Below are 144,179 nucleotides of genomic sequence, written 5' to 3'. Positions count from 1 at the left end.
GAAACATCAAATACTTCGGCTGCCTTGGGTAAAGAAGCATCCGCTACATAAGCAGCTACAATTTATGCACGTTCTAATTCACTTGTTTATGACATAACGCACTCACAGCTACACAGAACACTGTTCTGATCATGACTGGCACTAGACATACTGAGGACACTGTACAGGCACCGTCCTTGGTCAAATACAGCAGCGCAACCTGCAGGCTTGGCTACCACCTGCGTTTTGTTTTTGAGCAAGAATTTCTCGCTATGTTTCCATATTTGTGTCCAACCCCTGTATCTTCAACCCGTATTTCATGTGAACTTCCGCAAAATGTTGTTATCATCTTCACTTATCATATTGTCGCGTAAGAAGCTGGTAGCTCAGTCACCGTGGTGTGGTGGTTACGATGCTAGACTGTTGCATGGAGGGTCGTGAGTTCGAAACTCACCAGACCCGTGGAATTTTAATTTCCATATGCGGTTCGAGCACACGCCAGAAGTATCCACAAATGTGAAGAACCATTGTACGGGAATGTTCTGTAAATGCATATACATCGGATGTGTTCTGGCCGGAGGCAGTTCGCTCCGCGCTGATGTATGTTCAAGTGCTGAATAAACCTTCGTTAAGTGAAGTTAGTGTTCGCCATTCATCTAATTACTCCTTCTTCTATATGACATTATTTTGGTGGAGGCGCTGGGTATTGGGACTGATTTATCATTAATCATTTACCTCCTATGGTTATTTTCCTGTTACTGACATATTCAGAGATTTTTTTTTCATACCAGATGTACTACATAATCAATATGGTTGACAGTGTTAAGCTAAATATCGAAGAGTATCAATATTCGTAATTGGTTAGGTGGCTTCTCTGTGGAGGATTTCGCGTGATCATCAAGGTGCTTGCATTAAAATACAGCAAAAGGATAAATATTTAAAATCATTCATTGGCGTGATAAATTTTAGTATTATTAAAAATCTTTGCACAGTAATAAAGTTTTGCATAGTAAAATAGTGGTTCCTAATATCAAGTACAGGTGATGACAGTTCAACGGACTGCACCTGCCTTATTTAAATTACAAGTATTTGTCTATTTGTGTTTATTGTTACTATGTCATGGTAGAAGTGTTAGTCCAGAACCCCGTCGTTAGACTGAATAGTTTAAGTCGCCACTAAGTTCAGTCAGCGATTTAACAATTTTAAAGTGAAAGTTCGTGAAAGGCTCATTAATTATTCTACAAACAATTGTAGCCTTCAAAATATAACTAGAAATTACAGAGGAGAACTATAAAAGATTCAGGGTCCCCTACCTCACTCTTGTCCTGTATAATATGAAAGTTCATACGCATCCCAAGAAAACGATTAATACCCTTGTTAGTTAGAATGATAGCCTGTTAACTATTTCAAAATCACTGCTATCCCAATAGTGAAGTTTTAGGACCACATCATATCCAACCTGCCTGTACTTTTCTCCTATTACGTAGTGCGTTGTGATTAGCTTTATCCCTCCATACTACTGCAGGCATGAAAGTGAAGTTTTTTATTGCCAGTACATCTGATCACTTATCTGGCTTTCTCCTGGCTAGTTGCTTTGCTAATACAAGCAAGGGAGAGCTGTTGTTTTCGTATTACATTTACTAAACAGATTTCTAATTCAAGAAAAGTTCCGTTTAACAGTTGGCTTACTTTGTTTGTAGCACATTTACTTGGAATTACTTTTGCCTAATTAGAGTGGCGGCTGTATTCATTTACAAGACCATAGCTTCACTTTCCAACAATAATACCGCTGGTTCGATTTCCGCTAGAATAACTGTTGCATCCTTTCAATACGTGACCTTACAGGCAACTAATTACAGACTCATTACTTTCAATTAACAACCTATCACGGCCATAATTTAAATCCATTTTGGCGTGGAATTGCTTTTATAAGGCCCGGTAGTTTTATAACGTTTTCAGTACAAAATTTCTTGCTTCATAGAAAATAACTGGGAGATTCGGAAACGTACTATATGGCGGCGAGTTTGTTCATACTCAAATGTAATGGAAGACAGAGGTATCCACTATGACACGGTCCAGTAGGTAGGTGTCTCTCTGTAAGCTGAAGAATTTTTTACGATGGTTCTATCTCTTTTGGCAGTTCTTTTTAGCTGAACTGGTTGCTACTACCGTCGTTTCTAAGTGAATATAAATGATCGCATTTTACTGAACCACTCTGCAGCGTACAGATGCGTGGCAGATCATGGGTGGTGAACAAAATGGTGTGGATGGGGGGGGGGGGGGGGGGGGGAGGGGAGAACCTGCTAAAATATTGAATTCCAGTGTGACACCAAGAACTTTGACGACGTACTCACAGGGCTCAATTAGCTTCGGCTTACCCCACTCAGCGGAAGAAGAATTAAGCAGCGCGCCGTAATTGCAAGCAGTGTGGCAGCTCAGCCGCTGAAGGACATACATCTTAGACGCCCTCCACTGAAAACATCGAGCTTTCATAGTTTTAAAAAATATTCTAATTTAGTTATTAATTTTACGCAGATGACTCCTCTCTGAGTATTAGATTCATTGATCCAAATAGTTTATCAGAACTTAATTCATTTTATTAAAGGACATGTCTGATAATGCCATAAGCTGGACTAGAAATGTTTATTTGCCAAAACCAGTTTTCCGGTTTCCAACCCATCAACATAACCCGCTATGGGTGGCGCCTGACACGGAGGAACAAACAGCTATATGTACATAGATGACTACAAAACGACCTTCAAAACAAGGAAACAAAGATATCCCATTATAAGAACATTATCATCTACAGCGAAAAAAACATCGAATGAAAGAAAGTCACGTACAAGAACCGAACACGGGTCAGCAGTTTGGTGTGGTAGAGAAATGCGTGGACCTTTGATTATTATTTCTTTATTTATTAAGGAAACTTCCTGTGGCCCAAAGGGAGGGGTAGGGGCAAGTGGGCAGGGATCGCAACCAGAGGCCTTGCTACCATGTCTCGTTACCTCCCCCAGGAACCAAGGAAAACGTAGGGGTTGTGAATCAGAGAAGCCAAGAAAATCAATGATTAAGTTATTTGTGTATTCTTCCTTTTTGTAGCGTTAATTATTTATAATACCACCGATAATAACAATAGACCGACGTCGTGAGGAGCAGGAATTGGCAAGTCACCACACTCGCTGAAACTATCGACGCATAGAGAACATTCGAATGATCAACGAATAACCGGTTCTAAGAGTGTATAAAGCGTAGATCAGCTTCTCACTGCAGCAACACCCCAATTCTGGTGTGGGTTAAGAAAGACACTTCTGTTTTGTCATCAGTCTTCTGAATAGTTTGATGTGGCCTGCCACGAATTTCTGTCCTGTGCTAACCTCTTCATCTCAGAGTAGCACTTGCAAACTACGTCCTCAGTTATTTGCTGAATGTATTCCAATCTCTGTCTTCCTCTACAGTTTTTGCCCTCTACAGCTCCCTCCAGTACCATGGCAGTCATTCCCTCATGTCTTAAAAGATGTCCTATTATCCTGTCCCTTCTACTTATGAATGTTCCCCACATATTCCTTACCTCTCCGAGTCTGCGTAGAACCTCCTCATCCCTTGTCTTATCAGTCCACCAAATTCTCCAGATTTGTTTGTAGCACCACGTCTCAAAAGATTTTCTTGGCCAGGAATGCCTTTTCTGCCATAGCTGCTCTGCTTTTGATGTCCTCCTTGCTCCGTTCGTCATTGGCTATTTTACTGCCTAGGTAGCAGAGTTCCTTCACTTTGTCTACTTAGTGACCATCAATCCTGATGTAAAGTTTCTCGCTGATCTCATTTCTACTACGTCTCATTACCTTCGTCTTTCTTCGATTTACTCTCAGTCCATACTGTGTACTCATTAGATTGTTCATTCCGATCAGCAGATCATGTAATTCGTCTTTTCTTTCACTCAATATAGTAATGTCATCAACGAATCGTATCAATGATATCCTTTCACCTTGAATTTAATTCCACTCCTGAACCTTCCTTTTATTTCCATCATTGCTTCCTCGATGTACAGATTGAACAGCAGGAGCGAAAGGATACATTCTTGCCTTACACCCTTTTTAATACGAGCGCTTCGTTCTTGGTCGCCCACTCTTGTAATTCCCTCTTGGTTGTTGTACATATTGTATATGACCCGTCTCTCTCTAGAGCTTACCTCTACTTTTCTCAGAAATTGGAACATCTTGTACCATTTTATATTGTTGAACACATTTTACAAGTCGATAAATCCAATGAACGTGTCTTGATTTTTCTAGTCTTGCTTCTATTATTAACCGCAAGGCCAGAATTGCCTCTCTCGTGCCTTTACCTTTCCTAAAGCCAAACTGATCTTCACCTAGCGCATCCTCGATTTTCTTTTCCATTCTTCTGTATATTATTCTTGTAAGCAACTTGGATGCATGAGCTGTTAAGCTGATTGTGCGATAATTCTCGCACTTGTCAGCTCTTGCCGTCTTCGGAATTGTATGGCTGATGCTTTTCCGAAAGTCAGATGGTATGTCGCCAGACTCATGTATTCTACACACACACACACACACACACACACACATGTGAATAGTCATTTCGTTGCCACTTCCCCCAATGATTTCAGAAATTCTGGTGGAATGTTATCTATCCCTTCTGCCTTATTTGACCTTAAATCGTCCAAAGCTCTTTTAAATTCTGATTCTAATACTGGATCCCCTATCTCTTCTACATGGATTCCTGTTTCCTCTTCTATCACATCAGACAAATCTTCCCCTTCGTAGAGGTTTTCAACGTATTCTTTCCACCTATCCACTGCCTCCTCTACATTTAACAGTGAAATTCCCGTTGCACTGATTTTCCTGTGTGCTGTGACTGTCCTCCTGAAAAACATTTCTTTCTCGATGTCTTCACATTTTTCCTGCAGCCATTTCGTCTTAGCATCCCTGCACTTCCTATTTACTTCATTCGTCAGCGACTTGTATTTCTGTATTCCTGATTTTCCCAGAACATGTTTCTACTTCCTCCTTTCATCAATCAACTGAAGTAATTCTTCTGTTACCCATGGTTTCTTCGCAGCTACCTTCTTTGTACCTATGTTTCCCTTCCCAACTTCTGTGATGGCCCTTTTTAGAGATGTCCATTCCTCTTCACCTGAACTGCCTACTGAGCTATTCCTTATTGCTGTATCTATAGCCTTAGAGAATTTCAAGCATACCTCGTCATTCCTTAGTACTTCCGTATCCCACTTCTTTCCGTATTGATTCTTCCTGACTAATGTCTTGAACTTCAGCCTACTCTTCATCACTACTATATTGTGATCTGAGACTGTATCTGCTCCTGGGCACTTCTTACAATCGAGTAACTGAATTCGGAATCTCTGTCTGACCATGATGTAATCCAACTGAAATCTTCCGTTATCTCCTGGCCTTTTCCAAGTATACGTCCTCCTCTTGTGATTCTTGAACAGAGTATTCGTCATTACTAGCTGAAACTTGTTAAAGAACTCAGTTAGTCCCTCTCCTCTCTCATTTCTTGTCCCAAGCCCATAATCTCCTGTAATCTTTTTGTCCACTCTTTCCCCTACAACTGCATTCCAGTCCCCCACGATTGTTTGATTCTGATCAACCTTTACATACTGTACTACTCTTTCAATATCCTCAGACACTTTCTCTATCTCTTCATATCTTGCGATGTCGTCATTTATACTTGAACTATCGTTGTCGGCGTTGGTTTGTTGTCGATTTTAATAAGAACAACCCTGTCACTGAAATGTTCACAGTAACACACACTCTGCCCTACCTTCCTATTCATAATGAATCCTACTCCTGTTATACCATTTTCTGCTGCTGTTGGTGTTAACCGATACTCATTTAAGCAGAAATCCTTGCCTCCTTTCCACTTCACTTCACTGACCACTACTGTATCTAGATTGAGCCTTTGCATTTCCCTTTTGGTTCAAATGGCTCTGAGCACTATGGGACTCAACTGCTGAGGTTATTAGTCCCCTAGAACTTCGAACTAGTTAAACCTAACTAACCTAAGGACATCACAAACATCCATGCCCGAGGCAGGATTCGAACCTGCGACCGTAGCGGTCTTGCGGTTCCGGACTGCACCGCCTTTAACCGCACGGCCACTTCGGCCGGCCCATTTCCCTTTTCAGATTTTCTAGTTTCCCTACCACGTCCAAGCTTCTGACATTCCACGCCCCGACTCATAGAACGTTATCCTTTCGTAGATTATTCAATCTTTTCCTCATAGTAACCCCCCCCCCCCCTTGGCAGTCCCCTCCCGGAGATCCGAATGGGGGACTTTTCCGGAATCTTTTGCCAATGGAGAGATCATCATGACACTTCTTCAATTGCAGGCCACATGTCCTGTGGATACACGTTACGTATCTTTAATGCAGTGGTTTCCATTGCCTTCTGCATCCTCATGTCGTTGATCATTGCTGATTCTTCCGCCTTTATGGGCAATTTCCCACCCCTAGGACAAGAGAGTGTCCTGAACCTCTATCCGCTCCCCCGCCCTCTTTGACAAGGCCGTTGGCAGAATGAGGCTGACTTCTTATTCCGCCAATGCTGATTATTTATCAAAATTTAGGCAGTGGCGGTGGTCGAACCCGGGACCGAAGACGTTTTGATCATGAATCAAAGACGCAACCCCCTAGACGTTACGTGACTTTAATTCAGTTGTTTCCATTGCCTTCTGCACCCTCATGCCGTTGATAATTGGTAATTCTTCCGCCTTTAGGGGTACTTCCCACCCCTAGGACGAGAGAGTGCCCTGAATCTCTATCCGCACCTCAGTTCTCTTTGACAAGGACGTCGGCAGATTGACGGTGACTTCTTATGGCGGTAGTCTTCGGCCGCCAATGCTGATTACTTATCAAAATTTAAGCAGCGGCGGGACTCGAACCCGGGACCGAAGACGTATTGATGACGCATTTGGGATTGTAGATAACTGCAAAGTGTTGCTCATTAAGAAAGTGACAAACATCAAGTACATTTTTTCATCATGAGCAAATAAATAGTGAACTGCGTGTTCAGAAATCCACTTCCCGAGTTTTTCTACATCTGTGGGAAGTATTCCGATTCCGGAGACAGGAGCAGGTGAGAAGATATCTGGTGAGGAGTCGTAAGGGTAATTAAGGCCAGCATCTGTCGAAACAAGAACCAGTCACCTTTCGCTGATCCGAACACCAGGCGATGCTCATCTGTGTCCAGAACATCAGTGGCGACACACAACGGGTGTCTACTAGGTGAATCCGATGAAGGTTTGATCAGCATACTTGCTTCTCATTGAACGTGAGGTACCACGCAAACTGTATGTCAGTGGTATGATAAGAAGCACACATTGATCGCCAGACGTCACCCTAGTAGACGTGAAGATCCTTCCCCTTAACCACATTCGGCGATCTGTGTTGCTGAAGGATGTCGTAGATCGCCTTCGTAGATGTCAAGAGAGTTGCCAAAAGACAGTACGGAAATAGCTCAGTTCGAGGAAAAAGGCGGCGGAAGTAAAACAAAGGCGGCGGGGCGTCCGAAAGCTGGATAAACGCTTTACTGCCGAGCTCGCTCTGCAATGCACATAGAATGACAGGTATCCAAGCTACATCATCAAGACACAAAAACATTAATAACTCCAACATTATTAACTTCGGTGACCATATTATATTATTTAAAAAGGGTTCGTTTTTAGACGCTTTTTCCATGTATAGCATTGAAAATATGATTTTCCGTCATCAATTTTGACCTCCATTGCTTTAAAAACTATGAAATGTCTAGCAAAATGCCGAAACACGTGTCTTTAGTTTATGTACAGAACACCTTGGAAAGCTTCATCAAATCAGGGACCTGCATGTCTGACGCTCCACTCGTCAATATGATCTGTAGTCATATAATTTCAATTATTACTTTGATAAAGTAAAGTAACGTAATTTTTTGTTTGTTTTTGGATAGATACTTTTGTGCAGTCCTAGTAGAGAATGACATATCTGCACCACAGTACCAAAATATGGCGCTTTTTCGAGCCAAAAGAAAATGGTGCGGCCCATTTGATATGGCGCGCGCCGCTATCCTGTGATCTTGTTTAGAGAGCGCGCGCTATAATCGATTATAGTTCGCTGTTCTGGTGCGGGTGGCGCTCCGGTGGTGATTTGCTATTAGCTCGCTGTCGTGTGTTTGCGGTGGCCGGCGGAAAGCGAGAGGGTGGTCGGTTTCCGGGTATTGCACGGAACATGAAGTTCGCTCTGCCTGACCTGCTGGTGACTAGCACTAAAGTTGTTGTGCCTCGCAATATGAGCAGAGTGGTCTGGGGCGGAGGCGACTCGCCGCTGTGCTGGCCATGCGGTGGTGATTAATTGGAGTCGGTGTACTTGTTCTGCCTGCCTGTCTGATGTGGAGGTCCGGTGGGGTCCTATGATACTCTGGCCCGGAGACAACTAGCTGCTGAATTTTGGCGTCGTGTAACAGGTTAGGGTGTGGGCTCGGTTGGCTCATCATATTGAAAGGTGGCTACACTGTGCCACTGCGCCAGAGAGTGCGCCAAAGAGTACTATTAAGCCGCCTCCACAGTGCGTGTTAAGAGCTCATGGCAGTCAGTGCTTGTTAAGAGATCGGAGAAGTCAGTGCCTGTTTAGAGTTCGTAGCAGTCAGTGCTTGTTATGAGATTGTAGAAGTCAGTGGTTGTTGAGAGTTCATAGCGGTCAGTGCTAGCAGAGAGCTCGTAGAGGACAGTGTGTGTTAAGAGCTCGTGGTTGTCGTGAAGTTGGAGTAAGATGTTGTAGTAAAGAGTGTTCCATGTTTTATGCAGTTATTTGATGGGAGAGATAGCAGATGTTATTGTAATGAGTGCATTTCGTCAATATATATGAAGGTAAAATTTATAATGTTCCTTTATTAGTTGTGTATCTGAAATAATGTGTCACTACAGGTTCAGTCAACAAAGCATCTGGCTCGTGTTCTTGTATTAGAGTGAATTTTGGTTTTCTTGCGTAATTATAGTTTTTCTAAATTTCTTTTGTCACGTCAGTATAATTGGTATCAAAATTCTTGTCTTGTTAGAAAAGAACCGTGCCAGATGTGGGCGTTGAGTCACACTCCCACATACAGAACAGTTACTCTTGTGCTCATTGGTTTCGTAGATTTTTATAGTTGCTGGGGTCTTAATTAATTAACTGTGTTTACGGAAATTTTCTTACATTGTTCTTTGCAGTCAGATAGCGTAAATATACTAGTCAGGGCCAACCGATTACGAGACTTACGTAATCGGACATACAGTTACTAAAACAAAACAAAACTAAAAATATTTTCAATTATTTATTTAATTAAGCCCCCATGCACGTGGCGACCGCTGCTTCGGATCGTCCCTTGGATTCTTCTGATTGTGAAAATTGTAGACTGTAGTATTGTTGTAGTAATTTGTAGTTCAGTAATTGTAGTCTGTATTGAATGTGTAGATTTGGTAATTGGCATTCTTCTAATGGTATTTTTCAAAATTTAATTTTTATTGCCTTGTATACGCGTTTGACAATCTTGTGCAATTATTTCAATTGTTCGATTGATCGTGTTTGAGGGAGACATTGCGTGTGAATAGTATTGTTGGAGATAAGGGGTCATTGTGTGTGATTTTCGTACAGTGACGAATCTTTCGTATATTTTGTAAATGATTACGCGATCAATGAAAAAGGCAAAAATGATGAATAGTGAGAATAACGAAATTGTTAACATGGCGAACTCGCCAACAGAGGAAAACAGTATGATGGATAATGAAGTGGAAAACAATGTAATAAGTCGGGAAGACAGTCCGGAACCATTTCAAAATTTTTCTCAATCGGAAAATTCACAGAATCGGAGATTAACGACAGAAGATTCTGAAATAGTATCGAACACAGATAGCCTTACAGCTGTGACGAAGGAAGTTAGTTTTGCGGGAGATGTTAGGGGCGAAAAGAATTCTGAACAATTTAATATGGACCAGTTGATGAGTGTAATATTAAATTTTCAATCTGAATTAAAAACACAAATGGGGCAATGGTAACACGAATGGAAACAATGGAAACACGGATGGGAACAATGGAAACTCGGTTAGGATCTGAATTTAAAACAGAGATGGGAACTTTGGAAACACGGATAGATTCACGAATAGGGACATGTTTCAAAAGTATGAAAGATGAATTAAAGAAAGAAATCAGGGAAGAAGTACAACCGATTCTGAATTCTCACAATAATAGATTAATTGCAGTAGAAATCAGACAAAGGGAACAGGATAGAGAACAGGAAGAAAGAGATCGCGTGATAGTACAAAAATTTTCAGAGTTAAATTTACAACGTGCAAACGATAAGAAAGAAATATTTGAAAGAATCGAGGAATCCGTACCAAATGACAGATTAAATAACCTAACACAACAATATGAACAGCTAGCTACCAAATGTGACAATACTGAAACCCGAGTCGCGACACTTACGGAAGACGTAAATAAACAGAAAGAACAATTAGGTGACTTATCGGAAAGAGTTGAGGAAATTTCAGATAAACTGACAAATCTTAGTTTACATGGGGACAGAGATTCGGATGATACAGCCCCATTACCATTTGCAGAAACCGAAGAGTATCAGAACAAAAATAAGCATGTTGAGAATCAGGGAAAATTTAATGAACGCGTGAAAAGGGAATTTGAGGCATTACGAAAGCAAGTCAAGCAGATCGAAGGGGAAATTGTAGGAAAAGATAGCAGAAGAAATTTGGAATCACAGGTAGCAGAGGGGTTTGAAGAAAATAATTTGTTTCATTTACGGGATGCAACAAGAGAGCGCCAGGCGCGCGAACTTTACAATAATCGACATTCGGACCGGGACAGACGCGGTAGGTCTTTGTCGCCACGAGGCGAAAACTTTGATTATAAACACTTTTTGACTGTCCGGAAATTTAAGATCTTCCGCAATTCTAAGAATGACATACATCCATGTGCATGGTTAGATCAATTTATGTACGCACTTCCACCAAATTGGCCACTAAGTCACAAACTGGAATTTATGTGTGGATATTTAGAAAACGAACCAGCGACGCGGATGCGCGCACTCATTAGAGATTGTAATAATCTAAATGATTTTTATCATGCATTTCTATCGGCATATTGGTCCGAAAACACGCAAGACAGAGTCAAACACAGTCTTATTATGCTCGTAATTTCAAACAGTCTGAGTTCCGCACGCCGGCAGAGTACTTTGAAGACATGATTCGAAAGAATCAGTTCCTGTCCAACCCTTATAGCCCGACTGAATTAATTCGCATTTGTTTAACTAAGTTGCCACAATCCATAAGACAAATTGCTTTGGCCGGAAGATGTAAAGATGACATTGAGACTTTTAAGACTTTGTTGCAAGAACTGGAGTATGACAACGACGACGGGACCTCTTGTAACTTTTTCAGTAACAGTAATTACAATAGACTTTCAGAGAAAAGTGATAGTGGTCGGAACGGGCGTTATATGGGTAATTTTGAGAATGACAGACGTAACAGACACGACAATAGATACCAGCCCTATGACAATAACAGACGTTCTAACAGAAATTACACAGACAACTATAACAACGGTAATTCGTATCGGAATGATCAATCATACGGAAACAGTAATCGGTATCATCAGGACAGAAATCATTCATACAGTAATAGAAATTCTTACTACAGAAATAACCAGGGTAGTAGGTACAATAATAATTTCAGAAGTGACAGTCGAAATTATACAAGAAGTAGTTATGCAGACAGACAGGAAAATAGAAATTTTAATAACAGACACAACCCAGAATTTGCATCTAGCAGACAGGAGGGACCTAATTGGCATCCTCCACGTGACAGAACGTCTGAGAGACAAGTACAAATCGTTGAAATTGATCCGCGAAATGACGCAAATAATCAAAGACGTGACGCAAACAATCGACAATGACTTGTAGCTTCGGCTTCTGGCAGCAATATAGACGGCTCAGAAAGTAATGACACTACGACTTTACACTACGTACGCCTGGAAGACATGAGAGACATTTTATTAGACGAAAAGGAAAATAATGTAGACGCATTTTTACACCCTGTTATTGAAGTATGTGTGGGTAAGAATAAGTTCACTGCAGTATTAGATTCTGGGAGCCCATTGAATGTCATTAGTGAATCAGTTTTTCGTATATGTGTAAGAACTATCGCTTGTCCTGTGTTACCTATTTCTAAAACTACAATTCGAGGTGCGATTTCTGGAAAAAGTGTGGAGGTCAAACAACAGACCAATTTAAATTTCATTTGTCAAGGATACGAATTTTCTGCTAATTTTATCATTGTTCCATTACTCAGTACACAAATTATATTAGGTATGGAGTTTCTTAACGCACATAAGGCAATTTTGAACTTTAAAGAAGGAAGTGTAAATTTGACTGTTGCTGGAATGCCGAAATGTCTAAAATTCTTCGAGTGTTTAACAAGATCTGAGTCAGATACAAAATGTTTAAGGTTTCTTACTTCTGATGTTTTCGTTGAGCATTATGACGACAGTGTGTTTATTCATGATAATGACAATAGATACAGAGACGTGATGGATGATATAATTAATAGCGAAGAATTAATTAATGAAAAGGTTAAGAAAGCTGAAGTGCCAGATGACGTTGCAAGAGAAGAGCTGCACCACATTATGACTTCACATGCTACAGTGTTTAGTCATCACACAGGAACTATACAAGGCGTACAATATTTATTTAAAGTAAAAGAACACACACCATTTCGCGGAAAAACGTACGCTATTCCTTTGGCTTACAGAGACAAGGTTAAGAATGAACTTCAGTACATGTTAGATCAGGGCATTATTGAGCCTGCAGTCAGTCCTTATACTAGCCCATTACACGTTGTTCTTAAAAAGGATGGGTCAATTCGTTTGGTTCTGGATTCCAGACAGATAAATAATATCATCATTCCTGAAACTGACCGCCCACAAAATTTAGATGAACTTCTTCAACATTTCCATGGAATTAAAGTCTTATCCACAATTGATATGCGCGCAAGTTTTTGGCAAATAGAACTCCACCCTGATTGTAGAAAATATACTGCCTTTTTAGCCTTTGGTAACTGTTACCAATTTCGGAAATTACCGTTTGGACTTACAGTATCTTCAGCAGCATTCATTCGTAGCTTAAATGAAATTTTACCTGTTTGTCTTCGTGACAATATTACTTCTTATGTTGACGACATTCTTATCGCTAAACGTTCTTGGAGTGAACACAACAAAATTTTGGACTCATTATTACGTATCTTTGCACGAGTTGGCATGACAGCGAATTTGGAAAAATCTGAATTTGGTCGTTCTCAGGTGAAATTTCTCGGTCACATTATTTCTACAGAAGGTATTCTTCCTGATCCAGAAAAATTAGACGCTATTCGTAATTATGCTGTTCCTACCACAAAACGTGATGTTCGTAGTTTCCTTGGTGTCTGTAATTTTCTTAGACGCTTTGTTAAATTGGACGATTTGGCCACACCTCGTTTATGTGAACTATCTGGAAAGAAATCTAATTGGTGTTGGGATGAGGAAGCTCAGTCAGAATTTGAACAGCTTCATGATGCTTTAGTTGCTGCTCCACTTCTTTCACATCCGGATTTATCTAAAGAATTTTGTTTGGCAACGGACTCATCATACAAAGGACTAGGTGCACATTTATTTCAAGAGATAGAAGAAAACGGCGTTGTAGTACAGAAGACTATTGCATTTGGAAGTCGCGTTCTCTCTAAATCCGAAAAGAATTATTCGATTACGGAACTTGAAGCTTTGGCTGTTGTATGGGCTTTCACAAAATTTCGCACATTTTTGTTTGGCAGACATACTAAGGTTTACACCGATCATCGAGCTCTGGAATTTCTTATGTCAACGAAATTAACTCATGGCAGATTGTCACGATGGGCGTTGTACCTACAGGAATTTGACTTTAGTATTGTTTACATACAGGGTTCTTCTAATATTGTTGCCGATGCTTTATCACGTGCACCTATGGGTTTGAAACAAAGTGCTGAAGAGGACTGCAAGGAAAACAATTATTGTTTGATGTATATTCAAGGTGTTGCGTTTGAGAACTTTATTTCGTCTTCGCTCCAGGACATCGCTAAGGAGCAAAATAAGGATCCAATCTGGAAGGACATTAAGGAGAAGTGGAGGAGAAAGGAAAGCGTAGCGATTAGACAGCATTATCTAGTTCGCAATGACATTCTTTTTAAACGAAAATCGGTCGACAACTCCGTTTGGTTAGTTTGTATTCCTGATGAGTGGGTCAATAAATTGATTTGGTATACGCATTTCAGTTATGCACACTTTGGTCCCCGAAAATGCTTTCATAAATTACGAGAAAATTGCTACTTCAGTAATATGGAAAAACGTATTCGATCTGTTCTTGCCAAATGCAAATTATGTCAAAAGGCTAAGCCTCCAACGATTTCTCACAGAGCACCGTTGTTTCCCATCATTCCAGCGAAATTAAAGGAGATGGCTGCAGTCGATTTGTTTGGTCCAGTGGTTCGTTCTACTAATGGTTTTGCGTACATTTTCGTAGCAGTGGAGTTGACGTCAAAATATGTGTGTTTTACACCTTTACGCAAAGCAACAGCTCGTTCAGTATCTAACGCTTTCATCAAACATTTTCTTAAAGAAGTTGGTCATGTTGATAAGGTTATATCAGATAATGGATCACAGTTTCGTTCTAAAATTTGGCTTCGTACTCTACGGCGTCGTAAAATTAAACCAATTTTCATTTCACTTTTTCACCCTCAGTCTAACGCTTCAGAGAGATGGATGAAGGAAATCAATAAATTGTGTCGACTTTATTGTCATCAGAATCACAGAACTTGGGATCAGTATCTTCATATTTTTCAAAACATTCTGAATGAACTTCCTAATGACTCAACTTCTTTACCGCCTATACTGACATTAAAAAATAAAGTACCAACAAATCGCATTTCTGAAACAGTTCCTTTTCCGCCTTCACGGAAACTGCGGCATTCTGAAGTTGTCAACCTGGCTCTACGAAATATTGCATCTGCGGCTGCTAGAAGAGAGAGATCAGCTAAACGTCCTGGTCGTTTAAAAATCTTGTCAGTTGGTCAGAAGGTATTAATTAAGTCCCACCGTTTGTCTCACAAAGGAAAAGGCTTATGTCGCAAATTTTTTCTGCTTTATAACGGTCCATATAGAATTCGTAAAATTATTCATGATAACACTGTCGAAGTAGAAACTCTTAAATCACGACGCTCTAAAGGAATACATCATATATCAAACGTAAAGATTTTTGTGGAATGACATACTTGTGAGAAACTAACAGCTAGATGTAAACATGCGGAGAGTACAAGGATACCGCGCTGTGTTTTGGCGGCGGCACATACTCAAAGCAACAGTGAAGTCTGCGCGCCGCACAAGGCAGTCGTTGACCGCGAACAATAGCTTCCTACGTCACGCGCCCACAGCTGATCGAGCGCTCAGTGCGAATGCACTGACAGACATAAACAAATACACAGTTTAATTTCTCCGACTAAATTCAGTATAAAGCTATAGTGACTTGATGAATTCTGTTATTAACATTCAGTATTTTCCAGGATACGGTTGTGTAAAATATTTAAGAACTTCAGGTAAATTCTGTGTGTCTCCGACGTTAAGACGACCTGCTATCGAGAAATTTTCAGGAAGAATGTAATTTCGAAGAAGAAAGTAATAAACTAAAAAAGGGTAACTATTAATTGAGTTTATTTTACAGGTAACCTATTTCCACTTAGGTACGTACTTTAGACGTAATTTGCTGCTCGCGATTACGTGATTCATACTTTGTGCTAATTTCATGTTCTATGAATTTACGTGTGAAGCGACGCGCTTGCGTACGTTAACTGAATTTGACAATGATTATTAATGAACTGGGTTGTAACTTGTGTATATTATGCATCGCTTGGCTGCACTGCTATTTCACTAATGTCATATTTTTAATTATGTGCCTGCTGTGCTTATTTATTTAAATTATAATTGTCACCTGATTAGTTGTGCTGATATGTATGTAAGTTATACCTTGTGATTTATCTGCTTGCGCCTCCATGTTTACTTATTAAGATGACATATGAACATTTATTTGCTTATGCTGATATGATGCTAATGACTTGTTTATTACGTAAGATATATGTTTGTTGCTTTTTGTATGGATTACATATTTACACATTTCTGTTTTGTTGCCATAACTGCTCTTTATTTTGGTATATAGAAATGCTGATATAAGGTGTACAAACATAGAGTTTAGGTCACACTATGGTATTAATTATAGATTGTTCGCTTGGCAGAGCCTCGTTGTAAGAATTGTGCTGCAGCCACTGGTTGACATTCTGTTCTCTACTGGTATATTTACTCGCTATTGCAAGTTTTGCTTACGCTCAGTGCCTTATATTTTAAGATAAGAAAATGAACTGCTATAATACGACGAACGACATTAGTACAAGAAAGTCATTGAAGTCACATGAGCTGAGGTTTTATGGAAGCTGTATAAATTTATGCTAATAGGAAGGAAGCTAACGACATGACAGACCAAAACTAGGTTTAGACCATTGACAGTTATTACACTGCATTTTTCGTGAGCAATTGAAATAGGAAGTGACACTTGACACAAAAAATACTCCACATGTTTGCTTCTGCTATGATTCTTGAAGTGGTGTATACACTGTGAAATATTATGATCATTCACACTCCGTAATCGTACTTAATTACTGAGAGTTATTCGAACTAAGTCTGTTAGAGGTCAGGTATGCATTTCTTTTATTTAATGATGGACAAGGAACCAAAATGTATCTTATAATTTATAATGAGTAGAAAATTTGGGTCAGATGGATTACACAGAGGTTGTATGTGGACACTGTGTCTTCGGATTGTATGGGATGCTGAATTGAAGTTGCATTAGGATTTTATCTGTACTTGTTCAAGGAGACTGACTAGAGGAAAGAGTTGTTATGGAAGTGAAATGATATTGGTGCTGAGGTTTATATGTAGCGACGTATTATTGAGGTATTGAGAGTATATTAAGTTGTTGATTATTGGAGTTTTTGTGGACAAGAGGTAAGGTATATGATATTGATGATAAGACGTATTGAAGAGGTATTATTGAGGTATTATTGAGATTGTGTGAAGCTGATGATCATTGGAGTTTTGGTGGATAAGAGGTAAAGTAAGTGAGATGCATATTTTTTTTTTTGTTGGTCTTATGGAACAAGGAGGATGAAGATAGCGGACTAGAACACTAAAATAGAAGGAAGATAGTCTATACACACACTTTGTTAAATCACTAAGCAGTATATACTTTTTTTTGGAGAGAGGAAGTAATTGCATATCTTGGCTCACTGACAGTTGTTCAGCAACAGTACATTTTGATCTGGCTTGGCAAACATTGGTCTTGACATGATGACTATGACGTTGACTAACTATTATTGACTGTTATACATTGCTGCCAGTACTACTTGATACACATGATGAACATCAGATTTTAACAGAATTACATTTACACAGTTAACACTATTCAATTACACAGTAGTATTTAATGTGAATGAAAGATGAGTGAGTGTGTTCTGTGTGTTTTCCTTTCCTAATCCTAACCACCTATCTCCTAAATATTATTTTATTTGTTGGTAGTGGCTTGCACTGACACCCATGAATATTATAGGTTTACTGGTATTTGTGTATTGTAATAGTTAATAGGATAATTATCTGATATCATTTGTGTGTTTGTTATGATTTGTATGTTACTGTAAAAGCATTTGTATGTGCATTCAAACTATTGTTCATGCCTGAACTGTCTGATTAGTGAAGATAAATATTCTGAACTGTTACCGGCACTTTTCAACATGATGTGTGACATTTGGTCGTGTTTAATTTCTGCTGATGAACTGTGTGATCAGTGATTGTAAAAAAAAAATTATGGACTGTTACTTGTACCCTTTCTTCATGATTGGTGTCACTAGGACATGTTTAAATTCTGCTCATAAACTCTGATGAACAGTGTGATCAGTGCTAGTGAATTTGATGGAACTGCCTCTGCTGAGAGATGTGACTTGTTGCTGTCTGCACCTGCTCAATATTGCTGGGTGCCACTGATGGACTGCTTCTACTGAAAAAATGTCCCCTGTTGCTGTGTGCACCTGATCAACATTGCTGATGCCACTAATGGACTGCTTCTACTGAAATGGTGTCACTTGTTGGTGTCTGCACCTGCTCAACTTTGCTGGGTGCAACTGATGGACTGCTTCTACTGAAATGATGTCACTTGTTGGTGTTTGCACCTGCTCAACATTCCTGGGTGCAACTGATGGACTGTTTCTACTGAAATGAAGTCACTTGTTGCTGTTTGCACCTGCTCAACATTGCTGGGTGCAACTGATGAACTGTTTTTACTGAAATGATGTCACTTGTTGGTGTCTGCACCTACTCAACATTGCTGGGTGCAACTGATGGACTGCTTCTACTGAAATGAAGTCACTTGTTGGTGTCTGCACCTGCTCTCAACATTGCTGGGTGCAACTGATGAACTGTTTTTACTGAAATGAAGTCACTTGTTGCTGTCTGCACCTACTCAACATTGCTGGGTGCCTCTGATGGACTGCTTCTACTGAAATGAAGTCACTTGTTGGTGTCTGCACCTGCTCTCAATATTACTGGGTGCCACAGATGGAACTGCTTCTACTGAAATAATGTCACTTGTTGCTGGGTGTACCTGCTCAACTTTGCTGGGTGCAGCTGATGAACTGCTTCTACTGAAAAGATGTCCCCTGTTGCTGTGTGCACCTGATCAACATTGCTGATACCACTAATGGACTGTTTCTACTGAAATGGTGTCACTTGTTGGTGTTTGCACCTACTCAACATTGCTGGGTGCAACTGATGAACTGTTTTTACTGAAATGAAGTCACTGGTTGCTGTCTGCACCAACTCAACATTGCTGGGTGCCACTGATGAACTGCTTCTACTGAACTAATGTGACTTGTTGCTGTGTGTACCTCTGCAAATTTACTGGGTGCCACAGATGGAACTGCTTCTGCTGAAATGATGGTCACTTGTTGGTGTCTGCACCTGCTCTCAACATTGCTGGGTGCAACTGATGAACTGTTTCTACTGAAATGAAGTCACGTATTGCTGTCTGCACCTACTCAACATTGCTGGGTGCCTCTGATGGACTGCTTCTACTGAACTAATGTGACTTGTTGCTGTGTGTACCTCTTGAACTTTACTGGGTGCCACAGATGGAACTGCTTCTACTGAAATGGTGTCACTTGTTGGTGTCTGCACCTGCTCTCAACATTGCTGGGTGCCTCTGATGGACTGCATCTACTGAAATGAAGTCACTTGTTGGTGTCTGCACCTGCTCAACATTGCTGGGTGCAACTGATGGACTGCTTCTACTGAAAAGATGTCACCTGTTGGTATCTCTTTTTTGTATAAACTAATCATTGAAAGCATTTTATGTGAACATTTGTATAAACTGATTTTTTGTATATTGTGTAAACTATTATGTAAAGCCACATGTATGAAAAGAATTTGTATTGCCTACTATATTTTATGTATTAGGTTAGTGAAAGGGCAGTGCAAAGCCAAAATTTTAACTAATTATGTGATATTTAGGTATTAATATTATCTTTTATTTTTGTCTGTATTTTTCTGGACGAATTTGGTGGTATTTTCACCACCAATGCTGGCAAAAATACCATCAAATTCTGGCCTGTGGAGGAGGGGCATATGAAAGGTGGCTACACTGTGCCACTGCGCCAGAGAGTGCGCCAAAGAGTACTATTAAGCCGCCTCCACAGTGCGTGTTAAGAGCTCATGGCAGTCAGTGCTTGTTAAGAGATCGGAGAAGTCAGTGCCTGTTTAGAGTTCGTAGCAGTCAGTGCTTGTTATGAGATTGTAGAAGTCAGTGGTTGTTGAGAGTTCATAGCGGTCAGTGCTAGCAGAGAGCTCGTAGAGGACAGTGTGTGTTAAGAGCTCGTGGTTGTCGTGAAGTTGGAGTAAGATGTTGTAGTAAAGAGTGTTCCATGTTTTATGCAGTTATTTGATGGGAGAGATAGCAGATGTTATTGTAATGAGTGCATTTCGTCAATATATATGAAGGTAAAATTTATAATGTTCCTTTATTAGTTGTGTATCTGAAATAATGTGTCACTACAGGTTCAGTCAACAAAGCATCTGGCTCGTGTTCTTGTATTAGAGTGAATTTTGGTTTTCTTGCGTAATTATAGTTTTTCTAAATTTCTTTTGTCACGTCAGTATAATTGGTATCAAAATTCTTGTCTTGTTAGAAAAGAACCGTGCCAGATGTGGGCGTTGAGTCACACTCCCACATACAGAACAGTTACTCTTGTGCTCATTGGTTTCGTAGATTTTTATAGTTGCTGGGGTCTTAATTAATTAATTGTGTTTACGGAAATTTTCTTACATTGTTCTTTGCAGTCAGATAGCGTAAATATACTAGTCAGGGCCAACCGATTACGAGACTTACGTAATCGGACATACAGTTACTAAAACAAAACAAAACTAAAAATATTTTCAATTATTTATTTAATTAAGCCCCCATGCAATATTTTCCACTGGAAGCTCCAGCAGCGGTTTCTAAACTTCATTCTGATGTGAGACGGCGTTGTTGGAAGTTTTTGCTGTGAATGTGTGGCACGTTACGATATTTGTTGGTACTAATTTATTTGGTCGACTGGAGTGTCTTTTTGTTATCCCTCTGAGTGGGTCGTTGCCCACCCGGTCTGCTCAGCGTTACCTTAGGTGGCGCCTGTTTGTTCCTTTTTGAAGGAATTCGCGTAGGTGGTTCCTGTTTACTGCCCGGAGATGCGTTTATGTATGGTATATTTGGCATTTGATGTGTTGGGTAAAGTCTGCCTAAGAAACGCGGTTTTGGACCGTATATGCATAGTGAAGTACTGCTGCTTGGTATATGTGGTCTTCCGGGACCTGAACAACACGATCTTGTCAATTTGGTTTGTGTAACAGGATTTAGTGGTGTATTCTGTGTTTTTATTTCACAGTGTTATTATTAACTTGGTGGAATAATCGCGTTTGGTGTCGTTAAGGCACTTCTAAGACTGTGGTTTAACTGTTCATGTGCGCTTGGCTTTTATTGTTTTGTTTTGAGAAGCGAGAATTGTTTATTAAGATGTGTGTGTGTTGGCTTCCGGCACTTGTTAAGAGCGCCCGAGTTACCGGCGCCGTGGTTACCATGTGCTGTCGGTATGTTATATTGTTATTTGATTTTTGAATTTTGTCTTGTGTTGATATTATCTGTCGTGTGTTACAGAACATAACCAAGGTGAGTAAGTGATGGGCAGTTGTGGAAGGCATGTCGGGGAGCTCTCAGCGGTTTATTTCGGGGACCCTTTCTAGTGGGAAGGCTCGGAAGTATTGAGAGCTCGCTCGTCTGTGATTGCGTGTGGAGTTGCCCTTGCCCTTTGGTTGCATCAAATAATTATTTTGTTTTTATATTTATTGGTTGTGTGTTGCGCTTCTTTGATTTTATGGTGCCAAATTGCCATTATTATTAATTTTTAGTTTATTACTGCTCTTAATGTTTTCCGATTTTATGGTGCCAAGTGTCATTATCATTCTTAAAGGTTTTTGTAAATGATCTTAAGTTGTATTGCCAAGTTAACTTATTATTGGATTTTGTCTCTTGGGTAAACTCTAAAAGCACTATTGTAAAAGGTTTTTTGATTTTATGGTGGCAAGCCGGTGTTAATGTTTTTTAAAGCTCATTCTTTTAACCATTTGTTAAGTTCTGTAAGTTACATGAATTTGTTGTTATTTAACAGTTTCGTATTGGTAATTTAATAAATTGTGTACAGATATTATTGGCCGGAAAGCCTTGAATAGTTGTCCTATAAGAACACATATTCCACCATTAATAAGATGGAAACAGTTAGAAACATTATGACTGACTATCCATCGCAATTCACTGTAAGAGGTTACCCATTCATATTGTGTTCGTTGGAAACATCCCACAGAAGGACATCACTCAGTGACATATTTTCCGACTACGTCCTGTAAGCACCGAAGAGTTCAGACCTCTAGCGTCAGCGGAACGGAGGGTCACGGGCAGGTGTTTTTGTTCGCCGACCACAGCAACAGACGTTCCGGGCACGGAGTAGCGCCTTCCGTTCCACGCCAGTGGGCGGTAAGCCGGATCCCTCACGGAGAGCGGAAAGAGGCGAGAAATAAAAGAGGCGAGCGACGCGGCGCGAATAGAGGCGCCGGTCAGCAGAGTAAACAGCCAGCAGGTGGCGCCGCGCCGGCAATGCGATGACGCGGCTGGGCGCGCCCGCGCGCGTGACGCGACTGCCTGCAGCACCCACCCCCGCACACCGCGGCCACGGGGCCACCCACACCCTCACCCACACCCACACCCACACATCGCGGCCAGGTGACCCGGAGCACGTAGCGGCGCTAGTGGGTGCCGTCTGCACTCGTGCGGCGACCAACACCTTACGACCGGAGGGACACGTACCTATCTCCACCGGCTGTAAAAGGGGCTTTAAACCTAATGGATACGTGATTCGACAGTCATCTGGCATTCTGTGTCTCTAAATTCCATCAACAGTGTGTAATGGTCGTAACAAAAAGAGCACGATGAGGGAGTGTTGCACCAGGAATCCCACAAGGATCAGTACTACGCCCATTGCAATTTTAGTTAAACAGCTTGTTCGGATACTCCCGATACAAACTTATAGGACTACAGGGGAGTGACAAGACACACTACTGGCCATTAAAATTGCTACACCAAGAAGAATTGCAGATGATAAACGGGTATTCATTGGACAAATATATTATACTGGAGCTGAGATGTGATTACATTTTCACGCAATTTGGGTGCATACATCCTGAGAAATCAGTACCTAGAACAACCACTTCCAGTCGTAATAACGGCCTTGATACGCCTAGGCATGGGCATTGAGTCGAACAGAGCTTGGATGGCGTGGACAGGTACAGCTGCCCATGCAGCTTCAACACGATATCACAGTTCATCAAGAGCAGTGACGGGCGTATTGTGACGAGCCAGTTGCTGGTCCACCATTGACCAGACGTTTTCAATTGGTGAGAGATCTCGAGAATGTGTCGGCCAAGACAGCAGTCGAACATTCTCTGCATCCAGAGAGGCCCAAACAGGACCTGCAACATGCGGTCGTGCATTATCCTACTGAAAGGTGGGGTTTCGCAGTGATCGAATGAAGGGTAGAGCCACGGGTAGCAACACATCTGAAATGTATCGTCCACTGCTCAAAGTGCCGTCAATGCGGACAAGAGGTGACCGAGACGTGTATCATCACGGAGGGTGATACGCCAGTATGGCGATGACGAATACACGCTTCCAATGTGCGTTCACCGCGATGTCGCCAAACACGGATGCGGCCATCATGATACTGTAAACAGAACCTCGAGTCATCCGAAAAATGACATTTTGCCATTCGTGTACTCAGGTTCGTCATTGAGTACACCATCGCAGGCACTCCCGTCTGTGATGCAGCGTTAAGGGTAACCGCAGTCATGGTCTCCGAGCTGATAGTCCGTGCTGCTGCAAACGTCGTCGAACTGTTCGTGCTGATGTTTGTTGTCTTCCAAACGTCCGCGTCTGTTGACTCAGATATCGAGACGTGGCTGCACGATCCGTTACAGCCATGCGGATAAGATGCCTGTCATCTCGACTGCTAGTGATACGAGGCCGTTGGGATCCAGCACGGCGTTCCGTATTACCCTCCTGAAACCACCGATTCCATATTCTGCTAACAGTCATTGGATCTCGACCAACGCGAGCAGCAATGTCACGATACGATAAACTGCAAACGCGATAGGCTACAATCCGACCTTTATCAAAGTCGGAAACGTGATGGTACGCATTTCTCCTCCTTACATGAGTTAACACAACAACGTTTCTCCAGGCAACGCCGGTCAACTGCTGTTTGTGTATGAGAAAGCGGTTGGAAACTTTCCTCATGTACGCACGTTGTAGGTGTCGCCACCGGCGGCAACCTTGTGTGAATGCTGTGAAAAGCTAATCATCTGCATATCACAGCATCTTCTTCCTGTCGGTTAAATTTCGCGTCTGTAGCACGTCATCTTCATGGTGTAGCAGTTTTAATGGCCACTAGTGTAATATTTCCAACGGGAACCCATATCGGGAAACGTACTGCTTTCGTTGTACGTCGGTTTCAATTCAGACGTCTAATTCATCCACTTCTGCTTGAGGAATTGAATTAGGCGTGACACAATACAATTATTAGGTAACAGTTCGAAAGGAAATTTAACGAAACATCCATTTACCACTTAAGCACATTTATTTGTATTAACACTTCACAGACGTTGTATCGATCCAGCATTTTTGGTACACACTCATCGTCACAGCTGGTGCCTATTAAATTTCAAATGCAGCGGCCTGAAATCACGTCAGCACATCTTCCTCTGACTCTACAGCATCCTCGTAAATTAAATTTTGCATGATACCCCACAAGAAGTATTCCATAGGAGTTAAATCCGGTGGTCGAATCGGTTACGTTGTTGGATCATCTCATCCAATCCATCTTTCACTATATCGTCTGTTGCAATGTCTCCGAAACGCACGTGACAAGTGAGGTAGTCCACCATCATGCCGAAACCACATATCCTGATGGGCATTCAGTGGCACAGCTTCCACGAACGGATCCAGTACGTTTTGTAGGAAGATCAAGTATGTAGAATCAGTTACCCTCCAGCATGACGCAAGAGTTCGCCGACCTGTCCACAACAATGGCCAGCCCAGTCCGTGCTCGCTTTGATGTTGACCCACCATCCCTTATCTATTGTTGGAGCTTGACCGTAAGGAGGTATGGCCCAGTCACATGAACGTCCAGAATACCTGCGCACCCTTTAATATCAAAACGGTGCTAAAGTTCTTGAACGTGCGTCGCACGAGGGTTTTCGTCTGCCCAGACATGGATATTTCGCGGTTTCAGAAAATAGTGCCTAGTGGACTTACATTCATCTGCGAACAGAACTCGACTTGGGAACAGAGGTGTGTCAATACAGCGGTGCAAGTACCACACGCAGTAGGCAATGCATTGTTGAAAATCGACTGCACCCATATCGTGTACCCTTTGTAAGTGGTACGGATGCAATTGCTGCTAACACAGAACGTCCCAGACGATACAGTATTTAACACAAATTGCACGTGCAGCTGTTCGAGTACTCATTTACAGTTTTCTTCAAAGCTAAGCAGCACAATTTCTTCAACTTTGGGTATGCGACGTTGCCGTAGAATACCAAATTCCTTCCTCTTCACGGTAAAGGCACCTGTTTATAGGAGCCCCTGCGTAACTTGGGCAAAAAGTTTGTGGGATGGCATGCTTTGTTGCGGAAGCCGTCCGTGGTACAGCCGACAACCAGCTCTTCCGCTACCTCGAGGTTCGCTATACAGAAGTATTCAGAAAATGTGTACCGAACCATGTTTACTGTATCGGAGACGCAAGAACATTGAGTACGTTTCGCAGCAAGGGAGTCGTTAAGCGACATCAGGTGACCGTCTGACGCAGTACACGTCATCCTCCCTATCGTACTGCATACCGGAACAAGCAACTCTGAGGCTTTTCTTTTTCTCTCGACAGACGTGGAGGCGTCATACATCTGGAATTATTTCTTTGTAGATCTCAAACTATACGTTTCCGGACATGGGTTCCTATTCAAGATATTATGTGCTCACTCCCCGCTGTAAGTACTAGAAATCTGTAACGGGAATTTCCGAGCACCCTGTAAGATAATGATGCGTCGACTGTTCTCTCAAACTGCAAATATTATTTACACATTGGCGACTTTAGTTATAACTAAGTGCAAGTGCAACAAATCTGCACACAGCCTTCCAGCACGTAAATGTTGGCTTTCATGCCTTATCAGAATGGGTGCGTAACACAGGTTTGAAACTTAACCCACGTAAGACGCAAGCAGTCTTAGTTGCTCACGAAAGACTTATCACCTCTCAGTTCAGAGAATCTCTTCAAAGAACCTGGGAACAGTTCTGCACTGTCAAGTAGACTGGACAGAGTACATAATTGAAATATACAAGTTAGTGTCAGCGACAATTCATTCACTTCAGAAATATGAAAAAAATGTTTTTTTAGGTTAAAAGGAACTCTTAGTCACTGGCACTCCCATTTTTTTATTATGGTGATCCTGCTATCCAAGGACATTTGTATGAGAACGCAGGCCGGCTGGCACTGGCGATGAAGATTTGCATTCGATATATTTGTGAAGTACACTGTTTACACCACATCACATCTATCTACGAACACTTATCGTGGCTAATTAGCGATAATTGTATTGATTATCATAGCCTGTGTTCGCCGTATCGTCTTCTTAATCATAGCACTCCGTCTAATTTATCTTCAAATCTTACGTTAGTATGTGAACCACACAGCAGACACACTCAGTTCCACAAGGTAAAATCGTCTCTGCCCACTCCTTAACACTCTAAATTGCCTAATATATCTGGACCCCGACTTTGGAAAAGTCTTCCTCAAAACATTCGAGAAATTAAAATCTTTTGAAACATCAAAAGTCGACTAATGGCCCACCATTAAAATAGCTGTCTCTTCCTTATACTGCCTGCAGCTTACTCCTGTAACCCCCCACCCCCCTGGTTCCTCTTTCCCTACCACCCTCCCCTCTCCCTTGTCTACCATGTTATCTGTTGTTATTCTGTATTTTCTTAATAGTCACTGTCATTTTCGTTTCAGTCCTCTCCTTCCTCTTACATTACCACTTCCACTTCTGATGATGCAAAATACGACTTTCAAAGTAGTAAACAAATGCCCACTATTATTACTGTTATTATTATGCGGGAGCACTAGGCAAACATCAGAACATTTAAAGCAAGACAGTTGAAATAACGCCCTCGAAAGATGGCCCATACGAAATGAATGAATGAATGAATTATTATTTATTATTGTCAGTATTAATTATTGTTATTACTTTCATTAATGCAAAGTACTATTTTTGTGATCGTTATGTAATATTTTTTGGGGTAGGGTGTTGTGGCCAGATGTAAGAGAGGGTCTTGAGGCGTAAATCTGTAAGGCTAAGAAATCAAGAGATAAATAAATCATCAATGGAAGTAAGCCCACCGCATAAAAAATTTGGCAGTCCCACGAGACATCACTCTTAGAGTCTTGGTAATGGTCTCATTTCGACGACGAAGAGTGTACACATTATTTCTTCAGGTACACCTTAACAAGCAACGGCCTTGCCGCAGTGGATACACCTGTTCCCGTGAGATCACCGAAGTTAAGCGCTGTCGGGCGTGGTCGGCACTTGGATGGGTGACCATCCAGGCGGCATGTGCTGTTTCCATTTTTCGGGGTGCACTCAGCCTCGTGACGCAAATTGAGGACCTACTCGACCGAATAGTAGCGGCTCTAGTCAAAGAAAACCATCATAACGACCGGGAGAGCGGTGTGCTGACCACACGCCCCTCCTATCTGCATTCTCATCTGAGGATGACACAGCGGTCGGACGGTCCCAATGGGCCACTTGTGGCCTGAAGAAGGCGTGCTATTTTATGCCTTATGAAGCTGAAGCGAGCAGCTGAAGAGTCGTAGTGTCAAACTTTCGTAGTGTAATCATTTTTTTCTCACAAAACGCGTTTTCAGTGCTGTTGTGTTCCCGGCACTCTCCTGCGCGTTCCTAGCTTTGTTTCAGGTACCAAATCACGAAGAAAAGGTTTCAAGCAGTAATTACGAGTTGGCGAATGGTCTTCGTGCCAAACAGTGTTTTCCTTTGGAGTTCCAAGTTCCATGCGTCAGTCTTCGTTCCGCAATATTTACGCAAGATAATTAACGCCATTATGTGTAATTCCAATACATACAAGAGGCTTTGTTTTAATTTTAAAGATGCTGTTGGAACGCTGTTGTCATGTAAACTTCAAAATGCTGTGTGATCAAAGTGTCTCACACTTATCCATCTCAAATACCTGTTGAAAATTGATGTACTACGGCAGAAAAATGGTAAAATGGCAATTTATTCAAAAGAGGAAAGATCACGGCTGGCGTAAGCCAAGTCGTAGTTCATCTACAAGACCTGCCGCATATATCAGTAGCAAAACAGAAGACCCGTTGACGATGTTGCCATTTCTTCCTCAACGGCACTGAGACCTCTGAAGTAAACGTTGCAACATGAGGTCCAAGGGTTGGAGTTGTGTAAGAAACAGAAGTCAACACTGAGAGAATTTTTTGTTAAATTTAATATTATTGCCCCGCCAAAAAATTAACGATATAAGAATTGTTTTGGATGCTTGCAGCTCTGCTACTTAAAGCATCACTGTTTCATTTCTATAATTGGACTGGCAGAAATAAAACGTAATGCCTCAGTATTAAAGTCATCTGAAAAATTTTTTTGTAGTGGCATGCAGAACCAGTCACTTCCTTCGTACGGCACCTAGAACGTCATAACAGGTTATTTATTTTCTAATTTCTCATTATTTTTTGCAATGGTGAGGTGAGTAGTATAATTCTATGCTATCATAATACGTTCACGACCTTTTTGGATACAAATAAATTACGTACAGTAGGCGATACACTGTTTTTTGATTCTCCGACGATTAGGTCCCGTTCTGTGGGACTAAGGTCTGGTGATTTAGCACGTCAATCGAGGTGAAATGGGGTGCTTGAGGCTACGTCAAGCAAGAAAAGTTTTTATGCTGCCCTGTGAACACGGCTGTTGACACCTTGTAAGACAGGAGTGTAAACGGCGTACTTTTCATGAATATCGAGGACAAGGAGTAACAATTGCCCACCGAGAATGTTGAAGTAGACATTCAGCTTCATTTGGAAGACTTCATTTGAGCCATTGACTCTAATTACGACCTTTTGGTCATGTTCAAATGGGTAACAGGTGCTAACTAACACCGAGAGCGTAAGCTTTCCTTATGATCTTCTGTACGGTACGGCTCTTCTCAGAGAAACCTTGTGCCACTCACACAACGTACTCCTGCCTGTAGAACATGTCCATCAAAAGCGGTATGAAAAGCATTCGGCTTAGCTACATATGCTTAGGTTCTTCTAACCAAAATCCACCGTGATCGCATTCTAAGCCAGTGAAAACAGCCAGATTAAATCAAGCGACGATAAAACATACGATGGGGTGAATGCTGTCTCAATCTGTTTACCGAAACCCACATTATGCTGTGTGGTGGAGGATATTGCATCTATTGGATTCACTTCTCACAAATATCACAACGTTAGTGTATCCTGAGAATGTCTGTTTATCTCTTAGTTGCTACTGCAACCTCCATTTTACCTGCTTACCTTAAGTAAACTTTGGCCTCTCTGTACTATTTGTATCCCCCTTTATACTTCCCTCCGTTGCCAAACTGTTACTTGATGCCTCAGGATGTGTCCTATAAATCTCTCAATTTAGTGGCATCGTGGCATAAAGCTAATTTCTACACGATTCTACTTAGAGTAGCAAAATTCGTATACTGTTTTCAGCGACTCATCTGCAAAAGCTATTTTCTCAGAGCCAACTGAATTAACTCAAATATACAGCAATACACCTGTTCCCATTGATTGATGCTCTTATTATAACCTGTTGAAGATACATTCATACTCATGAACTGGTCTCCATTGACCTCTGTCGTCTTTCATAGAATTAAAGTTAGTATTTGTTGCCTTGGATTTAAATTTCAATTTTCTCATTAAAGACTGCAATAAGTGATTAAAATTTTATGGCTTACTTGATCTCTACGTATCTGGTCTGGTGGGACCGCATGCGTTTTGCAATAAAAACCTCTAAATAGAATCGGATGGGGTACGGATATGTTATTGCGGGAGCTCCTTCCACGTACTCTATATTCTTACCGAGTTCCTTAATCCTCAATACAGGCTGCTCGGCGGTTGTGGCGACAAACAAACCAACGAACTGCGTACCAGACACATTCGAAGAGCGGCCGTGCAGGCCTTCGGAAACGTCTTGCGAAATCCTCACCAATAGACGTGACAATGCTTAAAGGTGACACATGGCGTTTCCCGACAAAAGAGCAGTACCTCGGGCTCCCAAACGTTCCTGTTGTAGCTACTGTATGTTCAGAATGACGTCCAAATCTAGGGCTTAGATTGCATGTTGTGGTCGTAATCCAGAAATTAACGATTTGCTACGAATTCCGGTTGCGTAGCTATCAGGCTCCTATCCAAGGTTGAATGGTTCCCTCGAAATCCTGTCTCCTTGTGTGAATCCCAGTCGAATCATGCTGTCATTGTACAATTTGTGATTGTTTAAAATGAGCTGTGTGATAAGAAGTCACGACGACACATAGGTCACACTCTGTTATCCGACTATCAAATAATCTGAAGTTGAAACCTGCAGAAGTGTACAGTGAACTGACGGACTTGTAGGGCGTTACAGTAATACACGATGGAAATGTGAGAAAGGTTCGTGCAATGTTCGGCAGTGGATGAACAGATGTAAAAGTCGACAATCGACGAGGGTCACTAATTCGTGGAAGACACGAAGCCCAAAGAGGTTTTGAAAGTGACACGTTCTGGAAGTGACGCCTCGATGAGCAACTGGTTTAGTGTGCTGCTGCTAGCTAGAATGCTAGTGCAGGATGTCACAAATGCCTAGATATAGTAGGTTATAATATTACGTTTTAGTTTAGTGTTTTTTTCGTCAATAAAATACCACTTCCAACGTTTTAAAGGAAAATAATCTTGCCTACGATGATTACTCTAACACAAAAGGTACGCCAAGCTACTAGACGTCGAAAATTTTTACCAAGGCCGGGAATCAAACCAAGGTCTCCTGCTTACGAAGCAGGTATGCTAGTCACTAAGTCACCTAAGCACATCCGCTCACATAACTGCACGGATTTCCGTAGCACGCCTCCTTTCTTGATCCAAATTCTCACAGCCGCACAAGTCCACTACAAATTCCTTCTTACACAGGAAAAGAATTGCCGAGGCTCCACATGTTCAATAGTACCTCAGCGTCTGAAGTAAATGGCGCATCCAGCCTGAAACGCAGTTGCAGGTGCTTATACAGATGATATGACACAATTTCAGACATATGATTTTATGTACAGCAGTTCACACAGCTGCACGGATTGCGCTGGCAGCCTCCCTCCTCGATCCAGATTCTCATCACCGCCCCAGTCAACTTTTAATTCTCCCTTACACACGAAAAGAATTACTGAGACTGTGCCAATGTGGCTTAGTGGCTAGCGCACCTGCCTAGTAAGTAAGAGATCTGAGTTCGATTCCTGGCCTTGTTATGAATTTTCACTCTCCGCTTCAGTTCAAATGGCTCTGAGCACTATGAGACTTAACATCCGAGGTTATCAGTCCCCTAGAACTTAGAACTACTTAAACCTAACTAACCTAAGGGCATCACTCACATCCATGCCCGAGGCAGGATTCGAACCTGCGACCGTAGCGGTCGCGTGGTTCCAGACTGAAGCGCCTACAACCGCTCGGCCACAACGGCCGGGTCTCCGCTTCAGTGTATACGAGTAAAATCATATGTGCATCAGACCAGCAAAGTTTCTTAAATTTTGTTATTTCATTTGTACGGCATGTAGAGTTCGCCCGCTAGGCCACTCGACATTTCAGATTGCTATAGTATAGTTGTCACGGTCATATCTTCCTACCAAGCAGCAGAGAAAAAGGCCTAAAATACTACGTTTTGCAGCTTCGTGTACCGACTGGAGTTTGAAGTATTTAATAACAGTGTCACCATGAAGAGCACTATGCACGTATCATAGTCACACAACACGCAATGCTGCACTGACGCAATTGACGAGCTCAGACAAGGACGAGACATGGAACAAGCCCTGTTAGACTGCTCGAAAGCGCTGTTACGTTACTCGAAGACACAGTTTTGTTCACTAAAACTTTGTGGAAGGAGTAAAGTTGCAAACAACACCTCCGCCCCCCCCCCCAACACACACACACACACACACACACACACACACACACACACACACACACACACTCCTCACCACCGCCACCACCTAGAAGCAACGGGTATAGACTTCATATGTATTACAGAATTCACCCACAAGTTTAGTAACTACGGTGTATGATGGTACTTAATAGCACATTTATCACTGCCACAATAGGAAATACAGTGTTCTTTAAAGTTTATTAGGTACCGTTTCTCCATTTCGTGCCGGCCGCGGTGGTCTCGCGGTTCTCGGCGCGCAGTCCGGAACCGTACGACTGCTACGGTCGCAGGTTCGAATCCTGCCTCGGGCATGGATGTGTGTGATGTCCTTAGGTTAGTTAGGTTTAAGTAGTTCTAAGTTCTAGGGGACTGATGACCACAGCTGTTAAGTCCCATAGTGCTCAGAGCCATTTGAACCATTTTTTTTTTTCTCCATTTCGTGCAGTATGAACTTCAAATTTTTCTGTTTGGTTTTGCTGTATTCCGATAAGATTTTCTCCAGAGTTCAGATTCCTTTTTCTGTTTCAGATTAATAATCTTGAGCGACAACCTAAAATATTAGTATCATAATAGTAGAATTACTTGTGAAGGACTCGTCGAATACACTGGAGTTAATCATGAAACGACGTAGTTTCAAATCATTAAATCAAAATAATCGCTTTCATGTTCATGTTAATAATACAGAGCTATGAACTTATCTTATACCAATGAAATATGCTTGCCACTTTCCGTCAAAGTATTCAGCCACAAACATTGAACAGATACCTATTAAGCCTTTAAGTTACAATACGTTTTTTTTTTTATATTGCCTGTCAAATTTAGTTCTTGCGGCAGTTTCGCGTTCTGGAGATAACTGTCTCAGTTTTAGAAAAATTAGCAACGTTAGCACATTGCCTTCTCCCGAAAAATATACTGCAGGGTCCTACGCTCGTCTGAATATGGGAGTTGCATGTATCGGTGAAACCAAGCGCAACTTGCGATAAAGCTTTATGTAGACGCACTAGTAGACTACTAACTCTCTACGCACTTTTACAGAACACACAAAAAGCAAGTTCCAATTTGTTGATGTTATCAAACAGAATACATTATTTTAAAGACAAATAATTCCAAAATGTTAGAAGCGCCTGACACAAATAATGAGCAGTGGGAGATGTATTTAGCAGAAACATGTATACGGATGGCAGGGGACGTACCAACGGGAAGCTCTACACACTGCTGTCACACACTAATCGAAATAGCCGAGATGGGTGTTCCGACACGATAATGTATAGCTCTCTGGTAGTGAGCTCCGAGCGCCAACCATGTAAGGAATCGCCAGCACTTCAACCAATATTAAATCCGTAGTTTGGCTGTCGACCCAGATCAGGAGGTATTTGAGGGTACTACTAAGGACAGTGTGACACAATCGCTACAAATGTTCATTACGTCAGGTTAAGGATGATTAGAACGTCTACCAGTACGCAACAAGTATAAAATACTTTCATCAGCATTGCGATTCCTGTGAATATTACTTCACTACCTACCGTCTCAGGGTAGAATGTTTCTCCGACCTTGTGGTTAAGTCTTCTCAGTATGTTATCTTTTCGGTGAACCTGATCAACTCCTGGTCGTGGGCTGTGCTATGGTAAGGGTGTTTTTTAAGTAACCTACCTGAAAACCATGTAGATTTCTTCAAAAGTTTGCAAGACAAAGGAATGCGGAACAGAAGACAGTCTGGTGTTCTAGGAAGCAAAAAAGGCTACAGTACTGTGTGAATAATACACAATAGCAGCTTAACGTTGTTTCTAGTTTCCCACAACAGGTAATTAAAAACTAACCTCCGGGAGAAATATTTCCTGAAAATGGTCTATTAAGACTATTCTGTAGTTCTGTCGGTGAATTAGAACTTCCTGTTTCCACACCCCTGCCGACACAGACTAGGAACAACGGAACAATAATAACGTATAATGAAATATTTTTCTACATCATACGCTAGGCTCATATATAGTGGTTCAAGGACCGTATTGTCAGTAAAGGAGGTGACTGTTGGGTGGGGTACGAACATTGCAAGACGTTATCGAGTACGTTACAGGGGAAACAATTGTCGAAGATTGCACATCCACAAACTATATCCTTTCTGTATGCAGTTACATTCAAACGGGAGTATTCCACGCTTACGCAGCATCAACTTACTTGATGCCGGCGCATTTTAATCAGGTTTAAAATAAACATCAGTTTACACTGAGCCGAAAATATGGGTTGAATCTATACGTAGCGGTACTCATAACTGGCTGCCGAAGCGTTGCAAACAACATTCTAACGTGAACAGCACTCCACATTGCCAAACCATATCTCATCGTCGGCGAGCAAAAAAATTTTGATTGCAGTGGGACAGATTTGGTTTGACTCTTGAAGATTCAGGAACTGATGGCTAGAGAACCAATTGGGAAGCGAGCTTAACCTGTACTGAGCATGGTGTGTGTGTGTGTGTGTGTGTGTGTGTGTGTGTGTGTGTGTGTGTGTGTGTGCGTGTGTGTGTGTGTGTATGCTGACGCTCAAAACGGATAATTTGTGTTCAGTTTAATGTGAAAATTTTCTGTGCGCCTTGTAGCAATATCGATTCGGTTGCAGGGGAAGTTTAGCGTAGAGATAACAGTTGGTCTTTTCTGCTCTGGAATATGCTTTACGGAAGAAGAGGCAGATGTAAGAGCAAATGTCTGCTTAACAAAAAATTCCAGCTAACTGTCTCTGCTCAAAATTGACATCATTGTAATAACTAGCGTGTAATAAATAACAGGTGGTAGCATTTCAGTCCCTCTTCCATAATGTCATCGAAGAGAGGGGAAGAAATAACTTGTTTAGCTACTTCTCACCGAATCGGTCGATCGATATCTGGCAGTTGGCCAACTGAAAACATCTCGCGAACTGTCCGCTCGTTGTGATGCACGATATCGCTCTCATCGCCACTTTACCCTCTTTGTTTTTGTCACTTCTCATTAGCGCAGTACATCACTGCACATAACTTCATCGTATGAGCGAATGAAACTCCAGGGTATTAGGTTTGTAAGAGTACTCATACAGTAAAGTAAATGGACGGACGTGTCGGAACAACGAAAACTGTCACATTAAAATCAATGTACTGAAACGGAGTTCTTCGGAAAGAGCGACATTTTAGTTGAGAGAGGACGAAGTGATTGGTTTCGACGGGCATTGGCCATTCTCAGACAATAAAAGACATGCCTTTTTTGGTTTGCTGGCAGCGCGATGGGCGAGAAACGCAAAAGGATGCAGTAAAATACGTTCAGAATTAATTATCGGTTTGGAATGAATGTGGTGCAGAGACAATTAAAAGACAGAGTTGCACGAGAGAAAAATAACTGCGTTTGTGAGACTCACACACATGGCTCTGAGCACTATGGGACTTAACATCTATGGTCATCAGTCCCCTAGAACTTAGAACTACTTAAACCTTACTAACCTAAGGACAGCACACAACACCCAGCCATCACGAGGCAGAGAAAATCCCTGACCCCGCCGGGAATCGAACCCGGGAACCCGGGCGTGGGAAGCGAGAACGCTACCGCACGACCACGAGATGTTTTTTTTTTTTTTTTTTTTAATAAAACCTTTATTAAAAAAACAATGTTACACATTGCAAATACATACTAAGTTATACATACATGAAGTTATTTAATCAAAGCGGTTTGATCATTTCAATTGCGCTGACATTAAGGAAAGACAACAGAAGATTGTGTTACTGACTAAATCACCAGAAAGAATTAAATTAAACATAAATACTTGAGAATGGCGGAAAGGAGATATATAATAAAGTTGACTAGCCTTCCAACTACACTTTCTGGACATTAATTGAATCTAAGTATTTGAAGTGATCAGATCTATATAATCAGTCTTTCACTGCAAAAATGAACAGGGCAATGTGCCAGCCATTGAATATTACATTTATCGGATAGTATCTTATGGTTTTAACCAATCGATAAGGAGATTTCTATAAAAACTGTCTATTTCCAAATTTCTAGTATAAGCCAATAATGCACCTTTCATGATTTGTGTTTGGCACTATTAGACACACAATCTCAATGTCACATAAGTTCTGTACATTAGATTATAAATTTCAAAAAACTACTCTCTGAAGTAGAGAAAGCACACATCATAAATATACTGTAAAATCTTAAATAGTATCCTTAAGGTAACTACAATACATCACTGTCAACACAGTCTTCTTTTTTATATTAACCAATGCCCATTCTTTCAAATACAATTTTTAGCATATTACCGAACTTTTTCTTGTGATTCGAATAGCTTCTAATTTTGTGGAACTCACACAGCATGTGTACCTTGAACTCTATGATGCTATCGGATCCTAATTTGTTAAGGACGTAGTTAACAAAATTTCCCAGCAACCAGTACACAGCGTTATTTTTTGCTTCTGGGAAACAGCGTTCTTCAGGCCTGTGTATCAATGACAGCGATATATACTCAGGGGATGTTCTTGTAATCAGAGCTATTTGCTCCCGGATCCACTTCCAACTATTCATGTGACCACTGCAAGTATATCGATGAATTACTGTGTCAACTAGATGACATTGTTGACATAAATTTGTTTCACAGAGTCCGATTGCGTGCAGTCTTTCATTGGTGCTAACTATGTTGTTAACTGTCTTGTACCATGACGTTTTTATATTAGACGTGAGCACATTAGAACTAATGTTTTTCCAAATCTCAGTCCACTCAATGTTTGGAAACTGTCGTTCTATTTTGTTTCTTCCTTCGCTTTTCTTTCGTTCCCGCATTATGGCTCTCGATGTTAAGTGTCGGGACTGCCTGAGTTCGACACTGACATAACTAAACTCAACATAGAAAATCCTCACGTGCTGTAAGCGACTGTTGATATTCTGCACGTCAATCGGGGGAAGCAGGCTTGGAGGTTTAATGATGTCGAAAAGTTGGCTGGTTATGCTTTCTCGCGAGTCTCTTATTAAATTAACTTGCCTTTTGATAAAAAGAGCAGAGGCTTTATCCGTTATATCAGTTAATCCTAGTCCACCATTTTTAGGATCTAAAGTGGCTACTTTAGCAGGTACTCTGAACACTTCACCTCTCCACAAAAATTTTGTGATTTTGGACATTATTCTCCTCGCTATCATTCTCGGTATTGGAAACAGCTGGGCAGTATAATAAGCCTTAGCAAGGATGCATGAGTTGATATACTGTGTTCTTTGAACTTGGTTCATATATCGAGTTAAATTCTCTACAATGGCTCCTTGCACTTTATCTGCTGCAACTTTCCAATTTAAAGCCGTCATTTTCATAGGGCATGCTGTCAGGGTGATCCCAAGTGTTTTATGTTGTCGGACTAAGTTTGCCCACTCGACGTTGATATTATCAAAACCTCTGAGATTTAACATCTTACTTTTTTTTCCGTTTGCATTGGCTCCAGATGCTCTACAGTACGAATCAATCACTGTTGCTAGCGTGGTTACCTCGTCATTATTCCTTATAATGACCCCTATATCGTCAGCATAGGCTCTTATAACTGTTTTGTTTCCTGATAATGTTAAGCCTTTTAATGTAGCATGGACATGTCGGAGGAAAGGTTCCAGCGAAATTGCGAAGAGCGACATGGACAGAGGACTTCCTTGAGGAACACCTCGTTGTATTTGCATCGGCCTGGATTGTTGACAATTCACCGCTATTTTAGCATTTATTCCAGTTGCTATGTTCTTAATCAACTGTATAACCCTATCGTTGAAACCTATTTTCTTCAATGTCTGCAGAAGATATTCATGGTTTACTACATCGAACGCCTTATAAAAATCTAAAAACAATAAAGCACACTTTATGTTTGTTACAGAAGTTATTGCAATGATATCCCTGAATTCCGCTAGATTTTGAAAAATGGTTCTGCCTTGCGCACAGTTCTGATGTTGACTAATAATTTTATCTGTAAGGCATGAAATTCTCTTGTTTATTATTCTAGCTATTAATTTATAATCAGAATTCAGCAGTGAAATTGGACGAAAATTATTTAAATCTTTGTTTCCATTATTTTTTGGCACCAGAACAATTTTACTCTCCTTAAACTCAGCCGGAATTATTTTACCCTGAATAACCTCATTTACAATGTCCGTGATTTTCGCACCCACTATTGGCCAGTAACGGATGTAAAATTCTGCTGGCAGACCATCCGGTCCTGGGGATTTTTTTGGTGGCGAGGCGCACAGAGTCTCATACACGTCTTCTTCACTGACAACCTCGAGAAAATTTTCGTTGTCATCTTCTGTCAGCTGTGGGGCTAGGATGTCAAGGAATTCTTCCAAGGAAGCATCACTACTTTGATGTACAGAATATAGCTCGCAATAATAGCGATAAATCTCGTCCATGATATCCTGCTGGGTTCTGAGAATCGTGCCGTGTTTTGTTCGAATTTCTTCAATAAAAGTCCTTCTCCCGTTTTTCGTATGCTTCACTAAATGATGTAGGGAAGTAGTTTCATCTGCTGACACCGAATTTGCCTTCGATTTTATTTTCAACCCTTCCATTTGACTTCTCTTGATATTAAGTAACTTGGCTTTGACTTTTTTGATGTCTGCTATCCGAAGTAAGGAACCTGCCGAGACTTGATCATATAGATCTCTCAAAACGGAATAGTAATACTCTATAGTGCATTTCATTTCCCTTGCGCTCTGGGCACTGTATTGAATAAGAACTTTCCTCAACTTTGGCTTTGCCATTTTAACCCACCAGTCAATAGCAGTGGCATATCTACTACGGGCTCGCAGGCATATTGCCCATGTTTCTTTAATCAGATCTTCTAAATCATGATTAACTAACAAGGAAGTGTTCAAATTCCACTGATTCTTGAATCGGCGAACCGGCTGTCTTGTTAGATTTATGCAAGCTAAGACACTTGAATGGTCTGAAAAGTACGTAGGAATGGTTTCTACTTTTGTCACGGAAGTTACAAGATTTTTAGAAATATATAGTCTATCAATCCTGCTACGTGATGTTGCCGTGACATAAGTGAACTCAACAATGGAGGGGTATTTGATTTCCCATATATCCTTTAATTCTAAACCAGTAACTAATTGTTTTAGTTCACTTGAGAAATTAAAATTAGGTAACTGATCTTTTCGATTTAAAACACAATTAAAATCACCTCCAAGTAATAACTGTCTTGGTGATTTCCTTAACAAGTATATCAAGTCGTCTTTGAAGAAACGTGCCCTGTCAGCTCGATGAGAACTTCCTGAAGGGGCGTACAAGTTGATGATAGTCACATCATAGATATTTAGTCCTATTCCCCTTCCGGATTCCAGTCGTTCCACCTCGCTTACTGTAATCCCTTCCCTTACCAAAATAGCTGTTCCAACACTTGTTTCGGGAGACACATTTATGTAACTGACAAAACCGGGAATTACCAAATCCGAAATTAGAACTTCTTGTAACAGGGCAATATCAGTCGCGGATTCGTACAAAAATTCCTTAAGGGCCGATAATTTCAAACCGGTCGTGATTTTATTTATGTTTATAGTGGTGACAGAATAAGATTGCGTCATTGTGCTGTCACTATGTAGTTGTTTTGTTGAACTAATTTAGTTTACTGTGGTTCAGGGTTCAGTTAAGCTGTAACAGTTTTCTCGGAAGGCTGAACATGGAATAACACTTCAATCAGTTTATTAGTTACTGTCCCGTTTTTTTTCTACTTCTGATGTTTTCTCTTGTACCGCAAGCAGACTGATTTCCTGGTAAACTTTCTGATTTTTCCTCCAGTGATTCGTGTACGACCGTTTCGGACTGAACATTCTTCGGGCTTGGGTCGCCCCTACTGGATTTTCCCTTCCCTTGGTTACGAGCTACATTCTCATTTGGTTGCGTCGGTATTTTACTTCGCGGCTTATCTGGAGCAGCAGCAGACGCTTTAGCAATTTCGGTTGCCGGCGCCTGCCCTGAGGTGTTGACCGTGAGGCCACCACTTCCTCGGTCTTTATTAATTTCACTCACTTTCTGATCGAGGGAAACAAATGGAGACTGCAGTTTTGCATCCTCTCCCTGAATTTGTTTATTAACAGATAGATTCTGATCTTTGCTATCGGCTACTGCACCTGTTGTTTCTTGCAAATTAATGCTGCTTACACCCCTTTCATTTTCTGGTACCGTATGTGTATTATCTTTCTGTTCATTAGTTTCCATTCGCATTTTGCCTTCAGGTTCCTCTGCCTTCTCATCGCACTGTTTTTGCTTGCGAAGTGAGGGAGTGGGACAAGACAGCTCGTCCTCTGAACAACTATCAGTTATCTCCAGAGGTCGTTTTTTCGGTTGCATTTCAGTTTCACGAGTAGTGGCAACGGGGTTTCCTTTTGTTGTTAACGGGGGAAATTGACTGTTATCGTGAAGGGAGACATCAGCTTGTCCCGCTGCGTTAACATCCTCAACCAGTTGTTCCGGGCTATTCTTTGGTAACAGATCATTTAAGGTAAGCTTCTGACGCTGAATCAAATTACTTTTAAGCACAACAGTTCGCCGCGGACATTCCTGTCTGAAGTGGCCGGTTTCGTTACATATATGACATGTAGCTTCCTGACCTGTATAAACAATTTGTGCCTTATACCCACAAACAGTTATGTGAGACGGAATATTCGTCTTAACGTCCATCTCTACACAGCGGACCCCGTTAAAACACTGCAGTTTAAAGCGAGGCGACCATCTTTCATTTGCAATTGATTTAACGTCTCCGTAGTTTAAAAGAGCTTCCTTAATCTTATCATTTTCAATTTCAATGGGGAGATTCAAGACACGAACGGTTTTGTAATGAATGTCCGCTCTATAGATGGAAACCTTACTTTTATAACCATTTCTATGCACAAAATCTACTTCATAGCCCCACTTTCGTAGCACTTTATCAACAGTCGAAGCACTGATTAACTTGACAAAAACACAGTATTTTTCCTGATCCAGTTGCCAGGTATGAACGGTTTCAGAATTTAGACCAATTACCTGTGTAATCCAGTCATCTATTTCCAGGGATGTCGGCTGAACAGGACGGGATTCTTTGTCAAAAGCAAATACCAGAGTATTCTTCCTGAGGTTTGTAGCCATGGTTAATCCAGCGAAGCAATTTCGGTTAAACAACCGAAATTCCAATTAGCAGCAGCAAGACCAGAAAGAGCGATCAGATCACAAGGAACAGGAACGAACTCGGAGATTAACGGACGGACGGCACTCGGCGAAGCACAAGTACAGCGATGTAAACACTGAAGTGCAGCGCAACAGTTAACAGCGGCCACTCGCGAGCGCGGCTGAAACGGAACTACATGTGGGCGCGTTTGTGAGACTGGTTGGTGAAATGGTAAGTGAGCGTTACTTAATGTTGCAGTAGATGACGTTAAAAATAAACCACCTGTGTGGAATATTGTATTAGAGACTACTGCTAATGAGGGTGAGTATCCTGTGTGCCACTGTTACACACGAACGAACATTATTTAAAATGTCATTTACACTAAGAGGGTTACGGAAGTAAGAAAATGTGGCAGAGATTAAACTGTGATAGCGTAGTACGTAAAATTCAGCGTGATTAATAATCAATAAACGAACGCCCAATTCTTGAAATATGAGTGATTTAGACAAACGAAACCGATATACACCATAGAGTTTTCAGGAACTGTGAAAATATAGCGATAATCTCTCATTTACTAGCGACCTATAATTCTGATGGCGAATTTCTTAATACCGTTTACGGAGTTGTCACATTGGATACAACATACGCAGCGGAGACTAAAGTCTCACTCGGCATCCTCCTACGCTACGCCACGAGATAAGTACCACTTAGTTGTATGCATCAGTGATCACTGATAACAGAAGCTAGCCAAAATTAAACCGAGCAGCCTATGCCTTCGTAATAGATGTAGCAAACATTAACATTTTGAAACAATATACAGATTACAGGCTTCCTCGCTTCTTATTTAATGAAACAAAATTTTTTTCTATCTTTCTCGCAGGTGAACTTACTTAACCGATTTTTATATTGATTTATGTGAATATAAGAAATGTTTACTCCACGAGAATGCCGGTTTCGTCTCCAACAACGCGCGGGGGCTTTATGAGAAAGTGGATGCCTTGCGGGACACTGCCCATGGGTTACGCCACGTCGGGACCACATCCCCACACCGCCGGCATCGTCATCCGGCTCCCCCAACCATCCTAGAGGAATCGGATTCCAACCATGGCTAACGATAGGTCTGGCACGCCCACCACGGACGCATCCCTTGGCGGGACTAGTCTCCATTCTACGTACAATACTCTCCTATCATACCTGCCCATGTTAGGCTAAATTTTTCTGCCCGACTCACGTAGTACTGTCACCGTCAGAGGGTGGTACGGGACCGTAAGTCCCACCGCCACACCTCCAAAGTGAATTGCAGTGACGCAGTCACTGCCCTGTGGATAAATTTACTGCCTCACCAACACAGTTAGACCGCAATAGACCGGTGATGCTGTATTGTAATATATCACAAAAAAAGAAGGTCGTAATTCTACACATGCACCTGCGCGCCGTTGGGGCAAGCAGACCACCCGCGACCCTCCTCCAGTGGTGGAGACTGATGCATCCTTTCGGGCGGACATGCGTGAAATCCTCCATGTCATCTCCTTTTTCACGAAACCCCACATCCGGGCTGTTATTCGTGACACTGCACAAAAAATCCGTCGGTCGGAGGACGGGCTCTCCAAGGTCATCGCCCTAGTGGAAAGGCTTAGTCAAATATTGTTGCAATGGCGAATGGACCTCCACACCACCACCAGTCCCTTCAGGATCTTGTCACCTGCATTTTTAATGCCAATGGCATAAAACGGATGAAGACGGAATTGAACACCTTCCTCCATGACCATCGTGTGGATGTTTTACTGGTCACAGAAACACACCTCAAACCGGCAGACGATTTCCGCCTTCGCAACATGGTGTGTTACCGCTCTGACCGCCTGGACCACCGTGGTGGAGGCCCAGCTGTATTACTCAACAAAGCTCATGCCCATACCCAAGAGACTCTCCAGCCAATGGAACACATACGAGGCCACAGCGGTTACCATCTCCACACACCTTGGTGCCATTACCTTTGCAGCAGCGTATTTGGGCCGAAACAAGCCACTGCTGGAAGCAGACCTCTGCATATTGTCATCCTTCAACAGGCTCATCATTGGGGCAGATCTCAATGCTAAGCACCCAGCTTGGCATTCTCGCATCTCTAACCCCAAAGGCCAGCTCCTCCTTGACCTGGAGTATAATTTAGCACTATCAGTCTATGGCCCCCACGAACCTACCCATATCCCAGTCCGTACTAACTGCCAGCCAGACGTTCTGGATGTGGCCATCTTCAAAAACATCACCGCTCAGTTTTCACTGGAAGTTCTCCACGAACTGGCCTCTGACCATGAGCCAGAACTCTTGCACCTCACCAATGCTGCCCTTTCATTTGATGTTCGTTCCACTGCGACCCTCAACAATTGGGACAAGTTTGCCAGGGTACTTAATAACACCACTCGACACGACCTCGATTTGACAACACCGGCCAATATAGTCCGTGCTGTGGATTACCTTACCGCCAAAATGCAGAAAGCAGTGAAACTCTCCACCTCCACTGCACCTAGAAATTTAACACCCCTGGACGACTTGCCCCCTCTGTTACGAGAGCTGAAGGGGCAAAGGAACCGCTACCGCCGGAGGTGGAAGCAGTTTCGTGACCCCCAGGACAAACGCCAAATGAGACGCCTCCAACGCGAATTCAGCCACCGGCTCGCCGAATGGAGGTCTGAACAGTGGGAGGACAGGATGTCCACTTTCCTACTCCACCAAAAATCTGACTGGGCTGTCATTCGCACCCTGCAGTGTTCTATGCCAGCGACTGCCTATCCTATTCGCACAGCAGCGGGCTTGCCGTATGATACCCTCCAAATTGTGGAAACGCTGGCAGATGCGTTCGAGGCCCAAAGCCGCCCTCTGGTCCAGGACATTTCTCCGAACGAATTACAGGAAGAACATGAAGTCCTGACAGCTGTTGTTGCTTTCCGCAACCGCCCAGCCCAGTCTGCTCCCCTTCTTACGTCCATGGCAGAAATTCAGCGCATCCTTCGACGGAAACGTGGCCGGTAGGCCCGTGGATTGGACGGAATTTTAAATGAACATCTCTGCCACCTTCCCCGCACACCACTCATCTTGTTCACCAAGATTTTAAACTGCTGTCTCACGTCTGGCCTTCCCCCCCCCCTCCCCCTCAGTGGAAACAAGCCAAGCTGATTGCGATCCCCAAGGGGTTCAAGGACACTACAGTCCCCACCAACAACATGCCCATCAGCCTCCTAAATACTATGGTGAAGGTCCCTGAATCAGTGGTCCTTCACCAACTTCCCCCATCTTTTGCGGCAGCTGGAACGATCCGTCCTGAACAGTTTGGTTTCACTTCGCACCTCTCTGCTGAACTTCAGGTCCTACGGATCACTGAACACATCAGCAAAGGCTTCAACACTGCCAAGTCGACAGCTGCCGTTTTTCTGGACTTGCAAAACGCCTACGACAAGATCTGGCAAGACAACCTCGTACACAAGATGCTGACACAGACCCCTATACCGGATATTTATGTCAAGATCGTGGATGACTTCCTCCGTGGTAGGACATTCCTAGTGGCTCAACGGGGAATGCGTTCTGGCATTCGCCAATTGTCGGCAGGCACTTTGCAAGGTTCGGTGCTACCTCCCATCCTTTTTAATATCTATGTCAATGATATGCCGGTCATCCCCGAGTGCCACCTTGCACAATATGCTGACGACACAGCACTATACACCACTGGCCGCATTACTGACGCCGTCGTCGCACGCCTCCAGCGACAGGTGGACGTCACCATCACCTTGTGCCGGACAAACAAAATAGCACTCAATGCCGCCAAAACTACGGCAGTTTACTTCACGAAACGGCGCCCAGTCCTCCGCCGCAATATCTCGATTGCAGGTGTGCAGGTGCCCTGGTCCCCGATAACCACCTATCTCGGGGTCCAGATGGACCACAAGTTGCTCTTCCACTGTCATGCAGAGTATGTCACCAACAAGGGGCAAAACCTAACCAGGGCTTTGTACCCGCTCTTTCGCAGTAGGGAACTTAACCTGCATACCAAGCTCCACATTTACCGAACAGTTATCCTGCATGCCCTCACGTATGAATCTGCTGCATGGGCCACGATAAGTGTCACCAGGATGCGGACACTGCAGCGCCTGCAGAACAAGGTGCTCAGGTGGAGCTTGCACGTCCCGCCACTCACGAGAATTGTCACTCTCCACGAGGAAGCGGATATCGTCCCCCTAAGGACGACCATACGCAACAACGCGCGGCGGCTCTATGAGAAAGTGGATGCCTCGAGGGACACTGTCCATGGGTTACGCCACGTTGGGACCACACTTCCACACCGCTGGCATCGACATCCGGTTCCCCTAACCATCCTAGAGGAATCGGATTCCGACCATGGCTAACGATAGGCCTTCCACGCCCACCACGGACGCATCCTTTGGCGGGACTAGCCCCCATTCTACGTCCAATACTTTCCAATCATACCTGCCCACGTTAGGCTAAATTTTTCTGCCTGACTCATGTAGTACTGTCACCGTCAGAGGGTGGTACGGGACTACAAGTCCCACCGCCACACCTCCAAAGTGAATTGCAGTGACGCAGTCACTGCCCTCTGGATAAATTTACTGCCTCACTAACACAGTTAGACCGCAATAGACCGGTGATGCTGTATTGTAACATATCACAAAAAAAGGCCGTAATTCAAAAGTGTTAAATTTTAGCGGTGAGTGTGAACGGATAAGAAATACGTCGGTGAAAGGTCGATTATTACATTGTTATACATTCGAACACTCCTCGGTGTGTGTCGACAATCACAGGTATGCTCTGGTGGAGGCTCAAAGCAGAAGAGTCAAAAAACAAGCGACTGTCTCTCTCCCGCCAAATCCCTTGTGCTCGGAGCCAATCAGCTTTGTCAATCTTATGCAAGCTTTGATAACGCGAGCAACGTTTTCTTAATTTTGTTTCCGGTACCATAATTTATACTAAATGGATACTGTAGTAAATCGTGATCTTTTTCATGAAAAGTTAAAAACATTAATCGCGGGTAAACGAGAAGGCAATTGTTTTTATTTTTCTCAAGAAAAGTATTCCAAAATACTTACTGGACTGGTTTCTGCTAAAATTAAATGCAAGACACCTTTGGCTTACAGACGATTAAAATGTTTTGATGTTTTAGAAATTAATGATGAAGAGAAGTTAATTGTACCATTAAAACCAGGGAAAACGAACATACAGTATTGTGTTACCAATGAAGAATTGTACAGTATACTATACGAAACTCACATTAGAATAGGCCACGGAGGATGAACACGCATGCTTAAAGAGTTGCAAGTTAAATACAAAAATATTACATATGAAATTGTAATGTTGTATTTAAAGGTATGCAAACAGTGTCAAATGAAACACAGTGCATCGAAGGAAGGCATTGTTGTGAAGCGAGTGGTTAGTTCTGAATTAAACTCAAGATGTCAAGTTGATCTGATAGACCTTCAGTCAAACAGAGATGGCGAATATAAGTTTATAATGGTGTACCAAAATTATTTAACTAAGTATGTCCAGCTACGACCTTTGAAAACTAAAAGAGACGAAGAAGTAACGCATCACGTTCTTTCAACATTTTTAACATTTGGTGCACGAGCAATATTGCAATCAGATAATGGTAGAGAATTTTGTAATCAAGTCATATCCGAAATATGCTCTATGTGGAAAGATGTTAAAATAGTTCATGGGGCCGGCTGCGGTGGTCTCGCGGTTCTAGGCGCGCAGTCCGGAACCGCGCGACTGCTACGGTCGCAGGTTCGAATCCTGCCTCGGGCATGGATGTGTGTGATATCCTTAGGTTAGTTAGGTTTAAGTAGTTCTAAGTTCTAGGGGACTGATGACCACAGCTGTTAAGTCCCATAGTGCTCAGAGCCATTTGAAGCTATAGTTCATGGAAAGCCTCAGTCAAACACAAGGCTCAGTTGCAAGGGCCAATCAGGATATACAGAATATGCTAACTGCATGGATGAACGACAACGATACAAATAAATGGTCCGATGGTTTATCCTTTATTCAATTTTCCAAGAACGCTACATACAACGAAGGAATACGCCGAAGTCCTTATGAAGTCATGTTTGGCGTTAAAGCAACAAGAGGCATAGCATCGTCTTTTTTGCGTGGCGAATAAATCGCAAATACTGAAACTGAAGAACAACTCGAAGAAATTGCCAATACTTCTGAAGCCGAAGAACAGCTTGAAGAAACTGTTAATGCTTATAAAAAAATTTGAGCGGTATTGCAAAGAAAAATATTGAAGAGGACCTACAACCTACAACGTCTTCACATCAAATTCTGTCAGAAAAACACGAGTTGACTTCTACAAAAAGAGTGACCGCGAAAGAAAATCTCCTACTGCAAGCAACAAAGATGTTACGAACCTCACAAAAACAATTTCCTCCTGCTCAAATTGGTGATGTCGACCGTGGTCGTACAGATACCCGAAATGTGTTAGCGGTTGTTGTTGGACTAGAAGACTCCGACTTATATAAACTGGCAAATAAAAATGGAACACTCAAGCAGCATTACACACGTAATCAGTTCGTAATTTGTAAAGAAAAGTTAGTTTCCATAGATGAGATTTCTTTTCAAGAAATGTCGCTGAGAGAAGCAGCTGCAGTTAATTCGAGAAGCGGGAGACAAGGCTATACACGCTGTCATTGCAAAAGGAAGTGTTTCACAAATAAATGCTGTTGTAAAAGCAAGGGACTCTTGCGTAATTCGAAGGGTCATAATAGTTTAAAATGTTGCAATAAATAATATTTGAATCACATAAGTAAGTAATTTTTTATAACTATTATTTTCTTTTCTCCTGTAGAATGTACTGTGTATTTTCAATTCTTGGTCATTCCTTTTAGAAAGAGAAGCAAAAAAGTTACGTTACCCTTGTGACGCTTTATAGCGACTGAATTACGTCGAAGAAAATATGAGTCTCCAACATGTTCAACATTGAATGTTGGCATTCACCGGTGTAAGTCAGAAATAATGATATTTAGCAAATATTTCGGACATACACTAAGCGACTATGTGAATGTTGACATTCACCGGTGAAAGTCGACATTCTCCAGATTTCGGTGTTTCACTGTAACATATACACCGTTCCACGAAATCTAGCTTATGATTTTCAAGTCGGTGTTGTAGCTAGTATAACGCTGCAACGGCAGTTATAATGTTTCGCGGGTAGTATATACATCGTATCGCTTACAAAACGGGGAAGTGCATCACATCCGTAAAAATGAGAGCGGTGGATGGTCGACCCTGAGCTGTACACTTGTCATTTACTAATACAAAAAAGTATCGTATTATGTAAACTTTATGTGTACAAGGGGAGGATCGAATAGTTTATATCCTTACAAATAAAAAATGAAACAAACTTCATAAAGAAAATTTATTTTTCAATATAATACCCGTGTACGCTAATACACTTGCGGGCACGCCCAGACAACTTCTGCAAACCAGTCACATAAAAGGTTTTTCGAATCCAACCAAGCGTTCACAGCATCCATCACTGCATCATCATTGCCAAATCGCCGTCCTTTGAGGTCCTTTTCTTAGGTTTGGAAAAAGAAAAATGTTTGATGGAGCCAAATATGGCACATGACGGGACAATTCGAGCCCGCAGTCGCGCGAAGCTTCCAGGGTTGCGAGGGCTTTGCGCGCCGGTGCGTTGTCCTGTTGCCAAATAACTCCCCGCGCCAATTTTCCGTGTCTTTTTTTCTTTATCTTTTCTCTCAAACGGGCCAAGAGGGTGCAATAATATGATGCATTGGTAGTTACGTCCTTTTGCAAGTAATCCACCATAATTACTTCTTCTGCATCCCAGAAGACCGATGCCACACCTTACCGACTGATGCATTTATTGCATTAATGTGGTATCGACAGGTAATCACGTTGTAACAGCGTGCGTTCTCAGAAATTATGAGTTCACAAAGGTACATGTATCACATTGGAACAAAATAAAAGTTGAAACGTACCTACGTTCGGTAATTTAATTTAAAAAACCTACCTGTTAGCAACTGTTCGTCTAAAATTGTGAGCCATGTGTTTGTGACTATTGCAGAGCCATCTATCACAAAACGAAAAAAGTGGCCCAAATAAAACATTCATATTTCTTTACGTACTACACAAATATGTAGTTAAAAAAAGGCAGTTGATATCCGTTTGACATATGGCAGCACCATCTAGTGGGCCAACCATAGCGCCATCTGGTTTCCCCCTTCATGCTAGACGAGTTTCGTTCTTCGTAGTTTTTTCGTTTGATGCTTATTTCGTGAGATATTTGTCCCGGTCACTATCAATGGACCACCCTGTATATTCATAAACATCTGAAGGCGTAACATATATTGCCAGAGGAAACCCTGAGAGAAAGAATATCACATAATTTCTAAAAACATACCTGTTTTGTTTAACACTGTTCCTCAAATCAGCTTTACTGAGATTCCTTACGTGTGTTTTTCTGATTAAGCTGGGCAGTTAATACGTCGTTTTGAGTATCACTTACGAGAGCACTGAGCTATAGCTTTCCATCTGTTGCATTTAATCCCAGTGCAAATGCAATTATTTTTGTTGTCATTTCTAAGAGTTGGCTGTTCGCCATGCGGAGTGTACTTTATCCACTTCGCCGCTCACAGGAAGGGAAGGAGCTGGCCTGCTGCCCAGATGATACCAATTTCTTACTTAAGTGACGCTGACCAGAGATGCTGCCACATAAACTCGACGAGTCGGCGCCCTGGCCGCCGTGTGCTGGAAGAGGGATTTCTCTAAGCATTCTCTTAGCTAGATACACTACTGTGGAAGAAAACGTTGCTTGTGACCAGTCACAAAACTAGGTACATGAAATTTTTTTTATCCAGACACACAAAGTTAATTAAGGGACCAAGTGTAATTATTGTGCACAGTGGAGTGGATAATGTGAATAACTTATGGACCTAACTGTGGATGCTAAAGTGGAGAATTACAAAGAAATAAATTTGATATGAATAGAAGGTGTTAACAGAAACAAGCTTTCTGTATGTCTATCTCTTTACAGACGGTTTCAGGACCTCGGCTGTTCAGTACAGAAAGTCAAATCAAGCACCTTTCAGGCGTCTAAAGTGTTGTTTTATTGGGCTGCCATTTTCGGCAATATATTACGCCATCTTCAGTCCCGCTGACAGGCGTGCAGGAGGATATCCATCTTTGGCCCAGACTCAAAAATCTACGGATGCCAGGTATTGAATGTGGTTCCTATTTTAAATGGACCAAAAACCTTTGAAGGGATCACGGTCTCAAAAATCTACGGATACCAAGATTGAATGTTATCTCCTGTTTTGTATGACTGGACCGAAGATGGGAATCCTCCTACACGTTGGTCAGAGGACCTGAAGATGGCGTGATATATCGCAGAGACTGGCAGCCCAATAAAATATCCGGCCAGTATGGCCGAGCTGTTCTAGGCGCTTCAGTCTGGAATCGCGCGTCCGCTACGGTCGAAGGTTCCAGTCCTGCCTCGGGCATGGATGTGTGTGATGTCCTTAGGTTATTTAGGTTTAATTAGTTCTAAGTTCTAGGGGACTGATGACCACAGATGTTAAATCCCATAGTGCTCAGAGCCATTTGAACCATTTTTGAACCCAATAAAATAGCAATTTAGTCGACTAAAGGTGTCTGATTTGACATTAATTTAATCAATTAAACACACACAAAACTGATCTGTCTATAAAAGAATGTCAATTGGCTTTACAAGTGTACCCCACGTGAATTCCACCAAGAAAAGATTGATTTAAGCCTCACTTGAACGAACGAGATAATATGCCCCGTAAATTCAACTGATATTCTGAAAATTATTCACAACTTTAAACTAATGCAGTGACTGTTCACCAGACAGTTACTGATAAACTCATGCATCTACTAAAGAAGTGATGGACTTAAAACTAATGCCTGCAGTGACCTGAGCAAATTAAGTCCAAGACTTGTCCTATGATGCTGATGCTGCTAATTATGGTCACTATAATTTATCAGCACGAGATTACAGAAAGCCGCTGTTATGTCTGCGGTTGTACTTTACAGGACGAGGCTGAGCTTCCATAGACACAAATTCTGGATTCCACGCATTTGCTAAGATGCGTGCCAAACGTGGGCTCCCCCCCCCCCCTCCCCCCTCGGGGTTTCGAGTACTCCATTGGGCATGGGTGTGCGTGTGTGTTGTACTTAGTGTAAGTTAGTTTAAGTTAGATTAAGTAATGCGTAACCCTAGGGACCGATGACCTGAGCAGTTTGGTACCATAGAACTTACCACAAATTTCCAAATTACGGCACCAAACGTGCACCTCAGAACGAACGCTACTGATGTGCTCAAGATGTGCACTCGTCCATATCTCTCAGCGAACCCGCCTGATGAGCACGAGATGTGTACTCCTACCTGTCTGTCAGCGAACTCACAGAGTCTTAGCTGAACCGTACAGCCTGCTATTCGCGCCTACTGAACAGGACACGCCCACCATTCGCAGAATATGGACACTCACCCTGCCATTGTTGAGTTTGCTTCATGCAAAAAAATCTCGCCAAGAAAACGAGCTGTGATAAAACGCCAATGAATCTTCGACTCGCCCTTCTTGTTCTTCTTCTTCGAAAAAGCTGTTGCTTCTGCTCCATCCCCATGACGTCACAAATATTTTTACCAATCGCGCATATTAGCACCCATCAACTAGCCTGATATCAGAGGTCGCCTGAAAGTGAAACACTGCACCCGAGGCTCGGCTCATATTTTTCTGCAAGGGGTGTTTCTTCAGGAAAGCGTAAGATCGTTATCATCTGAAGGTACACTTCAGAAACGTGAGAAACTGCCAGGCTCTCACTGACAGAGCCCTCCCTGGCTTTAGCTGGGCGGAGCTAAGTCGTAAAAAGACAATAGCTCACACCTCCCTTAGCTGGCCAGGAGTGGCGACTTTCAGGGGATCAACATCACAAGCTGCCCATCTATGTCGATGCCAGAGGGCCCTGCCTGTCCCAAATCCAGCGTGCTTCCCCTTCTCACGCACTCACAGAAAGCATAGACAAAAACAAGGAAGTCGTGCACCACATAAAATGCATTTGATATGAATTTACTTAGAAGTCAGGACATACACTTTAATAAGACGTTATTATAATAAACTACGACATCACTATCGTCTAATTAGTGTGTTATTCTCATACTAAATGAAGAAGGGCATCCAAAAGGTCTCACTGCTTTTCACAATACTTAAAACGTTTGACGATCTCGTTTTGTAAATGGTGTAACCTACAGTACAAGTAGTGGCTATAATCTCTGTGTTTACTTTGTTTAGATTCAGAAACAAGATACCAGCGAAGTGGAAATACACCATTACTTAGTTTCAACAGATTCAGCGGTCTATGAATAAGTTAATTCACATTGTGACGCTAGGTATTATACAATAATACACTACTGACCATTAAAATTGCTACACCAAGAAGAAATGCAGATGATAAACGGGTATTCGTTGGACAAATATATTATACTAGAACTGACATATGATTACGTTTTCACGCAATTTGGGTGCATAGATCCCAAGAAGTCAGTACCCAGAACAACCACCTCGGGGCGTAATAACGGCCTTGATACACCTGGGCATTGAGTCAATCAGAGCTTGGATGGCGTGTACAGGTACAGCTGCCCATGCAGCTTCAACACTATACCACAGTTCATCAAGAGTAGTGACTGGCGTTTTGTGACAAGGCAGTTGCTCGGCCACGATTGACCAGATGTTTTCAATTGGTGAGAGATCTCGAGAATGTGCTGGCCAGCGCAGCAGTTGAAGATTTTCTGTATCCAGAAAGGCCCGTACAGGACTTGCAACATGCGGTCGTGTATTTCCTGCTAAAATGTAGGGTTTCGCAGGGATCGAATGAAGGGTAGAGCGCCGGCCGAAGTGGCCGTGCGGTTAAAGGCGCTGCAGTCTGGAACCGCGAGACCGCTACGGTCACAGGTTCGAATCCTGCCTCGGGCATGGATGTTTGTGATGTCCTTAGGTTAGTTAGGTTTAACTAGTTCTAAGTTCTAGGGGACTAATGACCTCAGCAGTTGAGTCCCATAGTGCTCAGAGCCATTTGAACCATTTGAAGGGTAGGGCCACGGGTCATAATACATCTGAAATGTAATGTCCACTGTTCAAGTGCCGTCACTGCGAACAAGAGGTGACCGAGAAGTGTAACCAGTGGTACCCCATACCATCACGCTGGGTGATACGCCGATATGGCGATGACGAATACACGCTTCCCATGTGCGTTCACCGCGATATCCCCAAACACGGATGCGACCATCATGATGCTGTAAACAGAACCTGGATTCATCCGAAAAAATGACGTTTTGCCATTCGTGCACAAAGGTTCGTCGTTGAGTACACCATCGCAGGCGCTGCTGCCTGTGATGCAGCGCCAAGGGTAACCGCAGCTATGGTCCCCGAGCTGATAGTCCATGCTGTTGCAAACGTCGTCGAACTGTTCGTGCAGATGGTTGTTGTCTTGCAAACGTCCCCATTTGTTGACTCAGGGATCGAGACGTGGCTGCACGATCCGTTACGGCCATGCGGATAAGATGCCTGTCATCTCGACTGCTAGTGATACGAGGCCGTTGTGATCCAGCACGGCGTTCCGCATTACTGCTAACAGTCATTGGATCTCGAACAACGCGAGCAGCATTGTCGCGATACGATAAACCGCAATCGCGATAGGCTACAATCCGACCTTTATCAAAGTTAGAAACGTGATGGTACGCATTTCTCCTCCTTACAAGAGGCATCACAACAACGTTTCACCAGGCAAGACGGTTGGAAACTTTCCTCATGTCAGCATGTTGTATTTGTCGCCACCGGCGCCAACCGTGTGTGAATTCTCTGTAAAGCTAATCATTTGCATATCACAGCATCTTCTTCCTGTCGGTTAAATTTCGCGTCTGTAACAAGTCATATTCGTGGTGTAGCAATTTGAATGGTCAGCAGTGTACTATAGCGCTAACGTTCCTGTAAGCTGAATACTGGTCTGAGAAAGCTAAAAACAACCTAAGGTAGTGTAGGTCGTGACGAAGGCAGGGTAATTTCTTAACATTTCCACTGGCAGAGCAGTGGGTATCACGCACACTGAATGGGCTGTCGAAGGAGTATTCTTACTTGGTACTGCGAGAAATCTCAGACGAGAAAGAAGCCAAGTGACGGAGTTATGCCATCACGGTATCATACGCATAATGTTCTATTCCTGCCCCACATTGCGACAAGGGACGAAACGTGAGTGCACCTTATAACACCTGAGACACAGAAACCATTAATATCATGCGGATACCATGCACCTCCTCCGACCCCCACCCCTGCCCCCCAGAATCATTTGAGAACAATGGTATCTGCGAGGAACGTTAAGGAAATAGTTCTTTGTGGTAGATAGGACATGCTATTGGTTAGTTTTCTCACTCATGGAGAGACTGAATGATACCAGTTGTTCTGCCAACTGGAACGACCACTGAAGATTTTTCCAATATACGGCCTAACTGCTTTCGAAATGTGTTGCGATTCTAAAAGACAGCGTCTATCACGAATAGTCCTAGTTCGACATTCAGGAAGATATTGTTATTTATATTTACACACTGCCTGAAAAAAATTGTGAAGGAATCTCACGGGCAAGAGGACACGAAATGATACTTCACGGGTTGAGAGGGTATTTGATTTTATTTCAGTAATTAAAAAATCTAATCATATTGACAACGGACTTCGCAGTATGAGAGAACTTATCAGTACGACGTTGTACCCCATTTGGCCTGCGCGCATGCTCCGATTTGGTTGGGAAGAATGCCATTAAAACGTTGTATTATTTCCTGAGAAAAGGTGGTTCACTGCGGTTTTAATTATCTCTCGACATCTTGTTTAGTGCCGCTAGGACGAAGTTGACTGACGTCTGTGCTGTTCACACAAATGTTCTTTCGGGAAAAAATACGAGGATCTTGCTAGTCACAGGAGTATCTGAGTATCATGGAGACAGGTTTTAGAGACATGTGTCATATGTTGACGAGTATTGACTTGTTGAAACATGGCACCACATTACTGTCGCTCTAGAGGCAGCTCATGAAGACCTAGGGTGTCCGTGATATACCATCGTGCCGTCAGTTGAGCTGAATCTCTATCAGTACTGACCAGAAGCCATACCCATAGTTCTCCGCAAAATGACGCAACAGTAGGGCCTTAGTCTCTCAAAAACTTTGGAACAACAGTACCTCTCACAGTGTTGCTCCAGTACTCTCCAACGATGGTCATCCAAGGTCGTGCATAACTGCTTTCATCACTGAACACAATAGGACATCATTCATCAGCAGTTCATGCTTGCCAGTCACAGCACCATTACAAATGCAGCCATTTGTGTTACAGTGTTAATGGCGGTCTAAGCATCGGACAGTTAACTCCCCAAGTGGAGCTTCTGCTTTTCACCGAAAAATGGTGCAGCATGACATCACATGAAAGGCAGTCCATGTAGTCAGGCGGCAGCCACAGTTATCAAGGAATCACGATGTGTTTATTGCACGTACGATGATCATCCCCAGTGATGGCCAGAGACTTGAAGAGGAATACGGTGATTACCACGTTCCAATGGAGTCCAACAGTAACAAATATTCACATCAGAATGTCCTAAAAACCTGTATAGTGCTCGATTCAACCAGCTGGCGAAGTGGAGATCCACAATAAAACCTCTTTCAAACGTTGTCAGTTGCTGATAACTCTGTCTCACCCCAATAAGCCTCCTCCATATCCTTCACAGTGACCACTCAGCATCTGATGCTGTTCACGTCCAGTCTATAACGTACCAAACACGATAACAACATCAAGCAGGAACAGTATGGAAGTACTCTGCTGGCTGTTCTGCCTGTACAAAGTATTTCAACTCGAATCGTTTACACACCGCCGAAAGTTTGTACATGTACGAAGTACCATTAACATCCAACCAGGAAAGCGAGGTTGGACCCATTCGACCTTCCCAGTGTCCAGATAGAACGTCATCCAGGTACAACCTGACATCTCAGTGATAGTGAGAGGAGCAAGCTCCATCTCAAAAATTTCATCTCAGTACAGAGTTTGGCAGGCAGGCAAAATTTTTGTCTGAGCACATCGAGAGACGCCTGACCAGTTATGACACCTTTGAGAAAGAGGGCCCAATAGAACCACAGCATAACAGATAACACCATACATTAAACCCCTGTAAGTTAGTGTCCAAATGAAAGTGGCGGATCACTGTACCGTTAAGTTTGAATTGCACCTCTTCAAGCCATACTAAATTCTGTGCAACTTCTTCATTCTCGCAGGTGACGTTTTCAAACAACTCGCAATACTCAAGCCTTCCACATCGTCCTCGTTCATCGCATGTAGCAGTCTCGGAACGTTCCACTTTGTAGCTAAAAAGATGCCTCTTACACTTGACTGGCTCACCCCATATTCATACTTTCCCAGGATCGGGTGAAACAGCACTGGACGCTGGTTTTTTACCTGTCCGGGTTTGTCCGAATAAAAGCTTCTGCACTTGATTAACAGTTCCGTTGACTTTCAGCTTCATCGTAGAGACTTGTACGACATGTTTGTCTCCGTGTTCCAATCTCTTTCTGCCACTGCCTTTGTACCTCGTACTTCCAGGACCGCTTCAGTACAGCCTTGCGTCCCACAAGCGCTAACCTTACCTCTGTCATTTGAACTATTTAACTGTCTACTGACGAACTGGCTTGCCGCACTAACAACACCACTCTAGTATGCGCGATGCCAATTGCCAGTGTCACCTACCCAAGGTTCATTTAATACCGTAGCGTTTTGGTTTAAGAGTATTCAGTTACAAACAGCGAGTACAACTCTTTGTCCTCCCCTACATATCACGTGATTGTATCCAGATGAACAACCAATTTAATCATTTGATACCAATCAAAAAGTTGGGCAGGTTGATTGTATGCGTACCTGAATTTTATCTTTTAAATACCAGATTGCATATCAGTCATGTCTATAGCGGAAAATCTCGGCTATCGAAGTCACCTGAAGCCAAACTGCTTCCAGACGAAACGAAGTTTTCCATATTTCCGTGTGGTCAGTGGAACATGGATACACTAGAACGAGAGGAATATTAAGGGATATTGCTCAGTTCGGAGGATAATTGTAAAAGTAATTGCGGAAGTTCCCATATACGCAGCCACTCTGATAAATCCATGGCGCGACTGCTACGGTCGCAGGTTCGAATCCTGCCCCGGGCATGGATGTGTGTGATGTCCTTAGGTTAGTTAGGTTTAAGTAGTTCTAACTTCTAGGGGACTGATGACCACAGATGTTAAGTCCCATAGTTCTCAGAGCCATTTGAACCAAGCCATAAATCCATGTCTGCGCACTGGAACGTCCTTCGACAAACAGATTCCTGAGATTTGCCTTACGTAGAGCTAAGAATTCAGTAGTTGAATCATTGTACAGATGGGACTGCTGTTACATTTCCCTTAAGAAATAGAAAGCGTTCTCTCGCTAGAATTTCCTGTGCTGCCACATCATTCTAAAATCTTACAAAACTTACACAGAAATTGGTGGTTAGTATGTGTAGCAGTTACCATGTCAAATCGGATTCTTGTTTTGCTGGCCGGCGTGACTTAGAAACACAGCACCCGGGTAGCGAAGATCGCTGTCCGGATCGTTACTGAAAGCATCACATTTTTCCTACTGCAGGCTTCAACCACCTTGGCATCATGCTTGAGCTGAGTGATAGTGGACAAACGTGATTAAAATTAGTTACAGGGAATCATGTTAAATTACAGTTAAACAGGAGCTGACAACAGAGAATTCATCGATATGGTCACCTGATTAACAGCGTCAAGGATCCACAATACGATAGCGATTGAGCGTGGCACAGAAGTGCTTGGGAGATTTAAGGATGTCCATGGCACCAGACGTGTACCAACATTTTGCCAATAGCCGGGTGCGCTGTGAACACGATATTTTGCTTATAAGGTGGTCCGTGGTTATGCAGTTTACATTGACACTGAATCTCTGACCACAGATTCATATAAAATGGTAGATTACCCACCATGAAGCTAACGGGCTACTATAAAAATCAACTTCCGTGCATATCCGAAAACGTTATTGGAAAAGTTACCGGACACGTCCGGGTCCTTGCCTACTGCTTACTATAGGATGACCTGGGCGTTTTAGTTCAATAATTTACTCTGACGGCTCTTGAATGATAGAGTTTGATCTGGTTAAATAATATTTATTCAAACGGTGTGTAAAAATTACTCATGCCACATAAACGTCTAGGTTATTAAACAATATGACAATGGATTTTTATAATTAAAACAGAACAACAATAAGAAAATTAATGGTTGTTAGTGTCCCCACCAGCTTGACGCTGGACAGTTACGACTGAGACGGTGCCCAGACAAAAAAAGGACGCGAATTATGTTTTCAGCCGTGATTGAAAAATTCTTTAGTTTCACAAGGAAGGCGTGAATTTGGATTGAAGATGTATAAGAGATGCGTGAGTAGAAGAAGAATCAGAAACAAACATAACTAGAAGGGTGATCTCCAATGAGTCAACTCGATAGCGAAATAAACATGAGTGGTCCCGAGAAAAATCCCCTTTGAAGGAAGAATTAGACTGCAGAAGAACTTTCGTACCAGTACGTGAAGGGCGTAGATCAAACCCAGGAAGACTAAAAAATAGAAAACAGGAACTAACTCTTCTTGCCTCAATGTATCGCGATTCCCGAAGTCTGTAGTGTACACTGTAAAGGTGATCTTACCGTGAGTGACATTGAGGTCGTTGCCGACAAGCCGAGTTGCGCCGAACTACGGCCGCTGTTGACTGTTACTGGGCTGAGCCGATGACACGAGATTGCGAATAGCCGATCTGATAATCCCATGATTCCACACCGTGGATAAGCGTATGTTTAAAGTGAAACATAGAAGACTCGAAGACTTGTCAGAGGGCCAAAGTCAAGAAAAATGCATACTAGCGCAAAGTCCAGAGTAGCGTCACTATGCAGAAGTTCGAATCAGAATACCCATATGAATTCGAACACGAATACTGCCTTTCTCAATTTTTGGCAGCCTTCGTTCAGACATCCGAAAGGCAACCCGCACAATCTTTTCTAGCCAATCGCAGGAAGGGCCTAAGTGTTCTTACAATTGGTGATCTGGGAGTCCGTTTCCTAGCTCCCACCATAAATTTAAAATGCTTCTGCCAATCAGGTAAGTATACATGGAAACGTGAGACGAGTTTCATCCCTCTTGCCGCTTTGTTTGTCTTAAATCCCGGAAATTTTGTTGGGCTTCGCACGCCGTTCCCACGGGAAAGGCAAAATTTGGAAATTTTGCACACGCACTAGTGGCTGTGTATTTTGCTTGAGGAAACGTGTCTGGAGACTACACACAGCAGCATAACGGCAAATAGACAGCTGAGGACTCCACACGAAGTTAACTAACAAGGCAGAGTTCTCACCCCTCCTAGCAGCGGTTCCCGGTTCTGTCACTAAGGACGCCGTCCTTTCGTTCCTCTGCTTATTGTTCGTGGAAGTTTAGCCAGGAGGATAATCCCTGCAAAGTCTCGTCCGATCGCCTATGATACCTACTACCGTGAGACCCTGCGCTCTAAATGTCTGGCAGCTCTTCAAGAATTTGAGAAAGTCCCTTCTGTTTTCACCCAGCAAAAATGATTTCCCCTGTTCAAGCCCAGATGCATTTAATGGAACGAACTATTACAAGACTGTAGTTACAAGTTTGTTAGCTACACTGCTACACGCTACCTCGTTGCCACTCACGTAAGCAACACGCAATACAGGTGGAATGTCGGTAACTAAAGCAGAATCGGAAAATACACGAACGAAGAGAGTCTGTTACACAAATTCAGTATGCAAATACAATAAAATGTGAGGAGAAAGGCCTGACATAGACCCCCCACCTCAAACGGTTACACAACTCTCGTGGGTGCAGAGCTGAACATATTCAGTATGCTACAGTATGGTTTATGTGCAGAGAAATGTTTAAATGTGACATATCAGTTGGATGAAACCACTGCTAAATGAATCTAGTACATAGAGAAAAACAACATGAATATAAGAAATGAAGATAAAATGAACTTCAGTGTAAAGAAGTATAACCGCATAGCTGTAAATAGAATAGATTTAAATCACGTGCCAAGAAATGACACAATTCCTTTGAAAATATTTATAATAAATTTTTTTAATGTTATACGACTGAAGGTTACTAACATGAATATGTGGAACGTGTGTGCTACTTGAACATAAACATTTACAGGCAAAACATGGAACTGTATTCGCGAATATGTTAAAGTATAATTGAAGTACCACCTAAGGAAAAAATGGATGCAAGTACAAACAGTAAGACTAGGAAACGGCAGGTTACAATTAGCACAAAAGTTATGCTATTTGGGCAGCAACTGACGAAGTCCGTGGTGGAGACGATACAAAATATAGATTGGCAATAACAAAAAACACAATTAGCACAAGAGTTTTGCTATTTGGGCAGCAACTGACGAAGTGCATGGTGGAGACGATACAAAAAATTGATTGGCAATAACAAAAAACACAATTAGCACAAGAGTTTTGCTATTTGGGCAACAACTGACGAAGTTCACAGAGAATATAAATGTGTTACTATTTGTTTTGTGATAGTATTTGTTTCGAGTGTAGCCTTAGAGGGACTGAAATTTGAACAATAACAGTGTGGATGATAGTTTTGAGAAAGTTAGACAGTGTATCTCCAGAGTCATATATCCTATGTACCAACGTGAATAGTTGTTTTGTTGTCACTTCCTTCAATTAAGTCTTCAAGAGCACATTTAAATTTTAATTCTAATACTGGTTCCTCTATCTCTTCTGTTTCGACTCCTGTTTCTGTTGCTATCACATAGAGGCTTTAGTGTATTCTTTCCACCTACTCGCTCTCTCTTCTGCATTTCACAATGGAATTCCGATTACACTCTTGCTTTCAGTTTCACCGAAGGTTTTATTGACGTTTTTATATGCTGAGTCAGTCCTTCCATCAATCATACTTTTTTCGATTTGTTGGCATTTTACATGCAACCATTTCGCCTTAGCTTCAGTGTTCTTCCTGTTTATTTTATTCCTAAGTGCCTTTTATTTCTGTATTCCTCAGTTGCTCTGAACACTTTTGTGTATGTTTTTCATCGATCAACTCAACTGTTACCCATTGTTTCTTCGCAGTTACGTTGCTTGTACGTATGTTTTTCTTTCCAAGTATTGTGGCTGCTGTCTTTAGATATGTCGATTCCCCTTCAATCAAACTGCTTACTCAGCTATTCCTTATCGCAGTATCTACAGTCTTAGAGAACTTTCAGCGATTCTCTTCATTCCTTAGTACTTCTGTATCCCACTTCTTTGCGGATTGATTCTCCCTGACTAGTCTTTTAAGCTTTAGCTTACTCTTCATCATTACCAAACTGTGATCTGAGTCTGTTACTGCTTTTGGTACGCCTTGCAATTCAGTATCTGATTTCGGAATCTCTACATGACCATGATGTAATCTAACTGAAATCTTCCCATATCTACCAGCTTTTTCCGAGTATTCCTCCTGCTCTTGTGATTCTTCAAGAGATTACTCGCTATACTAGCTGAAATTTATTGCAAAACTTAGTTAGTCTTTCTCCTCTCTCATTCATAATCCAAAGCCCATATTCTCCTGTACCCCTTTCTTTTACTCCTTCTCCTACAACCGCACTCCAATCGTCCATGACAACTACACTTTCATCTCCCTTTACGTTAGCCACATCCTCATATACTTTCTCTATCTCTTCGTCTTCTGCTTGCGACGTCGGCATTACACTACTGGCCATTAAAATTGCTGCACCAAGAAGAAATGCAGATGATAAACGGGTGTACATTGGACAAATATATTATAATATAACTGACATGTGATTACATTTTCACGCAATTTGGGTGTATAGATCCTGAGAAATCAGTACCCAGAACAACCACTTCTGGCCGTAATAACGGATTTGATACGCCTGGCCATCGAATCAAACAGTACTTGGATGGCGTGTACAGGTACAGCTGCTCATGCAGCTTCAACGCGATACCACAGTTCATCAACAGTAGTGACTGACATATTGTGACGAGCCAGTTGCTCGGCCACCATTGACCAGGCGTATTCAATTGGTGAGATTTCTGGAGAATCTGCTGGCCGGGGCAGCAGTCGAACATTTTCTGTATCCCGAAAGGCCCGTACAAGACCTGCAACATGCGGTCATGCATTATCCTGCTGAAATGTAGGGTTTCGCAGGGATCGAATGACGAGTGGAGCCGCTGGTCGTATCACATCTGAAATGGGACATCCACTGTTCAAAGTAGCGTCAGTACGAACAAGAGCTGACAGAGACGTGTAACCAATGACACCCCATACCATCACGCCGGGTGATACGCCAGTATGACGATAACGAATATACGCTTCCAATGTGCGCTCACCACGATGTCCCCAAAAACGGATGCGACCATCATAATGCTGTAAACAGAACCTAGATTCATCCGAAAAAACGACGTTTTGCCATTCGTGCACCCAGGTTCGTCGTTGAGCACACCATCTCAGGCGCTCCTATCTGTGATGCTGCATCAAGGGTAACCCGCAGCCATGGTCTCCGAGCTGATAGTCGATGCTGCTACAACCCTCGTCGAACAGTTGGTGCAGATGGTTGTCCTGCAAACGTCCCCATCTGTTGACTCAGGGATCGAGATGTGGCTGCACAATCCCTTATAGCCATGTGGATAAGATGCCTGTCATCTCAACTGGTAGTGATACGAGACCGTTGGGATCCAGCACGGCGTTCCGTATTACCCTCCTGAACCCTCCGATTCCATATTCTGCTAACAGTCATTGGATCTCGACCAACACGAGTAGCAGTGTCGCGATACGATAAACCGCAACCGCGATAGGCTACAATTCGGCCTTTATCAAAGTCGGAAACATGATGGTAGACATTTCTCCTCCTTACAGGAGGCATTACAACAACGTTTCACCAGGCAACGCCGGTCAACTGATGTTTGTGTATGAGAAATCGGTTGGAAAGTTTCCTCATGTCAGCACGTTGTAGGTGTCGCCACCGTCGCCAACCTTGCGTATCACACCATCTTCTTTCTGTCCGTTAAATTTCGCGCCTGTAGCAAATCATCTTCGTGGTGTAGCAATTTTAATGGCCAGTAGTGTAGAATGGACCAGCAACTGGCAAGGCTGGGCGACAGGTGGCAGATCATCCTGGTAACCCGAGACTGAAATACTGGCATCGGCTTTAACTGGTCGGTTTTCCCCACCCCTGGCAGCGGTGGGGCCGAAAGGTTGGGGGGGGGGGGGGGGAAGAATCTTTCACTTCTCTCACCGCCCTGCCGTAGTAGCCCCCTGGTCTCCCACGTCGAATACAGGCAACTGCGCAGCTAGCTGTGAAAGCTCTTCTGCCGCCGTATGGAGTATAGGATGTAAGCAAGAAGTACTTAATTCTGTGACACTACACAAAGAGGCACTTCCATGGAGGATGAGCGTTTAATGGACATGAGATACTAGCGGGCTGACCCTACCACACTGGAGGCAGCGTTTGGCTGCTCTAGCGGCCGCTGCAGAAAGCGGCGCCAGCAACACGTGGCCGGCAGAGGAGCGGCCAGCCAGCCACTGCGCAGCGTCGGATCGATGCGGCGCCGGCCGTCGCGTCACCCTGTGTGTGCGTGTGCGTGTGTGTGTGTGTGCGTGCGGCCTTGGCGGCAGCGGCCGCTGCTCCCCTGCGTGCCTCGCCTGGGCTGCCGACGCGCCGGTATGCGACGGCGCTTCCGCGCTACGCTGCGGATGCACTTCAGAAAGCCATTACCACTGCTGAGGGGTCCGACGCACTCGATATCAGGAACGTGTCACCGCACGACATAGCTCTTACAACGAAACTGCTTCTTTTTTAGAGTGAAACCATTTACCGAGAGTATTATGCTCCAGTCCTCAAGTATACATCAGATAGGTGGGTAATAAAGATAAGTTGGGTGAGTACGATACAGGTTTGCGAGATGAAATTTTGAAGAAGCACAATACGGCCTGTTGGAATGCATAGAGTAAAGAATGTGATGGATAGAGAAATGGTGAGAGAGAAGCCCCTACGAGAGGCAATACAAATGACAAGATTAAGATGACATGGGCATGTTTAAAGAATGGAAGCTGGACAGGCCTATGAAATGAGAATCTGAGGTAAGTAACAGATGGATCGGTGGAATGAAAGAACGTGCAATGAGTAGAAAACTGCGCCAGAGTTGTGAGAGAAACGACATTTGAGGAAAGAAAAGATGGAGAAGCTTATGTTGTATATCAAGGGTAGTCAACCTTTAATTTCTATCTACATCTACATTTATACTCCGAAAGCCGCCCAACGGTGTGTGGCGGAGGGCACTTTACGTGCCACTGTCATTACCTCCCTTTCCTGTTCCAGTCGCGTATGGTTCGCGGGAAGAACGACTGCCGGAAAGCCTCCGTGCGCGCTCGAATCTCTCTAATTTTAATTTCGACATATCCTCGGGAGGTATAAGTAGGGGGAAGCAATATATTCGATACCTCATCCAGAAGCCGGCCGGAGTGGCCGTGCGGTTCTAGGCGCTACAGTCTGGAGCCGAGCGACCGCTCGGTCGCAGGTTCGAATCCTGCCTCGGGCATGGATGTGTGTGATGTCCTTTGGTTAGTTTGGTTCAATTAGTTCTAAGTTCTACGCAGCTGATGACCTCAGAATTTAAGTCGCATAGTGCTCAGAACCATTTTGAACCTCATCCAGAAACGCACCCTCTCGATCCCTGGACAGCAAGCTACACCGCGATGCAGAGCGCCTCTCTTGCAGAGTCTTCCACTTGAGTTTGCTAAACATCTCCGTAACGCTATCACGCTTACCAAATAACCCTGTGACGAAACGCGCCGCTCTTCTTTGGATCTTCTCTATCTCCTCTGTCAACCCGACCTGGTACGGATCCCACACTGGTGAGCAATACTCAAGTACAGATCGAATGAGCGTTTTGTAAGCCACCACCTTTGTTGATGGACTACATTTTCTAAGGACTCTCCCAATGAATCTCAACCTGGCACCGGCCTTACCAATAATTTTATATGATTATTCCACTTCAAATCGTTCGGCTTGCATACTCCCAGATATTTTACAGGAGTAACTGCTACCAGTGTTTGTTCCACTATCATATAATCATACAATAAAGGATCCTTCTTTCTATGCAGTCGAAAAATTTTCTAATGACTCACTGGGCCCACAATACAGGTTATTTGTAAAGCAGAGAAGTAACTTTACTTTATAAAATTAATCAAGCTCACCTACAGCACGTTAAATCGTGTAATAATAGCTACTTACCAAATACCTTATGTCGCAATTTTATGAAGACCTAAAAAAAATATTTTTGAAACCCCCACACCTACCGCCCACCATGAAAGCTGTAACGTCCTCGAGTTGACAGTGGGGACCAGCTTGACTACCACTGTTCTAAACAGACCCAGTCAGGAGCTGGAAACTACAGAGGATGATGATGATGACAGTCAAACCATTTACAGCGGACCCTCTATGCTCTTCCGCGGGAGACCTTGAAACATCCCCTCAGAAAAATTAATGAATTACTGTGCTGATAAACCTCTTACATTATTCGATTTTCAAACAGCTGAGCAGAACTGAACGTACTCAGACATTTCGCTCTTTACCTATTCTGATCAAAACTAAACTGGCACACAATATTTTTAGCGCAACGCAATCTGACTTTCAATAATCCTAAAAAAGAATGGCCCTGACTAACATTAACCTGTACCTTTCACAAATCACTTACCTCACAAAAATCTTCGTTATTCGAACTACTGCAATACAGCGAGCGCCACTACTGCCAGCTAAATTAAAGATTTAAACTACTGAAGGCACTACCTACTGATAGGCATAGTTAGCAAATGAAAGATTTTGATAGAGAACAAACAATGTATTTACCTTAATAGTGTTCAAAAGTCATAATATATATAGCAGTTCACGACATCCAGTCTTACAAATTTACTGTCTCTGATGGACACACGTCCAGATCATCCGCTCTCAAAACTCCGTCATCTCTCTCCCCACATCCACCACTGCTGGCGGCTCACCTCCAACTGCGCAACGCTACGCGCTGTTAACAACCAACTGCCCAACACTATAATAGCAAATTCCAACAATGCAAACCAGCCACAGACTGCACACAGCACAGTCAGTGATTTTCATATACAGCGCTACGTGGCGTTACCAACATAAAAACCTAAACAGCCTACTTACAACCTGCAGCAAAATGACAAACAGTGCCTGTCTCTCGTTACAGTTCATCCCATCGTCAACGTACGGGAACACTAGTTATAGTAGGTGTCCTATAAAGGTGCAACGGCCTACAAACAAAAAACAGCCTACAGACTAAAGGACCAACAGTGCGGTTAACATTTGTTGTCAACTTCCGATCATCGACCTGACAGGTTATGACGTCCTGGCTTGCTGATCACACAATTTCGTACTGTTTCGTGGCAGGCCGTATTAGGGACGCAACAAGGATGGTATCCATCATTTAAACTGATCAACAACAGGCTTGCTCCGCGACATATGGCAGTTTGCTGACTGACCGTCCTCTGTCAACAGCAGATCCGCTTGCGATAGCACTCTTTGCACCACATGTGCTTGCTTTTATAACAGAGGTACTTGCTCTCGTCGCAGGACGCCTAATACATGAAAATGGGTACGCGTATCCAGCGGGAGTTCACTTGTCGGATGATGGAGGCTGCGTCATGCGGCGTGCTGTCCCGAGTAATGTTCTGAAGGAGAGAGCGGTTACATCAATTTAGACAACGCTTGCAGCTTAAAGGGTAATAAGTGGTGAGCCTCCAGATGGTCAGTTCAGCGTATGGATACCATGTACGTGGTAAAGAAAAGTTTCAGAAATGTTGATCAAACATGTTTCTTGTAGACAACAGTGGCGACAAGACAACTAGAAATCAAATTGAATATATTAAACGAAACGAATGATACTATGAAAATTTAGGTAATACATTTGTGCTTTGAATCTGTCGACGAATTTGTCGCATTCTGCATCGTGATTTACTAAAGTGAAAGTTTAATGTACCCTAGGTGCTAGTCGTAACTACTACAAAAAATAAATCCATATACATACCTGTATCAGTACCAGGAGCAAGTGTGATGGTATGCATTTGGCGCCACGCTTTCGGTCCGCAGTCTGCATTGGTGGCACTTCCAGACCTTCTCAGTCATCCTGCTCAGTGACACATTGTTTGTAATATTTATTTGTTAATTCGAAGAATAATTTCTAATACCGCCTGTGAAACCTGAGCTCGTCAACGTTGTACCAAGCACTCTGTTGAAGGTTGTTAAAATATCGCTCGTGGAAAAGCCGCTCTTCTATTTACTGAAACTTGTCTTCGGGTTGTTGTCTGAACATGGGATACCTAAACACGCATCTATTCTTGGGGGGATAGTTGTGTATTTGCCTTTCGCTGCTATGAAATCTGTTGTGACTTGGCAAGACAGCCAAGTCACAATGAGAGGAAGCCGAAAGGCACGCGCTTAAGCTCACGCAGGCTGGCGCGAGGTCTGGAACAGTTAAGGGAATTAATAGTAGCAAATAAAGTACGTAGTTGATATAATACTTAACTTTAATCCACAATTGTCGAACATCTCTCGTTACTGTACAAGCTTTAAGATAAATTATCAAATGCTATGGCGCCTTGCTAGGTCGTAGCAAATGACGTAGCTGAAGGCTATGCTAACGATCGTCTCGGCAAATGACAGCGTAATTGTCAGTGAACCTTTCCTAGCAAAGTCGACTGTACAACTGGGGCGAGTGCTAGTAAGTCTCTCTAGACCTGCCGTGTGGTGGCGCTCGGTCTGCAATCACTGACAGTGGCGACACGCGGGTCCGACGTATACTAATGGACCGCGGCCGATTTAAAGGCTACCACCTAGCAAGTGTGGTGTCTGGCGGTGACACCACAAAATCAGTGCCTTAAAAAGTTTCGACGTGGAGTTGGGACCGAATCACAATTTGCTCATGGCCGAAAGCACAGGAATTCGCCCGACTTACAGGTGTATCAGTGTGGATTGTCCAAGGCGTCTACCACCAGTGACCATGTAACACAGTCTAAGACCAGTGGTCATAAAAAATCCTACACGAGAGGCACAGGAGTCTAGGGTATACTTCGTCAGCGAGAATCGCTTTCAAACTCGACAGACATTGCTGCTGCCATTGAATGCAGTTCCGTCTCAACCTGTTTCAGAGCAAACGTTATGAAGAGCAAGCATGTAATGGATATTTGTAGTCTAGTACCTTGCACGAGACCGTTGGTAACCGCTGCACATAAAACTGCACACATTCAGTTGGCCAAACATCACAGTAACTTCACAGTAGCTCAATAAGATACAATACTGCTGTGCCTTTGTTGTTCAGAGTTACGATGCAGTGTTCTTTCTGACATACATAAACGTCCGAAGGCACGTTGCAGCCGGCCACTGTGGCGCTTTAGTCCAGAACGGCGCGGCTGCTACGGTCACAGGTTCGAATCCTTCCTCGGGCATGGATGTGTGTGATGTCCTTGGGTTAGTTAGGTTTAAGCAGTTCTGAGTCCTAGGGGACTGATGACCTCAGATGTTAAGTCCCATAGTGCTCAGAGCCATTTGAACCATTTGGAACGTTGCATCGTAGTTATGAACAACACAGGCAACTAGAGAAAGATGAGGTGCTTAACCCACTTTGTGCTGAGGATGGCTGAGTGACGTTATAGGGACTCACTAATTCACATTACCGTGGACGTGAATCTGAATATTTCTTTCAACATGGTTTCTTTTTCTTGAACATCGAAGTGACAAGTATGCTGTCGATCCCGCCAACTTCAAGATCAGATTTACAAAATTCATTCAGTAACTGAACAGACAAACACCTGGGGGCGTGTTGAAAAGTAATGCCTCTGAATATTCGATAGTTAAACTTTTAAAGCTTTTTACATAAAACAAACTTTGTTAACATTTTAAGTGTTTATTCTTCATGTCGTCACATTTACTTCTCACTGTGTCACCCTGGCGGCGAACACATTTCTCCCAACGAGAGACCAATTTGATGATAGCGTCACTGTAGAATGTTTGACTTTTTTGATGGGGTCACTCTCACGTCTGCCTGAACCGCTTCATCACTATAAGAAAGAAGTCCTCGAAGACGTTTTTTAAGTTTTGGAGACAGATGCTCTGTTGTTATCAGAGTCAAAATGGCGAAGCCAATTTTCATCGCCTGTCACAATGTTGGTAACGAACCAATCGCCATCGCGCTCTATACGCAAAAGAAATTGTTGATACATGATAAGTCTCTTCTGTTTAACGTCACGAGTGAACATTCAAGGCATCCACCGTTCACACTGCTTTATGCCCCACAGTTCTGCAATGATGGCCCGTTTCAACTCTCGTGATACGCCACACTTACCTGAGAGCTGCGTGTGTTACCGACGATTTTCTCTGATGAGTTAGTTGCCAAACGCGGTGGTCCATTCCGAGCTCTGTCACCCACGCTGATGTTATCAGCACCGTTTCCTTGATTATGATCACGAACAACCCAACGTTGTACGTTCGCTGATACCGATACAATCATCACCTTACACAGCTTTCATTCTTCTTCAGTTCGAGGCACCTTTTCTGGGGACTGAAATTCCATTGTAGCACACTGTTTCTCACGCACTGACGTATATTACACACCATCATGATACACGCTAAGATTCAGATCCCTCTAGTGGCAGGGGATGCAGCTTGCTTCAGTCCAACGGGGAAGTCGACCGAATAATGTGTCATGACATACAATATCTCAACAGATATCGAGAACAGAATAAAAAATACGGAGTAGTTACTCTCCAGCACTCCCTCGTACATAGTGGAGGCAACACGTAATGCAGGGTACTGTAAATTTTATGCTAGTTCACAATCGTGTGAATAGTGTTACTCATTGGTTCTATTAATATTTACGAAAACATGAAGTATGAAATATTACTTACGATGGTGTCTTAGCTCGACGAAAATACTTTTGACGAACTGCGTTCCATGATTCGATTTTTATTTTTGAAAATTCTCTAGCTGTTGGAAATACTGTATCTCACAAACAGACATTACGGTAGTTGTTGCATGAATCATGTGAATTTTTATGTGTCGGTGAACAATATCGATGTCGAATTGCTAAAAAGTATCGAGTAAGTTTTAGCACAATTCATTTCATCACTCGAAATATAAGGTTTGTACAAGGCAGCTTCTCAGAGAGCTTACTGTTCACCAAAAAGAACACATATTTGGTAGAATCGTTTCTATCGGCGATGCATTTTTGGACAGGATTTTAACTAATGATGAGACATGGCTGCGTCACTTCGACGTGGAGTCCTGGAGTCTAAGCAGGTAGTGGTAACACGCAAAATCGCTTGTCCATAAGAATTCCAAATTGTTTCTGTCGGGCGGTAACGTCATATAAATGAAAACTTAACCAGACATGTAAGGCTACGGAGATAACCGTTTTACAGTTGTTTTACTTCTGCGGGCTCCTGCGCATCCTCCAGAGAAAAGAAGCCTGACAAGTGTGAATAGGAGGGTTGGATCTCTGCTTAATTATATACATAGACAGTTGATCTATAGGTTCCGATGAGTGAGTTTGCGAGCATCAAAATATGTGACATAAATGGCCGTATGTTTTGAGTGTACTGCCTTAGAAGCTTACATCTTTCACTCAGCCAAGAGACCGTATACCTTAGTATTTGACATAAATCTCAATTTGATACTTTTCTCTTTTCCTGAGAAAAAGGTGTCTTAACAGACGCAGAGACAGACAAAAAATGGCAAGAAGCATTTCGTGATACATTTAGTGATATAATTAGAAATGGACAGTTTTAGGATATTTTTTTTCCTTTACTCTTACTGCGAAACCTAGAATCTGGCCAAATTCCTTGATTCTAGGTCAGCAGGAAGTGCCCTATAGGTTTTGATTACTGGGTCTGCGAATATCAAAATATGTGACATAAATGCCGGTTTCTTTTGACTGCTTTGTCTTACGGGAATAAGATGGTTGTAACCAATTCAGAAGTTAATCAGGTGGACGTTGTACTTCTGCCAAGACACTAGGCGCTTTATCTATCAAAAAGAGAATATATTCCGTGGCGATAATTGGTGGTTTCTCATCAATGCAGAAATAAAATCATGCAAACAATTCATGACAACTTTAACAATAATGTTTATAATCGATGCGTTGTCAAATTACAGCTTTCACACTTAAACATAACTTCATTCTCTAGAAAGTTGTTTCAAGTGGTTCAAATGGCTCTGAGCACTATGGGACTCAACTTCTGAGGTCATTAGTCCCCTAGAACTTAGAACTAGTTAAACCTAACTAACCTAAGGACATTACACACATCCATGCCCGAGGCAGGATTCGAACCTGCGACCGTAATGGTCTCGCGGTTCCAGACTGCAGCGCCTAGAACCGCACGGCCACTTCGGCCGGCGAAAGTCGTTTACCTGATTGATATCGACAATGATATGTAAAGTCTTTGATGTGCCGTTATGAGCAAGTACAGCTGTTCACGTGTTGATAGCCGTGGTTCAGGCGTCTATTAGCATGTTTTCTAATGCCTTTTATTTTTGGGTACATTATTCTGTCTTGTTACTGTCGACAAGGGATCTTTTCAATAATGCTACGGTTTCATGTATCAGGGTCTGATGTTCACTGTGTCCGTATGAGGTTACATAGAGTGTATCTACACTTGTACTATGAAGTAAACAAATTCTTAAGTTAATTATTTGAAGTTATAAGGTTACATCCATTTTCATTCACCTATTTTAAAAGATCTAGGTACTAAAAGGCGAATCGCGATAGTGTAATAGTTTTCTGCGGCAGCAGATAGTAGTAAAATATGGTTTTCGGTAAATACGCATCTAGAAGATATGTGGAGCAGTTTTAGTAGCTGCCCCATAGAGGTGCAAGAGGTTCGACATCATACTCGCAAACGGACTCGCAGTTACCTGGTACTGTTAATTTCGTTGGTAATTAACTATATTTTGCGATGACTGAACCGAAACTGCATTTCCCTTCCTCCCCTCCTTTTCGAAGCCTAACATTTTTTGTCCAGTAGCGAACACAAGCCAAACAATTATTTCCAAAATTTTCGTTACTTGCCAATCGTACTCATCTGCGCTACGGATTTAATGTTAAACAAACATCACATTTTCCTTTCTACCCACGTTAAGTGTCTAACTTACGCTGTTACAATATGCTGTTACAAATGTCATTTGTGTTTTGCAGCGTTTTCCAGTGGCTATTTAATTCCTGCAATGCCCTCATTTGGGACGTAATCTCACGCTTCCGAAGTTGCAGCCCTGGCAAGCATCGCACGGCGCGGCAGGCCACGGACGCACGCTCCAGCTCCAGCCACAGAGGTGGTTCCAGGCGTCCTGTCCGCGTGGCTCGGTCGTGCCATTCCAGCGGCTGCCAGCTGGCATATCGCCTCCATCTGGTCTGCCCAGCCCACGCGAAGCGCCCGTGGTTTCCTCCCCCCAAAGCGCGAACTAAGCTTCTCATTACCCAACCACGCACACAGTGCTGTCTTACTCACATTCTAGTTCACAGCATCCGAAGGAGAAAATTTTCTTCATTTGCTGCTTCTGCCTTTCACAGATTAGGCCTCTCGGTATGTTCGGTCCTGTATTCCCTCTTTCAACTGGTCGTCTTATGTTCTTCTTGCATCTGGGTTTATATTGTAAGGAAATCTTTGGAATCATTGTTTCTTCCATTCGTCCCACACATTTCTTCCAGATTTTTTTTATATCTTAATGTTGTGTTAGTTACCGCAGAAATTATTCAGATCTTGTCTAACGCTCTAATTATGAATCTTGTCCGACTTAGTGCAATGTTTGACTACTCGTAAAAACTTCATTTTAACCTCCTAAACATCGAGAGAATCCTTTCTCTTCATGACCAAGGATATACTGCCGTACAGTAGAACAGGTACATCCATTACCTGGTAGAATCTCATTTTCGTGTCTCTTCGTGCATTCTCTAACGTCCTGCTTATAGTGTCACATACTTTATATCTCTGTGATTTAATAGTTAAAAGTGATATAGCTCCCTAGGTAAATGAAGTGCTGAACCGTTCCAAAAGCTGATCTCAAATTACACTTTTGTTTCGTGCTGGGTATTTACCATGGAATGCCAATGTCTTAATTTTATTTTCCCTACCTTGCAATTATGATTCCTTCCAATTAAGTTTAAAAACTGGATTGGATTTTGTAGTTCGTCTTCAGACTTTGCAATTAATACAATGTCATCAGCATATAAAAGCTTGTTAATATAATTATTCTTGCATTTATTGATCGTTTCTGGTGTTATTTGCTTCCATTTTCTGGTACCATATTCTATACAAATATTAAAAAGAGTGGGCCCTAAGTTAGACCCTTGCCCCACACCTTGGTTTATTAAAATCTAATCCACTGTGTAATTGCGGATGTCAGGTATAATACAAATTACACGATACAGACTTTTGGTGCAGTTTCAAAAAATGGCTCTGAGCACTATGGGACTTAACATCGGAGGTAATCAGTCCCCTAGAACTTAGAACTACTTAAACCTAACCAACCTAAGAACATATCAGACATCCATGCCCGAGGCAGGATTCGAACCTGCGACCGCAGCAGCCGCGTGGTTCCAGACTGAGGCGCCTAGAACCGCTCGGCCACTGCTGCCCGCTGATGCAGTTTATTAAGGAATTTTGGTATCCATGTTTGCCGCATTTTCCTCAGTTTTTTTTCTGTTCACTGTGTCAAATGCTTTTTCAAAAAGCAATGCAAGCCAGGTCGCTGGTTAGAATCCTGCCTCGGGCATGGACGTGTGTGATGTCCTTAGATTAGTTAGGTTTAAGTAGTTCTAAGTTCTAGGGGACTGATGACCTCAGTTTTTAAGTCCCATAGTGCTCAGAGCCATTTGAAAGCCAGGTAGGATGCTAACTTAAACAATCTTCTTTTCTGTATTATTTGTCGCACAATAATTGTATAATCGCTGCACTGTGAAACAGCTTCGTTCTTCTATAAGTAGCACTTCTGTAATAATCTGTTCCCAGTTTTACAGTACACCTGAGTGTATTTTGTGGGCAGTGTCTAACATTCTGCTTTGTCTGTAATTTCAAGTTTCACTTCAATCCCCTCCTTTTAAAACGAAGGGCCTCGGCGTATGCCGTTTAAAACTTCATCATCATCATCATCGTCATCAAGTGTCTAACGTACTGTAAGTTTTAAAGTGTACACCGCAACATACTTAAATTGGATGCAAGTCAGTTTATCGCTATTTTTCGGACACTGAGAGAGATCGAATCATTGGTACGAGGAATGTGAAAGCGTCACAGCGACAGATCACACAGACTATTGTGTTTAGTGAAACAACTTCAGCACGAGAGATGAGGAAATTCACTCTTAAGACATAGGCAATTACCTCAACTATCGTTGCCAGTTCTCATGAGAGCAATCCTATCACTGAACTGTTCGCAGTAGCTCACCCTTTGTCCTACATTCCTAACCATAACGAATCCTACTCCCTTTATAACTTTTTTCGCTGCTGTTGATATTACCCCATACTCACTGACCAGAAATCCTTACCTTCTTTCCATTTCACTTCTCTGACCACCATTACATCTAAATGAGACTTTGCACTTCCCTTTTAAGATTTCCTAGCTTCCATACGACGTTCCATCTTCTGACATTCTATGCGTCCACTCGTAGAACGTAATCCTTTCGTCGGCTATTGAATCTTTTCGTCATGGTCACCCCCTCCCCACCCCTTCCCTTTTGCAGTCCTCTCACCGAGATCCGAATTGGGGACTATTCCAGAATCCTTCGTCAATGGATCAATGACATCATGATACTTTTTCAATTACAGATTACATGTCGAGTGGATACGCATTATTTGTCTGTAATGCAGTGCCTTACATTGCCTTCAGAATGTTCATACCGTTGATCATTGCTCATTCTTCCGTCTTTAGGGTCAGTTTTAGATCCTAAGGGCAAGGGACTGCCGTGAACCTCTGTCAGCTCCTCCATCTTCTTGGACAAGGCCGTTGGCTGGAAGAGGGTGACTTCTTATGCCGGAAGTCTTCGGCCACTGATAACGATGATTTCTATTCAAAATCTAAGCGATGTCAGTGTTCGAATCCTGAACCGACGACATTTTTGATTAGTAGTGAAAGACGTTTCCTCTAGACCACGGGCGCATAAGCATTACAAGACAGAAAATAGGCATTTATCAGTTGATAGAGCATGTCTCCAATTTTGACTCACAGTGCCACGGATTCCTCAAAAGCCGCTATTAGCAGAAGAGGTGTGGAGAAGAGACTTTTCGTGTCCTTCAAGGGGCAGTCATTTACTGCTCTGAAAGAGAGCAGAGCGTGTAAGTGGTGTTTTACGATGATGGAGGCAGATCTCTTGTAGCATGACAGAGCAGGCACGAGATTGTTCTCTGATGATACGGAAAAAAATTCAGAATAGTATACCTAGAGAAAGAGGATTCGGGGAGGAGAAAGGCGAAAGGATATGCTTTTAGTGCAAAGAAATACGTGGGTTCACAGATGATGTTCATAAGCTGACGCCCGCAAAACCTTCGCATAGGAAACACTGGGGCACCGCCCCACCGAAAACAGAGGTTCGTTTTTGATTGGTGGAGTATTAAGGATGCAGGAGGGGGAACGGATCATTCCAGAAAATCTGCTGGAAGACAATGAGCGTCAGGTGGTTGGCTGGCAGATTCATGAGTCATATAGTGAGAGGTAATGTTTTTGTAACCGCCCCTGGGTTTTTGCATTTGAGCGCAGACGTAGATGGCGTGTGTCCAGAAAGTAGCAAGGAGCTAGGACTTCCCTTCAAGGATCAACCGAGAGCACTTCAGTGCCAGGTGCGATCGGAGACTAACCTATCAGTACACTATTTTTAGCCGTCTGTAACACTTCAATTCTCTAATGTTACATGTTGCAAAGCTTCAATTCTCTCTCGTTTTCCCATAGTCATTGACTTATTTTAACATAGTGGTAAGCACCATATGCACATTCACAGAAATTTCTCTCTAAAAGTGCGGTCTCTGTTTCATACCAACAGACATCGTCTTGCAAAAAATGGTCTCTCTGGCTGTGCTGCTTGCTTCTTATTCCCTTTTTGATTATTTTGTATAGCGTTATCCTTCTTTCAAGATATCAGAATCCTTGCACTATATGCTCCCTAATTCTGATTTGTGGCTAACCTCAGATCTACTACACAGAAATTCTGTGTTTCTTCGATGTACTGTCCATATTCATTCCTCAGTAGGCTGCTTATTCTATGCAGCACATACTGTAGTAGCTCGTTATGAAGAGTAATAGTCCATTTCGTAACAGGACATAATCAGTAAACATGTATTTATGAGTGGCAAGACAATGAGATAGAAGCAGACCTCTGACAATGATGTGTAAGAGTGACTTCGAAATAGTGATTCTAGGGCTAATTTAGAAGTGTGTCCTCGCTATGCATTAGGAAATTATTATTCCGGAGCAATTATAAATAACAATTCCAGCCAAATATCCAACAGTGAATGGCTTTATTTTAGAGCTCGTAGAATGCTTATGGCTGAAGTGTCAAGCAACTTTCAATTTACCTCCGTTTCATTTTCAGACAATAATTGATCCTGATACATTGGACATATATAATCAACAATTGTTCCTAATTTCGTTTTATATTTTACATTATTGTTTTTAACGAGAACTGATGTGCTATTCATTGTAAATAATTATGCGGTGGCCGAGCGGTTCTAGGCGTTACAGTCTGGAACCGCGCGACCGCTACGGTCGCAGGTTCGTATCCTGCCTTGGGCATGGATGTGTGTGATGTCCTTAGGTTAGTTAGGTTTAAGTAGTTCTAAGTTCTCGGGGACTGATGACCTCAGCAGTTAAGTCCCATAGTGCTCAGAGCGATTTTGATTTTGAATTAATGTGTTGTTCACAGTTTTTATCAATAATGGATATCATAAAACTGAAGAACTTGCAAGCCATGTGGGACGTAGCGACTCGAATTCGAGTCCAGCAAAACTCTCCTAAAGTATAAATCTTAAACAGGTGGTATTTAGCTATACTTGTATCGAAATTGGTGCATAACTGTTGGGTATTGGAGCGTCAATTTGAGAACTGGAGAAAATAAATTGGGAAATAAGTCAAGAGGCTAGTCATGTTTTCTTTTCTCCCTCTTAATATTCGTTAATTATTATTATTATTATTATTATTGTATTAGGCTGGAAGACATAATCGATTTCTGGATGTACGCACTATCGTTTTCATGTCAGGTGAACAAAGAGATGTGTGTTTTGACCTGTTGTAGGTAACATGAAAGGAAATCAAGCACACTAATAGTTTGAACAAACATTAAGGTACAAAATAGTCCTCAGTAGATTCTCAATCTGTTCAAGACAATTGGACAATAGCTGCATAATCTGAGCGTCATTATATATTTAGCACGTATAGTATGTGATGGGACTTTTCCTTTATCCAGTATTTAGTGCCATCATGTCAATATTTCTCTGCCTGGCTTTCAAGAAATAATGTCGAGATCGGGTATGACTTGCAACAGTGTATATCAGAGGAACATTCTCTACATTTTTTTTTTTCCATTCAATAACGAAACTTCTCCCCTTATTGCTATACTGTTTTTTAGTCAACAGCTGCTTGGTGATTCAGCTGGTAACTAGCACACTACAAAAGTCCAGGCTCCAATCCTCATCCCCTTTGGCAATCATTGTTAATGGCGAAAATGTCCATTTTCAACGTGGTTCTGGGTCCTCGTTAAACTGCAGGTGACCTATTTGTAACTTGCTGTGTGGGTCACTGCGTAGGCCGGAAGAACGCCAGGTCGTACTACTTCCAGCAGTAACATGCCTGCTCTGTTCAAGAAAACCTTCATGTTGAGAGTAACATCTGATTTCCCTTTTGCAGTTTAATATATTTTATATGGGATCTAAAATTTAAAAACCTCTCACACCGGCCTGATCTAGCTTCACTGATCAGGATAGTAAAAACATGGGTATATTAAGGGAATTTTCATTGACAAAGCAGGCTTATCACATTCACACAGTTCAGTACTGTTCTACACTGATTAAATTAAGCTTAACTTAAATTCCATAAGGCAGTGAAGCAATTTCGAAGTCTCGGTGCGACGAAAATTGTCAGTCGATCTCCTGGAAACATTTGTAATAATTATTAACTTTCGGTGATCACATGGGGAAGACCGGAGATCTGCTGGTAAGACCGTGTTAGCCTATTTACTTGAAGTAACTGGATATCTTGAGCATACAAAACGGCAGGTTCGTCCAGTGTAAATCAGACGTTCCCCACTGATCCCGTGTAACACAGCGTAGTAAGCAGACACTGTCAATAATAATAATCCGTTAAATTATACGCGAACACACTTACTTTAGTTTAGTTCATGTATTAAATTCCTTCTCATACAGAATCTCATCAAGATCGCGACTAGCTCAACAATACATACATATACATTCTTATTTTACGACTAATCGGCAAGAAGAAGTCCCCTATTCTTTTCATAAGAGAAAACATAGATAGCAGAGAAGCTATTCCATGGAGTAAATGGACGCTCCAAGGAATAATTGGGCTTGAAACTACTTTGCATTGATAATCGGTAAGATAAGAAGAGATATTTCGAGATACGTATTGAGTTATATAATTTATAAAATTTCTGAAAATATCTTGGAGAGACCGCTGCAAGAGACATTACAGCAGGACAGTTAATAATCTGTTCGTTGTCGGTACGAGAACTGGTGATTAACTAACGACGGAATAACACTTCTGTCCTGATGAATTGTAGAATTAACAGTCAAATGGTTAACTGAAAATATGCAAGAAGGTTACACCGTAGACTGTCGTGGTTGAAATACAGGTTTGGAGATTTCAGAATTGCTGCATTTACTTACAAACTTCGCGACATTTCACTAGTGAAGTTAACGAAAGGAACTGCCGTGTGCCATTCGCCTAATGTTACTCACTGCTGAGCAAACGAGCGTTCGTGGAAAAGCCTCGTACTTTCTCAGTACGACACCGAACGACTGAGAATTAGTCGAAGTAAAGCTTATGGCTTCAGTCTTTTGGCTGATAAAGTCGACCTTTCTGTTTCCAAGTAATCGGATAAGAGCAAGAGACTATTCTTCCAATTTAGTAGAAAACATCTAGGGGTAGAATGTGCAGGAAGACTGTCGAGGAAAGTCTTCTTTTGGAGTTTCCGCACTGACAACTTTCACTTTTTCACATTTATTACTCTCACTGCCTGCTGGCTTTCTTCAGAAGTAGAAAAGTTTCGCTGTTAGCAGCAGATTTTCATCAGAATAAAAGCCATCATTGACAGCATGAATGCGACCATCAAGAAGTACGCTCCAGGGAGGCACAAAAAAGGCACAAGTCTCTGTTTTAAGATAATTTATAACGTATGTAAACTGTCTTATGAAAACAGTACACCCATTATAGATTTCAAACCGCAGCACTTATTAGAAATTTTCGAAGTACGTTGGTTCACTACTTTTTGTAACACTCATACCACTGTGTTTGGCTGATGTTATAAAAAAGAAAAAAAACAAGAAGCAAAATAGTGATCAACTGAGACGGTATTGCGTTGTTTGCCGATAGCGATTTAAAAACTGAACCAGACTTATTTGCAGAAGTCAGTCATATATTGGACTAATAAATTCTCAATGAGTTCTGATATGAACTTTTTTATTTTCACTGACATTTGCAATTCTTCAGGCTTCTTACAATCACGGTCAATACGATGACATATTCATTAAAATTTTTCGTGAAGAAGCATTACTTCGTTACACGTGTGTAAATTCATTAATCTACTCAGATCTACTTTTAAACTGAGAGAGACATTTTTGATGAGTGTAATAATATGAGCGGAGACCCATATGTCCTCGTTTTGCTAATGAGCGAAGCAGATGTATTTATCTCAAACTGGCGCATTTGCCGCTTTCTGTTAATCTAGAGAACTTTATGAAACCTACAACATTTCATGTCGATATCTTTGTAAATGCGGTATACAATCCTCTACCCGCTGCTACTAACGATTATTCCTGATGACAGCGCGTTTTGCGGTAGTGTGCACGGAATGAAATCCACTATGTTTGATAGTTAATTAATTTTATTGTGTTTCGCGCGCCGTGAAACAATCGCCTGATTAGACCCCAAAGACAATCGGAATAACAGGGTGAAATTCACCAAATGTAGCCGAGAGTGCATTTAATTGAGCATGCATCGCTGAAAGCACAGAGCTTCAGCCAATTACAGCGAGTAACGAGTGGTGTTTGCAGCTGCTGCACAGTTTGCGGGAACGGCCGCGTTTGCGCTAAGTGGTAAGTGTCTGTTTAGGGGACGCAGCGGAAATAGAGTATGTGTGGAGCCACGGCTTCATCCGTCTACCTCATCACAGCTCTCGTGACAGCCTTGTCTGTTCCGCATGTAGCACAGGAGAAGGTGACAAAAAAAATTATAACACATGTAGAGGCAAGCACTTTTCAACTCGCCCATCACGAGAATGAAATATTGGTACGATGTAACATCCGCCATACGTTGAACGGTACAGTGGGGAGTGAAAATGAGGCTGAAGGTTTTTTCCGTAAAATACTTCGTAACGCAGTCCTATTCCTTTTCCTGTTCAAAATGGTTCAAATGACTCTGAGCAGTAAGGGACTTAACAGCTGAGGTCATCAGTCCCCTAGAACTTAGAACTACTTAAACCTAACTAACCTAAGGACATAACACATCTACATTTACATACATACTCCGCAATCCACCATACGGTGCGTGGTGGAGAATACCGCGTACCACAAATAGCATCTTCTCTCCCTATTCCACTCCCAAACACAACGAGGGAAAAATGACTATCTATATGCCTCTGTACGATCCCTAATCTCTCTTATCTTATCTTTGTGGTCTTTCCGCGAAATATAAGTTGGCGGCAGTAAAATTATACTGCAGTCAGCCTCAAATGCTGGTTCTCTAAATTTCCTCAGTAGCGATTCACGAAAAGAACGCCTCCTCTCCTCCAGAGACTCCCACCCGAGTTCCTGAAGCATTTCCGTAACACTCGCGTGATGATCAAACCTACCAGTAACAAATCTAGCAGTGCGCCTATGAATTGCTTCTATGTCCTCCCTCAATCCGACCTGATAGGGATCCCAAACGCTCGAGCAGTACTCAAGAACAGGTCGTATTAGAGTTTTATAAGCTGTCTCCTTTACAGATGAACCACATCTTCCCAAAATTCTACCAATGAACTGAAGACGACTATCCGCCTTCCCCACAACTGCCATTACATCCTTGTCCCACTTCATATCTCTCTGCAATGTTACGCCCAAATATTTAATCTACGTGACTGTGTCAAGCGCTACACTACTAATGGAGTATTTAAACATTACGGGATTCTTTTTCCTATTCATCTGCATTAATTTACATTTATCTATATTTAGAGTTAGCTGCCATTCTTTACACCAACCACAAATCCTGTCCAAGTCATCTTGTATCCCCCTACAGTCACTCAACGACGACACCTTCCCGTACACCAGAGCAACATCAGAAAACAGCCGCACATTGCTATCCACCCTATCCAAAAGATCATTTATGTAGATAGAAAACAACAGCGGTCCTACCACACTTCCCTGGGGCACTCCAGATGATACCCTCACCTCCGATGAACACTCACCATCGAGGACAACGTACTGGGTTCTATTACTTATAAGTCTTCGAGCCACTCACATATTTGGGAACCAATCCCATATGCTCGTACCTTAGTTAGGTGTCTGCAGTGGGGCACCGAGTCAAACGCTTTCCGGAAGTCGAGGAATATGGCATCCGTCTGATACCCTTCATCCATGGTTCGCAAGATATCATGTGAAAAAAGGGCGAGTTGCGTTTCGCAGGAGTGATGCTTTCCAAACCCGTGCAGATGCATGGACAGCTACTTCTCTCTCTCAAGGAAATTCATTATATTCGAACTGAGAATATGTTCGAGAATCCTGCAACAAACCGAAGTTAAGGATATTGGTCTGTAATTTTGAAGATCCGTCCTTCTACCCTTCTTATATACAGGCGTCACCTGCGTTTTTTTCCAGTCACTCGGGAGTTTGCGTTGGGCGAGATATTCAGGATAAATGCAAGCTAATTGAGGAGCCAATGCAGTAGAGTACTCTCTGTGAAACCGAACTGGAATCCCATCAGGACCTGGCGATTTATTTATTTTCAACCCATTCAGCTGTTTCACAACCCCAGGGATATCTATCACTATGTCCTCCATACGGGAATCTGTACGAGACTCAAACGGCGGTATGTTTGTACACACACCCATGCCCGAGGCAGGATTCGAACCTGCGAACGTAGCGGTCGCGCGGTTCCAGACAGAAGCACCTAGAATCGCTCGGCCACAACAGCCGGCCTCCTGTTCCTGAAAACTTTGAAAAGTGAATCAGGAAAATAGGTCCAGATACTTCAAAAGCTTATCGAATTTACGGTAGATCAGACGCGTAGACGAATTATTGGTTGCACCGCTTCATCTGTATTATCGTCAACCTTATTTGGTGATGTTATTAACCATTTATTATTCTTACAACGAGACCATCAGATCTGTTAATAATGGATTATGATGAGTCTTAGATGTTTTGTAGATGGAATTTTTCGAAGTAGCTAACTAGCTGCGTTTCATGCAATGATCCCTGGTTTCCAAGGTAATCTGTGTTGAATTTGACGCTTATCGCCTATATCCGTGACACTTGTTTCTTTTCGACTAAGCGAGGGTAGCGAAGTGGCTGTGGGTCACTGCTACCACTGCCGCGGTTCTCGTTCAAGTGCTGCTCATGTACTTTCTTAGTTCATTTATCAACTTCATCGGAAAGAATATCATTCAATAGTATATGTCATCCAAAATTATTCAGAAGTAGTCATTGTCACCATAGTAATTTCATTAATAAATTAATGACGACAGCAAACCTTCTTCAAATGTGCACTCCGTTTGTTGCAGAACTGATTACGGAATCGTCTTTCTCGCTATCGCTTGCATCGCTTGCTGTGCCAGAACAGAATTTTTATATATTGCCAACGTTTCAAACGACCTTATAGAAAGTTAAAGTCTCGTAACTACTGCCCTGCATCTTATAATACCAACAACATGTCAAAATTGCAACCCTTGGCACAGAGTGTTGTATGTAAAATCACTTTCAAGCCATGTCGAAAAATGTAAATTGGTCAGTCAGGCAGGCAGGCAGTCAGTCAGTCAGTCAGTCAGGCAGGCAGTTAGGCTACGTCAGCATGAGAGAAGCTGCCTATTAAGGAAGAAAGATTCTACCTTTTCTGATCATCTTTCGTACAAAACGATTCATAGGATGTAGAATGCTAAGTTTTACATTCAGTGAGAAAAAGCAAGAAGATAGCCCTACTCTAAGTATTGGAAACCAACAAGCACATAAACCAGAATGCAAGCCTAGCACTGAAGGATCAGACTCATTTCCATTTTCGCCTTCGTTAAATGAAACTTTCGTTATAAATACTTGATTCAGACTGTCAGTTCATCTTATTACTCATCGGGTTGTTAAATGCAATCCACATAAAAACTTTGTTTGGCCCCCGCCCCCCCCCCTCCCCCCCGCACACACACACGTTTTTAGTTAATATCATTATTTCTACGAGACAAAAAAAAAATGTTTTCCTATGCAGAACCTCTGACGTTCTTGTATCTTCTGTACAAATAATATCTCTCCAAGTCACACAGCATATTTATCCATGTTTGCGGCATTCAGTTGTGAACTGAAGATGGACTGAGAAGCGGAAAGCTGTTTCGTGTCCAAATAAATATAATTTTGGAAGACACAAGGAAGAGTTTTCCTTTTCAGTATTATTATCATGCTCTTGCACGGCACCGGCGAAAAATTTAGTTAATGTTATGGTGAACTTCATTTATATTATGGGTTTGTATTTTTAAAGATGATAGTAATACTTTAAATATTCCTTTGTTTTAAACGTAACGTTGATTGCCAACATTATGTCAAGTTGATTAACATGTATGGTAGTAAAAATTGTGTTAATATTTTTTCTGTGACTATGAATAATTACACACTGGGTAAACAAGATAATTGTAGTGATCTCATATTCTTATATTTCATTATACTACCTAATTTTACACTCGAACTATGTAGCACATGGGGTATAAATTAGCAATCTATTTGCAAGGTGGGACACCATTTCGATTTCTGTAAGTTGTTGATGTGGACATCAAAGAGAGCAAGTTAGGGTACTACTAAATAATCTGTGCCCTTATTGTGGCAGAGTCTTTGCTTCTGCGCAGTGTGATGCTTTCTTAGTTGAAGTATGGTAGGTGATGTGTCGACTTGTGATTATATCTGTTAGATGAATATAGATTTATTGTAAAGGAGAGAAAGAATGGATATGGTATAGATACTGAGAAGCAAAAAGAATATTAAGTTCGAATAATATCATTTTTTTGAAGAGAAGAAGGTTGAGATAAGATTGCAGCTGTATGCATTTGGTTTGTCGGAATGATTATTGTCAGCTAGTTAACTTTGTTCACTTCCTCAGCCCTGAGAGAAGGAAAACCCCAATTCCCTGAGTCATGCATCAACAGATCAGATGATTAAGCTGTTTGGATTTTACAGAATTTCTCCGTAAACACTTTATTTACTCTATTTAAATCATCGATCACTTTGATAAGAAAGGTGCTGTTCAGACCTGTGTTACGAGTGGAGATCACTCAAAGTTTTACTCTGTCTTTTTGAACACATACTTCAACCTAAAGAGTTGTCTTGGAATATGATTTCATAGAGAAAGGTACTCTCCCCATCCCAATGTTTAATGAAGGTTTATCACTACGCATTATGACGTTCTACCCTTTGGTATGCAACATGTGGAATATTGTTTGCAAATTTTATTTAAAAATAGAAATCTAGCTTAACCGCTGCAAGCTTGCTGTTTGCTGTTGTACTTTCGAGAAATCTGCAACAATGTTGTCAAGACGCTAGGTAAGTGGAAATTTTGATTTGAATCAGATAATTGATTTACCTCAGTTGCGGATTTAAAATAAAGACACGTTCCATTCAGACCACTTACAATTAATTTCAAATTAGGTTCAGTTTAGTCAATGCTTAACATACGAGTTTAAGTTGGATAATAGTTTGTGGATACAAATTATTGGTAATACGCGGACCTTTCTTAGAGTGGGAGGTAAATTTGGGCTAAATTTCGTACAGAAACACATAGTGGGGGAACTTACATATAATACCTGTGTGCTTTCACACTAATATTCACTTGTATTCCGGATAGAAGTTTGTTGGCAGCACCATAAATGTTTATTGCTTGTAGAAAGTAGCTAAACACACCCATAATGACTGATTTTAACTTCACCGTAAACTGGTTGCTAACAAGGTGCAATGACATTAACGTTACACAGGTAGAAAATTTGATTTATTACAATTTCGTTTATTGTGCGACTTACGCAAAAGAACTTTAACCTGATATTTTAACTGGTTTCCTGACAAATGTTACATGTAGTTTACGAGAAATGGTATGTTGTTTTGCATTGATAAACGTAATTTTGTGAAACATCGCTGTGTGCAAAGTTACATCTGAGGAAGTAAGCAGCGGTCCCGAAATCGGTCATGTAATTAAAAGAAAGGTATTAATCCAACTTTACAACCAGAGGCTATTTCATTTATAATTACTGTTAACATACTGCTGCATTCCCAGCATTAACTATCATGTTTGTCAAAACTAGACATGATTGTCTTAATGGGATTTCCGCGATCGTTCTTTAAATAAAAATATGGCATTTCAGCCTTTGATTGCTATTTTTTATTTTTAATGGCTGGTTTAAGGCTAGCTGCCCATCTTCAGATCATATATTGCAGTTACAGAGTAACTTGTCAGTACACAACTATCGGTTCACTGTCATAACTAAAAGTTATGACAGTGAACCGATAGTTTTGTCATAACGTTTAGTTATGACAGTGAACCGATAGTTGTCTACTGACAAGTTACTCTGTAACTGCAATATATGATCTGAAGATGGGCAGCTAGCCTGAAACCGGTCATTAAAAATAAAAAATAGCGATCAAAGATTGAAATGCCGTATTTTTAATTAACTACCATGGATTGTCAAGACAGAAGTTAAATTAAAGCAAATTCCATCGTTACGAACGACAGCTTCACACAGAATACGTAGATGTCGCTATAGAATGTCGCAAAGTTGTATATGAATAATGGATCTTGAGTTTCAGTTTGGCTGCTCAAGCGAATACTTTGTAGGTTTTTTTAGTACTGCTCTCCCTATTCCGTAACTTGGCCGTTTATGACACTACGGAAGCATTCACAGTTCTCGGGCCGCCCACTGTATAAACATGAACGTGGCTTCACTCTGTTTCCGAAATGGCCTGACGTCGGCCCGAGGACGACTCGCACCAAAGCAATTTCTGCGCCACACCGCCCAGGAGTGCAGTTGGTGCCGGGGGCGTCGGGCAGCTGACAGCGCGCGCACACAGTCCGTTTGCTAGAGCTCTATCGCCCGCGCGACGCGAGCCAGCAGCTAGTAATATTAATGGCGCCATTCCGGTAGACGTTATGGCCAATAAAACGTGAGCGCGGCAGTAAATTAGGTGACGCGGGCGTAAGGCGGGCGGCCGCTCCTGTCGACGTCGTCGGCCTCGCGGCCAACCTGGCGCGACGCGCCGCGCCGCGACGCCCTGCAATCGGAGCCGACGTCGGACAGCTGTGACGTCAGCAGCTCTGGTTGCCAGCAGGCCGCGACTGCACTCGCTACCTACTGCTGAGGGTATCTACCGTTCCTTTCTGTGGAGATACAAGCATTCAGAGTCCTCCTATGGTACCGTAGCTAATTTTCAATATTCCGAAGCACCACCAGTAATCCCTTCCCCCATGCTGACTGTTTATACACTACTGGCCACTAAAATTGCTACACCAAGAAGAAATGCAGGTGATAAACGGGTATTCATTGGACAAATATATTATACTAGAACTGACATGTAATTACATTTTCACGCAATTTGGGTGCATGGATCCTGAGAAATCAGTACCCATAACAACCACCTTTGGCCGCAATAACGGCCTTGATACGCCTGCGCATTGAGTCAAACAGAGTTTGGATGGCGTGTACAGGTACAGCTGCCCATGCAGCTTCAACACCATACACACTTCATCACCCTACATTTCAGAAGGATAATGCACGACCGCATGTTGCATATCCTGTACGAGCGTATTGTGACGAGCCAGTTGCTCGGCCACCATTGACCAGACGTTTTCAGTTGGTGAGAGATCTGGAGAATGTGCTGCCCAGGGCACAAGTCGAACATTTTCTGTATCCAGAACGGCCCGTACAGGACCTGCAACATGCGGTCGTGCATTATCCTGCTGAAATGTAGCGTTTCACAGGGATCGAATGAAGGGTACAATCACGGGTCGTAAGACATCTGAAATGTAGCGTCCACTGTTCAAACTACCGTCAATGCGAACAAGAGGTGACCGAGACGTGTAACCGATGGCACCAAATACCATCACGCCGGGGTGATACGGCAGTATGGCGATGACGAATACACGCTTCCAATGTGCGTTCACCGCGATGTCGCCAAACACGGATGCGACCATCATGATGCTGTAAACAGAACCTGGATTCATCCGATAAAATTACGTTTTGCCATTTGCACCCGGCTTCGTTGTTGAGTACACCATCGCAGGCGCTCCTGTCTGTGAAGCAGCGTCAAGGGTAACCGCAGCCATGGTCTCCGAGCTGATAGGCCATGCTGCTGCAAACGTCGTCGAACTCTTCGTTCAGATGGTTGTTGTCTTGCAAACGTCCCCATCTGTTGACTCAAGGATCGAGACGTGGCTGCACGATCCGTTACAGCCATGCGGATAAGATGCCTGTCATCTCGACTGCTAGTGGTACGAGGCTGTTGGGATCCAGCACGACGTACCGTCTTACCCTCATGAAACCACCGATTCCATATTCTGCTAACAGTCATTGGATTTCGACCAACGCGAGCAACAATGTCGCGATACGATGAACCGCAATCGCGGTAGGCTACAATCTGAACTTTGGTTCAAATGGCTCTGAGCACTATGGGACTCAACATCCGTGATCATCAGTCCCCTGGAACTTGGAACTACTGAAGCCTAACTAACCTAAGGACATCACATACATCCACGCCTGAGGCAGGATTCGAACCTGCGACCGAAGCGGTCACGCGGTTCGAGACTGAAGCGCCGGCCGGCCGGCCCAATCTGACCATTATCATAGTCGGAAACGTGATGGTACGCATTTCTCCTCCTTACACGAGGCCACACAACAACGTTTCACCAGGCAACGCCGGTCAACTGCTGTTTGTGTATAGGAAATCGGTTGGAAACTTTCCTCACGTCAGCACGTTGTAGGTGTCACCACCGGCGCCAACATTGTGCGAATGCTCTGAGAAGCTAATCATTCGCATATCACAGCATCTTCTTCCTGTCGGTTAAATTTCCCATCTGTAGCTCATCATCTTCGTGGTGTAGTAATCTTAATGGCCTGTAGTGCAAATGAACTCCCATGTATGAGGCAAGTTCACGTATTCGATTACATATCGACTGAGTCTAACGTCTTAGATATTTGGCGTTCACCACGCAAAACCTTCATGGTTGAAGAGATAAATATCTAGTTAAGTTCGTTTGATTAGTTTTGGACTACTCACACACAGTCTAAAGTTTATATCGTACAATGTGCTAAAGTTTATATCGTACAATGATACAATTTTGGAGGTACACTGAAAGGTTTATATGTATACTGCCTGAAAAATTTGTTGATAGTTGCTAGTATAGATATAGTAAATCAAAACGTTCTGCCTGATGCAGAAGTTTTACTGCATGAACATTGAAAATATAAGAAGAGATAATTTTTTATTCCTTTCGACATTTTGTGCAGAGTGTCAGCGAGAAGAAGTTTCGTAAAAGTTTGATATCCATAGATATTATAAAAGTGTATGTATGTATGTGTGTACGTATGTCTTTGTTTATGTGTATACCACATCTCTTTCAAAACTACTGGGGCGATGTCAACCAAACTTTTTTCAGAACGAATATAATCTCGGTTGAGAAATTATTTGGTGTCAGTTTTACATTATATGTGGTTTCATGATTGATGGGTCATGGTATCCAGCTACTTTTACACAATCTGATGATACGCCAGAAGCGTGAAACGCGCCATTGACACTAAATAGTTACGCAACAGAGACTGTTGTTCTGAAATGCTTCTAAATCGCTTGCTGTAACAGGCTGCCACGATAGAATGGGTATTCTTTCCCGTCAGGCAACATTCGCTGTGGGGATAAGAACCACGTATCTAAAATAGATCAGAAGATATGACGTCATAAAACTCAGATGCGTTAAGTAGTTGCCGTGTTGTGCATGACGTTTAAATTTATTAGTTGTTCTCTACGAACACTATTCTCACAGAGTGCCGTTGAATTTACCTACATATATACATCATTGTACGGGACACAGTTCAATAGATACGATGTAAGTACTGCGACGTGTAAAAGTTGTCCTATCATGCAGGAAGTTATAAAGCATTCCTTCTTTATTACTAACACACTCGTACAGTCGAGTCACTTTATGGAAATCCCTGGCTACTGGAAGCGCTGTTGTCAGCTGTCCACTGCGAAGCGTCAACAACGGTAGGCGAAAACAGTAGCCGTATATAGAGCTATGAATAGACATTGCCTTAGAGTCGTTTGAAAAATTGCGATGTAGACACACGAGGAGGTGCAACCAACGTACAGAACCCTTCCAGGTTTCCGTTTGTTTAACAAGGATACGGTACTCATATATGTGTACCTTATTCATATTTCTCTGTACGACTGCTTCATAATTTCAAAAGTTTCTTTGATGAATACAAGAAAATTTTTTTCCATACTTCACTGCCAACACCGTTCATATTTCGTTTTTACTTCTAACAGAAAATTGGTAAAATGGATAGCCGGCCAACGCCGAGTTTGTCAGCTTGTTATATATAAAATTTGTTGAATGTCGGCCTTACTCTCAAGTACTAAATGAATATAGTCAGGTAATACGCGCACCGTGTGTTGCACTGCCGCGAGATATATACACAGTTTCTAGCTTAGATACCTGACTTATTGTGTTAGGTCTTCTACGTAAAATTACATCTCTCAATATGCATACTACACTGAAGTGCCAAAAAACTGGTATAGACATGCTTATTCAAAGAGGGATAGAGGAATATATAAACAGGTAGAATACGGCGCTGCAGTCAGCAATACCGATGTTACCCAACAAGTGTCTGGCGCAGTTGATAGATCGGTTGCTGCTTCTACAATGGCCGGTGGTGGTGGTGGTGGTTAGTGTTTAACGTCCCGTCGACAACGAGGTCATTAGAGACGGAGCGCAAGCTCGGGTTAGGGAAGGATTGGGAAGGAAATCGGCCGTGCCCTTTCAAAGGAACCATCTCGGCATTCACCTGAAACGATTTAGGGATATCACGGAAAACCTAAATCAGGATGGCCGGAGACGGGATTGAACCTACAATGGCCGGTTATCAAGATTTAACAGAGTTCGTCATGGTGTTACCGTCGGCGAACGAGCGATGGGCGACAGCATCTCCGAAGTGGCGATGAAGAGGGCATTTTCCCATACGACCATTTCACGAGTGTACCGTGTATATCAGGAATCGGGTAAAATAACAAATCTCCGACATTGCTGCGGCCGGAAGAAAGATCTTGCAAGAACGGGACCATCGACGACTGAAGAGAATCGTTCAACGTGACAGAAGTACAACCCTCCAGCAAATTGCTGCTGATTTCAATGCACGGCCATCAACAAGTGTCAGCGTCCGAAAAACTCAACGAATCATTATCGATATGGGGATTCAGAGCCGAAGGCCCACTTATGTACCCTTGATGACTGCTCGACACAAAGCTTTATGTCTCACCTGTATCCGTCAACACCGGCATTTGACTGTTAATGACTGGGAACATGTTGTCTAGTCGAACGAGTCTCCTTTCAAATTGTATCGAGCGGATGGAGGTGTACGGGCACGGAGACAGCCTCATGAATGCATGGACCTCGCATGTCAGCTGGGGACTGTTCAAGCTGGTGGAGGCTCTGTTATAGTGTGAAGCGTGTGGGATTGTAGTGATATCGGACACCTGATACGTCCAGATACGACTCTGACAAGTGACACGTACGTTAACATCCTGTCAGATCACCTTCATCCATTCATGTCCATTGTGCATTCGGACAAGCTTGGGCAGTGTTAGCAGGACAATGCGACATCCCACACGTCCAGGATTGCTACAAGGTGGCTCCAAAAACACTTGTGTGTTTAAATACTTCCGCTGGCCACCGAACTCCCCAGACATAAACATTACTGAGCATATGCCTTGCAACGTGCTGTTCAGAAGGGATCTCCAGCCCCTCGTACTCTTACGGATTTATGGAGAGCCCTGCAGGTGGCTCTGAGCACTATGGGGCCTAACATCTGTGTTCATCAGTCCACTAGAACCTAACTAACCTAAGGACATCACACACATCCATGCCCGAGGCAGGATTCGATCCTGAGACCGTAGCGGTCGCGCAGTTCCAGACTGAAGCGCATAGAACCGCTCGGCCACACCGGCCGGCACGATGTTAGTCAGGTGTACCAATTTCTTCGGCTCTTCAGTGTATGACAGCATTTTAAATTTTTAAATTTGGCCACTAATGGTGCACGGTACTGAAAATCAAGTTTTTGTTGTCTCTGGAAGCCGTTGTGTAGGCAACGTGCAAACCGTAGCTGTTTTAGCTGTTCGGTAAAATAAGTTTCTAAAAGCTATTTAGTACAACAAAGCACCGAAGTTTCGGAAGGGAACAGTCTGTGTGCATTAGCACTTTCAGTGCAGCTGTTGGTACACCATCATTATTAAACTTCGAAATATAATTAAAAATCGGTGTAAGCAAGTTCCACCATGTAGGATAGAGCAGAGGACGAATAATTTTAAGTTTTTGAAATAGAGCATCCGGTTAGACAAAAGAGAGCTCTGTTTGTAACCAAGCATTTAATATGCTTAAGCAGACAGATTCATGACCAACGCTAAAAAACTCACGTATTGAAAGGTTTTTCAAGGAAGGTCATTTTATGCATGGCAACAACTTCCTCACTCTTTAATTTCTTGACAGGAATTAATAATCGGCGGCTGAGTATTTGTAGCTATGGTAACAACTCGTTATGCGCATTATGGCCTTACTTTTCGAATTATTAATGCTACTGACTTGTACATTTCGGTCTCACAATAGCTCAATATCCATTGAAAAACACAATCTTCACTCGAAACTCGAACTACCACGGAAGTAGCCCACCATTTCCCATACCGAAGAAAACGTTTGATCAGGTAAATTACCACTCTAGGAATAGCTTTTTTTGATGAGGAGGCAGTAAAAAGTGAAATGTTCAGTGATCAAGCTATAATTAATAGTGTAATAAATGTTGGTTTTTACGTTTAGACGTCAAATGTTGCTAAAGACAGGCAAATGTATTGTTTGAATTTTATAATTTAATAAGAAGTGACAGTTATTCATAGATTTCAAACTAACTCCCTTTGACGTTTTCAGAGCTGAGTTAATAAGCAGAAGCCAGTGTTTCATTATATAAAACACTGAAAACTTTGCAACACCAGCAACCGAAATACACTCAGGAATTGTGATCTGCTTAGTTCATGGCACAGTTCAGCGTTTAATCCTATCAGTTAATAATAATAGGATCAAAAAAGTTTCCGTCTGAATGCCACACACTTCAGAATCGACATGCCAATCAGGAAGAACCGCAGTGAGCACTGAGGCAATTATCCACCGATGCACCATGCTGAGCCGGCCGGAGTGGCCGTGCGGTTCTAGGCGCTACAGTCTGGAGCCGAGCGACCGCTACGGTCGCAGGTTCGAATCCTGCCTCGGGCATGGATGTGTGTGATGTCCTTAGGTTAGTTAGGTTTAATTCATTCTAAGTTCTAGGTGACTGATGACCTCAGAAGTTAAGTCTCATACTGCTCAGAGCCATTTGAACCACCAAGCTGAACATACCCGCCCAGTAAAAATGTTGTTCTGCTGCGTGAAGAAGTCCATAACTATCTGCTCACATCGTCGTTCGACATGAATCATCGACACTTCAATGCTATTTTTAAGGGACGAAAGGCGTGGTCCACAGAGCGGATGCTCGATTGTCTCCACTTGAGGTGATACAGCTTCAGATCGACGGAGTCTCATGTTGAAACGCAACCGGAACGGCACTGGCGTGCTATTCTATAGCGGTGTGTTTCGACACCTTATTCATCCTCCTTGGGTGTCTACGGGCGAGCCGGCCGGTGTGGCCGTGCGGTTCTCGGCGCTTCAGTCTGGAGCCGAGCGACCGCTACGTCGCAGGTTCGAATCTGCCTCGGGCATGGATGTGTGCGATGTCCTTAGGTTAGTTAGGTTTAAGTAGTTCTAAGTTGTAGGGGACTGATGACCACAGATGTTAAGTCCCATAGCGCTCAGAGCCATTTGAACCATCTACCGGCGATTGCCCCTCGGCAGCCACGAAAAGAATAACAGCACGATGGTCATCTGGAGGCATTTTGTAATATGAAGTAAGGGTATGTGGCCTTTAACCGTGAAGGAAACTTAATTTTTCAGCTTTAACGTTAAAAACCAATCTTAGTCTAATAAATTATTTTAAGGTAAAATGTATAAAGCAATTTCAAGTCAGCACGTTACCACTTCCTCCCCGCGCGTATCGCTACTACGATGCTATTATCCGGTGTACGTTGTGTATGTCCATAAAACAATAAATATACATTTCCGGGCACTGATTACCTATCTCAATACAATCAGTTGTGAACCCTGTATCATCTATTTCAGTTTGACCCAGAAGGTTTGAGACACCCTGTACAGGGGCTGACACTAAGGCACTGAAATACAGACTTTTTTGTTCCCACACTTTTAAACATGACAGAGCAACAATAGTAAATTAATTTTCAGTATACGAAGTATACAGTCAACAGATCAATAAGTGTAATGATCAGGTTTCCATAGCACTGAGGGTATCTTCTTCAGAAAAAAGTCACCTATAATGTTATAAACATGTTATGAAATAAGCATCTATAATAATTAAAACTGACCATCTTGCAAAGGAGAACGTGGAATAAAACTGCTCTTCGTCCGCAGCTCGTGGTCGTGCGGTAGCGTTCTCGCTTCCCGCGCCCGGGTTCCCGGGTTCGATTCCCGGCGGTATCAGGAATTTTCTCTGCCTCGTGATGACTGGGTGTTGTGTGACGTCCTTAGGTTAGTTAGGTTTAAGTAGTTCTAAGTTCTAGGGGACTGATAACCATAGATGTTAAGTCCCATAGTGCTCAGAGCCATTAAAACTGCTACTTACATAAATCACGTGTCGTTAGAATTGTAAACATACATGATGAGCTAACGGGCTGAAGTGAAACAGCAGAAGATATAGAATAAAGGTCTCCATGGAAACAACAAAACTTGCTGCACAGGTACAGATTGTTAAAAGAGCAGACACTGGTATGAACGTGTAGCAGTTAGTTATGGTGCAAGTTAAACATGGTGTAGAGCGCGACAGCTACTAGGCGCTAGTAGCCTGAGAAGCGCTCAGCTGTAAGGAATACGTAACTGTTACAGTAATACATCATTGTAATACTTATTTAGACGTTTTAAACAAAGTAAACAGAATCTGGAATAAAAACAGGATATATGAAAGATACAAAAAGGATAAACAGTTTTTATGAAAATGACTACATAAGAAAAATGAATAAAACGATGATTTACAAACACATCCTGAGGATAAAGAACGCACTGTAGCATGACTTTTTATCAACATGTTGCACTAAGCAAAAAGAGGAAACTGTGCTTTACACAATATCTTTAAAATTGAACGTGGTATACGGTGCCGTCTGATATACAGTTAGTAAGGAAGGACAGAGTCCATAAGGGAAGGAGGGAAACAACGGTTTCGAAATGAAAGTAAACGGAAACATGACAATGCACAATAAAGTAGCGAGCACTGCCTTAAAGACGGTGTATTTCATACAGCTGAGCGTTTACTACGCTAGTAGCGCCCAGTATATGGCGCGCTCTACACCATATTTACGGGCATCGTAGCTGGTTGCCACGCGTTCAGTCCAATGTCTGCTCTTTCAACAAGCAGTACCTGTTGCAACAAGTTTTACTGTTTCCATGGAGGACATTTCTACTGTTTGATGTGATGTATGTTTACAATTTTAACGTCATGTAATATACGTAAGTATCTGTTTTATTCCACGTTCTCCTTTTCAATGAGGTCAAGTATTAAGTATTTTAGATGTTGATTTTGTAATATGTTTATGAGTCTTTCATACCTCGACGTATCCATAAACACCCACAACAAAGCCTGCCCACTTCTGTCCATCAATGCGGCTTCCGTCCTTTCTTCGAAGACCGACTCAATACTTTACTGATCTCCTATCCCAACAAATCAACAACCACAAATCCACCGTCTTTGTCTGTCGAGATCTTGAGATAGCTTATGACAGTGTATGGCCGTAAGAGCTCCTGTTTAAGCTACAGACCCATAAATTATATTCCCCTCCACGCCTCTTTTCTCTCTAATCGCCCGTCTTATGTCACCATCAACTCTTGTATCCCACTGCAGGTGTGCCCCAAAGGTCTTTCCCCTAACCTCTCGTGTGTGTCCTCTCCACTCCTGATATGCCAAAGCTCCCTGCTCCTGTTCATTTCCTCCAGTATTCCGATGACAGCACCTTCCTCGCCCTTTAACTTATCCTCCAGAAATCCCAGCAATCCCTCCAATTCCATCTCAGTTCACCTGGAGTTACCAGTGGCTCCTCAAAATCAGACCCACCAATACCCCGACATAATTACGGTCCAAACCACCAGCAGTTTCCGTCCCCACGACATTTACCTTACCGTTTACGACCATCTTATCCATTTAACTAACGTACTAAAACACCTCGGACTAGAATATGATTGCCGACTAACGTGAAAGTCCCATGTACTAACCATTCGACAGAAAGCCCACGACAGACCAAAACTACGAACCGGCCGAACATGGGGATTGCACCCTTCCACAATTCTCCACATCTATAAGGCCCTAATCCGATCCATCCTCTGCTATGCCAAAGTGGCGTGGACTTACGCTCCTTCCTCCTTATATCACGCCCTACAGATACTCGAACGCCGTGCACTCCGCCTAGCATTCCAGATCCGCTTGCTGTTGCCCACCCGCATCCTCTACCAAATTATAAAATCCCACTCGCCTGCTCTTCCATCCTGAACACCTCCAAATGTCCCACGTTACCCGTAAACCCGAAACTATCCACCCTCTAGTTTCTCCGCTGCTCACCTATCCTGGTACTTTGTCGCACCTCCGCCATCACATTCCCCCAAAAATACACCTCCAGAGCCTCCACATCCTCTTCCAGCCAAACTTTAATCGCATTCCCTTACCCGACCATGAAATCCTACCTGATACAGACACTCCATACAAGATCAAGTGGATCCCTATCAGCCACCACGCGTCAGGGCTCCCTTCCCCTCCAATACTCTCCACCCACTTCTCAAGTCTCGGTTAGGAGCCGCATCGCTCTCCAGTCTTCCCCATCCCTTTTCCCAACAGCCACCCACACAAACACATTGTTAAGCACCACCTTTAAATGTTGCTTTCCTCTGATACCCTTCTCCCTGGCAGTCTATACCTACGCGTCGTTTGACTCATCTATGTATTTCTTTTAAATAGTAACAAATCGGCCTTTCGGTTTTACTTTATGCTACTGTCTATCTGTTTTTATATCTTCGTGTGCCACACTCATCTTCGATTGATCTGTGTCTATATTTTAATTAATCACTTAATAAACCTTTTACGTTTTACTTTATACAACTGACGATCTATCTTTTTTTGTACAAAACGTTTATTTTTGTAAAGCACCGTATCCAGCTTTTTGACTATGTATTTATTTTTTTTAATTTTCCTCTGATGTAGTTCAAGGATGGCAAACTGTATCTGCTGACAGCCCACTCCTTGCCCATAAATAACAATAAAGAAATAACAATAAAAATGTTTTTATAGCATTATAGGTGAGTTTCTTCCAAAGAAGATATCACTTGTGGTATCGAAACGTGGTCAAGGATTTTACATAAACTGAGGCAACCTGTTGGCTGCACTCTTTATATATTGAAGAATTTTTTACTATTTTAAATTTTTGTGGTGCATGCCCCTTTGTGGTACGGTGGTGAAGACTGCAGACTAGATAACCTGCAAGTAAATGCGACCCTGCTGCTCAGCCACGCCTAAGAGTCTCTGTGGGAAGGAGGACCCACGGCCGGCGCTAACAAAGTCTTTGGTTCCTTACGGCAGGCAAGAGAGGCGAAAAGCGGGCAAGAAGGGGAGGGAAGGTTATGGGGGAGGGAAGCTAATGGTGGCAGGGCAGGGCAGGCTGCGCTGGCGATGCCTGCACAAATCTGTATCGATTGGCGCTCCTCTCCGGCCCGTCCTCTCCCTGCCGTCGTAATCCGATCAGCGCAGATTGAGGGCTATTAGGAATAAATGATGCATGTAAATAGACCTGGACAGGTTATTACTAAGATAAACAGTTTTAGTGCGCGATACGCGATCGGAGAGTAACGGTGCGTTTAACAAAGGTCGCCATCAGATGTCACCGGCCTAGTGAGAGCAATTTTTGTCCAGAGTAGCTTCCTCCTGCGCTTTCCTTATAATTTGGTTTATGAAGATTGATGTGAGTGCCGTGCAGAGCCACTTTCCGTCGGTTTATTCCGAAGAGCATAATGGACCAGTATAGCGGGTATATTGGTTTTTGTTGTGGAGAGGCACTCCGATGCTTTTACAGCCTTAGGAGGGATTTTTTTTATTATCTTATGAATGATTTAGACAGTTTTTAAAATACTCACCAAATGGTGTCGGAAACCGACAAGACTGATTACATAAATCTTTATCGTGTCAGTAGTAGAAACATGCGTCATTTAACTTAATACTGAAGTCTGTTTCAGTCTAAAACTCGGGTGGTACAACCTGACTTGATCAACATTCAATTTTAATAGGCTATGAAATTATTCTTGGCTTGATGCTGTCTCAGATTAAATTGTGCGTGGCTCCCGCTTTACAGGGAGAAAATTATTTAAACCGACAAACTCTGGAAGGTTGCACGGTTTAGAAGAAAAAAAAAAACATTTTTGTCTAATCTCATAATTACCTACAAGCATTTTCCAAACCGGTGGAAGGCGTAATAGCTCTCAGCACCCGTACAGTTGCACTTAACTTGGGGACAAAACAGATAAATGTAAGAAAAGGTCTTCATGAGCAATTGCTAATACATTTTACTTGCCGTGAGTGCAGAGCCTGGAACCAGATGATTATTCACTGGGAACATAGCTTTCTGAGTGGTACCTGGAACAATCTTAAATACATCCTACATTTCCGCCCTCTGTACTGTTTACACATGAAGCAATATTCAGGGGTGAAGGGGCCTTTAGCATCTCCAATTCGCACGGTTTGAGTGAGGTTAATCCACACGCCACGTTTACTCGCGCTCTTTAACTGCCGTTCTACGTGCATTCGTGGACAGATATTGTTGGTGAGTGTTGGACAACTCTCCTACACGGGGCATTAAATGGCAGCATTATTCCAATTTTATCTCTAGAGCATTGCCGTAGTTCCTGGATGGCGTGCCACTTGCTAAAAGACTCGAGCATGAGGTGACTCCTGTGCATTTCAGAGGTCTTGTGCTTCGTTTCTTGAACCGATATTTCCCAGAAGAGTGGGTAAGTAGCGGTGGTCCTGTACTATGACAGACTCGATCGCTGATTTGTTCCCCCTGGACTTTATTGTATGACAAGAGATGTGCAACATTGTTTACAAAACTTAAAACAGAAGAGTATGTGGTTGCCCAGGTAGTAGCGGCAGCAGTAGGAATTGAAGACACTCCTGCACCTTAACTAAGGAGTGGATGAGGGATATAGGTCCTCAGGATTTAAGTTTTGATGGGTTTTTGTCTCCAGTTTCTTTTATTCAGTATTGGCGATTTTCCATGATTCAGGCATCCGACACAACCGCAGAGCATCATTCAATAGGTCTGTCAGGTAAGCTGTTAAGAGTGATGTTACCTATTCTAATGTTTCTACATGGGTGCGGTCTAGGCTTGGAGCTTTATATTCTCCAGACTGGTGATTGTCAAGGTGACCTCCTCATGTGCACATGGGTATTTAACGTTTTCAGTTACATATTCCACATATTGTTCGTCTCTTACACATTAGATTTTTTTGTGGTATTGTGTTTGTCGTGGGATCATCTCCTGGAGTAGTTTGTTAAACAGAAACTGTGCCGTGTTTCTCCGCCCTTTGGATATGGCACCATCGTCCTCCCTTAATGTAGCCAGAAACAAGGGAGATTTTATCTTTTTAGCCGTTACTTTATATGGCTGATCCATGTGACAATTCGTAGTGCCGTTGCTACGTATTCCTCCCAGTGCTTTCTTCTTGCCTCAGTAATTTTCTCTTAAACAGATATTTTGCGTCGCTGTAGTCCTGCAGCCTGATCTGTCTGTCTCTGGCTGTGATTTCCCTCTGGTAAAGTCTCCTTTTCCGTATTCTCTCCTTAGTCTGGTTAGTTCAGTGCACCAAGGTGAATTCCTGTGTCTACTACACATGATATGGCAACACGTTACGTTGTCTGTAGTATCTCCTTTAGTTTATGTGCCCTGTAGTCAATGCCGTCCGAAATATCTAAGTCCAGTTCTTGTTGTAAGTGATTCCTTAATTATTTCCAGTCAGCTGTACTGAGAGCAAGTTGGTCTTGTGTGGTGTGGTCCGTTGTATTCTGTTGTACATCTGTGATGATCTTGTTGTCGCTGTGTCGGTGGTTGTAGCATGTCCATGTGGTGTTCACGCTAATGCTTGTGGCTTTGGCTAATGTGACGTCAATGTTGCTCATTCCGCCAGCATACTCCATACATGTGTGTGATTAGTCTCGTTTGCTTAGCATAATAACCTATTCTCCTGTAAGCCTCATTAACAATTGGTCGTCTGTCATCAGATCTGTTTGCATTGCAGGGCGTTGATCTGGCTCTGATGTTTGCTGATATTAGTAATTTCGTGTTTCTGGCATAATGAGCTTCAGCTCCTATCGTTTCTGTGTATGGTTAGACGGAGTGTGCGTACTGAGCGGTGGTGTTCATATTGATAACAACAATAACGTCATGGTCTCCGATGATTGTCACTGCATGTGTTGTGAGACAGTGTATGTAGGCTGTTTAGGTTTTTATGTTGGTAACGCCACGTAGCGCTCTGTATGAAAGTCACTGACTGTGCTGTGTGCAGTCTGTGGCTGGTTTGCATTGTTGGAATATTTGCTATTGTAGTGTTGGGCAGTTGGATGTGAACAGCGCGTAGCGTTGCGCAGTTGGAGGTGAGCCACCAGCAGTGGTGGTACATATATATATTATCACTTTTGAACACTATTTAAGGTAAATACATTGTTTGTTCTCCAAAAAAATCTTTCATGTGCGAACTATGCCTATTAGTAGTTACTGCCTTCAGTAGTTACAATCTTTTATTTAGCTGGCAGTATTGGCGCTCGCTGTATTGCATTAGTTCGACTGACGAAGACTTTTGTGAGGTAAGTGATTCATGAAAGGTATAGGTTATTGTTAGTCAGGACCATTCTTTTGTAGGGATTATTGAAAGTCATACTGCGTTGCGCTAAGAATATTGTGTCAGTTTAGTGTCGATCAGAATAAGTAAAGAGAGAAATGTCTGAGAACGTTCAGTTTTGCTCAGCTGTTTGATAATCAAATAACGTAGAGGTTTACCGGCACAGTCATTCCTAATTTTTCTAAGGGGATGTTTCAACAGGTAAGCTGATCATTTTTCCATGAACGGTTACAGCAAACATGGAACGTTGGGCCGGCCGCGGTGGTCTAGCGGTTCTAGGCGCTCAATCCGGAACCGCACGACCGCTACGGTCGCAGTTTCGAATCCTGCCTCGGACATGGATGTGTGTGATGTCCTTAGGTTAGTTAGGTTTAAGTAGTTCTAAGTTCTAGGGGACTGATGACCACGTTAAGTCCCATAGTGCTCACAGCCATTTGGAACGTTGGGTTTGAGTTGATTAATGAGCTTAGGGACTGGACCAATAACGAGTATCGTCGCGTGCTCTTCTCGAATGAGATATTATTCAGTGTGAGCAGCGATTCTGGATGTACGCTCGTACAGTGAGAGGTCTGGACAATTAATGCACCCAGATTAATTTTCTAATACGATAGTATTGGTGATCGAGGTGTAAAAGTGTGAAGAGTCATAAAGTTCCATGAGTTTTCTGACCACCAAATCTCTGAACGTGGTACACTCAGTGGTCTGTGTTATTACTACACCGTACTCCTATCTCGTGTGCGTTTCTGCAGGCTTGCATTCACCCCTGAATTCATGTTTGTGGACAACAATGCACGACGCCATCTAACAGAACATGTGGGGTAGCTCATGAGAGAAGAGGATATTCGTCGAATGGACTGTCCTGCCCGCTCCCCCGACTTAAATACACTACTGGCCATTAAAATTGCTGTACTAAGAAGAAATGCAGATGATAAACGGGTATTCGTTGGACAAATATATTATACTAGAACTAACATGTGATTACATTTTCACGCAATTTGGGTGCATATATCCTGAGAAATCAGTACTCAGAACAACCATCTCTGGCCGTAATAACGGCCTTGATACGCCTGGGCATTGAGTCAAACAGAGCTTGGATGGAAGCAGGGATCGAATGAAAGGTAGAGCCAGGGATCGTAAGACATCTGACATGTAACGTCCACTGTTCAAAGTGCCATTAATGCGAACAAGAGGTGACCGAGACGTGTAACCAATGGCACCCCATACCATCACGCCGGGTGATACGCCAGTATGGCGATGACGAATACGCACTTCCAATGTGCGTTCACCGCGATGTCGCCAAACACGGATGCGACCATCATGATGCTGTAAACAGAACCTAGATTCATCCGAAAAAATGACGTTTTGCCATTCGTGCACCTAGGCTCTTCGTTGAGTACACCATCGCAGGAGCTCCTGTCTGTGATGCAGCGTCAAGGGTAACCGCAGCCATGGCCTCCGAGCTGATAGTCCATGCTGCTGCAAACGTCGTCGTACAGTTCGTGCAGATGGTTGTTGTCTTGCAAACGTCCCTATCTGTTGACTCATGGATCGAGACGTGGCTGCACGATCCCTTACAGCCATGCGGATAAGATGCTTGTCATCTCGACTGCAGTGATACGAGGCCGTTGGGATCCAGCACGGCGTTCCGTATTACCCTCCTGAACCCAACGATTCCATATTCTGCTAACAGTCATTGGATCTCGACCAACGCGAGCAGCAGTGTCGCGATACATGGTACGCATTTCTCCTCCTTACACGAGGCAGCACAACAACGTTTCACCAGGCAACGGCGGTCAATTGCTGTTTGTGTATGAGAAAGCGGTTGGAATCTTTCCTCATGTCAGCACGTTGTAGGTGTCGCCGCCGGCGCTAACGTTGTGTGAATGCTCTGAAAAGCTAATCATTTGAATATCACAGCATCTTCTTCTTGTCGGTTAAATTTCGCGTCTGTAGCACGTCATCTTCGTGGTGTAGCAATTTTAATGGCCAGTAGTGTATAAACGAGCATGTGTTGGATGCGTTGGAGGGATCTACTGAAGAATGTGCACATGCGTCAATGACTGTCCAGTAGTTTTCAGCCGCAGTGGTATATGAATGAAACGCCCTGCAACAAGAACTTCTTACCAAATTTGTGACCAGCATGGGAGCCCGTTGCAGTGCTGTCCGTGGTGATCGCACAACCTATTAAGAACCATGTCCCGCCTTTTATAACGTCCGTAGCACTATAATAAATCGCGGTGACTTCAATGTAATTATAGTCTTTGAGTAAAAGTGTCATCTCTGTTCGTCCTTTCAGTTTTTCTGTGTATGATCCAAGTCTCATCGAGCAGTGTTGCTTAGCATCCTGAGGTTTCACGCACCAGTGAACTAAAAAATTTTCATGAAATAGTATTTTCATTATTGAAAAAATCTAGGTATCAATAGCACATTAGATGTGAGGACGATGACAAGAGTGGATGTGGGTAGCAAAAATACCAGTGATTGGTCCTTCGCAGAACAAACGATAGATCAGCGGCTGTCGAGAAGTTTGCATTTCAGTTACCTTTCTTCTATGTAGGACAATATTTTATACTCAGTGGGGCAGGCAGTCACACTGTCAATTGTAGCTATTAATTATGTTACACTCTATAATACACTGTTCCGAAATTCGCAGTGAAGAACTTCACTGTACGATGTGACGGAGTGTATTCAGTCATCAAAAAATTGTTCAAATGGCTCTAAGCACTATTGGAATTAACATCTGAGGTCATCAGTCCGTTAGACTTAGAACTACTTAAATTTAACTAACCTAAGGACATCACACACATCCATGCCCGAGGCAGGATTCGAACTTGCGACTGTAGCAGCAGCGTGGTTCCGGACTGAAGCGCCTAGAACCGCTCATCCACAGCGGCCGGCTATTCAGTCATCCTTTTCAAACAGTGGAAATGTCGTAAGATTTACTGTTCCCTAGGAAACCTCTGATACAACAGGTGATGCGGCAAAGGGAGCGTGGTTAAAGCTTATCTCATGAAACACGAATACTCTCAGTATCCTGCTGCGTGATTTAATTGTAATGTTATTTTTCTGAATACCTGATGTTCTGCTTCGAACTGTGTCAATACTAATAGACCGTTTAACATCCCAACGCACAGTTAAGCGTTTATATTTATTTTATCGCATATAACTTAGACTAACATTGACAGATTTATCGCCCCATGCGCGGTATGGATGCAATTGCCCTTAAAAATGCTTATAGTGTTATTATGTAATTACACTATGTGATCAAAAGTAACCGGACACCCCCAAAAACATACATTTTTCATATTAGGTGCACTACGCTGCCACCTACTACCGCTTACTCCGTGTCAGCGACCTCAGTAGTCATTATTCATCGTGAGAGAACAGAATGGGGCGCTACGCGGAACTCACGGACTTGGAACGTGGTCAGATGATTGGATGTCACTTGTGTCATATGTCTGTAAGAGAGTTTTCCACACTCCTAAACATCCCTAGGTCCACTGTTTCCGACGTGATACTGAACTGGAGACGTGAAGGGACATGTATAGCACAAAAGCGTACAGGGCGACCTCGTATGTTGGCTGACAGAGACCGCCAAAAGTTGAAGAGGTTCGTAATGTGTAATAGGCAGAGTTCGATCCAGACCATCACACAGGAATTCCAAACTGCCTCAGGATCCACTGCCTGTACTATTACAGTTAGGCGGGAGGTGCGAAACCTTGGATTTCATGGTCGAGCGGCTGCTCATAAGCAACACATCACGCTGCTAAACGCCAAACGACGCCTCGCTTTGTGTAAGGAGCGTAAACATTGGACGAATGAACAGCGGAAAACCGTTGTGTGGAGTGACGAATCACGGTACATAATGTGGCAATCCGATGGCAGGGTGTGTGTATGGCGAATGCCCGGTGAACGTCTTCTACCACAATGTGTAGTGCAAACAGCAAAATTTGGAGGCGGTGGTGTTATGGTGTGGTCGTGTTTTTCATGGAGGGCGCTTGCACCCCTTGTTGTTTTGCGTGGCACTATCACAGCACAGGCCTACATTGATGTTTTAATCACCTTCTTGGTTCCCACAGTTGAAGAACAATTCGGTGATGACGATTGCATCTTTCCACACGATCGAGTACCTGTTCATAATGAACGACCTGTGCCGGAGTGGTTACACAATAACAACGTCCCTGTAATGAACTGGCCTGCACAGAGCCCTGACCTGAATCCTATAGAACACCTTTGGGATGTTTTGGAACGCCGACTTCGTGACAGGCCTCACCGACTGACATCGATACCTCTCCTCAGTGAAGCACTCCGTGAAGAATAGGCTGCCATTCCCCAAGAAACCCTCCATCACCTGATTGAACGTATGTCTGCGAGAGTTGAAGCTGTCATCAAGGCTAAAGGTGGGTCAACACCATACTGAATTCCAGAATTACCGATGGAAGGCATCACGAACTTGTAAGTTATTTTCACCCAGGTGTCCGGATATTTTTAATCACATAGTGTATTATAGTCACTGCGATACGATGGGCAAACAAAATTGTTAAGTTTCGACTTCTACTTCTCCGTAACAGTGAGTTTAAAACTTCGATTGCGGGAGTGAGCACTTGCCGTGGAACTTCCATGCAATGTGCAACTTGTGAGCTTGTTGGTTTCTCGCATTCGTGACGTTCGTGGCAAAGAAGAAACCTCCGACAGCAGCTTATGCCAGCGCAAAGTAGTAATGAGCTTTTACGGACTACGGATACGGAACAATTCAGCACTGTTATCGCCACTTGCCTCACTGTCCACAGATTACAACGTTGAAAGTTCATTCGACTACATATGACTGACGCTAAAGTGTCTGGAACCGCACGACCGCTACGGTCGCAGGTTCAAATCCTGCCTCGGGCATGGATGTGTGTGATGTCCTTAGGTTAGTTAGGTTTAAGTAGTTCTAAGTTCTAGGGGACTTATGACCACAGCAGTTGAGTCCCATAGTGCTCAGAGCCATTTGAACCATTTGACGCTAAAGTGATCAGTAATTAGAACTGCATGTCCCCGTGACTCTCCTGAAAACAGAAATTTTGTTGTAATAAGGCATTTTGTAACAGTTTGGATTGTGTCTAGTAGACGACATCGTTGACCATCAGTGCTATTACCTGCGATAGATTCCTAATTTAACATTCCTATTCGGAAGACCGACTAATTTAACAGAACTAAATAAAATTTTGTGCGTTTGGAAAATCACTAGTAGATTTAATTAACTAAATTCCTTCTGCTAAGTAACAGGCCTTCAGCCAATTATTCTTTATTTGAATGTTACCACTATACAAATAGGGACAGAGATTTAATTTTGTTTCTGCTGTTAGTATTTCAGTGTTGTTTCAAAAATAGGTCTTTCATAATGTGCTTCGGTTGTTTGAAAGTTTTACTTTTCTGCTCTGATTAATAAACCTAAAGATGAATTTATGAAAGTAGGTATTATTATGCTGCGAGGCCCATTTACTGTTGTGTTCAATATATTTTCAAAGCTACTGCAGTGACAGTATCTGCTACAGTGTTAAGAATGTATTGTAAAAACGCATTGAGCGGAGTGATTCAGGCATTGTGAATTGACTAATAACAGGGAATATTTGCATTAGAAGGCACTATACAGAATTATGTAATCGTGTTACGTGTCCGCAGATTACGTAACGTCACTGCTGTGATCAACTGGTTCAGTGATGGAATTTGTCGAATGGGAGCAACTACTGTATTATTCCATAATCATTCGAGTCGATTCTTAGCAACTAAATTATTCCTCCACTAGTATCCTCAGCTTCGCTCATTTAGCATTAATTATCTAAAACCGTACGAATCCTTTATACTCAGTTGTACTGTACACAAACCTCACATGAGAATTAGCTTTCTGACTCATTGGATGCAGGCCGCTAGAATTCCTCTCCTGTGCCAGTAATTTTAACTCACAGTAGCAATTGCATTCTAGTTTCTCAGTTATTTGGTAGATGAACTGCAATTTCTGTCATCCTTTAAGGTTGTTACCATCTGTAGCTCCCCTTAGTACCATGGAGGTTATTCCTTGATGTTTTAACAGACATCCTATCATCCTGTCCCGTCTACCTGTCAGTGTTTTCCATACACTCCTTCCCTTACTGATTTTGTGGAGAACTTCCTCATTCCTTACCTTGGCAGTCCACCTAACTTTTTTTCCGCACTGTCCAAGTTTCTTTACCATACAATGCTGTGCTCAAAACGAACGTTCTCAGAAATTTCTTACTCAAGTTAGGGTCTATGTTTGATACAAGTAGACTTCCTATGACCAGGAATATCCTTTTTGCTATTGTTAGTCTGCCTTTTATATCCTCTTTGCTCCCCCCGTCATACGTCATTTTCCTGCCTAGGTATCAGAATTCCTTAACTTCATCTGCCTCGTGATCACCAGTTATGACGTTAAGTTCTTCGCTGTTCTCGTTTCTGATGCTTCGCATTACTTTCGACTTTCTTTTATTTACTTCAATCCATACTCTGTTCTCATTAGACTGTTTATTCCAGTAATTCCCCTTCCCTTTCGGCGAGGATAGCAAAATCACATGCGAATATTATGATTTATAACGTCTCACCGTGAATTGTAATCCACCCTTGAATCCATCTTTTATTTCCGTCACTGCTCCTTCGATGTATAGGTTTTTAATTAGAGCACTTCGTTATTCGTCTAAGTCAGCCATTCCGACTATAATTTCTTATTCGATTTCTTCACATTTTCCATCGAGCCATTTCGTCTCAGCTTCCCTGTGTTTCACATTTATTTCATTCCTAAGCGACTTGTATATCTGTATTCCTAAATTTCCCTGAACATTTTTGAATTTCCTTCTTACGTCCATCAACTTAAGTCGTCTCCTCTGTTGCCCATGGTATGTTCGCAGGTACCTTCCTCGTACTATTTTTTTTCTTTCTGACTTCGATTACTGCCGTTTTTAAATATGTTCATTCCCCTTCCTCTGAACTGCCTCCTGACCCAGTCATTAGCACAGTATCTAAGCCAAAGAGAACTTCAGGTGTACCCCCTCTTTCCTCCTCCGCCCTCTTTGACAAGGCCGTTACGATACGTAGATGACATCTTATGCCGGAAGTATTCGGCCGCCATTGCTGATGATTTTTTATTCAAAATTCAAGCATGAGCCCGAGATCGAGGAAGTTTCGGTTACTAGTCAAGGACACTACCCGTATATCCTACACCGAGGATGTTTTGATAACTAGTCAAAGACGCTACCTCCGCACCTGAGATAGTCTTCAAACGAAGACAGAGAAACGTGGCAGCAAACATTACTTTATAACCTGTATGTTTTCCTGTGAAGTTTCGCTGCTGGCTCGAGTTGCGGCGACTGTTACCTTACGGTTTACTCTGCCAGATACTGCCTCCTCTCTAGCTGACCATCTCGTATCATTGGCAAGATATGTTAATCAAAACGCTACTTATATATGGAGAACATATATATATATATATATATATATATATATATATATATATATTTTACACGTTCATCGACACTGCGAACAGGAAGTTCTACAGGGTATCGTGGGAGGAATGGCCAATATTCAGGCAAATGAAACAAACGATCATTCGAAGCAAAAATATATAGTACGCATGGGCTCCAAAATGCAACCCGTAAGAGAGATGAGACGTTATTCATCTTCGATACAATAACTCAAATATCTTTAATTCTCAAGCTCTTTGCTTTCCGTATTTTGGGAGGTAAACATGGGCTCTAAAATACATGCCTTAAGAACTATGAGCACTTATTCTGTAGGAGTGTTTCATAGTAGCGAAGATGAACAAGTGCTCACAGCTTTTAAGCTATACTGTCAAGGAGCCCACATTTACTGGACTGTTTTGCTTATTTCGTCCATACTAACACCTCTAAAAAACCTCTAACGCGAAGAGCGTGCATTAGACGAGGTAAAAAAGTGCTCATAGCTCTTAAGGTATGTATTTTATAGCCCACATTTACTAGCAATTTTTGCTTCGAATGATCATTACGGCTCATCCTTGGATATTGGCCATTATTCCCGTGACGCGCTGTATATAAACCTTCCTTGTGAAGCAATCTGTCTGTTAGTGAAAACTGTTCCTGAGATTAGCCACAACATACAGACAGAAAAACGCGGTTGGGACTTTATGATATGTATAGATAGTAAATATTTGTTGCCGTGACAGAACAGCACCGTCTTGAACACTTTTATTCATTAATAATTCCATATCATAAATATTTCTTTAGGTAAGTATCTGACTGGCAGCTTCAGCAGTGAGATGTACACGTTTCCCAAAAATGTTTCAAATGGCTCTAGGTGCTATGGGACTTAACATCTGAGGTCATCAGTCCCCTAGACATAGAAACTGCTTAAACCTAACTAACCTAAGGACATCACACAAATCCATGCTCGAGGCAGGATTCGAATCTGCGACCGTAGCAGCTGCGTGGTACCGGACTGAAGCGCCTACAAGCGCTCGGCCACAGCGGCGAGCCAACACTCGTTTCCCCATATCTGTCAGGCAGTATGTGCAAACGGTAGCCTTGCTTCCGATATCTTTAGGTAAGCGACCACACGGTCAAGTAGTTTGATCGACCAGTATGTGGAGACGTTTGTGGGTACGTTGCTGTGGGACTTGTTCCCCCACCATAGTTAAGTCTGCGGGATAGTACGGTACTGAAACATCACTTTGTTGTTGTCGTGGTCTTCAGTCCTGATGCAGCTCTCCATACTACCCTATCCTGTGCAAGCTTCTTCATCTCCCAGTACTTACTGCAACCTACATCCTTCTGAATCTGCTTCGTGTATTCATCTCTTGGTCTCCCTCTACGATTTTCACCCTCCACGCTGCCCTCCAATGCTAAATTTGTGATCCCTTGATGCCTCGGAACATGTCCTACCAACCGGTCCCTTCTTCTTGTCAAGTTGTGCCACAAACTCCTCTTCTCCCCAATTCTATTCAATACCTCCTCATTAGTTATGTGATCTACCAATGTAATCTTCAGCATTCTTCTGTAGCACCACATTTCAAAAGCTTCTATTCTCTTCTTATCCAAAATATTTATCGTCCATGTCTCACTTCCATACATGGCTACACTCCATACAAACACTTTCAGAAACGACTTCCTGACACTTAAATCTATACTCGATGTTAACAAATTTCTCTTCTTCAGAAACGCTTTCCTTGCCATTGCCAGTTTACATTTTACATCTTCTCTACTTCGACCATCATCAGTTATTTTGCTCCCCAAATAGCAATACTCCTTTACAACTTTAAGTGTCTCATTTCCTAATCTAATTCCCTCAGCATCACCCGGCTTAATTTGACTACATTCCATTATCCTCGTTTTGCTTTTGTTGATGTTCATTTTATACCCTCCTCTCAAGACACTGTCCATTCCGTTCAACTGCTCTTCCATGTCCTTTCCTATCTCTGACATAATTACAATGTCATCGACGAACCTCAAAGCTTTTATTTCTTCTCGATGGATTTTAATACCTACTCGAAATTTTTCTTTTGTTTCCTTTACGCCTTGCTCAATATACAGATTGAATAACATCGGGGAGATGCTACAACCCTTTCTCACTCCCATACCAACCGCTGCTTCCCTTTCATGCCCCTCGACTCTTATAACTGCCATCTGGTTTCTGTACAAATTGTAAATAGCCCTCTATTTTACCCCTACCACCTTTAGAATTTGAAAGAGAGTATTCCAGTCAACATTGTTAAAAGCTTTCTCTAAGTCTACAAATGCTAGAAACGTAGGTTTGCCTTTTCTTCATCTTTCTTCTAAGTTAAGTCGTAAGGTCAGTATTGCCTCATGTGTTCCAACATTTCTGCGGAATCCAAACTGATCTTCCCCTAGGTCGGCTACTACCAGTTTTTCCATTCGTCTGTAAAGAATTCTTGTTAGTATTTTGCAGCCGTGACTTATTAAACTGATAGTTCGGTAATTTTCACATCTGTCAACACCTGCTTCCTTTGGGATTGGAATTATTATTTTCTTCTTGAAGTCTGAGGGTATTTCGCCTGTCTCATACATCCTGCTCACCAGATGGTATAGTTTTGTTAGGACTGACTCTCCCAAGGCCGTCAGTAGTTCTAATGGAATGTTGTCTACTCCCGGGGGCTTGTTTTGACTCAGGTCTTCCAGTGCTCTGTCAAACTCTTCACGCAGTATCTTATCTCCCATTTCGTCTTCATCTACATCCTCTTCCATTTCCATAATATTGTCCTCAAGTACATCGCCCTTGTAAAAAACCCTCTGTATTCTCCTTCCACCTATCTGCCTTCCCTTCTTTGCTTAGAACTGGGTTTCCATTTGAGCTCTTGATCTTCATACAAGTGGTTCTCTTCTCTTCAAAGGTCTCTTTAATTTTCCTGTAGGCAGTAAGCCTCTACATCCTTACATTTGTCCTCTAGCCATCCCTGCTAAGCCATTTTGCACTTCCTGTCGATCTCATATTTGAGACGTTTGTATTCCTTTTGGCCTGCTTCATTTACTGCATTTTTATATTTTCTCCTTTCATCAATGAACTTCAATATTTCTTCTGTTACCCAAGGATTTCTATTAGCTTCGTCTTTTTACGTACTTGATCGTCTGCTGCCTTCACTACTTCATCCCTTAGAGCTACCCATTCTTCTTCTACTGTATTTCTTTCCCCCATTCCTGACAATTGTTCTCTTATGCTCTCCCTGAAACTCTGTACAACCTCTTGTTTAGTCAGTTTATCCAGGTCCCATCTCTTTAAATTAGCACCTTTTTGCAGTTTCTTCAGCTTTAATCTACACGTCATAACCAATAGATTGTGGTCAGAGTCCACTTCAGCCCCTGGATCTTACAATTTAAAACCTGGTTCCTAAATCTCTGTCTTACCATTATATAATCTATCTGATACCTTTTAGTATCTCCAGGATTCTTCCATGTATACAACCTTCTTTTATGATACTTGAACCAAGTGTTAGCTATGATGAAGTTATGCTCTGTGCAAAATTTTACAAGACGGCTTCCTCTTTCATCCCCCCCCCCCAATCCATATTCACCTACTATGTTTCCTTCTCGCCCTTTTCCTACTCTCGTATTCCAGTCACCCGTGACTACTAAATTTTCGTCTCCCTTCACTACCTGAATAATTTATTTTATCTCATCATACATTTCATCAATTTCTTCATCATCTGCAGAGCTAGTTGGCATATAAACTTGTACTTCTGTAGTAGGCATGGGCTTTGTGTCTATCTTGGCCACAATAATGCGTTCACTATGCTGTTTGTAGCAGCTTACCCGCACTCCTATATTTTTATTCATTATTAAACAGGTACGGTCGCAAAAATCAGTGCAGGATAGGACTCACACTATCAAACAACGGAGCGCGGAAGAGAACGGAGTGCCAGCGGCGTTCTGGACTGGTGCGAGTAGTTTGGTTACGGTGTTCCGGCAGCGCGGCGGAAGCTGCGCTAGCGCCCTACTCGCGGGCCCCGGCGGTGCCTATTGATCACCGCGGAGGCCCGGAGGCTGTGGCGGCGTCGCGGTGTGACGCTGCGAGGAGCGCCCGCTGGACGCGTTGCCCCCACCTGCCGCCTCCACACACCCGCGATGAGGGTGGCTGCGGGGGTGGAGACAGGGGGGCGGGGCCCAGCTGAGTCACTCTGTAAGGTGGTCATGTCATTTTCGTTTTGGATAGTACCAATGTGCGCGTCAGATAGAGAAGATCCAAAGATGAGCGGCCTTTTTCGTCACAGGGTTATTTGGTGAGCGTGATAGTACGGAGATGTTTAGCAGACTCGAGTGGCAGACTCTGCAAAAGAGGCGCCCTGCATCGCGATGTAGCTTGTTGTCCAGGTTTCGCGAGGGTGCGTTTCTGGGTGAGGTATCGAATATATTGCTTCCCCCTACTTATACCTCCCGAGAATATCACGAATGTAAAATTAGAGGGATTCGAGCGCGCACTGAGGCTTTACCGCAGTCGTTCTTCCCGCGAACCATACGCGACTGGAGCAGGAAAGGGAGGTAATGACTGTGGCACGTAAAGTGCCCTCCGCCACACACCGTGGGTGGCTTGCGGAGTATAAATGTAGATTTATATGTAGAGAGAGAGCAATTTACTTTACTGTTAAACAACCTTTGGTCTTGTCGTGGCAAAATCTTTGCCTCTGCACAGTCTGAAACATTCTTAGTTGTAGTGTAGTAGGTGATGGACGTATTCTGCAGTGTTGTATTTACTTGTGATTATATCTTTTAGATGAAGAAAGACTGATTTTAAAGGAGAGTAGGGTGAATAAGATGTATTTACACTGAAAAGCCGCCGGCCGAAGTGGCCGTGCGGTTAAAGGCGCTGCAGTCTGGAGCCGCAAGACCGCTACGGTCGCAGGTTCGAATCCTGCCACGGGCATGGATGTTTGTGATGTCCTTAGGTTAGTTAGGTTTAACTAGTTCTAAGTTCTAGGGGACTAATGACCTCAGCAGTTGAGTCCCATAGTGCTCAGAGCCATTTGAACCATTTGAACTGAAAAGCCAAAGAAAGTGCTACGCCCTCCTAATATCAAATGGCTCTGAGCACTATGGGACTTAACTTCTGAGGTCATCAGTCCATAAAATTTAGAACTACTTAAACCCAACTAACCTAAGGACATCACACAAATCCATGCCCGAGGCAGGATTCGAACCTGCGACCTTAGCGGAAGCGCGGTTCCAGACTGAAGTTCCTAATATCGTGCAGGGCCCCCACGAGCACGTAGAAGTGCCGCAGCACGACGTGGCATTGACTCGACTCATGTGTGAAGTAGTGCTGGAGGAAACTGACGCCATGAATCCTGCAGGGCTGTCCATAAATCCGTAACAGTACGACGGAGTAAAGATCTCTTCTGAACAGTACGTTGCAAGGCATCCCCGATAATGCTCAATAAAGTTCATGTGTGGGGAGTTTGGTTGCCAGCGGAAGTGTTTAAGCCCAGAATAATGTTCCTGGAGCCACTCCGTAGCAATTCTTGACATGACGGCGTGTCGCATTGTCTTGCTGTAATCGCTGAAGTCCGTCCGAATGCACAATGCTTATGAATCGATGCAGGTGATCAGACGGGATGCTTACGTACGTATCACCTGTCACAATCCTATGTAGACCTATTAGGGGTCACAATCACTCCAACTGGACAAGCCCCACACCATTGTAGAGCCTCCACCAGCTTGAACAGTCCCCTGCTAACATGCAGGGTCCATGGGTTCATGGTCTCCATATCCGTACACGTCCATCCGCTCCATACAATTTTAAACGAGACTTGTCCGACCAGGCAACATGTTTCCAGTCATCAACAATCCAAATTCGGTGTTTACGGGCCCAGGCGAGGCGTAAAACTTCGTGCCCTGCAGCCATCATGGATACATTTGTGGGTCTTCGGCTCCGAAAGTCCATATCTACGATGTTGCGTTGAATGGTTCGAACGCTGACACTTGTTGATGGCCCAGCTTATAAATATGCAGCAGTTTCCTGAAGGGTTGCACTTCTGTCACGTTGAACGATTCTCTTCAGTCGTCGTTGTTCCCGTTCTTGCAGGATCATTTTCCGGCCGGAGCGACGTCGGAGATTTGATGTTTTACCGGATTCCTGATATTCACGCTACACTCGTGAAATGATTGTATGGTAAAAAGCCCAATTCATCGCTACCTCGGAACTGCTGTGTCCCATCGCTCGTGCGCCGACTATAACACCACGCTGAAACTCACTTAAATCTTGACAACCTACCATTGTAGCAGCAGTAACAGATCTAAAAATTTCGCCATACACTTGTTGTCTTACATAAGCACTGTTGACAGCAGCCCCGTATTCTGCCTGTTTACCTGTCTCTGTATTTGAATATGCATGGCTGTACCAGTTTCTTTGGCGCTTCATAGCATTAGAAAACGAAGAGATTATAGATTCTGAATAACGTTCTTTGTCTTTGAAGAACATAGTCTTGAAGTAAGGCTTCAGCGATGTGCAGCTAATCTGTCAGAATGATTATTCTAAGCTAATTAACTCCGTACATTTGCTGAGAGCTGAGAGAAATACCACCCCATTCCCTAAGTTATGTATTAACATATTAATTGATTAAGCTGTTTATTTTTATAGAAAATCTCTGTTAATATTCTACTCTTTTTAAATCATGGTTTTCCTTGTTATTTATAGTATTGTTCAGACATATGTCAAGTGTGAAGATCACACGTAGTTTTACTCTGTCTTTCTGAATACATACTTCATTCTAAAATCGTTATTCGGAATATCATTTCATAGAAATAGTTACTCTCCCCATCCCACCGTTTATAATTACGCATTACCACTTTGTACAATGTGGTATGAAACAGTCTGAGTATCGTTTGGAAATTTTAATTAGAAAAAGAAATCTCTCTTAGCCGCTGCCTGCTTGCTGTTTGCTGTTGTGCTTTCGAGAAATATTCAACAATGTTGCGCTTTTAAAAGAGAGACTAGTTGCATTCAGATCAGTTACAGTTCAATTCAAACTAGGTTCTCTTTAGTCAAAGATGAGCATACGCGTTTTATGTTGGAAATTAGTTTGTGCGTACACGCTTTTGGTAATAGGTAGACTTTTGTGGTGTGGAAAGTAAAGTTCGGCTAAATTGCAGATAGAAAAAGATACAGTGGGGAGGTTACAATTTTTCCTGGAGACGCAACCTAGTCACATCGCAAATTCGAAGGTTTGTCCACTATAGGGTCTATGAATATTTCAGGCAGCTTAAGTCGCTAGGTGAGGCCTGCGACCAGTATATGAATACTTAACAGTTGAGCACCAGTGTTACAGTACGTATCATTTGACTCGATACTCCTTTATGTGCTGTTATCTTATAATATACTGATGGTGGCGTAAGTCCGCAAAGCGTAAATGAAAAGTTTTAACAAGAGACCGTTGTTATTACCGGCCAGAAATGGAGGACTAGTGCCGTTCTCAGTAATCCTGTCAGTTGGCTTCCTCCAGAGGCTAAACTCAAGTATGAAGCTGTTTGCATATGAAGTTACCTCAATAGAAGTTAATTTGACGTAACTTGGCTTGTGAATATCTTGTAATTCAGTGGGCTATGGGACACAGCGGTGTCACTGACAGATCTGCCAGTAATTAAATTGCAAAGAGTTTCGTGTGAGTCATCGCGCCAGTCGTAGGCAACTGTGGATCCTCAGTGCAAGTAGATGAAGTGTGTCGCTGCAGTTGCAAGTGAACAGATTGCTAATATAAAGCTGCTATGGTGGAAAAAGTGGTATGATTCTCACTCTGTACAGTTAATTCGCTGTGTGGACCAAGTTCTTCATGTATTACCAGGTGACGCGCAAAATATTTTCTGTCTCTAATCCAGTATAATCAGCCTCGATCATTTCAACTAATACATCAGCAACATGACATATTATTGGAAGATGGTACGATTTGTAATTGTAGTACTGTATGTTCAACCACTATTCGTTACTTAACATGCTTGCTCTCCATGGCACCAATACAATTCGGAAGACTCCGTAACTGACCTGTGCGTTAGATAATCATTTTCCATTGCTCCCCTTTTCATACTGACGTACACATGGCTTCGAATATATTCTAAACTATTTTCCTCGTCTCTTTCACGATTCCGCTCGGTCTGGGGCGCTATGTCACGAATTGCGCGGCCCCTTCCGCCGGAGGTTCAAGTCCTCCCTCGGCTCGGGCATGGGTGTGTGTGTGTGTGTGTGTGTGTGTGTGTGTGTGTGTGTGTGTGTGTGTTGTTCTTAGCATAAGTTAGTCTAAGGTAGTTTAAGTAGAATGTAGGTCTAGCGACCGGTGACCTAAGCAGTTTGGTCCCTTAGGAATTCACACACATTTGAACATTTTGTTTTTGTTTCACGATGCATCCAGTACTGGTTACTCGAGCAGTGTCCCATGACACTGAAATATATACACAGTGAACCTGAAACATATGAACAACCCGCCCGTATTTACTGTAATGAAACTGTTTACATTCCCTCATAGTATTCACATATGACCTATTTCTCTTTGTTTTCAATTTTTACTTCATAGAAGTGAGGTCAACCATTCGGTACGTTGAAAATCTGTGTTTATTTACTGTTTTTTTTTTCGAGTAAGGAAAATACAGTAATTGTATTCGCGATTGCGAATATATAAAGCCATTAGCTATAGAATGAAATGACGAGAACGAGAATTTGTGCTGAACCGGGACCCCAAGCCGGATTTCCCGCTTATACCGAGCGGTCGCTTTACCATTTGGCTATGCGTGAATGACTCACGGCCACATCCCAATGTCAAACAATTTCGCGTAGTGGCCGAAAGCATTCATATGATACACCAGAGCCCGTTTTTATTATGCAGAATTTTGGTTATCACGAACAACAGCAGTTTCCATGTGAAAGAAACGATTTGGAATTCTCAGTTGCCCGCAGTCGACCTTGGATTTATGAAAAGCGCAGCGAGTTCACAGAATTACATCAAAAAGTCTACTGCTAAAGACCGAAAAAATTGTTCAAATGGCTCTCAGAACTACGGAACTTAACATCTGAGGTCATCAGTCCTCTAGACTTAGAACTACTTAAACCTAACTAACCTAAGGACATCACACACATCTATGCCCGAGGTAGGATTCGAACCTGCGACCGTAGCAGCAGCGCGGTTCCGGACTGAAGCGCCTAGAACCGCTCGGCCACAACGGCCGGCAAAGATCGAAATGCATGAAAAGTACAGAGCTGGTCTTCATCGAACAGTCCCGAAGTCGAATGCTGACGCTGCTGTTGCTGATGACAATCTATTTAACATTAGAATATAAACAAATAGTAGCAGCAGAGATTGCTTTGATAAGAATTATTTAAGTTATTCAGTAACCCACAGTCTCAACACTTTCGTTTCTAACGCTCAGGTAGTTCAAATTTACTCTCAGTGAGCAATTAGCACCAGGTTGAGAACCACTGTTTTAACACAGATTTTATATTTTACATATATTATACATATATTTTCGTATGCACTTGTTTCCCTGCGATCCGGTATTCGAAACCTAACAGAACACTACGTTATTTTCCTTCTACATTTTGGAATAATGGTTTTCGTGAGAGATTCATCCGTAGCGTGGTCGGAAGTTTAAGTGACGTTCATAGGTGACAGATCGTTTGTGAGTTGGTTGAAACAACGGATGTGAGAACGAAATGTTGCTTATGTTGCCAGGCCATTCTGTTACCTTAGGTGCAGGTCTAGGAATGGTTGAATGGTGAAAGTTTGGTTGATTCGACCAATCTAAGAGACAGGATTTGGTGAGAAGGATAATATATCTTGTTATGGCACATATTTCATGTTATTTGTGATTATTACAATGCTTATTCCTTCTATATTAAATTGGTGTATACGAATAGATGGTCCAATTCTACGAACTTGTGCGTCCTCAGAAGGACTTTTTGGTTGTTTGCTCTGTATTCTATGACCGGGAGGCCTTTTCTGGCAGTTCGGCCTCATCCTGCTGTTGTTACTGATTTAGCGCCACTCAAGAGGCACTATCATACTCTGTTGCTGAATACTGCTGTCCAACTTGGATGAACAGTGCTTACTGTAGCAAGATAGATGTGCTCCTCAACCAGACAATGCGACTTATCACTGGCTGCATACGTAGCACTCAAACAGCATGGCTACCAATTTTAAGTAACATCCAACCTCCAGCGCTACGAAGATCAAATGCTCTCCTGAAGATCTGGAGAAACATTCAGAAGAACCCCCAGCCACGCGCACACGGCGATATATTAATAGCAGAACATCAGCGTCTGAAGTCAAGAAAATCCCCTTGGCCAACTGCACAACCTCTTGAAGCCTCCGACATTAACATCAAAAAAGTATGGAGAAGTCAATGGGAAGATTCGTCAGTGTTCAACGGTCATCTGGTTGAAAAGCCTTCCATGCGAGTTCCAGGTTTCACACTCCCCAGACGCCAGTGGAGAATCATCAACCGCATCCGAAAAGGACAAGGGAACTGCGGATATCTAAAGCACAAATGGGGCTGGGCAACATCGCCAGATTGTGACTGTGGAGCTGCCCTGCAACATTGTTGGTGAATGCCCGAAACGAGCCTTCGGGGGATCAATAAATGACATCCATCATGCATCACCTGAAGGTCTCAACTGTATCAACAGACTGGACATAGAAATCTAAGAACTTGTGTAATGTGCACATACTTTAGTATAATACTTTGGACATTTGATTCTGTACCTGTATTTTGCTTGCCATTTCTTACACTGAATACTCTTAAAATTATGTATTTGATCCAAGCTCTGTATCATCACATGATAAATAAATAAACAAATTACAGTGCTTCAACTCCGTATTACCTTATAGATAACACAATGCTCTATGTTGGATGCAGTTTTCTTATTAGTTCCACCATTTCAGCTATTCACGCTGCCCTTCCTCTAATAAATCTCAAAACAGTCTCTGTTCCATTATACTAAAAGCTCCAAGTTCCGTCTGACAAAATGTTGTTGTAATAATAATATCTGATCAATAGAATCCAGACAGCCTTACGTGAACTGACTGCTATAAGGTCACATGAGGCGGAGCCACCAGCATAACAGGAGATGGAGAACGTCACCTGTTATGTTTTGTAGTCCTAACAGAGAAGACGTAGGAAGCGGTGTTTCATTATCGGAGTGCGTTTCGTGGTTAGGATGTGATCGCCCTAATGCAGCTAAGAAAACGATAAATTCGGAAGGATATGAACACATTTTAGGGCATTATGTACAGCTTGCAGTATGGGAAAGATTCAAAGGAGGAGGAGGAGGAGGATGAGATGGAGGAGGAGGTGTTTAACGTTCCGTTGACAGCAAGGTCATTGGAACACAAGCTCAAATTAGGTAAGGAAGGAGAAGGAAAGTGACTAGTCACTGGATAACATCTGTGTAACAGATCTTTCAGGAGCATTTCAGCACTTCTAAAGGTGCACAAGTCGACTGCTGATGATGTTATCGTTAAGTGGAAACGTGAAAGAACATCCGCAGGTAAGCCAAGACCAAGCAGATTGCGAGTACTACCGGACGTGGATCATCGAGCACTGTGGTGGTTTTTTTGTAAGAAACTGCGTGATATCCGTTGACGGAATCATTAGTTTGTTCCAAGGTGTCTAGCTAGTTCGATGACTGTGCGTACTGAGTTAAAAGAAATGGGATTCGACGACTGTGCAGCTTCTCATAAGGCACACATTTCACCAGTGAGTTCTAAGCGGCGTATGAAGTAGTGAAACGACTGACTACATTGGACCATGGGTGATTTGAAACGAGCCATATGTAGTGCTGAATCACACTGGAACGGTCTGGTTTCGGCAAATGCCTAGAGAACGTCACCTGTTATGTTTTGTAGTCCTAACAGAGAAGACGTAGGAAGCGGTGCTTCTTTATCGGAGTGCGTTTCGTGGTTAGGATGTGACCGCCCTAATGCAGCTAAGAAAACGATAAATGCGGAAGGATATGAACACATTTTAGGGCATTATGTACAGCTTGCAGTATGGGAAAGATTCAAAGGAGGAGGAGGAGGATGAGATGGAGGAGGAGGTGTTTAACGTTCCGTTGACAGCAAGGTCATTCGAACACAAGCTCAAATTAGGTAAGGAAGGAGAAGGAAAGCTGTCGTGCTCTTTCGAAGGAATCAGCCAGACATTTGCCTTAAGCGATTTAAAGAAATCATGTAAAACATACATTGGGATGGCCGGACGCGGGTTTGAACCGTCGTTCATCCGAATACGAACCTACTGCGCCAACCACTGCGCCGCCCCACTGTGTAACGATTCGGAGCCGATGACTGAATCAGCATGACATCTGGCAGTGGAAATGGCACCAGACTTCCAGTTGGCATCAGTGCCGAATCGGTTACGAGACAAGTAGAAAAATCTGAATATCTAGGGAGATACATTGACAAAAGTAGTTTGGGCAATACAGAAGTAAAATACATAATACAACAAAGCAGAGAAGTAATAAAATGCACGAATTCTTTTTGTTGGGACAACAACAGAAAAGAGTGGATAAGCTAATGGTTGAATCTGTTGTATGCTATGGGTCAGAACTGGGCATTATAAACGCTGACCTCGAAAGAAGATTAATAACTGTTGAAGTGGATTATTTACGAACATTAAGCATCGATAAAAGAGATCATGGTGTAGCAGGATGCAGAATAACGAGGGAAAATTAGACAGTGACAGATAGAATTGAAAGAAAGTCACTAAAGTGGTATGGACTTTTGTTGAGAATGTCAGATCATCGGCGGGCAAAGAAAATATTTGAATAGAAACCACCTGGCAGAGGTAAACTCGGCAGACCATGACGTTCTTGGAAAGACCACATCAACGAAATGATGGAGTAACGCAGTATATGCAAGGGGGATTCCTTGAATGGATAAGCTTGGCAGAAAGTAACAGGTATACAAGAAAATGTTGTTGTTGACTGATATTTGTATTAATTAATCCTGTAACAATAATAATAATGGTATCTATTAGGCAATGGTTTGTGGTCAGTAACATTCCTGAATTTAACTGACCAGCCCAGAGATCTTACCCGAACCCAATGGGCAACCTCTGGGATGGGCTAGAACTTTGACTTTGCTTGAGACCCCAACGTTCAACCCTACTACTTCCTTTGGTTTCAGCTCTTAAGGAAGAATGGACTGGCATTTCTCTACAACTATTCAGACATGTAACTGGAGTTCAAGCTGTCATAAAGGTGAAGGGTGGAAACATCTCATATTCAAGTCCACTAACAGGTGTCCGGTTACTTCTAATCACATAGCGTCCGTAGATTAAAGAGTTGGTCTACTATATGTAAGCGTTTCTGAGGCATCAGCCTCGTGCTAAAGGATACTCTTTCTCTCTTTGATTTCGACATCTTTACAAGTAGCCAGTTTGCTGGTCTGGTGCCTAGCACGAGGATCTGCACACGCTCGGCACATTAACCCGTGCGTGTCACAGTTTCATACGCAACAGTATGCCAAACTCTTTTGGCGCTGCCACCGAGTGGCTCGTTGCTTGGTTACGGCTGTGTTTACATACCCCCCCCCCTCCGCCCACCCGGTGCTTCCCCCACCTTGCTCTGCTCTTACCTTTATATCCGGAGCGAGTCTGTGTGCTCGACGCTTATTTCTCTTTGAGATGTTTACTCGCCCGCCGCGATTCAGCCCACGTAAAGACTCGAGGCAGAATGCGACAACCACCCCGCTGCTCCTGGAATTGAAAAGTATTCTTTCACAGCTTAATATGAATAGCGTCATGAAAAGAAAGCTTTTACAGCCGTTATAACGGGATAAAACGGCGCCGGCCGCACACTCGGGAGTCAGACGTCGGCGCCCTTCATCCTGAGGTCGTATTCTGTGCGTCTGTGCTATCTGATTCCGCATCTGTTATTTCTCACGCCTTCAGAGCACTCTCACGCACATAAAAGAGATGTGTTTTTCATAATTTCGTGTGGGTTGTGACATGAGAGGCCCATACATTAAACAAATACTTATGGTAGTCTCATTCGACAGCGCTCGCATAAGCAACAGGATATTTTTGACCGCTTAGACTCCTGTGGCTAGCTTCTGTTCACTCAAAATTATTTTGAAATTGTTAATCGCGACATTTTGCAATACGAAAACGGAAAAAAAGTTGTTGTAGGTGTTTTTACACCAGCCAAAGTGGCTTGAATGTCTGTTCGATAAGATTTTAAGTAACAAAGAAAAATATAATGAAATAAGAAGTGTATTGACAATAACCGTTATTTTTTGTTTATTGTTCTTCTAAGGACTTTCAAGGTTTTCAAATGGAATTGTATCCAATAAATACTTGTTTCTATGATGTCTTCATGAATCCACATTTCACATACCGTAGCCAATAACTATACTCCAATAACAGAAACAGATCCAGGATGAAGGTTTCATTTTGGATGGCCACATCAGCTAGCCTGGAGACATGAGACATCAGCTTGTCTCCGGATATTTTGGAACATACTGAACAGGATATGTGGGGGACTGATCGAAGCGGCGCAGTGGTTAGCACACTGGACTCGAATTCGGGAGGATGACGGTTCAAACCCACGTCGTCCTGATTTAGGTTTTCCGTGATTTCCCTTAATCGCTTCTGGCAAATGCCGGGATAGTTGGATAGTTCCTTCCCTGCCCTTCCCTAAAGCTATGGGACCGAAGGCCTCACTGGTTGCTCCCCACCCCAAAATCAAGCAACCAACCAGGGTGTGCAGGGTCTATTTCCGCATCCACTCGTTCAAGTGATCGTGCACTGTTGTCATGTGATCCAAATCGACAACGGCAGCGAAAAATCTAGACGACTACTGACATGATTTCTCGTGCAGAATATGTCAACACCACTTGCTGTTTTCGCTTGTGGCTGGTTGCAGCCAGACATTTTACGTGGCTATCGTAAGGTATTCTTACTTCATCGGCACGACACACGTAAACTCGCACTACAAGTCTGGTACCCATCATCTAATGAATATATTCGCAGAACAGTGTATTACTTATGTGTCCTGTCTAAACGCACATAAAAAGGAATACCATTCTAAAACCCTTTCGCAACTGCATCGATTCGCCTTTGGAGCAAGCTCTCAAGCACTTCATGCACGATGCGATATCCAATCCTGTTTAAGACAAGACTGAATCGATTCATTTCGTTATCTCCTTGTTTTCCTCTAAAAAAATTAGTATTTTACTCTGACACATGATGAATAACAGGGTGTAAATGCCTACTTTTTCTACACGTTACGCTATCTTTCTTCGTTTATCATGTACGGGCAATTATTACTTCTTCTCCCCTCTCTAGTGTCTGTGTTCCATTACTTCCTTACTTTATTCCTCCACATTTTCTCTAATTCCCAGTGCAGCCATATCCCACAATTGAATCTACGTGCTAAATTTGTTATTCTGTTCCTCTGAAACAAATACAGGGTGATTCAAAAAGAATACCACAACTTTAAAAATGTGTATTTAATGAAAGAAACATAATATAACCTTCTGTTATACATCATTACAAAGAGTATTTAAAAAGGTTTTTTTTTACTCAAAAACAAGTTCAGAGATGTTCAATATGGCCCCCTCCAGACACACGAGCAATATCAACCCGATACTCCAACTCGTTCCACACTCTCCGTAGCATATCAGGCGTAACAGTTTGGATAGCTGCTGTTATTTCTCGTTTCAAATCATCAATGGTGGCTGGGAGAGGTGGCCGAAACACCATATCCTTAACATACCCCCATAAGAAAAAATCGCAGGGGGTAAGATCAGGGCTTCTTGGAGGCCAGTGATGACGTGCTCTGTCACGGGCTGCCTGGCGGCCGATCCATCGCCTCGGGTAGTTGACGTTCAGGTAGTTACGGACAGATAAGTGCCAATGTGGTGGCGCCCCATCCTGCTGAAATATGAATTGTTGTGCTTCTTGTTCGAGCTGAGGGAACAGCCAAATCTCTAACATCTCCAGATACTGTAGTCCAGTTACAGTAGCACCTTCGAAGAAAAAGGGACCAAAAACTTTATTGGCTGAAATGGCGGACAAATGTACAACTAAATGAAACTTTATAGCTCCCTTAATTCTCCGACAGATAGTGCTTAGCTCTGCCTTTTGTCGTTGCAGAGTTTTAAATTCCTAAAGTTGTGGTATTCTTTTTGAATCACCCTGTATATGCTATGTTTAATCTGGTTTTACAGTTTTTCTCATGAATGTAAGTGTTTGGCTGTATACCAAATGTTAGATGTCTTATCAACCGAGTATAATAACGAGAGCAATGATAAACTAAGTAGATTAAATGGCTACAAGTACAATAAGACCTCATTACTCTAATCTTACCAGAACGAGCAAATAAACAATAAATAATGGGTATTAAAGCACGAATTCCTCTGTAACTCTTAATTCTACGTTTGGCATTCACTTTCCAAACAAACTCACTCAATTCCCTAGAGCATATGTACAGATGAAGAAGTTACACTTAATATCACTCATGAATAAGATTCATCGCTATAACTAAATATGCTTTCAATTGCTTAAAATGAGCAGCCAGTATTACGTATTACAAGCAACGTTGTGTCAGGTATTTAATAAATTTAAGAGAAAATTCAGATGAAGATAATCGAAAACAAGTTCCATAAGCTGGTTGGATGGTGTAGACCAGTAATAACGCAAAATACCGTCACGACCTTCAACGGGCTTTATAATTTAAAATGAATGTAACACATTCTAAAGTTTTCTTGTATAGTATCCCATTACCTTATAAAAATTAGTAGGTGTACCAGAATGAACTACAATAACATGAAGACGACCTCGTATTCTGTGAGCATTGTCACTATAAACTGTCAACCATTTGGATAAAATGCGTTACAACATACTTTCTTCAGGTAGAGCTTGAGTTGTAAGACTGCTGAAGACTACCATAAGTATGCGTAGAGTACAGTAGCTTTCATAGTATCTTTGGTCCGTTAAATCTATACCCGCATTACCTGTACGTTATGTGTGTTGCATACCTGTCGGGCGTCACTTTATAAAGATAGCTTTCTTTACATATGCGATCAGTTTCTTACTAGAGTCTCCAAAAACCGGATATGGAAGACCGTCTAGAAACTGACTGAGGATACTTACTGGCCCAGATAACTTACGGAACATTTTTGTGCTACATAGTTATACACCCGTATTCAGGGCAAGACTGAATTTCTCAGCGTTTAATCCAGGTTTAATCGAAAATTGTTGATTTGTAATGTGAAACAGAGGGTACTGTAGTAAAAATAAAGAAAACAATGCAGATTTATCACATAGTGCTGGCTACCGCAATTTCCTTAACGTAAAGGTAAAATTAAAAAAAAAAAAAACCGCAAACCAAAAATGAATTATATTTCGTCGAACTTAATAACAAAAACTGTATATATTTTAATGATCGTACATGTAAACTGTACTTACCTGAAAACGATTGCTTTGGTTACATAAAAGTGCAAAAATTACACGATCAATTAGTTTTTATGACTTATAAAAGCAATTTATATTCTGTAGGGGTATAAAGTACACAATGCACTAACACTGAATGAAGTGCGGTTCTAATTATATGCGAAACAAACAACCAAACAGTTATAAAGGAGCAATATGAAGCCGTCGGCTCCTACATTCATTTATGTTTCTCTCTCTACCTATGCTAGTGGTACTACGTCATTTATGTAGTGTATAGTTAACGCATATCACAAACAGGTTCCCGCAGACCATTATGCTGCCTTCAAATGCAATGACTCCTAAAAGCCTTGCATGAAAAAACTTGTTTTCCGGCAATACTGCTTAAGAATGGAAAGTTCGTTCACTATCGTACACCTAACCACAGCTCTCGAAGTGTTATTTTTTGATCCTTATTTTATAGCAAAACAAGAATTAATAACTACACGTGAGAAAAAAAGCAAGCATGAATGAAACAGTCATTGAATCGGTAATACTACAAACAAGTATTATCTTTTACGTGTTTGAGTGCGCAAAACATGCTATTATTCTGGTTAAAGACGCACAACGTACTGTTGTCATTAACCAGAGTTCTCTTAAATCGTTATCAACGTAACGTTTTTACAAATTCCCTACGTAGGAGTACAAATGTGAATTAGGAGCAAAATTGGAGCACCAACATATGTTTTCCTTTAGGCTGTGAAACAGAACCTATATAATCAAAGCTGAGTTAGTGATATGGGGAACACCTCGTACTGTTCGTGTGGGACCTGCATTACGATGCTGAGCTACAGCTTTGGGAACTAATCTCCTGAGTCCCATTCTCTGTGAGCAATATCAGTGTAAAAACCGAAAATCAAAAGACAGAGTGCAAAAATCCCGTTACGGAAACTCTGAACACGAAATAAATTTGCATGTCTTTCACCGTTAGTGCAGCTTATGTTATATAGTGATAACAGTCAACAATTTTAACATAGCTACCTGTGTGAACTAATATACGGGTTGACTCTGGTTGTTGTCAATTTAACTCTTTCTTGTTGCAAGAAGATTTAAAAAGGAAAATTATTACTTGGTAGAGTCTGGTCTCACTAAGATTAATACCAGCATTTGTTTAATGTAAATAACCAAATGATGTCATTTTTATGTTTATTAGCAACATTTATATTGTCTAATTTTTCAACAATGACACAGTAATGCATCCATGGGTTAGCCATTTACAGTAGGTAATTGTTGACAGACGAAAGGAGTAGAGCTTATAGATCCATGGAGATGTATAGGAGTTCGGTGAGAATGGCATGGTTTTATTTCAAAGTGGCTGCATTAAAAAGTGTGATAGGCCATAAGTTATACTAGTGAACTAAAGTAAGTGTTCGACATCAGCAGCGAGCAAAGTACGAAACAGGGGCGTCTAAGAACGAAATACCTGATAAACTGTGAAATGCGCACGTTGTAGTATTAACAGGATAAAGTACTGTAGTGAAATTAAAGAATATGAACTGTCCAACTGTGAGTTAGGACCTATGTTCGAATGTTGCCTTTGCTTCGGGAAATGTGTTTCTGATGGTCTATTTCTTTGCTGGCCTATTTATTGAGAATGTCTAAGTAAATTATCGTATTTGAAACACATTTTGATACAAACAATAATGATCCTCTATTTTACGAAGGAGAAGAGATATTGATGAAAATTTTAAAAGCTACACGATTGTAAAATCAGATACAAATTGAACTTAATTATCAACTAGCTTTTACCCAAGGCTACGCTCGCGCGCCAGTGGATTTGCTATGATGAATGAGGGTGGGTAAGTAAGCTATTGTACATTCAGTGACGTAAGATGTCCCCATATGTCTGCCTATCCACATGGGCATAGCTTCTGGTGTGCTTGCCCTCCACCTAACGCCCCTCCCCCCTCCCCCGCCACCCCTTTGACCCACACGGCGAAGTGTCGCTGCCGAGGGGTTCATACAGAAGGGTTTGGGCAGTAAAGCATATCTACGCTTCGTGCCATCTGCCGAGCGGTGCGGGGAGCGAACTGTGCATCGTGCTGGTGAAGTAGCTACATTTTATTGAAATAAATTACTATTTTTTTATCATGGCTCATTGATGTAAGAAAAAGACGCTGAGTTCTTTACTTCACCCTCTTAGGAGACGACTTTCTTTCCCCTTTCTGAGCGTTCATGTTATCTCCGTAACAAATTACAGCGAAATCAGTTAAGGGGGGTAGGACTTCAAACGGGCCGACTTGGAGCAGGAGAGGCACCACAGGACATTTTAATTTCCACTGTCTATACTTTCACAAGTAAATTCATGAAACTTTGTCAGCACGACCAGGAAGAATTCAGGATTCACACTCGTAGCAGCGGAAGTTTAAAAACATAACAAAATAATTTTTTACATGTGATATTTCATCATTTTTTCACTTACTATTGGCTGCATTTGTTGCTATAGGTACACTTTTCTTCATAAGTAAGAGAGACTGTTCGATCAATTTTGCACAGCATACAAACCATACTTACAGATGTCTGAAACTCTAGAATCTATTTAATTTATGAAAAAATGAATGAGCTGTTACATTTTAAACTTTACCTTTAAAAAAATCAAATTTTGTAGTTAATTATCTCAATTTTTACCATAGTTTTTAACCGATTTGGAAAATTCTAGAGTTTCATACACCTGTAAGTATGGTTTGTATGCTGTGCAAAATTCATCAAAGAATCTCTCTTACTTGTGAAGAAAAATGAACCTATAACAACAAATGCAGCCAGCAGTAAGTGAAAAAATGATGAAATTTCATATCTAAAAAATTTTTATTTTGTTATGTTTTTGCACTTCCACTGCTATAAGTGTGAATCCTGAATCCTTCCTGGTCATGCTGACAAAGTTTTATGAATTTATTTGTAAAAGTATAGACAGTAGAAAGTAAAATGTCCTGTGGTGCCTCTCCTGCTCCAAGTCGGCCCGTTGGACGTCCTTACCCCCTTAAGCGGTTTAGTCCCGAAAACATAACAAACGGACACATTTCCGCATTAACGATACAAGTGTGCACTGTGGGAGAGGGGAGCGTCAGTATAAGAAACAAGTGTTAACAGACGAATTCTCTTCCTAGCACTGATATGTTTGCACCATTGTGCATATTTGTATTCACCAACAGGTTATTCGAACTCATTTCAAAAGAAACCTAGGCTCTTATTGTTTGTTTCAATGTGTTAGTGCCAGTACAAGAGAAACATAAAGTGCTATACCAATGTGATGTAGAGCGAATAGAGAAAGTTCCTGAATCTACCTCTTAAGAGTAATCACGCAGGTTATTCAGGTTTTGCGATATATGGGTGGAGTCAGGCCAGAAAAGAATAAACATATCTGCAATAACGCCTGAGTAGCAAAGCTCTTTGATGGTGACAAGATGAAGGAATCGAAAACGGGAGCCTTTGAAATGTGATTCTACAAGCGAATGAGAAATATGAGAGGTGTTGATCGGGTGACCAATGAAGAAATGTTGAATTAGATTGAGGAAGGAATGAAGAAGGGATAGCGTGATACGACACATTCGGAGACAGTCATGCATAATTTATTTGGTCGAAGTGAAAAGTGATGGGGAGGGATAAAATTAGGGTCTTCAAAGGATTCAATGTAGTAAGGTTTCAGTAGCTGTACAGAGATGAAGAGACTTATCTAGGACAGACTGACGTGAAGAGTTTCATCAAACTACAAATAACCATTACCTGTTTCTACCAGTTGTATACTTTCACTTACTCTTATTATATTAACTAATAGTTCCCCTGCATCTTCGTAAAACTACTACACAGTCATAAAAGAAGAGCTCTAAGCTGTGAGTGTTCTCATCGCATGATCACCTTGAAAGCCGAAAACAGTTTAACGGAGTAAAAATAATAATGTAGAACATCCATAATCTAGTAGCTTTCATTTATAATTACTTCATTTGATCTTCAGTCTTAGGTTATTAACGAGATGGCCAGTAGCGAATACACAAATAATTGAGCCATTGACTTATTTCTGTAATGTTCTGAACTTCGTACTGATAAAAGACGCTTCCGATGCAACACCAGCAGTAAAACATAGATTTTCTATAAATCTGTGACTTATGCGGATGGTGCTGTGGTATATCGAGAGGTTGTAACAATGGAAAATTGTACTGAAATGCAGGAGGATCTGCAGCGAATTGACGCATGGTGCAGGGAATGGCAATTGAATCTCAATGTAGACAAGTGTAATGTGCTGCGAATACATAGAAAGAAAGATCTCTTATCATTTAGCTACAATATAGCAGGTCATCAATTGGAAGCAGTTAATTCCATAAAGTATCCGGGAGTACGCATTAGGAGTGATTTAAAATGGAATGATCATATAAAGTTGATCGTCGGTAAAGCAGATGCCAGACTGAGATTCATTGGAAGAAACCTAAGGAAATGCAATCCGAAAACAAAGGAAGTAGGTTACAGTATGCTTGTTCGCCCACTGCTTTAATACTGCTCAGCAGTGTGGGATCCGTACCAGATAGGGTTGATAGAAGAGATAGAGAAGATCCAACGGAGGGCAGCGCGCTTTGTTACAGGATCATTTAGTAATCGCGAAAGCGTTACGCAGATGATACATAAACTCCAGTGGAAGTCTCTGCAGGAGAGACGCTCAGTAGCTCGGTACGAGATTTTGTTGAAGTTTCGAGAACATACCTTCACCGAGGCGTCAAGCAGTATATTGCTCCCTCCTACTTATATCTCGCGAAGAGACCATGAGGATCAAATCAGAGAGATTAGAGCCCACACAGAGGCATACCGACAACCCTTCTTTCCACGAATAATAAGAGACTGGAATAGAAGGGAGAACCGATAGAGGTACTCAAGGTACCCTCCGCCACACACCGTCAGTGGCTTGCGGAGTATGGATGTAGATGTAAAGGTTGCGCTTCTCCACTACATTAACCGACTAATACTCGGAGGCACATTATGTACAGACAGCGTTGTTTCCAGGCATCTGGACCCTTAGTGCTGCTTTTCAGTTCACCTTGACTCCTACAGACAGCAAAGGCCGGGCGGTATCGAGGACTGGTAACGGGGATCGTGGCAAATGGCCGATGTCTCGCTGCTTCGACCGGACAGCGGCCGTAACTTGCAGCTCGAATCATATCGGAAGCTAGTCGCATTAAAGTGCTTCCAATACAGCCAGACAGGCGGGCGATAGCATAAATATTCAATAACCTCCATCGAGGGTCGGTGGCCCGCGATGGAGTCCGCCGGCCTCTCACACCACGACGAGCTCGCGATGGCTTTCGCTGGCGGACATCGCACACGTCCGCCTCTACAAGCCGCGCAGACATGCACACGTCCAACAGCACGGGAGGGGAGAAACTGGCTGTAGGGGAAGCACGCATTAATCTAGATTTCATTTTAGTGGTCGATTAACTGCTGTTCCAAGTAGACAACCCTATATGTTAATGTATCTAAATCTATACCCTGCAAGTCACATTACCATGTTTGGCAGAGGTGACTCTCGTAGGCACTTTCACCCCTCCCCAATTCGAACCTCCAAACCCTCTACTTTTGTCTCTGACGTCTTTGGATGCTTGAAAGTATTGCCAATATATAAAATATAGTTAGCACATGAGTAAAAACAAGAAAGATGACCTCATGGTAGGTTCCTATTTAAGTGAATTTAGCTGTTACTTGCTATATACAAGGTATTCTCCAACAACATATTAAAGGGATTTGTACCTCATGTTGAAAGTACTACAGGTGACCATCAAACTGGATTTCACCAAGGAAGATCTAATGTTGATCATATATTCACAATATAGCAAATAATTAGAAAAATGTAAATAATGTTGGATTGAAATACATCACCTCGTTAGAGACTTCACACCGTCGTATGGCATTATTGATAGAACGGTCTATATACAGGGTTGTCCATTGATCGTGACCGGACCAAATATCTCACGAAATAAGCGTCAAACGAAAAAACTACAAAGAACAAAACTTGTCAAGCTTGAAGGGGGAAACCAGATGGCGCTATGGTTGGCCTACTAGATGGCGCTGCCATAGGTCAGACGAATATCAACTGCATTTTGTTAAATGGGAACCCCCATTTTTTATTACATATTCGTGTAGTACGTAAAGAAATATGAATGTTTTAGTTGGGCCACTTTTTTCGCTTTGTGATAGATGGCGCTGTAATGGTCACAAACATATAAGTACGTGATATGATGCAGCATTCCGCCAGTGCGGACGGTATTTGTTTCGTGATGCATTACCCGTCTTAAAATGGACCGTTTACCAATTGCGGAAAAGGTCGATATCGTGTTGGTGTATGACTATTGTGATCAAAATGCCCAACGGTCGTGTGCTATGTATGCTGCTCGGTATCCTGGACGTCATCGAAGTGCCCGAACCGTTCGCCGCATGGTTACGTTATTTAAGGAAACAGGAAGTATTCAGCCACATGCGAAACGTTAACCACGACCTGCAACAAATGACGATGCCAAGTATGTGTCCTGGCTGCTGTCGCGGCTAATCCGTACATCAGTAGCAGACAAACTGAGCGAGAATCGGGAATCTCAAAAACGTCGGTGTTGAGAATGCTACATCAACATCGATTGCACCCATACCATATTTCTATGCACCAGGAATTGCATGGCGACGACTTTGAATGTCGTGTACAGTTCTGCCACTGGGCACAAGAGAAATTACGGGACGATGACAGATTTTTTTGCACGCGTTCTATTTAGCGACGAAGCGTCACTCACCAACAGCGGTAACATAAACCTTCATAATATGCACTATTGGGAAACGGAAAATCCACGATGGCTGCGACAAGTGGAACATCAGCGAACTTGGCGGGTTAATGTATGGTGCGGCATTATGAGTGGAAGGATAAATGGCCACCATTTTGTCGATGGCAATCTAAATGGTGCAATGTATGCTCATTTGCTACGTAATGTTCTACCGATGTTACTACAAGATGTTTCATTGCATGACAGAATGGCGATGTACTTCCAACATGATGGATCTCCGGCACATAGCTCGCGTGCGGTTGAAGCGGTATTGAATAGCATATTTCATGACAGGTGGATTGGTCGTCGAAGCACTATACCATGGCCCGCACGTTCACCGGTTCTGACGTCCCCGGATTTCTTTCTGTGGGGAAAGATGAAGGATATTTGCTATCGTGATCCACCGATAACGCCTGACAACATGCGTTAGCGCATTGTCAATGCATATGCGAACATTACGGAAGGCGAACTACTCGCTGTTGAGAGGAATGTCGTTACACGTATTGCCAAATGCATTGAGGTTGACGGACATCATTTTGAGCATTTATTGCATTAATGTGGTATTTACAGGTAATCACGCCGTAACAGCATGCGTTCTCAGAAATGATAAGTTCACAAAGGTAGGTGTATCACATTGGAACAACCGAAATAAAATGTTCAAAAGTAGCTACGTTCTGTATTTTAATTTAAAATACTTACCTATTACCAACTGTTCGTCTAAAATTGTGAGCCATATGTTTGTAACTATTACAGCGCCATCTGCCACAAAGCGAAAAAAGTGGTCCAACTAAAATATTCATATTTCTTTACGTACTACACGAATATGTAATAAGAAATGGGGTGTCCTATTTTTAAAAAACTAGTTGATATCGGTTTGACCTATGGCAGCGCCATCTAGCAAGCCAACCGTAGCTCCATCTGGTTTCCCCCTTCAAGCTAGACAAGTTTCGTTCTTTGTAGTTTTTTAGTTTGACGCTAATTTCGTGAGATATTTGGTCCGGTCACGATCAGTTGACCACCATGTATAGCAACCACCATGCCACCCTGGCACAGTGGACTGCCCAACTACACAGACTATACTAGAAAAACCTCCATCTTCAACCCAAATTCCCATTCACGTCTCAACCCACTTGGTATTCCAACTGTACTGTAGCAGTATTTGAGCATAGAACAAAAGGGAGGATCCTGCCTCGAACCCAGGTACAACTGTTTTAACTGAATCGAACTATATGGTTCCAGTGACGTATGCAAGTCACAAATATCTGTGATTATTATATGCAGACTGAAGAGATGAATGAAAATTTGTACTGAGGCCAGTATTCGAACCTGGGTCTCCTCTTTATAAGGCAAATGCGCTAACCACTGCACCACCCAAGCACAATGGTTTTCCTAAACTGCACGGATTATCCTAGCACGCCTCCCTCCTCAGTCCAAATTGGCACTCATGCCTCAGCTTACTAGGTATTCCCGTAAACTCGAACACCACTGCAAAGGCTTTCCAGCTGTATTGGAATAGCAGCTTGGTATCGAATGAAGGGTGGATCCTGCCTAAAACTCAGGCTACGTGCTTTAATCGAAGAAAACTATGTGGTTTCAAAGATCTTTTCAATTGGACTGAGGGGAGAGGCATGTTAGGATAGTGTATGCTGTTGTGCAAAACCAATGTGCCAGAGTCGCATAGCAGTTACCGAAACCTGGGTTCAGATCCTGACCTTGCCACAAATTTTTATTCGTTGATTCAGTCTGTATATAAACATCATAGATAACTGTTACTTGAAAAGCTGCCTGGAACCATATAGCTTCATATGAGTGTGTCTTTTGTTTGCTATACCTTTTGGGAAGGTGATAAGAAATGCAGGCCTGAGTACAAAAGGGACAATCCTGAACAAATCAGTTCTACTGTTGACCTAAGTATACACTTGTAAGAATGCGTGGAGCAATCATAGAAATCTTTAAAGGTCTTGAAAAAGGTGTTACAGAGGTGAACCTGCAGATAAATGAAGGGAAAACTCATTATATGCCTGTAACTAAGAAAGATCATAGTAATGAACCATCATTCATAGAATTTGGTACCCACATAACTACGATGTTGTGCTTTTAGTTTCACTCACTTTAGGTCAAAAGTAGACTGTAAAAATAATGCGAACTCTTAAACATGTAAACGAATATTTGCCCTCAACAAACTCTAAAATGATCTCAGCAAACATAAGAAATCTGAGCTGCTGTTCAGTAAGACTAAAGTCATGATACATAAATTTTTAATGTAACCAGTTTGCTAAAACATAGACACTAACATGTTTCGATGAGAAGCCACTTGGCGTACACGAAAGAAAGATTTTGAGACAAATTCTTAGGCCAGTGGAACAAAATATTGTCTAGAGAAGAAACTTCTACTACGTATTATATAATCTATATGATGAACCAGACATTATCAGCTGCAGTAATATTAAAATGTTAGACTGACCAGGACATGTAATGAGAGGGAATGGCAGAATTGATAAGGTGATACTCAACATTGGAGGGCATCGGTACTAAACTCGAAAGAAAGGATTAATCATCTATTCAGTTGCCAGACACACAAGGGCTTCTGTGGCTCTGGTGATAATGATGAAGTGGATGATGATGATAAAGTTGTTGATGGTCTTTCCGTGAGTTATAATTAGGAGGGTCCTATCTAGTGTGGGTTCCAGACTGACGAGCATTATTTACATATAGGTGAAACGAGGATTCTGTAATCTATTTTCTTCTCGTATGGACAGTTACCAAAATATTGGCAAGAAATGTAGCTAATACAGAGATGAGGGAGAGTGTAGAAAATATAAACAGAAATGACAGAAAGATGGAAACTACTGCACTAGAGACTGTGGAACTGGGATACTCCTAGTCTGATTCCATTAATCAAAATTCAGTTGGGTCGGCACAATGAGTTTCCCTAAAATAACGTATTACAAACCTATTCAGTTTGTTGCTCAACACCCTTTATTCTAAATCCCTGAACAGCACTGGTTCTTGTACTATCGCAATGTCAGCAGACGTAATATTGAGTTTAGGCATGATCTCTGTTTTGTTTCCTTCCGTGTGCACCAGAGTGCTGTACGAATACGATCGTGTCTAAGGTTATTGTGCTACAAAATGCGTTAAAACTCCGAGACCTGAGCCGTGGGAAAACAAATGTTTCCTAAAAGCAAATTCTTAATAAGTTTGTGTCAGTGTGATTATTACATTGTTTCCCTAAGTACTTACATCTGTGTCAAACGAAAATAATTTATCACTAGACTTTTCATTAATCAGTTGTTAACCTTCGCTTCTTATTGATAGTATATTCCATTCTAATGGAACATACTTTCAAGAAATACCTGTTAAGGATGATTTAAAAAATTTTAGTTTTGATGGAGATATGTACTGTCTTCCAGTACTGCGTATGAACTGAAACAACTACAGAAGGATCTTGCAGGAGAAAGCCTGGGGATAGACCTGATAAATCAATTATGATAAGACTAAACAACGTACGAAAACAAATTGAAAAGAAAACTGTGCTAATTAACAACATAGTCTTAGAACTTTTAATCAGTTCTTGTGCCCAGGAGAATCGAAGACGACTGGACGAACAATGAAAGAAGTAAACAAGAGAACAGAACTGATATAGTGTGCTAATGGTTATTCAAAGATATTTTTCCGAACTGAATATTAGAGTGCCTGTAACGAAAATTTTGCAACCGATATATCTTGGCATTTTAGAAATATGACATTGAAAATCAGACATTCGATGCTTCATCCAAGAGAGGGTTGTTCAGATTGCAGTATCTACAGTTACTAGAAGAGATAGTAACGCAAAGAAATGTTTCAGCCCTTATATTTGAGTGAAAGACAGGGTCGAAAAAAACCTAAATTGCAGTGAGCAGGACATGTAACCAGATGAATTGATGGTATAGAGACCAAGGAAGACCTTCCCTGGAGTAAAAGATGTAATAAGGGATCACGGAGACGGCGTAATATACCATAAATTGACCAGATGATTCAGAAAATATGCTGGAACAACAAGTTCATATATAGCTGAAGAGCATTGCCCTAATCTAGGTGAATTCATTATTCAACAGTGCATGTGGAATCGCTGTTACATATACCAGAAACTATATTCTCTAAGTTGTCAGATATACTTTGTCTGTAGTGCTGGCAAAAATTTGCTTTTTATTTTTGCCATGAACAGGTGGAGAACAGGTGGAGTAAGCCAAAAAAATAACAATTCATGGAATGAAAACAACTTGTATATGGATGAAAGTGAGTAATGTATTATAGACTCCTTTTTATTTCAAAGACAACCACGGAAGAGCCAAATACAATATCTCAAAGACATCATAATATTTCTCAAAGATAGCATAACATTTCTGAAAGATATCATAACATTACAAAAAAAATTAAAGCTGAATTTTAGATGAACATTCAGTAGAGCGACAATTTGACGACACAAGAAATACACAGTGACCTGTAGCATTCTGGGTTGACTCCCTCTACAAATTGTGAAAACGGAATTCTAGATTCTGCCGAAAAACGAAGAAAAATTCAACTCTCAATTCAAGAGGGTATTACAATAACGCCAATGAAAAAATAAGAAGAAATATCGTATCTCTAACAACATTTTTCACTAACGTGGACTTCAGAGCCACATTTACAACTGAAACTGGTGAAGACTAGTGTATGAGAAGGGGTGTTATTCACGAAATATCTATTTCTGTAAACTAAGCAATGCCTATATCTTCCATAACTTGCCATGTACAATTAAAGAAAGGAAGCAGAGGCTTCTGTTAATATTCCCAGAACGCATAATCTAAGAAGACTCATTTATTATATACTGCCTCCAGTATATTTGGTCCACAGTGTTGCAACTCATTTTATCCAACCCCATTTGTCCTATTGTAGTTTACATGCAGTAGTCCTAAAAACGCCTGAGAAAAGCATAGCCTATTACAAAGACACTAAAGAAACTTGTATGAAGATACTGAATATGCTGGCTGTAACGTATGAGGTGTGGCTACTTCTCGACCTTAGGGAGCCCCTTTTACGACGTGACACACTTCATTGACTGGAAATTTACTACCGATGTATTCTTGTGCAGCCCCACGATGAATGCAGATACATTTTTAGTAGTGGAAGAAACAAAACATACAAGTTTGCAAAACCACAGCATCAGTACTGCTTCTGTTAATTCCCGGTATAAAAGTAAGTTTTGTGGCAGAGGTAAACACTCTCCATTGGCAAACTAATGACAATAAAGACGTCAAATTTGTTGTCAAACACAAGGAAAGCGATGAAGGTCAAAAGACTGTCATGACCTCTTGAACGTAATCTGTATCGTTTCTGTTATGTTGAGGTAGTATGTAGACAGCTACGCTGAAGATAATGTGGGTCTCACCACAGATGGTATGTGCTACTATAACATTTCCATGACATTTCAGAGCTGGATCACCATTATCAAGTGCTACACGTTGCACGTTACATCCACTTCTGTGTATCACCATCATTTAACCACTAAAATGTTTGTGTTCTGCACTGGTGAAAATATCAGTATCAACACTTACTCATAAAATGGTGAAACATATTTGTTATAATCATGTTGTTGAAGAAAATGGGCATTTTCACCACTGCAGAAGATGAATATTTTGTGAATTTATGAAGCTACATAACAATATGTTACTTGTTTGTTAATCTCATTCTGACATGATTTCTTTGTAAAACTCACATGCTTGTTATTCTAATACATTTAAATAATGAAATGAAGCAGATTTACTGCTTAAAAGCAGTACATTTAGCTGTAGCAAGACAGTTTAAACTGGAAAGTAAAACGTTATTAAGCATGATGCAACAATAATGAAGCGCTCAAGTTGAGTTATCTATTAAAATGTGGTAATTACCTTGTTGCCATGCCTGAAATTCGACCTAAAAAGAATTTTAATATCAAGATTCAGATAGAGCAGTGAGAGCAGCTGTGTGAAGAGTGTTGAAAGGGAGAGTTGGACAGTGAAGCAGTAGCGGTATAGGCGCTGCTAGTTGTTATGCAGGCTGCAGCGGCGCTAGGGGTGAGGGCGAGCCTGGCCACTGGCCTATCGAATAACGGAGAGCGAGCACCTCGCAGCAGATAACGTCTACGATATAGCCGCTGGGCGGAAGGTATCGGCTTAATGGAAACTCCAGCTCACAGGCATGCCTTAATTAAGGAAACCTAATTAATATAATGGAATTCTTATCCACGTAAATGGATGCGGCTGGGAGGGCTAACTACTCGGTCAGGGAACGGAGGGGAACTGGTTCCACCTTTTTCTTGCCCTCGTCGCCTAATCTGCATGCTGCATGTATAATTTAAAGTAATGAGTCCTGCAAATCCTTACTAATTGAGACTTCTGGGTGTAGTGGTTCACTTTTAAATCCTACAGCTCAAAGGCACCATACACCTCCAATGACTGTAGCTTTCTCGAAATTTTCTAAAATTATTTAGCAAAGTTCCTTTTGCACATTAAACAGCTTCAGTGGCTGAAAGCAACAAAGCAATTATTTTTATGCATGAATGTTATACAGAGGCTTATTCAGTAGTTCGAGTAAATGTACCCAAGTAAGATAATTTACTTCCAGCTGCTAGCGTCATAGTGTGTCTCTCGAATTAGTGATATTATATTCAAAGCTGATATAATTAATCTCACGTTTTTACTGTTTTTATTAGTATAGTTACTGAAATATACACCACAAATTAATGTATTGAAATTTTTTTTTTCAGAACTGACTTCCTGGGAAAATGTTGGCAACCACTGAGTGAAACAAGAAGTATTTTTAAGCGAAATAAGTAAATGTCAGAATTGGTAATACTTAAAGGCATTTTTCCTACAGTATTGACGGCTTTCAAACAAATGACCCCAGTGAAAACTTTGAAAAGGAACATATCACTATGGCTTCTATTGTCAAAAATATAACAACATCGATTACTGCACTAAACTAAAAAAGATAGTAATTAACGAAGAAATCAGTGTTTGTGGTGTAAACAATGGTGCAAACGAAAAGTGGATTTCAACGTGCATATAACTAACTGAGAACCTCCGAAATATATAAGTTTTGGCATGAGAATTATATTCCGTTTTAGCAGCACTCAAATAAAAATTTATCATATTTTGCCTAGTGAATTACCAGTCATTATTGTCCTACTGGGATATATTTTGTGTTAACTCATGAATTAGTGGGAAATGTTATTGCTCAAATGAAATTTAAACAATATGGGGCGCTCATATATCTTATTAACATCTTCTTCCCTAGTTAGCCAGCTGAAAGGGGTACAGACAATAGCAACCGAAACATTCACACTATACCGAATAAACATATTCGTAATTTACAGCTCATTTGCCCAATAATTTCTTTTGTAATAAACTATAATAGGATGATAACAGCTTTTTCTTGCTGCAAATGAATTTTTATTTATTTTAAGAAGGTAACGTTTGCGAGTGTCCTACAATATTACACGACTTTTCATTGTCACATGCTGTGTTTTAGGTATAAAACAGTTAGCATGAATAATCTCTAATAAGGTGACAAGTTACTTAATTTACTGCATGAAGATCATGACGCAATTTTTGGGTAGAGTCCCTATGATTTCGTAACATGACGCTACACAAACATCCATTTTCGGTGTCTAGTGTGTCATTTGCTTCTGTAAGAGATGCCACCTTAACTGATTTAAAAGTAACTTCGTCATTCTCAATGTGTGCTTTTCTGAGTGAGTGTGTGTGTGTGTGTGTGTGTGTGTGTGTGTGTGTGTGTGTGTGTGTATGTAGCAGTTTCTTTTGCACTCACATACAACCAAGTGCACACACACACACACACACACACACATACACACACACACAGAGAGAGAGAGAGATACAAACAAATAAATACGCATTCAGATAGTCAGAGAACAAATAAAAACAAAAATAATCGTTTTAAATGGCATTAATTACAGAGGAAACGACACACTACACATGGGAGGTGGCTGTTAAGTTAATGCTATGTTACGAAATTACATTATACCCGACGAAGTGCGACTTTCAACAGGTTTTGCACGCGTGGGTAAACTGCATGATCTTCAAGTAATTACTTCTACGTTTCTCTGTAAGTTGCTTTTCATTCCATTATGAAATATTTGCATGCATAAAATTAAATCTCAAAAATCAAATTTGGAAACGAGAAGTCATTATATTTATGACATCCATAAACAATGTCTTCTTGAAAATGCGAATTCCGTCTGTGTACATAAATAAAAATTCATTTGCAGCATTCAAAGAGATGTTTTCATGATAGCTACTACACCTACATACAGCTGCTGAGAGAAATGGTCTTACCAAAACCTCATTAATTTGTTGTTTCCTATCTTTTTCAGCGTGAGAGAGGCCGTAATATTCACTGGTAATACAGCAAACGAAAGAAAAGTGATTTACTATTTGCCTAGTGGTCCAACGTGGACTGAAATAGGATCTTAATGCGGGTATGATAATAATTCGTTCTACAGCAACAGGAAGAAATGACGCGGACATCAGAAATGTTTTTAAATGCAGACTACTGTTCATTTTTCTAGACAGTAAGCCCTGAAGGAAACAGATTACTCGAATACAAATAACGGCAACGAGACTGTGTAGGACGCTTTATGACTACATAAGCACATTTTCCAACAACCGTGTGGAGTTGTTACTGCAGTCATTGTGACTACTGCTGTTTTGCTTCCTCTGTGCTGAAAAATCGACTTCTGGGATGTAGGACTGATTGTATGGATTACGAAGCACTTTCGACAATCTGAGTAAAGCATATTCGAGAACCAATATGACTAATAACCAAGGTGAGACTGTCATTGTGCTATTGTTCGTCTCGGATTTGTTACCTACAAATTATCAAGCGCCGTAAAGGAGTCCAGTTATAAAATTTCGCTATCCACGGTGGCTGACGCAATTCCACACTGGTTTGACAGCTCTAAAACCGACCACAGATATTATGCAATAACTCGATTTTCTGTAACTGGTCAGAAAATACGGATTGTTGAAGGTCGTCGGTATGTTCATGAAAACATGTTACTGGGGAAGTCATCAGTTTATAATTTAGTAACTTGTATTCACTATAATTCTATTTCGGTGGCTAAGGTTTGAGACAAAATTGTAAGATTCGTGGAATACCGCCAATTGCAATTAGAAAACCACTCCCACACATTGAGGCCAAGTGCCTGTAGATACTCTAAACGCTTCCTTCCACAGACAGTAGCCGTATAATATGAACTACGTCCATTTGTATTATTACGTTTAATCACTGAAACATGTTACGAGACAACGTGGCCCTTATGTCGGACTGTATCTAAGACATGCACAGAATGGCACAGAATTTAGCTCAGTGTTAAAGAAAACAAAGATCATGGTGATGAGGAGTAGTAAAAAAGGAGAGTAAATAGCTGCTTAACAACAAAATTTTGAGTGAAATAAATCTCCTGCAGTGACGGACGAAATAAGAAATGCACGATTGTTCAGCTAAGATGTTCACCTCCGTGATAATTAAAGCGACACCCTAGCTGCAAACAGACGTTGATATTCATCGCTGGGTAAATGTTGAAAATGTGTGCCCCGACCGGGACTCTTGCTTACATGGCAGACGCTCTATCCATCTGAGCCACTGAGGGCATAGAGGACAGTGGGCCAGCAGGGACTTGTCCCTTGCACGCTCCCCGTGAGTCCCACATTCCCAACATGTCCACACCACTACATTCGTAGTGCACCTAATAGACGTTTGTCCATCATACTCATTCCTCGTGGCAGATTAATCTACCAAGTCCCGTACGAGTTGGGGCATAGCGTGTGCATTTGCACAAGAAGGTCAATGGCCGGGTAGCCATATTTTAACTATATATGAAGGTAGTATCTGTTCCCGAAAGAACAGATACATTGATGACCGTGCAGCTTCTCTAGAATGAAATGACACTTAATTATCACTATCATCAAATTCTGAGCTCCAAACGCACACACTCAGAAATTTCTTCCTCAAATGAAGGCCTATGTTTGATACTAGTAGCCTTCTCTTGGCCAGGAATTCCGTTTTTGCCAGTGTTAGTCTACCACGTTCGTCACGGGTTGCTTTGTTGTCTAGGTATAATAATTCCTTAACGTCATCTACTTCTTGATCACCAATCCTGACGTTAATTTTCCCGCTGTTCTCATTTCTACTGCTTCTCATTAATTTCGCCTTTCTTCGATTTGCTTTTAGTCCATATTTTGTATTCATTAGACTATTCGTTCCATTCACCAGGCCCTGTAATTCTTCTTCACTTTCACTCAGGATAGCAATGTCATCACCAAAATTTTTTTCATTGATATTCTTTCACCTTGACTTTTAATTCCACTCCTATACCTACCTTTTACTTCCGCCATTGCTTCTCCGATTTATAAGTTGAGCAATAGGGGCGGTAGACTACACCCTTCTTTATCCGAGCACTTTGTTCCTGGCTTCCCACTCTTAATGTTGCCTCTTGGTTCCTGTACTATATTACATATTACCCGTCTTCCCCTATAGCTTACCCATATCTTTCGCAGAATTTCGAACATCTTGCACCATTATACAAGGTTGGCCGCTTCATCCATGTCTACAAATACTGTGAACATGTGTTGATTTTTTGTTAGTCTTGCTTCCATTATCAGCCCCAACGTTATAACCGTCGCTCTGGAACCTTTACCTTTCCTCAAGTCAAACTGATCATCAGCACACAAATTGCCAACTTTTTTTCCATTCTTGTGCATATTATTCTTGTCAACAACTTGGATGCATGAGCTGTCAAACTGATTACCCCATAATTCTTGCACTTTTACCGAAAGTCAGATGGTACATCGCCACTGATATATGCTACATGTCAACGTGAATAGATGGTTTGTTGCCAATTTCCCAAAATTCTTTTGAAATGTTATCCGTCCCTTCTGCGTTTATCTTCCTTAATCTTAAAAAGTTCTTTAAGTCCAGATTCTAGTACAGGATCAGCTATCTCTTCCGTATCAACTCCTTTTTCTTCTTCTATCACGTCATCAGAGAGATCTTCCTCATGGAGGTCTCCAGTGTACTCTCTCCACCTATCCGCTCTTTCCTCTGCATTTAACTTAAGAATTCCCTTTGCACTGTTAATGTTACCTCCCTTTCTTTTAGTTGCACCGAAGGTTGTTTTGACTTTCCTGTATGCTGAGTTGGTCCTTGTAACAATCATTGAGCGTACTTTGGCTTAAAACGTGGGGTCAGGACAAGTTATGAAGCCCACATCCCAGTGCGTTGAAGCTGAGACGAAGGACCTCTGTTTCTTATGCAGACGGGATTATCGTGCAAGAGACAAGCTCTGCTCTGAAAAATATGGCCAGTTAAACCGGCATAAGCCGGAGGGAAAACGATGGTAATGGATCATACTTGGGCATTATGAAACAATTACTAAAGCTCTTAAAATGATGATGATACTTCCCAGTGCGT

The sequence above is a fragment of the Schistocerca piceifrons genome, chromosome 6 (genome assembly GCF_021461385.2).
Source record: "Schistocerca piceifrons isolate TAMUIC-IGC-003096 chromosome 6, iqSchPice1.1, whole genome shotgun sequence".
Classification (NCBI taxonomy): Eukaryota; Metazoa; Arthropoda; class Insecta; order Orthoptera; family Acrididae; genus Schistocerca; species Schistocerca piceifrons.
This window is presented reverse-complemented; position numbering follows the sequence as displayed.